The sequence below is a fragment of the Fringilla coelebs genome (genome assembly GCF_963513975.1).
Source record: "Fringilla coelebs genome assembly, chromosome: 3".
Taxonomy (NCBI): domain Eukaryota; kingdom Metazoa; phylum Chordata; class Aves; order Passeriformes; family Fringillidae; genus Fringilla; species Fringilla coelebs.
The window spans coordinates 53,407,238-53,539,996 of NC_140030.1; the positions used below are offsets into that span (position 1 = coordinate 53,407,238).

Consider the following 132,759-nt stretch of genomic DNA (forward strand, 5'->3'; position numbering starts at 1 on the left):
GCTAAAGAAAGTGGTGCTCAGTGGTGCCACAAAATGGAGAAATGCAAAAGTGAGATTTTTCAGAGCTCGTTTCAAAGTTACTGGAAATAGTGTAGCATTTCCTTTACCTGAATTTTTAAAAGCCTAACAGAAATTCCCTGGAGAGAGAACAACCGTGAAAGAAGTGATCATTATACAACTGAATGACTTAACTGAAATCAGTGAAAATAATTCTAGAGTTAAGTGCTACTCAGCAAGAAAAATGGGCAGAATTGAGCCCAAAGTGGCATCCTACCCAAAACTAGAGTGGTGGAACTGAGACTCTTCATCTGTTTCTAACATGAACCCCTCATGAGATTTTATCAGCACTGTTGGAAGCCAAGAAGCAAGAACATCTTACTCCATTGCTTTTCCCTCCATTGCTTCTCAATGCCCTCCATAATTAGAACACTTCTAGAAATGCAGGTCATGTGAAGACTTCAAATGAAATAACAAAATGCCTGCTCTATTTACCTTAGCCCTTTAACAGAATACATACTCTTGAAAATTAATGATGCATTAATACATCAGAAGCTTTTCAGGATTATAAAACATACCTAAGCCACAAACAAACTCCAAGCTAACATTACAGACGTACCAAGAGACATAATTCACACAACAAGAAGCCCTGGAACAGCACTTTTTAAAATTCCAGTGAGATCAGTAATTATGCACCGGTGCACACAAAGGCTCAAGCGAGTCATCCCCAGGGTTGCCTCACCACGAGCTGAAGAAATTAATTTCATCTTGAGATCCTATCAACCAAACCAAAGAGAAAAAAAAATGCATCAAAGAAAATCCAAGCAGATATAAATGCAAGCATACATAATACATACAATCATTTATTGTATGCACAATAAATGATACGTAACTGCAGATTGAAAACAGCTGCTTTACCCAGAGGGTTGCCTACTGACACTTAGGAACCTGGAGAGGATTTTGGGGTCAGCAGAATACTACCACTTGGTAGTTTCCATCTTCAAAGGACTATATCTAATTAATCCTGATAAGATCCCAGTGAAACAGGTCAGTATTATAGTTTATTTAGCAGCTAGTTAAAATTACTACTGATCTGGAAAATTTGGGATCCCAAAAGTACTGTGATCATTTGGTGAACTTTCTTTCATGCCCTCCATTTTCCTTTGCTTGCTGTCTTCATTTGGGTCTAGAGAGAGAATATAGTACTGCTGCAGCTAGTTCTTGCCATCCTATGAAATCCACAGAACTGATACGAACTCGATTAGCACAGCCAGGACTATTAGAGCTAACCAAATGAGCAGGAAATGGCTGAAGTTAAGGGAGTAAGCATACAGAAGGAAAGGGCTTTGCACTCTAGGCTGCAGAAAATGCCCCCCTTCTCTTTTGAGATTACAAGTCATTTATCTTCTCTTGGAGCACCTCTTTCTGATAAATGGTGCTATCAGGGCAGCCTGCTCATGCCATTTCTAAACCAGTCTGGCAGCAAATTAAACCAGGATGTAAATTTGTCACTCTCAGCCCCTCAGAGAAGATCTGCAGAGGGGTTAATTGCACTGTCATGTTTTCAAACCATTCTATTCTACAGGAGAAGGCATAAAACTTTCCACATGCACCCTGGGCCAACCCAAGTAGGTTGCAGATAGCAGGCAGTTAAACACACACTGATATTCACACACTGATATTCACAGACATATGGGCAGTCTATCCTGATGGATCTAACTAAACTAACTTGCAAAATGTAAGGTAAGTACTGGCCTGGGGGCTATGTGGGTTATCAGAATTATTAATTTTAGTAATAATTATTAACACTTATTTTGCAATCCATGCTGAACGTTCCTTTAAGAGCTTATGGATGTTATTTTCACTTACTGAATTTGTTAATTACTTTGTTAAACTCTAAGATATAACAGGCAGTACACCGTTACTGATTCATGCATGCATCAAATCCTCAATGAACTCCTGTCATCTCAAAGTTTCATGCCACTAAGAAATTTCTGTGCAATTCTGTCATACTGTATCAGAACACTTTATTAGAGAGATGCAAAAGCAAGTGATACTGTTTCTTTCATCTGCAATATTACCTTTGCATTAACTGTCTCACTCCATGGCTCCGAAAAGTGACAATCATCAAAACTGCAATTAGAATAATTATTTAAGCATTGATTGAAATTACTTTCCTTCCAAGACTTTACCATAACAACTCCATCTTCTTTTTGCTCTCCTTGGAGGAAAGTCTGGTGAAGCCATAGAAAGACACTCTCTCCTCATTCGCTGCCTTGGTGCAGTGCTGGGGGATTACACACCCCACAACACGGCTCTGTCCCTCACTCCCTTCCCTCCCGAGGAACCTGCCACACACTGCAGAGAAGACCAAGGGGAGCAAGGGCCCAGCAGGCTCAGGCTGTGAAGAACAGAGCCCTGCACTCTGAGTCCTTCTCCACAGCATTTCCTGCTGCTGGGGAATCTGGTGACACTGTAAGAAACGTTTATGAAAGCTTTAGATGATACTGCCCATCATAATGGATCTCTCACCCAGAAAGCCACAGAGTCTAAGCATATGAGAGACAAAGGGAATGCAAAAAGTACAAACCACCAAATAGCAAAGTAGCTAGACACCTTTTTTTTCTGAAAACTGGACACAATTTTTCTAAAAATCACTAAGAAAATTTTTGGGTCCTATGGAACAGGAGAAATAAGATTTAACCGTGGAATTGTGTCTATAAATTTTACTTGGACAGAGTAATCCAGGAAAGTTTTAATTTTGAACTGATAATTTTCAAGCTACAGTGTCATGGACTACTATAGCAACTACATGGAAATAGCTCAATTTAAGCCGCTGAGCTGCCAATCCAAATGGAACAGCATATAATGTTCTTGGTTCTTTTATAAATTCTAGCAAACATTTTATACTAGCATATTTTTAAATATATATATAATTACTCTAGGAGGTGATGTTTTGATTGTAATAATGTAGCATTCAAAAATATTACCTGAGAAAATAAAAATATGCCCTCTAGTGTAAAAGTAGGCCCTTGCATAGACACTCTATGGTAGTTCATATTGTTATAACTAAAATTACAAACCTAAGCTTCCATTGATTCTGTCTCTGTATGAACTTTTAAACCTACTGATCACTCACCAGCAGGTAGTTCAGAGGGTCTGATCCACAATGTTTGAAGACTTTGCTAACTTTCCAATAAAGCATAGGTGTTTTCAAGCATTTTAATAGAGAGTTCCCCTTTTCAAAAATGTAATTCTGAGTTTGAGGCCTAAGTACTGTGCAGTTTTACTGAGCACCGAATTGCTCAATAAGTTTTGCCATTGCCTACAACAGAGCCCGGGGTTTGGAACTACAAGGAGCAGTTTTAGGTGTCAGGAACAGCTTTGCAGGCATTCCCTCTGTAAGCAAGGAGTCTGGTCAGTGCAACATCTGGATCAGAAGAGACAGCAGTACCTATACTACATCCATTTTTTTTAAGAGTTCAGCTTCCCCACAGTTACCATATACCATCTAGTGATACAAAAGGAAATTGCAATTGCTCAATTCACTATTTTTTAAAATTAAAGATGAAAACACCATTTTTTAAAATAGTTTGCTTTCTTTACACTAAAATATAGCACGAGTGCACTACCTGCTCCTTGTGGTTAACTGGTTTTCCATATATCAAGAATCTTGTGACTCCAGCTAGTTTTCAGGATTTAATTCCTGAAAATGTATGATTCTGCAAGAATTTTGGCTTCAATAAAGTCAAAATAAAGCCTGCCTTATAGCTACAGACAGACATTTTACGTGCAGCTATAAGTTACTGTTAAATCCTACAGATGTAAAACTTGGGGCCAAATTAAAAAAAAAAAAAAAAACAAACAAAATCTAACCTTGTAAATTTTGTAAACATTATGAGTTTGAAGATCCTAAAATACTTTTCTTTTTAATGACTTTAGTTGCTCCCCTGGTTGATAGGGAAGGAGTCAAAGAGAAAGGGATTCAAGTGATGATGAGACTAAGGCAGAAGATTTACTTTTGGGAAAAGAAGGCTTTAATCCTGCAAACTTGCTGACTGGAAAACTAAAAGATTTAAACACACTGTATTGTAATGCAATAACTGTTTTGTGGTGGGATTTTTCTGCTTGTCTGCATCACCATATGGATGACTTCAATTCCACAGCAACATATACTGTGATATGATTTTGACAGATGGGATAATGGAAAAAGTCAATGTTTACTTATTGGCAGAAGAAAATGTTACCTTGCCTGCCAACTGGGGCAATAAAATAAATTTGTTTTGTATGCTGTGTGGAATTTTTTAATGCCACTAAATGAAAACAAAAGAATCAGGATCTCTCCTTGGGAGTTCACAGACAGAACGGGTACAGATACAGCAAAAGTAACAGATTGAGAGAACTGAGAAAAAGAGCTCGCCCTGAGCTCCTCTTCTCCCACTCCTCCTCCTCAGCATCATGCAGCTTCCTGTTTTTAAAGCAAAATGGGATTGTTCTCATGACTAACCAGCACAATCCTTCCAAAACTGTTAAATAACAGCATTTTTGGCAGAAGTTACTACATATCTAGATTATGTAAGCAAAATACAGATATTCCATGAGGTACAGTAGTTGCATTTCCATACACCAATTCGGCCTTTAACTGACACTTTGTTCTAAATCTACAAAGAGCAACTGTAAATCAAGTTTAGCTCAGTGCAGCAGGACTGTAAATGCAGATTGCTGAAACAGGCATAAACCTCAGCAGTTTCTAGAGAGTCAAAATGAAAAAAAAACCCACTTGCAAACACAAAGGGGCTTTGGATTTCCATCAATCAACTTGCATTTCATAGATCATTGGCACAACTGCAATTGCATTTTGAGAGAATTCAAGCGAATGTCATTTTGTCTCACTGACACCATCTTAAAACACTCGTAGCGCAAGGGATAAGCTTGTGTCTTGGACTGTGAAAAACTATAAATATAATTTGTTAAAAGAAGTAATCCTGGAAAATTTGTGTATCTTAGTTTTTGATGACAGTATGACATTTATTACTTCAATGAAAATGGCACCTCAACATGGGGATCTCCTGCTGTAGGACAGCTTAGAGGAAAAGGAATGCAGGGAGTGATAAGCAACAGGGGCAAAATCAAGATTTGTCTGTAGTACTTTTACACACTGCAACTCGATTCTCAGCCCCTCTCTGGCTCCTTGCAAAGAACAGACAAGTGCAGTGCACTGCCAACTTTACACCTTCTCTGGACTTTACAGAGGGTTTGCTGAAGGTGCAGGAGCATAGGATTGGTACGATACCACACACCATCCACTCTTCTGCCAATAGTGTTAACTTGCAGAAGTTTAGAGGTTCTCCACATCAACTTTCCAACTGCTTTCATATAAACTGACTCAAAACCACAGCAGAAGGAAACTGCTTCTCTCCCCCTCATCTCAGCTGCACCAAGTGCAGCAAGGATTGAGCTCTTGAGGAATCTAAGACATTGGCACATCTGCAAAGGTTTATATAGTATCATATAGATCTGAAGAAGCAGAAAAAATGCTTCACATGTGGACTAATAGTTCTCCACCATCACAGCAAAATATTAATAGTGGGACTGTAGACACTTAGCAGAGAAAGTGGTGTTCTTTAAGAAATAGTCTGGTGAATCTTTACTTTTCAAAACACTGTATTAATTAACAATTTAGTGGTGAGCAAAAGACATAAATTTCACAGTGATGACGTTGTAGATCACAATAAAAATACACAAGGAGAAACACAGCAGACAACAGAAATGTGAAGCAAGTAAATGTAGAAAAGACAATTGAGGTGGCTTCAATTGTAAGAGACAGGTACAAAGTAATAGACATAAAGAAAGCCATCAGTGGAATGAATAGGTTGTGTCCATGCCAAAAGCAGAAACACAAAAAAGATGTTGAAATAATACCCGTTCTGACTGAAATAGAAGCTGGTAATATGGATTGATAACCATGTAGAGAACATTTTAGAAGGTATATTACTAGAACTGATCCCCTTATTGTAATCTATTCAACTAGATACCCCTTCATGCTCCTTATTCCCTTAGTCTAGTAAGGTGCAATGCATTTAATTTTTTGATTACTATCTTTGGCACTGTCTGACATTCCTTTGATTGCCATGCTTGCTCTATAACTCATGGAGTGTAAAATAAAATCTTTCATTCACAAGCACATTTTCTCAGTCCATCTGCAGCTCCAGTGAAACTCACAAGCCTATCCATACACAGCCACAGACTTCTTTTTTACTAAGTACAGTCTTAGTGTAAGAAGACTGTACAGTGTAAGAAAGGTGTTGCCTTTCTTACAAAGCTGCACACAGTCAGAATAGCTTTGTGTGAACTCTTTAGATCCCTTAAGAGCACAAGCCTGCTTTCTTTTTTTAGGTCATGTTCTAACAGAAACTGACAGGAATTTGGCCTCAATAGCTTCCACAGGATCAAGGTCTGGTTCAGTAAAGGATTAAGGCTATTGTTGCTGAGTACACACTGCCAGTAAGAGACCTTTCCTTTTCCCTAATCTCTATTTTTTGACTGAGCCTCACAGAGAACTATCTAAATAGAACATAAGTTACCAGGTAAATGCTTGTCCTTGGATGCAAACATGTCACATTTGTTAAAACCAGTGCAAACTTTGAGTAGGCTTTTCTGAACTTTAAGAAAATAATAAGTGATTTAATAAAATGCATTTTTTTGTAGGTACACAGATTGTGGTAACTGGACTGGGGCTGCAGCCGAGCCTCATCCCCAATGGGCTACAGCTGTGAAAAGCAGGGGAGCAGGATTGAAAGCAATGAGCCATGGAGTGCCCAGGTGTGCTGACCAACCACCAAAGGGAACAGAGGGCACACAGGTGCAATGCATGAACATGAGGGGTATAAAAGGTTGGGCTAAAGACCAAGAAGGGCAGATACTTGGAGCCTTCTGAGGTGATATGATGTTATGCTGTATGGGCAGGCACCTGAAGTTGTCCCATTCGGCGTGGTGTTACTCTGTATGGGTGAATGTTAAAGCCTTCTGAAATTGTATGGTGATACTCTGTGTATTGTGGCTGCAACATTTATTTTGGTGTTCCTGATTACACTTAAGAGTTTAGTATTTTTAGAGTTGTCATCTCTTATGTTTTCAGATGCTTGTGATTTCCAAGGGTTTAAAAATCAAGAAGAGCAGCCAAATAGTAGCTTTAGTTTTAACAAGCCCTTGGGTAGGCAGTTTGCACCTTGAAGCATTTAGTTTTCCATTTAGGTGCAATGAGTACCTGGACACGCAGTCCCTTTCCCCATCTAAATACCATTCCAGCCTAAATGATGTGGATTATTATTTCCCATCCTATTTCACTAAAACATTAATACAGCAGGTTTCTCCATTAACAACAGCAGGTGGCACAGGTCTCCTCCCCGCACCTCACCAGAGCAGCTCAGCTTTGGGATAGTCCGATGCCCTGCAAATACATCTGGGTCTTGCTGAGGCCCATCTCTGCCTATGGGTGACGGCCAAAACTGCCAAACCTCTGCAGCCACCCAAGCATGGCTGAGCAATGCACAGAAGCATGAGGCACATGCTTGACTATCAAGCCACCTAAATTTTCAGGCAAAAAAAATGAGCCACAGTTTCTCTGAGCTGCAGAATATGCTCCTGGAAAGGCCAGCAACTGTTTGTGCCTCCCGCTGAATCCACTATCTGGCCTCATGTGTGGGAACAAGGGCAACTGCAACTTGTCTTCACATTAATCAAGCACAACAGAGCTGTGCAAGTTCATCTCCCCCAGCACTGCCACCAGGCACTTGAACAATGAATCCCAAGGAAGCGTGCCTGCCTACTCTTTCCGGTCAGAAAGCTCCAGGGAATACACACACGGTGGCTCCCTTTCATCTCTGGTGTGTGTGGTTTGTGTGGCAAGGTTTTGGTAGTAGCAGGGGCTCCGGGAGGGGGCTACATCGAGAAGCTCCCAGAAGGCTCCCCTGTGTCTGACAGACCCAATGGCAGACAGATCCAGGGGGGACCCACTGCTGGCCAAGGCTCAGCCTATCAATGACAGGGTAGTGCCTGTGGGATAACAGATTTAAGAAGGGGAAAAAATCTGCACAACTTCAGCTGAAGAGTGGAATGGGAGTGAGAGCAGCAACTCTGCAGACCCCAAGACCAGCGAAGGAGGAGGAGGAGCTGCTGCAGGTGCTGGAGCCGAGATCCCCCTGGAGCAGCCCGTGCTGAGGCAGCTGTGGCCCTGCAGCCCAGGGAGGGCCATGGGGGAGCAGAGATCCACCACAGCCCACGGAGGACCCCAGGGCAGAGCAGGTGGGTGCCCAAAGGAGGCCGTGACCCTGTGGGAAGCCTGTGCTGGGGCAGCTCCTGTAAGGATCTGTGGCCCCGTGGAGAGAGGAGCCCACAGCAGAGCAGGTTTGCTGGCAGGACTCGTGACGCTGAGGGGGCACCCGCTGGAGCAGGCTGTTCCTGAAGGACGGCACCCCAAAAATCAAGAGTGGGAAGCCAAAAATCAGCTTGGAAAGAAAGTCAAGGGATAGTGTTTTTAGATTTGGGTTTATTTCTCATGATCCTGCTCTCATTTGACTGGTATTAAAATCATTTCCCCACGCCAAGATTCCTTTGCGCATGACGGCAATTCGTGAGTGATCTCGTTCTGTCCCGATCTCGACCCACGAGCCTCTCCGAGCCAGCTGCGGAGGGCAGTGCCAGGGAGGCTTTAGAGGGCACCTGGCATCCAGCCACGGTCAGCCCGTCACAACGCGGCACGACCTGGGCAGGGGATCCGGGAAAGGGGCCCCTATGTGTGGAGGAGGGGCCCTCCCGAGCGCCTGGCACCTCCCCCCCACAGGGCACCCGCCGGGCCCTTCCACTTTTCCTCAGCCCGGGTGCGGCACAAGCCGCACGGGGCCGCCATGACACCGCCGCGGGGCCGGGGCGCGGCCGCCCCGCAGCACCACGCGCGCGGCCCCGCCCCTGGCCCCGCCCCCACCGCGGCGGCGTCACAGTGGCGCGTTCGGCCGCCCCGGCCCGCGCGTGACGTCGGCGCGTCCCGCGGTCCCGGCGGCGGGGCCGGAGGGAGCGGCAGGTGGCGGCGGGCGGAGCGGAGCGGGCCCGAGCGGAGCTGAGCCGAGCGGCGCGGGCCGGCCCGGCGGGTGAGTCCCCGCGCCGCCGCGGGCGCGCCCGAGCTGGAGCGGTCGGGGAGGCGGCGGCGGTGGCGGCGGCCTCGGCCGCTAAAGGCCGCTCCGACAGCGCCCCCTGCGCGGCCGCCCCTCGCCCCTCCGCCGCCGGCCGAGGTGGAGCGGGCGCCGCGGCCTTCCCGCGCGGGTGAGTGCCCTGAACAAAAGGCCGGCTGAGCCGAGCGAGCGGCGGCCGCCCGGTGGGCAGAGCCCTTCCCGGTATTGTTTTGGCGGCAGAGCGGGTGGGGGATGTCGCCCGGCGCCGCCCCGCCCGCGGGGTCACGTGCCGGGTGTCGGGGCCGCGGTGGAGCCCTGTCGAGAGCCCTTCCCAAGGCCCCGCACCGAGGGGCTGGGAGGGAGAGCCGGCACTGCCGGTAAAGCCTCCCGGTCCCTCCTGCTGGCCAGGCCCCCTTCCGCGGAGCCGTGTCCCTTCAGGAGGCGGCGCCCTGGCGCCGGTGCGGAGAGAGGTGCGCGCAGAGTGCCTTACCGGGCCCGGGCTTAGGCTGGACTCGATGGCCGGAGGTCTTTTCCAACCGAATTGGTTCTGTGAGTCGGAGGTTTCGTTGTGCTGGGCAGTCACATAGGTCAGGAGCGTGAGCCGTGGCGGCGTCACGCGTGGCGGAATCCCCTTGCCGAGCCGGCGCAGCGCTCTAACTCGCAGGGCGATGTGCAGCGCTTCAGTGTGTGGCTTCGCCCCTGCGGATGTCCCCGCTGTGCCCGGCCGGCCTCGGTCACTGCCGCCGGCGGCGTGAGCGGAGCGGCACGGGCGGTCACCGGTGCGCAGCGCGGAGCACCCAGACAGAAGTAACTAAGTGTTCCTAATGGAAATGCTTTTGTTTCTTTGTGCTTGACCGCCTCGGCTCAAGTGTTTGCTTTGCATCCCTTCGGAATGTTGAAAGGGGACGTGAAATGTGAAAACGGGTCCCGCTTTCGGCGCGGTACGTGTTACCGCCACTGAAAAACATTAACTAAATGCGAGGGTTTTGTACGAATAAGACGATCGGAATGGTGAAATACTTAAACTGAAACTGGGGGATGTTTTAGTCTTAGTACAGCTTTTCAGTGATATGCCTGACAAACGCTGTAGGTTTTGTTACTGGTGTGTAATATGCAGTTATGTGTTAACAATTACAAGGAGGTGTAGGGAGCAGAGCTTTAAAACGTTTTGCCTCTGTCAGGTTTGTAATATTAAAAATCTGATCTTTCTTGCTTTGTTAGCTGCTACCTCTGGACGGTGGGCTACTCAAAAATAGATTCTGAAGCATCTCCAGAATTGCGGTACCAAAAATTACCGTGTGAAATAGTATTGAAGACATGTTGAAATCTGAATCTTCATTTGGTAATTTTTAATAAATCTTAAATAGTGAATGTTTTTGCTAGAACTTGCTTTATAGTCTCATGTGTTTAATACTGTAGTTTCTTTCCAAGTCTGATGAAGTGCCAGTTGTTTAAATTGCTATAATACAAAATCTCTAGAGAGTGAAAAAAAAGTTTGTTCTTGTTTCCTTCAAAATATATTGCATCAATTTAGATGTAATTGAATTGTCATTTATTTAAAGACCTGGAACCGCAGTATTTTTTTTTTATAGCCTATTGAATAGTGAGCCCCTGGAAAAGTCCTCATATTGAAATTGATTTTTTTCCCTCTTTTCTGCGCATCTTAATCAAGTCTATATCTATATATACGAAGAGATGTCCCTGTACTTGAATTTCTGAAGCATTGGTAACTTAAGATGAACCAGTTTCTGTTCATTTTTTGCACACTTTTGCTTTTGAGTGAGAAAATAACATTTTCCTTAGTTAAATAGATTGGATTAGGATATATGCTCAAAATTCAAGGTCAGCGCTCTAATTGTAGCATAGGGAACAACCTCATTTTCAATACATGTAGCATTTTAATATTGAAATGGCTGACTGTTCTACATTTGAGTATTCTTCTATGATTCAATTCCAAGTGTAGACATAAATGTTGGGGTTTACTAATATGCAATAGCCAATGATAAGGAATGACAGGCAACCTGAAGCCTCATCACAATCAGCAATTCCTGAGAATATTCTAAGTTTAAGAACCAGCTAGAAAAAAAGCAGGCAAGCACAGGAAACAGTGAAGTTATTTATCCGTTGTGCTATCCACTAGCAGGGACAGTTTTAAACATATCTGATGAGACTCAGTACCTTGAGCTGGTATGTATTGACACTAGCAGACTGTCAGACAGGAGAGTGATTTTTCCTATTAAATAAAACAGCTACCATCTTTCTCCCCCCACTGTCTGGCTCATGGTTACTTGTGGGAACGGCAAAATTCAGGGGATCATTTTCCCCTCCTACCCACCAATTGAGTTAAAAATTGGGGAGCTTGATGGAAAAAAAAATCCAAGTATTTAATTACAGAAGAGCATTTATTCTTGTGAAAGAATACTGTAACTCTGCTGAGTTTTCAAGGGAAAAAATGATGAATTTGTGATAGCTATTTTAAAATAATCTGTATGGAGCTGCAGTATTCCTAGATTTCTGTTATTTGAAGTAGGACTCATATAATAGGCTGGTGTTTGTTGAATTCACCATTGTTGCACTTGTGTGTTTTTAGAAAGCTAAATTTTACTTACAGAAGAAGCTTAAGACTATGAGTAACTCTTCATCAGTATATAGGAGCTGGCTTCCTAAATAGGCATGCTTCTGATTTTGGTTTTGGTGGGTTGGTTAGTTGTGGCAAGGGTTTGTAATTGTTGCTGGGTTTTTTCCCCCAGAGGAATAGAGGTGGAAAAATTGTGCTGGGCCTGATAATTTACTCATAATTTAACGAGTGCAGTTGGCTGAGCCGACCAGAAATTGTTTCATTCTGTATTGACCTAGTAAAAGCTTAACATTGTTCTTAAGGAGAACCTGAAGTCATTTTGGGAGATAGGTCTGGTAGAAGTACACCGCTTCAAATTCTTAAGGCATGGAAGAAGTGGACATGACTTCTCCCAGTAAGCATCCTGAGAGACTTTCAAGGGGACAAAGAGAACAGTTCCATGCTGGCTGACTGTCAGTTTGGATAGGGATGGTCCTGATCAGTGACACTGTCCTTCCATCTGTTGCCTCTTCAAAGTTTCAAAATCAGTACGTGGTAGGATCCAGGTGTTTAGGAAGGGATATCTGCAAGTTGCTGCAGATAGCATAATTCCTCATAGTACAGGAAAAAGAGAAAATGAATTGCTAAGTATAGAACACAGCCCTTACCCAGGTGACTTCAAAGGAGGAGTCGTCATACAAGAAGGGCCGTGTGTGTAACCACAAGTGTTTGTCAGTCCATTTAGTCGAATTTTCAAGACTGGCTTATTTAATAAGTAGCAATGACATGAAGTACAGAGGTTATTTGATGGTAGTGTGTGAACTAGTTCTTTTCAAGACCTTTGCTGCAGTTGGAAGGTTGCCTTATCACAATCCTGTAATTATGCCTTCCTTGGATTCTTCTAGGTATAATTACATATCTTGAATACGTGTATGCATTTTTATTTACTAAGAAATCTCTTAAGAACTGACCCAGTGTTTTTCTGTTATCTCCACATAGCATTTGGTTTTATGATGTGCTGCCTCTAGTAGTGCATTGTGACAGGGAGTAGATAAAAGGCTTCAGGTGATTCCTACTGAAGTAACAGAAAGCCAGCTCCCGAGATGAAGGACTGAATACCACACCCAGAGCATCAAGCTTGTTGCAGCTGTCTCTTTGATCATAGAAAGTATAGTATCTTGTCTCAGTGGATTAGTAGAGCCACAATTCTAACGCAATTGCCGCTCTTGGTTTCAGATTGATGTGTGAAGAAAGGAAATCTTCTAGAACTATGAGGGGAGAAAAGGTGGGGATAGGCTTGTTAATTTTTGCATTTTTCCTTTGGAGCTCATTCTAAAAATAGCTGTACAAAATGTTACATGGAGCTCAGCTATAAAGAAAATAACATATTTGAGTAATGCTTCATGCGCTGAAGTCATCTGAACACACTGATATTAATGATAAATACTTGATCATATGATAAAGGGCTATAGCACAGAACACTGTAGTGCTCCATCTTCTTTCAGGGACTTATCATTCCTTGACTTTACTCGACTCTTACATGTCTGCTCTACACTGTATTTATGCTGAAATTATTCTTTCCTTGAACAAATTGAAATCAAAGAGGTGACATTCTCAGGCAGGTCTACTTCAAATCATTCCTATATATAATGTTTTGTAGCAACTGGAAACTGTAGTTCAAGATGTTTGAGAATCATCCAGAAAGCTACAGACCAAAAGGAAGAGATGATTCTGTGGCTTATCTGTCTTTTTACAGAGGATTCACTGAAGGTGGTTCTCTTAGGTCAAGACTTTCATGATTAGGTTGTGAGAATGCAAGAGTGATGGTCTCTTTTCCCCTTCGGAGTTTGCAGATTCCTACTTCCCTGCTGTAGGAACTTTTAAGGTATTTGTTAGGCACTTAGTGGCACTTAGGGATTATTATGTTTGTGTGAAGTGACTTGGCTCAGATTCTGGTTGGTGGCATTCACCAAATATATTGCAACTGACATCATCTGCTAGCCTGAAGAGGGGTATATTACCTCTGAGGTGTGGAGGCTGAGTTCCATCCTTGTTCTCTTTTTTAGAGACCATATGCACTCTTTCCATTGTTGAACCTTGGAGCCCATCAGGACATTTTAAAGAAATAGAGGAAGGTCCTAATTAATTTTTATTGTTTATTTACCTTGGTAATCAAATATAGGTCATAGAGTTTGTTTATAAACTGGTATGAGGGCATACAAATGTAGGTTTATAAGGAAGAAAGTGCTGAATGTTCTGAGGTTCATTCATTAAATGGATGCAATGATATCTGTAAAAGAGGATGAGGATTCAAGGCTCTGAGTCTTGAAATATGAAGAGGCGAATTTCTTATTGAAATATGGAGAAGACCTGGGGGAAATCAGCTGTTTGTGCGCACTGCTTTTTCGTTAAGTATCTGATACTGGTCTGTGTCAGGACAACACACATAGCTAGATGGTCCTTTGGGATGGTGTTTTACAGATAATTTTATAAAAAGCTTTAGGCAGCCATTGTGACTTTCTAAATTTCCTAAATATAGGGGATCATTTATTAGAGGTTAAATTTGCATAAACATAACATGCTCCCAACTTTGGTCATTTACTCCTTTTGTGAGTTCACCATATGGAAATGAGCAATCAACTTACTGTGGTAAAAAAATCATTTCCTTTTATAATGCTTAAAAAAAGATTTTTTTTTTTGAGCTAGACATCAAAATAAAAACTGTGGATCAAAACTGATGGTTACGAAAAATGTAACAGAAGTCTGGTGGTAGTTTTATTGAAAAAAACATACATCAAGTAAATAAAAGCATTGTAATTTCCTTTCTGTAAGAGAACCATGGCATTGTACTTTGCTTGCTCGTACCTCTGGACAACACTGTAATGGTGGTATTATTTGCTTTCTGTTAGTTCACAGAGAAGCTGAAACGCTGTAGTGTACCACTGAGCAGGACAAGTCAGGAATGAGCCAGACTTGGGAAGGAGGACCTGCCATCCTAGCTGGAGACGTCTGAAGAGAGGACATTTCAGTCTTGTGGCATGCTTCAGTAGAAATTACTAAGAAAAAGTAAGCTGTTGTTTTGTTAATGAACTTAAACATGTCAGCTCCTTGATGGACTGATTAGTTGCAGTTAAAATTTGACCTGGAATTTGAAGTGGTTTTGTGTGAATTTACATTTTCTTCCATAAGAGTCCAAGAAGGCCTGGGGTCTTTTCATGTAATTGTTACACATCACCTCTTCCATACTTCATGTATTGATGAAGGCTCCATAGCTTAGAAATGAACTGTATTATTTAATATTACCAGTAAAAACCACAAGAGGTGGGATCTTGCAGGATTTTGGACTAATTCCATACTGTCTCAGTCGGTTTTAGGCTGTACTTGTTAAAATGCAGGGTTGAGGTTCTTTTTGGTCCCTTATTTATACCTGAATTGAAGATCTAAATACTTAAAATTATTTTTAGAATTATTCCTTGAGTTTAGTTAATTCTTAGTCAAGAATATGATTTTCCATGATGCTAGGAGTGTTTTAAAGGGAACCCAATCCCCCAAAAATTGAGCTTTCTTATTTGATAACAGTTCTGATATAAAGCCTGTTTTGATTGAACCTTGTTACAAAATATTACTTTTAATTTCAGGGAAAATACTGTGTGGTCAGTTTTGTTTAATTCTTAGTACCATGAAGTTGCACTGGAAGTGCTTCCACAACATAGCAGAATATCATTCCAAGATGTTTGTCCTTGGTTGTGAAGGATTACCTCTTCAGTAAAAACCTACGTGTACATCCTCCTACCAGCTTAAAAACAAACTCCATGACCTAGATTTGGTATTAAGAAGGTAAATTAAAAAAAAAAAATTAGCATCATGCTTTAAAAACTAAAAGTGAGACAGAATCCATGTAGTTGATATAGATCTTCAAGTGCATAATTGTCCTGCATTCTGAGCACATGCAACTGCAGTTGTGCCTATCATATCAGAGTTTTATGTTCCTGCGTAGCGCTTTTAGAGATAAGGGTTTGCTCCTCCAGCTCTATTCGCTTTATACATAACATTTTCCTTAGAGTCATTAAAAATCAAATAGGAATTTCAAGAGAAAGCATTTACTCCTTTTCATATCCCGCATTATCTTCATCTAGTAAGGGACCCAAAAGATCCCTCAAATTTATGGGTGACCTATTGAGCACAGTTCAAATGTTAGCATTTTTTGCTTTCAGTGAACAGGTGAGAATTTTTAATTCTTCTTTTAGTTTACCTCAGGGTAAACTCTCTTTTGTTTAGCTCATGATATCACAATTTGGTTTGTCAAAGGGCATTGCCTTTTTGATCCCTGCATTGCGTTTTAATCACCTCCAAAATCCTAATTATGATAGGTGACTGGCGTAGAGGTTACTTACCTACAGGTTGTTTTAATCTTTTCTTTCCCTCTGAAAAGGATAATTTTATAAAGGATATTCAGGGAGAAGCATCATTTTGTAAAACTGTAGCATGGAAGTCAAAATCTCTGATGCTGTGCTTTTTTGCATTGTACTATCTCATTGTGGGGGGCACTTGAAAATTAAGATCCTTTCCCTCAGCTGTGGTTAGCACAAATTAATCAATAAATGGATTTCTCTTTCAGCTCTTCTGTTGGGAAATGATGGCTGGGTTGTGTTTGTGGTATCCTGAAATCTCAGCAGACTTTCTTCTCCCCTTTTTCTAATAAGTTTCTTGGTATAAACCCCTACATTTGCTATAAAAATCTGTCGCAAAATACGTCCTCAGAAGTGTGAGGCTTCCAAAAAGCAACTTGTTCACAACATTGTTAGAATGGATCTCACAGGTTCTCACAGGTGTGTGCTGTGCAGTAAAATCACAGTTGCCAGCTGGTAGGTAATGCTCTGTGTGTATCTGGCATGCTGATTTAAGAACTGTTATGCAGATTGGTCATTAATCTCTGAAAAAGAAATTCAGATATGAAACTGAAACGTAGATGGATACAATTTTGTGCTGCTTCAGGAAAGAGTATTTGAGCTGTAGAGCTTTTAAAAGAATTATTTGATGAAAAAAGGATTAAAGAGGCATTGGTCTTTGAAGAGGAAATTTTAGTGATAGAAGGGAACAGACAGCTTACAGAAAAATGTTTTAAGTAAATGGCACATGATATATTATTGTAAAGATAAATATAGATACTGAAGCATAGGTTTTTGTCTAGTCCCAGCATATATTTATAAGATTTTTAAAACCGTGGAAGCTTTTACAGTAATACTAGGCATTTTCTCTTGAGGTAACATGTTTTGTTAGAAATGTGTATAACATTAGAACAGGCTGTCCAGGGAGCCTGTGGTATTTACATCCTTGCAGATTTCAAAAAAACTCAGCTAGACAAAGCCACAGCTGGTCTCATCTAGTATTGGTGTTAGTGCCATGTGGAGCAGGAGACTAGACTAGGTGACTCTAAAGGTCCCTTTTGGCACACATGCTTGTGGTAGTTTTGCATTAACTATTCCTAGCTGCCCATACAACAAAGACTACTTTCACTGAAAGGCTGTTTTGTTGAATATCAGTCTTAAAGTTTCTCGGGGATTTTAAATAAAAAAAGGCACCTTTTTAGGCCTCATTCCCCAGGGCCTATTCTCCTCCCTCATTTGTTATCTGGTATTTGGTTTTGATTGTTAATAAATAAAAGAAAAATACCATGAAACAGACCGTGAAAGATTGCCATGGCAAAAATGTAGTTGAGAAGGCATTTGCATATTTAGGCTAGAATTTTTCAACTGCTTAAATCCTACATGATGCCAAAGTGATGCAGTCTTGCATTCCCCAATCTCTTACCGTTACAAAATTATCTTTATTAACATAAATAAGATATGGCCAGAAAAAGTAAAGGCAATTACTTCACAAGCCAGTCAAATCAGAGTTGTGTGTCTCTGCAATACACCGCTGCTTCTGCTGGTCTGCATTGATTCCTTTCGAGAGGTACTTGCATATATCAGGGAGTTCACTTGATGTTTAAGAAAAAGGAGCCCAAGGTATCTTCTGAAAAGGCCACGTCAGTTTTCAGATCTGGTTCTTTCTGCATCCCTGTGGTTGTTCTGAGCTCAGTTTGAGGGTAGTGTACCATGATGCATGGGAACTGAGAAACAGTGGAGGAACTCTTCTGCTGGGTGCTGCTGTCAGGCTTATTTTCTATTGTGTAAACCTAGTCTAAGATAGTGTTCAGGAAGTCCCTTAATCAAACAGATGATCACCTATATTCTGAAGAGAGATTGTTTAAGTTCAACTTGCAGCTACATCACCTCTTGAGGAAAGAACCATAATTTCTTAAAATTTCCTGAGGAGGTACCAAAGTAACTGGCTGGCTGAAGGTTCATTAATCAACTCTACTTTAGGGAATGAACAGAGGGAATTCCAAAGTTTGTTTTCTGACTTGGTATGTTAACATGCTGCAAATTAAACAGATACAAGGTTGGTGATGAGCAAAAGAAATCTTCCCAGTACTGAATGTAGTCCATCATCTCAGGAAACAGTAACTTATCTTAATTTGAAGTAAACATCTCATTGTGTGGATGTTGAAGTGAAATGTGATGCAAGGTGCTAGTTTAAGTTGACATAATAAACTGATTTAAATTTCTTTGATCCTCTGCAGGATGGCTGGCTGTGGTGAAATAGATCATTCGATCAACATGCTTCCCACAAATAGGAAGACAAATGAGTCATGTACCAATTCAGCACCTTCCCTGCAAGTCCCTGAATGTGCTATCTGTCTGCAAACGTGTGTCCATCCAGTAAGTCTGCCCTGTAAACACGTGTTCTGCTATCTGTGTGTTAAGGGCGCTTCTTGGCTTGGGAAACGATGTGCACTTTGCCGGCAGGAGATTCCTGAGGATTTCCTTGACAAGCCAACCTTATTGTCACCTGAAGAACTCAAAGCAGCAAGCAGAGGCAATGGAGAATATGCTTGGTACTATGAAGGTAGAAATGGCTGGTGGCAGTATGATGAACGTACCAGCAGAGAGTTGGAAGATGCCTTTTCCAAGGGTAAAAAGAGCACTGAAATGCTAATTGCTGGGTTTTTATACGTGGCAGACCTTGAAAATATGGTTCAGTACAGGAGAAATGAGCATGGACGTCGCAGAAAAATAAAACGGGACATAATAGATATACCAAAGAAGGGAGTGGCTGGGCTGAGGCTGGACTGTGACACCAACACTGTCAGCCTGGCACGAGAGAGCTCTGCTGACGGTGCGGACAGCACACTGACTCCAGGGGCTGCAGCTGTGCAGCCTCTAGCATCCATTTCTGTGAGGCCCCTACCAGCACTAGATGGTCAGCTCGTGAGCCCTTCGACGCCATCACCTGATGCAAGCAATTCTCTAGAGAACTCTTTTGCCCAGTTGCAAATAAATGGAGACAGTATGGCCGAAAGGAGTCACAGGGGAGAGGGAGAAGAAGACCACGAATCATCATCTTCTGGTAGGGTGCCAGCCCCCGACACCTCTATTGAGGAGACCGAATCGGATGCCAGCAGTGACAGCGAGGATGTGTCTGCCCACCTTCAGCAACACCCGTCCTCTGGTCAGCAGAGACACTTGAGTGCTGGTGCAAGCCAGGCAGGAGCAGATAGACCAGGGGCAGGGGGTGGGGTGGCAAACACAAGTGTAAGATCTAGAAGGCCAGATGGACAGTGCACAGTCACTGAAGTTTAAATTTAGAGCCATGCGAAAAAAACATACTCAGTTGTAATTTTCTGTAAATTTTCTGTCCACATTGGCATTGCACTCAAACCTAGCAGCGTGTTTGGTGGGAGGGTGGGGTAAAGGGGAGAAAACAGATTTGGCCTGTTTTAACTTAAGTCTTTTAACATGTCTCAGCTGGAAGACTCTTTAACTCTAGGAAACTGGGTTGTCCTGTTAATGGTTTGAAAGCTGTTTAGCAATTCCCAGTTTTCTTGAAAATGTCTTGTGTTTATTTTGTAGCATTTTCCCCTTGAAGATACTCTGTCCCTTTTTGGCCAATGTATAGCTACTGTACAACTTGAATTGTCTTCATTATCTGACTGTTGCATTAAGTGTCTTACTACTTTCTGCATGGATTGATGTACGAAAAGAACACTAAAGCTATGTGGAATCAGGCGAGGTGTTGGGTGTGAGCAGGATGCTTAATTTAATGTGAGAAAATAGATGTGAGTTTGGAGTTAAAATGTGTTTTTACTAGACAAGAGCAATCATTTACCTTCTTTCAATGGAAATGTAAAAATGCTGTTAACTTGTGTTGCAAATCCTTACCTTTACACTCTCCATGGCTTTTTCACTGGCTTTGCCATCTAGTCCTTGTAGTTTTGTTTATTGAGATCTTTCTTGATCTGTCTTGTTTTTGTTACAGAATTTATAATTTAATAAAACTACATTTTATCAGTAACAATCTCAGATACGTTTCTAGTTTAATTGAACTTCACTGAAGGAATTTTAAAGAAAATGATCATAAAACAGCTTCCCATGTTTACCAGAAGGGAGGACTAGTTCTGAGTGGCATCCTGACATTCTTGCATCCCTGACTGGCTGTCTCTCAAACACAATGCTGTAGGCGTCTCATCTTTTACTGAAAAATCTTGAGTTGCAAGCTTTTTCACACAGACATCTGAAGAGCTGATTAACTTACTTCAGTGTTGATGGCAGGCAGAATTACCACACACAGCCTTATTTTAACATCCAAAATGTTGATAAAAGAGGGTAAGTTATCAAAGTTGACCCTATAACAAAGGACATGGATATTATGGACTGTAGTGCTATTCATCTGTTCATAGAAAAACTATAGTGGCAGTACAGGAAATTGTAGTTTTGTGCTTGTATTAGCAGTGTAGGAGCTGCATTTCAACAGACTTCTGAATGTTAGAAGCCAGATCTTGAGAAACACAGCTTGTCTTTTATCTCTCTGGCAGTTCTTTAACATTTTTTTTTCTTTAACTTTTCTTTAACTTATTTTAAAATACAGCTAATTAAACTCCAATTCTTAGTATCTGTCTCAGAATAGAAAGGGACAGTAGCTGATACATAGGTACTACTGATCTTAAGACAAAAGTTGCTTTAAGGAAACAACCATTTGAAGGGAATTAAACGGCTGACTTTTAAAAATGGTAGACTTAAACATCTATAACGTTCTTCTTACTGTAATGATTGATATAGCATGTCTGACCTTGGACAAAGTTGTGCCCCTCCTCTGCTGCCTACAGGTAAGATCAGTGGGTCACAAAAGTGCAGGTGAGACTAGGATGATGGAATAAGGAAGATTTCCTCCATTCTCAGTTAGGAATAAATGCTCTTGATCACAGATTTTCACTATCATCTTCCAGTCCCATAAGGAAATATGCCAATTACATGGACTTCAGGAAGGAAACTGGATGGAATGCTTTTTTCTCTGTTAGTTGCTAGTTGTCTTATTTCTGATTTGGGTTAGTATACAGTGGCTCTACCCAAAGTATGGCTTTGTACTGCAAAAGCTTTCACTAAGAACACTTCAGCTATGTGCACAAGCTTCATGTGAGAGTATGGGTTGAAAAAAGCAAGAAAGAAAATAGAGGAACAGGACTCACTATATGCTTTAGGCTTTACAGCCATAACAGTCTACAAATAATTCTATCAGTGATTATCCTTGGGGTTTTTGACCCTAGTAGAGAGTTCAGCCTCACACCCGTGATGCTGCTTATGGCTCCTGCTGGCTGACTGCAGCTGTGAAACACTAAAATTAGTTAAAGTAAGGCTGGTGAGACCTTAATAGCCAGCCATCAGAGTAGCAAATGCACCTCCCAGATCAAGCTAGGGAGAAGCAGTAACTGATAATTCCCACCTTATATTTAAACCATTACTTTAAGTAGGAAATATGTTCTCTGTCCATTATAGCAAAGCCACAGCCACACTGCATTATGTGGTTGACTGTAATTCCATGCATTAAATGTTTTTCGACTTGTGCAGCATAGCCAGAGAAATGCACAGTGGAGCAGAAGGGAAAATGAGAAAGGAAATTTAAATACTATAAAATCTTCAGCATTTCATAATTTCCAGAACAGATAACCACACATACAGGAATCCTATTTCATGGCTTAAAAAAATCAGATAGGGACGCAAGCATTCTGCAAGAACACCTTGGTTATCTAGACTGACCATCTGGTAAATATATTCCTATCAGCAGCAAATAAGATAGAAGTATCTGTATTGCTAAAAGTGATCTCCAGTATCCATCCTTTACAGGCTTGGTACAGAATCCATACTCCCATTAAACCCTTGGGTTGTCCCAGTACACAGAAGAAAAACAAGACAGACATATCACAATGTAATAGGCAACTTAGTTTGCTGAGGAGGAAGCTGGCAAAGTAGCCCCTAGGAAATACAAAACCTAGCATGCTATTTAATTAGGAGACTGGGACTATCAGTTTTGATGTTTCTAATTTATTTTGCGCATTTAGTGCTTGTTTGTTTTTAAACCATTTCAGAACGGAAAAAAAAAACCCTGAGATGAAGCTTGACAGCTTTAATAGTTGTAAAGAAAATACAAACATTTATCAACTGCTAGTTAAAGATATTTGTCACTTTAAGATTATAAGAAAGTATTCTGTGAAATAAAGCATTTAGCTTTCAAATGGGTAAAATGGGATTCCATTTCATCTCAGTCTGGAACTTTCATCCTAGCACTCATGGTAATTTAGCTGGGCTGGTTTTTGTGTGAAGGGCTCTTCTTACTTTTAGAGTAAGAGAATATGGTATAAGACTACTCACAAAATCCTTGATCACAACCTGTAACCTTCTTCAGAATGTCCTGTATCTATGCTTGGTATATTTATGATACCAGCAATATGGGTTTCCATAACCCTCTCTGAAACTGTTCTGAATGTGTCTTGGTGTGTAATAGTTAATTACTTGTCCTGTTTTCTTAGAAGCAAACATTAGCCTTTGATACAAATCAAGAGAGGGTGGCTGGGGAAATGCATTTGCTGAAATGAGAATTAAGCTCATTGTCTATGAATCAAAATGGAAAGAGATCCCCCAGAGTTGTACTTATCATTCACTAACTGCCAGCACAGATCTGGTTCAAATTGTGAAAGAAACCAGATTCTGCCTTTGTCTTACAATTTCTTCCCTCTCAAATTTCTGTAACCTGGTACACAGAATACACTTAGGAGCCTAATGTGCCAAAGAAAAAAAGATTCAAGGGTCTTACTCAGGTTCTAAGTAATGTTCACATCAATTTTAAAAACAATAATAGTATTAGTAATTGTACATTCATTCTTGTAACATAATCAGTTGCCCTTTAAAACATTTTTTGTTTTTACTCACAACAACATTATGTGCTATTGCTTCAAAAAGCTGGATGAGTATGGACTGGAGTGTGCCTTGAAAGTTCAGTGATGCTGCAGTCTGGAATCCCTCATGAGTCTTGAGAAACCTCATGAAAAGCAGAACAGCTTCACTACTGAACAGTCAAGTGCTGTCTGATTATACTAAAGCATTTGCTCTTCTGAAGTAATAGTTTTGAAGTTCTTTAGGGCATGGGAAAGAATCCAGCTACACAGGAGTAACCACTGGGCTACTGGATAAAAAGGAGCCAGAGGGAGAAAGGCACAAACCAAAACACCACTCACTTGCCCATGTTCTCATTCCTGTCTCTTCTCTAACCTGAAAGGAAAAATTGAACTTTATTTTTGGGGAAGAGAGATTTGAAATCTTCCTCCATTTGTGCTCCAGATATTAAGGCAAAGGTGCAGGATCAACAGGGTGGAGGTAAGTTCCTTATCTTCTCTGAGATCCCAACTCAAAACACATCCCTTTCCTCAGCATTTCTCTTGGTTGCTTCATGCTGTATTCATTGCTGTGAAAACCACACAGTAAAGCATCCCCAGCAGATCACAGAATCTGCTCGAAACTTGCAGAATCTTAGGCAATCCAAGCCTAATTCCTAACATTGATTTGTCCCCAAGTCCTCAAACATATGTAGTTACCTCACTGTCTAAAACTCAGGACTCCTGCCACACTAGAAATCATAACATGGATTTCCATCCAAGATATTGCCTTATTTTCTTAAGGGAGCTTGTTCCATGATCTTGAGCTAGTTATGCCTGGTCAGAGCAAAAAGGCATGTCAGTGGCACAAAGCCCAGAGCTTCCTTCTTTACAGAGGTCCTTGGCTCAGATCTCAGTCCCTGCTGGATTTAGAGACAAGTGCATTTTAACCAAGAGTACAGGAAACTCCTCAGTCACAGATATATCTGTATGGATTTGCTCTCATAGATGTTTATTTTTAAAGCAGGCACTCTGTATCAGTTTCTAATTTCTGAAGGGAAAACTTTCCCCACTGAGTTATCCAATCACTTGCATAAGTCACTGGCATGAAGGGGAGACTGAGTTCCAAACCTAGTCAGCCCAAATATACCCTACCAGTAAAAATGCACTGAAGAAAGACATAGACATATCCACTTACATCTTACCAGAATGCTGAGGAACTCGCATCACCCAGTCACCTAAGGACAAACCTTTCTGGGGTATGATACATCGTAGCTTTCCAAGATTTCAACCAGATTCTGTGTAAAGAACCAGGCCAGCAGCTTTGCACAGGTACAGAATATGGGAATGTGCAGATGCATGTGTGGGTAGCTGATTCCTTGAGCAGTGAGAAGACACCAAAATACATTTAAAAGCCTGAATCAGTGATAGTGGATGAGTGCTAGAAGCTTCTCAGCAACTCAAAGCTTCTCCTGTAAAATCACCATTAAAATTGAAGGATACTTTCTCAGCAATTGCACAAAGAAATAACTAGAATGAAAAAATAAAAGCTATCCTCCCACTAGTAATCATCTTTTCCAAGCTGCTTAAAGACACTGGTCTCATGTTGGGGAACTCATATTTTGCAGCTTTAGATGCACCTGTTCTGCAAATGAATAAACCTCATATCTTTCAAGTAATTAATTTCCATTCTAGTTAAAAAAACAAAACAAAACACCAAATAAAACAATCTTCAGCCTCATTCCAAATGAATTACAGTTCTATTTTCTGCACAGTATTTACCTTTACATAGTAATTTCACTAATCTCGATTCAGTGGGTGATTAGGACAGTAGAGAATCTGCCTGGGATTTCTCTGTGATTGCACACCAAATATGCCTGCCTGACCTAAATGGCAGGAATGTTAATGCCATTTTAAATGGACAAGTCCTTTAATGATTCAGCTTAACAGCTGCTTTACTGAAAGCTTTGTTTGCAAAAAAGTCAAGCCCATTTCTTATGCATAAACCATCATTTATGTTTTGGTCTTCTAACCAATGCCTCCAAATTGGCAGGCCCACCCCATACAGTTCCAAAAATGTCCTTCTCTGTCCTTAGGGCAGCTTCCAGCGGGAGTTCTCTTCCTGCTGTCACCACCTTTTTCACAGCCCGGATGACAGCGGCCGGACCGTCCGTGTACTGACTCAGCCAGGCGCGGGCCTCTCCCAGCGCTCGGGTTTCATCAGCGGAGGGCAGCGTGTGCTCCGAGAGCCCCAGGCTGAGCGCTCTCTCGGGGTCCACCCGCGCCGCCCCGCCCAGCAGCTGCAGGGCTGCCCCGCTGCCCACGATCCGCACCAGCCGGGCAGCTCCTCCCCAGCCTGGCACCAGGCCCATGCGCTTGTGGACAAATCGAATTTCACTTCCAGGCGTCATCAATCTGTCAATGAAGAACACACAGAGGTCAATCCATGCATTTTTGAGCCTTTTGTTTTCAGCTCGATAGCCCTTCATTTTCTGTTTTCTCCTCCCCTCGGCTTCGAAAGGCAGATACAACTTGACAGTGTGCTCATTACAGCCGGAGATGGAGTTTCTTCATTTTTACCTCACATGGTGCCCTAACTGCAGCTTTTGGCCCTTCTCAAAATTAGACACAGATGCTGCTACAAGTAAAGATTCTCAGGGCCCATACTGATACATCTAGTCAGTTCTAAACAGTGTTGAAAACAGAGCTGCAGAGGACATGATACATTTATTCACAGTGCGAAGCTGCCTTGCTAATTCATTCATAAACCAAGCGGGAATTGGGTATAACCCAAGCAAACTAACGTACAAAACATTTCTCAAGAGGATGGATGTAGTCTTGGTACTGATATGAACTGGGGAGGTTCTGTCAGCACCGTGGTGATTACAGCATGGGTGGGGCTTTTTGGTTCTGTATTTTAGAGATCCATGTGAGTTTGATTTCTAATTGCTCATCACTAAAAGGGAAATCCAGATGGATGCTCAACTTACGTCTCACAATGCACAATAGAATTACTTTCTATTTATGTCTGCAATGTGTAATAGAATTGCGTCCCTCTACAAGGTAAGTAATATTCCTCTTTCCAAAGATGTCACATCTTTCTTTTCTAAGCTTCTTTTCTACAGCTTCTCACCTCCTTTACTTAAGAACTCATCTTAGGGCTCATTAAGCTATCTCCCTGGAGGAGCTCTGCTGCAGCAGATTGTTCTGTCTTCACACAGTGGTCACACTGACACACGTTAGGTTAGTGGAAAAAACATCTAGAAATAGAAAGAGATAGAAAAGATGTACAGAAACAGACCAGTGCTTGCTCATTCTCAAAGTGATGTTCAGCAGTGTGGTTGCTTGCTGTTGATTGTAAGCCAAAGGATGGGAATCACATTTGTGAAGTAGATTAGCTTCTACTTCAAGCACTAATTGGCTTTTTGAAGACAAATCTTGTAATTCTGAAGTCTACACACAAGTCTGTTTCCTAACCATGCACATTTTTGATAGTGAAAATACCGAGGTGAGCAGCTTTGGAAGGGGAAAGAAAAGGAAAATGCAACTACTTCTAGGAGCTCACTGTTCTCACATCTGCTTAGTGATTGTTAATTGTACGTTTGCTTGGTTGCCTTATTCTTTACCAGAGCACCATCAGCATTCACGCCACACTGTACAGCATCAGAATTGAAGAGCTTACGCTTTATCCCAGATCCAGCACAATGCACAAAAGCAACAGCTGACGGGCCAGATTGCATGAAAGCCTTTTTGTAGAGATAGCAGGGGAAGGCTGTGTGACAAAAGGAAGAAAGCAGAGTATTGCAGGGGAGGAAAGGCTTTAAGCTAACATTATCAAGTGCTTCCAGACCAGCAAATCCCAGGGAGCTCAGGTCTCTTTTCTCAAAAGAATTATTTTGCAAGTATTCCAGAACTCCTTTACTGGCTCAGCTTACTCTGCAATTTGCTCACACCCAGTGTCTGACTGGAAAAGCACTAAATGAAAACACTATTAAGGGTTTAATTCTAGCTGTGCTGAGCGATGTGAGGCACTAGAAAAGAAAGGGTCATAGGCAGATGGGCATCTGATGCTAGACAACCTGTAGGCAGTCTCACAGGACAGCCACCACAGGTCAGGGAGGGCAGGTTGCACTTGTATATTGAATCTGAGATTGTTTCAGACAACGTTTAGTATGTGGGAAGGGCTCTGTTTCCCTGCAGAGTCTTCACCTCCCTCAGAGAAAACTGAACCAAACACAATGAAAGTAAAGTAAACCACTGACAGCTTCACTCACAGATATACTGCGAGGCTGCAGCTTCCAGAGCCCCACTGGGGTTCACCTCTTCCCACAAGGCTCCTTTGAACAAGCTCCACAGAAAATACTGAGATAAGTGGTAGTCGGTGGAAGGTGTAACTGTAGTATTGGACTGCCTTCAGGCTTATGAAAGGTATTTTTGTTTTTTCAGACTTTTCAACTATGAATCCTCTCCTGAAGTCACACCATTGCTTACAGAAACCACCCATCATACTCTCTGTTAGATTTATCACTCACTTGCAGTCCCCATGCCCCAGGAAGCAATGGAGACCTGAGCTGAAGAGGCGGAAGCAGCTGCCAAGCCAGCCTGGGATCAGCCTCTGAACACCACCAGCTGCAGCCTCGAATACATATTTCCCCTTTTATTGTACGAAGGAATTGAGTCTACCTTCTAAGACATGACAGATCTGATCTCCCATTAAAAGAATTTATGTAAGAAAAGCACATCAAGCATTACTTAACATAAAGAGGCAGACAGGAAAAAGCTGGAAAGACCAAAGCACTATTGCTGAGCTGTTTATACCTTATTCAACTAGTACTGGCCCTGCCTGAGACAGAGTAGTAGATGAATACAAAATTAACCCTCATTTCAACACTAGGCCTGTTTTTGTCTTTCATATTGAAGGAATTAATATCTGGGTCCCCTGTATCACAGGGGAAGGTCACATTGCTAGACTCATATGCCATTGCTAGACACATATGCCTTCCCTGTCCTAATAAAGAAAATCTGTTGCATGATAGTACTGAAAAAATATGTATTCAATGTAACTAATGTACAAAGTGACAGAAGACCTTACAGTAAGCAGGGGAACATCCTTCAGAAATGTGAAGGGTAGCAAATCCTCACAATTTAAATTGGAAATAAGAGGTTAAGGCAATATAAGCCCCAAAGTGCAGCTGCAACCTTCTTTGAGAACCTTTCATTTCCATGTCACAAACACACTACAACCCCCCTAGGAAGAAAGTACAGTCACCATGGGCCACATCCAATTTTGTGTTAGTCATCTAAAGCAAACGAGCTACAGCAAATGTTGCTGCTGTACATTTTAGAATGTTCTCAGCTGCACTAAATGTTACAAATCCTCCCCCTTTGATCTGAGGATTCCTCCACTCTGTGACATCTCATCGCACCCACAAACAACTGACTGTCACATCGCATCTCATCACACCACTGGCAATGCACGTGAGAAGAAACCTTGCTTGTCATTAACACTGCAGCCTAACAAATCCCACCCTTATAAAGGTACACTTGCTCCCCAAAGGCAGCACTTGCTGTGAGCTAACAGCTATGCCTTCTTTTGCTAAAGTATTTCCCAGCTACTTGAAGCCAGAGCATATACAATAAAAGCTGAAAATGCAAACAAAAATATACTTTCTCAATTTTTCATACCTGCTTATTATAAATACTAATGTTACTGAGCTGTTCCAATGGGTATAATCAGTTCCTTGGCATAACCAAGATTATATTAAGATCTGTGCTGGCCCTTACCTCATCATTTCCTGGACTTCAAGGTTTGAGTTATATTCAGCATTTTGACAAGACAAAGGTATTAGTCAAGTTTACTAGGGAGGGACAGATACCATCCTCTATTTTATGCTTTTTAAAAGCTCCTACAATTATGCTTTTGAAAGCCACTGTAGGGAAAAAAGACCTAAAACATTGTAAGTGTTGTCAGCAACCTGCAACCTGAATTTTGTTCCTGTTCCCTGCTTGACTCCCCACGTCACATAAGGACACAGCTCCTGACTTCCCATCCTCCCCTTTTAGCTGGCATGAGCTGGCACTCCATGGAGGGAGGCAGCTGGCATCACACAGTGCTGCAGCACCTGGTCCCCAGCTATGGCTGTGCCCTGACACGGCAGCCAGAACTGCAGGAGATGACTTTTATCTCCCCAACAAATACTTTGTCATCCTGCTCTCAAACCATCAATATTAATATAAATAACAAACAGAGCTTATGTCTTTGGGTCACAGTAAGTTCCCTCACCAAATCTGCTACATTCTTCCATAAATTTCAGTAATGCCTATCTGCAAGTTGATTGAACCAACATAAAGTGGAAACTTCTCCAAAAACAAGAGTCAAAGGCCTTGGGGTACAATTAAAAGACACCCATGATTTTAGCATGCTGTAGAGCAAGAGTTACAGAAATAATAATAAATCTTCAGTAGAACTACATATTTTGCAAAAAATAGATGCAGGACACCCAGACAGATAAAAAGCAATATCTATAGTCAGCCACACACCACTTTGGCACAGGGAGATGGGAAGTGGGGGTTATGGTCAGTTCATTAAGTGCTGTTTCTGCCACTGCTCAGGGAGAGGAGTCCTTCCTTGGCTCCAGGGTGGGGCCCGTCACACACAGGCAGTTCTCTGCAAACTTCTCCAGTGTGATTCACTCTTCCACAGGATGCCATTCTTCAAGAGCAGCCTGTTCCAGTGTGGGTCCACAAGTCCTACCAGAAAACCTGCTCCAGCATGGGCTCCTCTGTCCACAGGTGTACAAGTCCCTGCAGGATCCTGCTCCAGCACGAGCCTCTCACAGGTTCACAGCCCTCTCTTGGGGATTCACCTGCTCTGGTGTGGGTCTTCTCCAGGGGCTGCAGGTAGAACTTTGCATCCCCATGGTCCTCCATGGGCTACAGGGGCACAGCTGCCTCACCATAGTCTGCAGGGGAATCCCAGCTCCGGCACCTGAAGCACCTCCTTCCCTCTTCTTCCTCCTTCTTGGTGTCTGCAGGGCAATTCCTCTGACATGTTCTCATCCTGCTCTTCTCTGGCTCCCATTACAACTGTGCAGTAACTTTTCTCTCCTTTTCAGATATGCTATCACAGAGGCATTACTGTCATTCCTGTTTGACTCAGCCTTGGCCAGCAGGATGCCCACCTTGGAGCCAGCTGGCATTGGCTCTACCCAACATGGGGGAAGCTTCTGGCAGCTTCTCACAGAAGTTATTACCTACAGCTACCCTTGTAGCCCCTCTGCTGCCAAAACTTGGCCATACAAACCCAAAATACCAGCCAAACCACATGCACAACTATTGCAGGAAAAGAGAGCTATTAAAGAAAAAAAGGAAACTACCAGGAAAATGGTAACAGAAGGAAGGTTATCAAAGAGTCAAACATTTGTTTTACCCAGCAAAGAACAGAAGAACAAAGTTGATCTACAATGCTGCCATACTCTTTGCCCAACATGTATGCCTTTCTAATACACTCATCAATATAGCATCAGCTTAATTAACTCTTATTAAATTAAGTAACAGCAGTGTTATGCTGACACACGGCCAAAAGAGCTTTTTAAAATACACACTGCTGGGGAGGGCAAGTTCAAGAGTTTGTTGAGAGGTCAGGTATGACATTATCTGCAGATGGTGTTTATCATGCAAACTGAACTTCCTTTGCCAGGTGGACATGAAAATTTAATGATCTTGCTGGCAAGTGGACAAAAGCTCATGTGTAACTGGTTTAGGATTTTGTAACTCTTCTTGGTGAGTGCTACCAGGACAATTCACAACAGCAGTAGCTCTCACATGCATGCTGGACCTTAAGTGAGCAAGAAAGCCAGTCCATTGTCCACTTCTTCCCTGTTTTCCAGTTGCACCTTCTCAACACTAAAAACAGAATCCCTGTCCCACCACTTCATGAGCAAACTGCTCCTCATAATCTCAATCCATTGTCCTCAGCATCCCAGGGCACAGACACAGCAGGTCCCAGGAGTGATGGTGGGTTCCTGAAGCAAGTGAATGGGACTCAGGCAGCAGTTACACAGGTACTATCTGTAATCTGATCTCACTTCTCTTGCTGAGGCACACAAAATACAGCAAAAATAAAGTGCTGCTCTTCCGTACAAAATGCTGCTGAACATAGGCAGTGATGATATGTTTTTAGCTAATTAAACTTACAATACATTAAAACAAAGCAGGAGAGAGTTGTGGTTGTTGAATTTGTAGCATCAGAGCAAGGAATAAACTACTGTTCTTTTATCTGTACAGCAAAAGCCTTGATTTGAGATTAAACAGAAGTTCTTTATTTCAGGTTGGTTCAGTGCACCACATAAATCAAGTAATCTTTTCTAGGCTGCATTTTAAGCTTCTTAAATAGGAAAAAAAAAGCAGCTTTAAAGTGAATTGCTGAAATGCAATAAATATTTGGATAAGGCAGAAATGGGTAGTCGGATGTTAAAGCAATTCCATAAGAGAGAAACATCACCTTTCCTGCAAATGCACCCAGATAATTCTGTAGCTTCAGTTCCTTGGCTCAGGCAGGGATACTAAGGGATCACAGGCAAGTGGCAGCTCTGAAAGCTGGACCATAAGGAGCAATTAATTGGGACTGCAAATGCTGTCAGCCTGAGGTTTGGGCAAAGATAATCACAAAGATAAGCAGTCAAGCACTGTGGAACTTCACACTACTTTAAATAGTTCATGTAGCACATATCAAGGGGTTTGGAAACCTCTGAGCTCACTGCCTTCTCCCAGTTTTCTTTAGCATGGCATTTGGATTTGCAAGGTTTAACTTGTACCTGGTGATCAATCCACCTCTGGTATCTGTATTCCAAATCTCAGAGTCAGAAAGATACACCAGATATCATGCACCTTCCCATTTAATATGTCCTATACCTGCTCTCCCCACCATGGAAAGACAGATATTAAAGCGTGTATAAGAAACTACAGAACTTCCTTAGCAATAAGATACAAATTCTTCAGGCATTATATATAAATGCTCCTTGGCAATTGCTGCAAAACTAATCCCTACCTTCTCCAGAATGTTTAACAACAGAAGTAATTCCTGAATACAACCTTGAAAACACAATCTGAATATGAATTACTGCCTTGATATTTTCACAAAGCCACAGAAAGCCTGAAATGACTAAAGGTAAGGCTACAGTCTGTGCCTGCAGAGACCTGACCTGGAAACCTAAACACCAAAAAGTTAATTACATGACAACATTGTGTTCTGGTAGTGACATCTTGTCTTCTGTAAGCCTTGTTCAATATTCCAATACACAAGCCTTCCACAGTTATTACAGAAACTCATTTAAAACAACAAATGTATGAACCAGTCATTTTTGCAGTAAAAATAAATTTTGAAGCAGCAAGGTACTGTGGGAAGAATATTCTGCAGAAGAAATATGCAGTACCACACTAAAATAATTTAGCCAGTCAGCAAAGTTGCTGATTAGCAGCTTCCAGTCCTTACTTCAATTTTCTTGACAGATGTTTTCAGAATTAGACCCTTAAGAATAAGACAGCCTCCTCCAAAAAGCAAGCTAAATGATCCCTCTCTGCCTATCCAGTGGAGTGTCTGGAAAGCCTCTTTATCTCTGCACCATCGAATAATTACCTAGATACTCTGTAAGGGGATTATCGACACAAAATGGCTACAGATTTTGCTGAAAGTCATCTTACTACACCCTGTCTTACCAAAAACCCCCCCCTAGTTCTCTAAAAATGTTAACAAGTGGACTAACCCTGAGAAGAGTTAGCAATAATTTCACTTATCTTTCAATCTCACTTGATTAATTAGATAGGCTTTAAAGAACAAAAAAGACACAGATTAAACATTTAATCAGTAACTCCTTGCTAATTTTATTTAGCAGATTTTTGAACTGGAGCAATGCACTGAATATTGGCAAGACATAGTTACATGCTTTCCCAACACAACTTGCTGGTATTAATTCCCTCTGCATCTCTCCCATATCTTCTTTCTCACTGAGAGCTTCTCATGTTCCTACCCTATGCAGAGAAATAATAAGGCAATTAGATATTGCAGCAGTTGCTACTTCAGACCTGCAAGAGCATGAAGGCAGACTTCCAAAGTGAAAATACTGTAAAACCAATGAAAGTAGGGATTGTATTACAGGCTTGTGGTGACGGTCTATGCAGACCACCATGGCATCATAAAAGCAAACCCTCCCAATGTTTGCTCTTTCTGAAAATCCTTTAGTCACAGATATTCACTTGACAGATGACTAAATAGTAACTACTAAAGAACATAAAAATGAAGACAAAATAGTTTAAAGATAGTTTGGGGGAACTGCATGCCTTATGTTTATCTTAGATACAGTTGCTAAAAGATGCTCTGCAATTCTAAGTTTCAGTAGGCTAAAAGAAGACTGTGCACACTAATAATCTTTCCTGTTTATAAGCTTTAATCCATAACCTTTTCTATAAGAAGCAATGGAAAGAAGTAGGTCCAGCTACTATTTTAACAAGCCCATCAGAAAGTCACCCCACTCAAATCCTTTCCCTTGATTTAAAAATACTCCACCAATTAAAATTGCAAAACAGTATACCTTCTTTATTTGAGGTTTAAATAAATTAAAATGATCCCCAAGAAGCAAAACAACAAAAAATCCTATCAAGCCTCCCAAGCACAGAGTGTTCCAGGCATACTCTAAACTGCAGTGTCAAAGGAGTAGGCTTGATGCCATCCTATGAAATTTCACTAACACAAAAGCTTGCTTTTCTCACAGCTCTTCTCAAATTGCTTTACAGAGACTATATGGACTTTTATTTATAGTTACTGAATTATTTTGTAACAGTCTTAGTGCATCCATTTTCCCCCAACTCACCACAAAAGCTAAGAATCAAACTTTACATAAAATAGCCCAGAAACATCTCTCATGTCTCCCTAGCACATATTGCCTTTACCCCCTACCTTTGCTGTCCTACAGTCAGACTTTCCAACTCTAAGGATCAGGGTGAAAATCAGATCAAGTAAATAGATTCCTAATTACAGAAGTATTTTTTTAAAATAAGAGTTAACATTCTTCTGAGTTGCCTGGGAAACCTCAGAGCAGTTTCCAGAGGGGAGCAAGGCGACCTAAACAATGAGAATTGCATTTTTCAAAGGAGGCCTTAAAATAGCCATTTTTAATGTGCCTCTATCATGCTTTCTCACATCACCCAGGGTCAAATGAAATGCAAGAACGAATTACAAAGTCACACTTTCATCTATAAGCCCAAAACATTTGGCTGATGCTAAAGTTCTGAAAAGTGAGTCCTCAATCTAAAAAAATGGAATATGTAGCAACAACAAGGGTTAGAGGAAGAGCTGGAACACTGGGACATCAGTGCATAAATTGCTAAATGGACATGAGCCATTTTAAGAGGAATGTGGTCTCTAGTAATAAACAGGAACTTAAAGTGTGGATAACCACCATCTATTGCCCAAATATTGTGATATTCAATGTTAGAGGAGCCTCCAAAATCAACACAGTCAACTCAAAAAGGCTGCAAGATTACCAATTCTAAAGGAAGCCATTCCAGGGAAGAAGCACAAAAAATACACTGTTACTAGAAAAAAAATCCCTTGGATAACCAGAATTAAATAATAATAGGCAGACACAGAGAACTGCATGTCCCCCAAAAAAGAGCATCTCATCAGAAGCAACGACTGCACTGAGAAAAATCAAGAAAAGGCCTATCAGCAGCATGAAGGAGCTCAGTGAGGCAGCAGAGAAGACCCTCTGAGAGAGTGCCCTGGCAAGACCCAGATTAAAACTGGTCTAGACATGATTGTGTAAGAACAACCAGAGAAGTAAAATAGGGTCTCTTTCTTAAACACTTCCCTGATCTAAGGAGAGGGGCTAAAAAAGGGCCAGAAAGATCATTAGTTTGAGAGAGGGATAATAAAAAGAATGAAATACAGGGAAAGACTGCTGCTAATACCCTGCAAGGCAAGTAGCACAGTGTCAATCAAAACAAGGTAGGTAAGGTCCCCCCAAAGTCTCCTGCAGGTGATGTCTGCTGTCACACCAGCTGCCATCCACACAGACTTTCAATCTCATTCTGGACCAGATCTCCCAGGAGTCAGTTACAGATAGAGGCTCACACAGCAGACTTTGATTAGGGGCTTTCAATCGAATTTGTTACCTCAGGCTTGACAGTTTCTCACCCATGGCTTCACAGAAGCCAGAGAGAAAAAAGTATGCTATGAAAAGCTACATTTCTTCTAAAAGGGATAAATGAAGCTGGGTATTGGAAATTGCAGAAAGACATTTTCTGCAGCAGGAATGAAAAATTGAATTAGATGGCAGATCACAAGGCAAGAAATAAGGGCCTCCAAAAAAAGCATGACTGATTAAACTCCACTAGCAGTATTAAAAGAAGCAAGATGAGCCTTTTTATTTTGTTTTTCCCTTCACAGACATTTTTCAATAAACCGACAAGAAAGGAAATTATTTGGCCAAACCACAAGGTGAATCTGCCCCATTTTCCAGGACGATGCTTCTTCAGGCTCCCATGCAATGCCCACAGGTTCCTTCCCCACCACGGTGCTGGCGGTGGGCAGCACTGTGCAGGAGGACTTGGTGGAGATGGGGATAGGGCTGGCCAGAGGGCTCGTGCAGCCAGGCCCTGTGCGCTGCACACACACACTGGGCGGCGCCTTCTCAATCTACGATGTGACATAAAAGCTGTGTGGGCCAAACATCAAGCTCTCATTCCGTCCTGTGCCTAAGCATCCAAGTGAGCTAAGTAGTTTCAGAAAACAGCAGAAAAAGTAAATTAAAAGGTCTTTTTTAGGCAGAAGAGTCAAGCCTTTACAATTACACAATAAAGACAGCAATAAAGACTGCCCTGTCCACAGGTGCTGCCTTGGACCTGTTTAACACCCCATGTGTGCATGCTGGTGAGGAGCGGCATGGCTTATTGACCACACACAGGGCTCAGATCACAATTTAAGAACACACAGAGCCTAGAGAATAAAGCAGATAGTTACACTGGGGAGCTCTAATTCTCCCAAAGCGTGCAGTATAAACTCTAAAAATGGCATGAATCAACCAGAGCCATAAAGTTGGACTGATGTCCCATCATTCAAGATGCAGTGCCTGGATCCTCCTTACTACCTGCAGATGTGCAACAGCAATCCATGGGCTACTGCCCTATTTATCCTCCCCTGCTAACGACCAATATATTATTAACACTCTCTTCCTCTAATTCCCAGTTATGACTATATTTGAATTACCTCGGTATTAGTGGGTCCCAGGCACCTCAGTTACCACACAATTATTTTAAGAACAGTTTACACCTTGTCATAGCACTTGGGCCTTACCCATGAAGCAGGTTTCAGCTACTCTTTAGAGGCTGCCAAAGCCTCTGTACACAAGTAAGTGTATGCCAAATAATGCTCACAGAAATATTACTCATGCTGGAAATCTGAAATGTCACATGAGTCTTTCCTTCCTAGAAAAGAATCTAGAGCTATTTGGATTCTGTTCAAGCAAACATTTTCAACAACAGATATGCCTTTTAGACTAAAGTAAAAACTTCTGTCAGGAAAGATCCAGTGATATTTTATCAGATTCTCTGATGAAAAAGAACACCTGGAGGCAAGGTGGTTGATTATAAATTTTTAGTCAAATTTAAATGACAGTATTCCTCTAGAAATAAAAAAAGTACAATGGAGCTTTTTTCCAAATAGGAAATATAATTTTTTTTAATTATGTGCACACTTTCATGCAGCATATGCAAACCATGTTTACAACTTTAGCTTCCCACATCTTTATTCTTATCATGTATATTTAACAAAACTATAGAATGCAGAAAAAAATTCCCCCAGACCAAATTCAAGAGTCTCTTAAGGCAGGAACATTTCAATCACATTTTCTGCTCATCTCTACTGCTGATACACAAAGGGGAGGAGGGGCTTCCCAACAGTGGCTGAGCTTGGCAAATAAAATGTCAAAAACACAAGGATCACCTCAACTGCCTGAATTCAGCTGACTGGAAAGGAACAACATTTCTTGACATCAGTCATGAGAGATGCAATATTCAAGCTGTTCTAATACTTTATGATGGATTTGATGTATCAGGTTTCTGCAACTCACAGCACTAAAGGACTTAAAATACAACCTAACATCACACTAGCAGCCCTTCACAAGACACAGGGTAACAAGACAGGCTTTGAAATTCAGCTGTCTCTGCACACAGTGCTACCAATGCTGCAGTTGCACTTCCTACACAATTTCTGACTAAAGCAAAGAGAGATAATATACTTAGTTGAAATCACTGGTGATTCAATTATAATGGAATGTTGCCACTCTGTCAGGATACCATGTTAATTTCAAACAAAAAAATACTGACTGTCGTGATTTTGGGTTTTTTCAAATTATCACAGTGACTGTGACCTAAGTTTTCCAGATATGATACACATCTTCAGAGATTTGTTTGGGAGGGAGGGGAAGAGCACAATTATATAACTCAAAAAGGCATAAATGAGATAGATGATTTAACATTAAAATTCTACATTTATGCAGTCACCTGCTGCTTCTCCCCTTTATTTTTTAATATAGAGTATTAATTATCCTGATGGTGATCTCAAACCAACTTCAGATCACTGATGTCATGTTCAGACTACCTAGACACATTTTCAGCAAACTGTAACAGATCCCACAAATATGCCTAAGAGTGTGACCGATTATTGCCAAAAGTATAATTTCCCCTACTATGTTTTTATTTACAATCATTGTCTTTTTCACATGTATGCAAATCCATGCTGATTTAAATTATTGGGGTTTCCTCAGTCTATATATTTGCTTTTTGTTTATGAATATGAATCCTCAGAACACAAAATAGGACTGGAATATAACACCTAGTAACAGACCATGGACACAGCAGAAGTTCTTATACACATAACTTTAAGCACAATAAGAATCTTTTTAACATAGGAATTTACTATTTGATTTATTCTTACTGAGACTGCCAAATCACAACAGAGTAATTAATTTCTTATTGACTACAGAATCCAGGAAGTAGGAAGCTGAAGCCACCAAGGTTAATAAGTTCAAACAGTTTACAGACTTGTTTCACACAATTTTGCATAAATTTGGAAGGAAGAGGAACACAGAGGTCCTGCCTGCAGGGCTCCAAATCTTCACTAAGATCTTTGGGAGTGAAGATTTTTGGGAGACAAAAATAAAACTGGAGGTTAAAGAGGAAGACTAGAAATTGCAATTTTGAAGGCAATGTTTACAGTGAAAGTAGGTTGAGATCTACACAACGTCCGCTTACACCCAGGGAAATTGAATTATTTCAGGAACATTGGTCATTTCAATGAACAGTAACCCTGATGTGGATGATTACCCTTCAGAGATCTACAAGGTTAACTATACTGCTCCTTGGAGTGATACAGCAAGGAAGAGTTCTTTCTGTAGTCCTTCAATAGCACATGACAGGGCTGAAATAGAAAGAGCTAACAGGGACACAGGAAGACATTCTCTGGAAGTTGATCCAGTGCAAAATTAGGCACTTGAAAGCTGTGGCTTCAAAGGAAACTGAGGGTAATTAACATCTCCCTCGAGCCAAAAGGAGTAGATTGTACTCTCACCCTCTACCGTTCTTTGCCATCTCCTAGAGACTTAGCTCCTCCCTTACAATGGCTCCAGCCAATATTATACGACCTTACAAATCCCTCTAGTTAACTCTAAAAACAGAAAAAACCCAGGCTTTCTGTTGCTTTTCAGTGAGATAATTGACTCATATAGCCATCTTCACTGGTGCTTGGCAAACCAGAGGTAAGAAGTGAGCTGAGAATATGTAATAGAGACACCCTCCTCCCATATCCAAGGAATCTGTTCAGGCACTCTGTCCTCATGAAGCCACAGCTCAGTATAACCTCATCTCAAAACCAACAGACTTGGAGACAGAACTGCTTCTCATACTTTATATTATCCAATCTGTGGCACCATCTGATAATAAATAAATATATATATTGAAAAAAATAGTACTGAAGATCAGAAATGATGCATCAAACTCAAAAACCTCAAATGCCAGTTTATCTAAACTGGGAATTAGTCACTTTGCAGATGAAAGCAGAATGGACAATTCCAGTGCATTTGTACTCTTTTCCTCAAATTTTTTGAAACTTAAATACTTCTCTATGGTGAATTAATAGCTCAGTGTATCAGCAAGAACAGGTCTAGACCTGTATTCTCTAAAATCTGCCTTATCTAAGTTTTCTATTATCTGGACTATCTCTGTTTATTATTATCACGCAGCACATTTTATCAGCTGCAGACAGGATTGTTCAACAGAAAGGATGTAAAATTGCATGGTACAAGTGGTCTAAAACATAGACACATGCTGATAAGAAAAAATTCACTTACCCAGGATAAGATGGTTTGGCCTCCCAAAGGCAAAAAAACCCAAACCAAACCCAAACCAAATTTAAAAACCTAGAATGAAGTAAATCCTCGCAAAAAGACTTCAGAAAGAAAGCATCAACTCAAATTCATGCTTTGCTGATGTTATTTAAATTTCTACTAAAATCACACAGTGGTAAATTTGAATCGTAGACTACATCTACAAATCCTCTGCCTGAAAGAATGCAAACACACAAAATTCAATCCCAAATGAAAACTGGTAAAAGACCCCAAATACCAGTCCATAAATACAAGGCAAATAACACAAGCTCTTGAGCCCATTTCTGGCAGTGCTTACTTAACCAGATGTCAAATGTACCATGTCAAAAATAATACCAGCTTTCTTAAAGGCAGGCAATGTGAGATTTTTAAAATCATAACCAGAAGCTTGTAGTAACAAGCCCCCAGGGCTCTAAAAATGTGATGTAGGACTGCATCAGAATTCTAAAATTGCCAACTGATTACTGATTTGCAGGAGATTTTAAACACACACACACACATATATATATATATAAATAGAGAGAGAGAGAGTGAGCAAAATTCTATATAGTTTAGAAAAGTGATCTATGCCACACAGCAAGCACCTGAAGCTGTGAGAATGTGGTGTCCCACCCTTAAGGAGAAGGGAGAACCCAAGATTCATAGATGCTCCGGTTGAAAGGAATGGCAAAAGTCAGAGGATCTGCAAAAGCTTATAGAGTTTTATTAATAATTTACACACTTGGCAAGGACATTGTTATTCGAGTCCCTGACCTCCCAGCTTAAGCACACAGCAATGGGTTTTGGATAAGGGGTAGGGTGAAAGGGAAGAGAGAGATATGAATTAAAGAGTGTGAGAAAGAAAGAAAGGAAGAAAGAGAATTAAAGAGATCACCTGTTTTAGCCCCAGCACTGATCCGAGCTGGAGTATTCAGGGTCCTGGGGTGCACATAGGCCCAGGCTTTGTGGGGATACCTTTTTATAGATATGTTAACCCTGTTCTGCAGGTAAGCTTCTCACTTTCTATGCAAATTGTTATCATGCACAGTTCTTTCTTCTAGATCTTTCTGGAAATAGTCTGGAGGCTTGAAGGGTCTTTGATGGTCTTAATCTACAGTGCATGTCCATTTCTCAACCTCATTGCTGCACTTGCCCTGTACTGTGTTGTGCTTATACTGTTGTGCCAGAACAAGGACATCTGTCCCAGAAAAGTGCTGTTCTACCTCCATACGGGCCCCTTCTCCCCCCACATCCTGTTCCTTCTCACAGTGTGTTATTACCAACAATCCTTGGTTCCATGGCTGTTCAGCTATCAGTTTTTGAACCACACACATTTTATTCCCTTATCTTTTAGACTTCTACAGAGAACCCACTCAGATTTGGCTACTAACTCTTCTCTGATGATGTACAGCAATGTTACAGTCACATGAATGAAAAGTGCTTTGCGAGCCTGGACTCTGCAATAATTCATGAATACGTGAACCTCATGTTGCCACATTGCTATCAGGCTCTACCCAATAAAAAATGCTATTATGTTCTGAGGAACCCTCATTTCAAACAATGGCACCTTGTGCACCTAAGTGTTCCTCCTGATAAAATTAAAAGCCCAAATCCTTGTACAGAGTAAAAGATTTCCAAAGAAGCTCATGTGCTGTGTTCTGATGTTCTGAAACCTATTTTTGAAAAAGTTTACTGCAGAAAAGTAGTCTTTACGGCTTCCTCCACTTCTTTTTGAAAAGTGAAACAACTGAAAAGTTGGTCATAGTGTAGCTACATCTATGCAGAGACTAGAACTAGATTATCTTTAGATTATCTTCTGTTCCTTTGACTTCCTATATGTTGCATTTAATGCTCTAAATACAACTTATAGAATCAAATAAACATAAATTATCACAGAACACAGACACCAAAAACTATTTAATAACATTTCATTTTATCACTTACTGTTTCATGGAACATACTCAACGCCCTAAAATGTAACATTAAGCATGCCTACATATTTCACAGAAATACAGAAAACCCACCGCTAAAATGAAGGAAGGCCAATTTGATAAATGCAGTATTATTAGCATAAGCTAATAGTTAGCTCAGCACTTATAACAGTAATCAAACTGGCCCTTTGCAATTTAACTGTGCAACATCAACTACAGCTGAAGAAATTATAGTTCATTAATTTATTTTCTAAAGAAGAAAAGGAAACCACTGCTGTCTCTACCTACAGGCCCATTCTGAGATCAATGGTATGAGAAATGGGCAATTTTCCATCTCTGCTCTCTCGTCGTCTGCCTCAAGACACCAACTTTTAAATCTGATTGACAGGCAGGGACACAGACACACCTCTACTTGGACGGCAGCAGCATCAGAGAGGAAAAAGGAGGTGGGGGAAAGAGACTATGTAAGAAGCATTCAGATACAATGGAAGTCCATTTGCCAGGCGAGGTAGGACCAAATTTTTGAAGTTGTAGATGTGTGTAAAAGACCCACACAGACATTGCCCCAAGGAGATTTCTCACAGGCACCAACATGAAATAGAAGACAAGACAGGTCAGAATTCAAAGTTAGTTATTCTGGCTATTATCTGGTAGCGCACTGCAGCAACCACACTCAGAGATTATTGTGATCTGCTAATTGCACAAATGGATTCATTACCAACTGCCTCTTCCCCATATCTGTCAGCTTATTGCCCAAGAATCCACAACCATTCCTGTTTTCCTGTCCGAAGTCCTCAACCAATCCTGCCAAATCTGCTCTCTTTGCCTTCACACATTATGTAAGCACAAGACACACTTCAAGTTTCTGCATAAAGGAATGTAAAGCAGGCACCTCAATTATTTGTAAAATTCCATCACTAAATCCAACATCACATTCACTTCTGCACCTCACTGAAATGGCTCCAGTGTCATGCAGAGCTGTAAAATACATTAACATATGGCAGCAGAAAATCAGTAAACATGAGCCACCTTCATGTGCTCGACTGTGGCACATTGAAAAAAGTCAGTATTTCTTGAAAATATTACTAAAATGCTTAGCTGTCGGAGCAAGTTTCATACTTGCACCCTTCTACATTACTCACTTTTGCAGTAATAATTGAGATAAATAATTCTAGTGTCAGAAGCTTTATCTTTCAAATTTTCATATCAGAAAAAGTCTGAAAGGAAATTAATTACCTTGCCCTTGTCTGGACTGGTCTGATTTTTTTTTTTTTTCCCAGTAACATGTTTATGATCTTTATAAGGATACTGCTTTTCTGGAGAGCCATACTGCAACAACACATAAAACAGCTAAGACTGAAGAAGATGTTTTGAGAAGACCTCTTCCTCCAGATTAAATGTGGACTAAGCTAAAATGCTTTCACTTTTAATCATTGTACTTATTTCAGCAATAAATGTGCCAAAACTCACACAAGAGCCACCCACCCGCCCCCCCCCCAATCCAATTTATAAAGAGCCAGCTTAAAACAGAGTGAGACAATTAGCCACAAGAACCACTACAGGAAGAATGTATCAGTAACATCTTAAACCACCTCAACTATTTTAAAATTGGACTTGCCCACACCTCTACTTTAGTAGAGATGTGTATCATGCTGCCAGACCACACTTCAGAGGAGGTACCTAGGTCATTTTGGTTCAAGTGAGTTGCTCAAACTATATCAGTAGAGTTAATGTAGTACAAAGGGGCAGAGATAAAAATAAGAAAACATTTCAGGCCAAAACCAAGCAGTTTGTTAGTGTAAGCAGAGACTGTGAAAAACAGTGCTGTATTTGAAAATCTAGGATTAAAAGCAACCACAACAAACTCATTTTGTTTTTCAAAAATAATATATTCAAACAGATTATTCAAAGAAGAAAACAAATCTCTGATTTCTGTCTCATGTTCATCTTTTGTCATCTAGTGACTGAGGGCAGAATGCTTATTCCACTAATATCTACTTACAGTCCTCAAAAAAACCCTGGAATTTTGTCCACCAGTATCAAAATTCTCAAATTCAAGAGCAATAACAGCACAGAGTATGTTTCTCTGTCTTGTTGCTGTTATTAATTAAGTCCCATTTGCTGCTCCTGAATGGCTGTTATTCAGTTGCACTGGATGGGTGTGTAGAAAGTAATAGAAGATGGATCAACAGCTGTAGTTATTATGAAAATTATGGCACTGCATGAGAGGAATTGCAGCTGCTCAATTCATGCAAATAAGAACTACTTGATAATGCCTATAATTACACAGCATGTCAAAACAGCATAGCTGGAGTGTAAGTAGAGACTACATATTTTAAAAAGCCAAAAGATTTCCATTTCATTATATTCCCGTTCCCTAAACGCCTATTTAGAGATAACAAGAAACACTTTCTGTCGACAGGCTCACAGATATAGAAAGGTCTGCTGAGTCTCCCAGGTGCATTTTCCTGCCAGCACTGCAGCTGTCAAACACAGAGCCTCTCTGCTATCTGTAACACAGCCTGGACTCACATCACAGCTGGGGCTTTCAGCTCACTGTGTGCTGAGCAGATATGAAGAAAGATTCAGCCACATCTACTTTCAAGGCAAAGGAAGATTGCTTCCAAGTGGCTCAGACAATGCATATACCATCTCCTCTATCCAAAGCCTGGTCCTGATACCTGGAACAACACTGTAATATTCTAGTTTACTTTACTTTTGAGTGTACCTTCTTTCAGCTTGTTCAGGGCAATTCCTTTCCCACTTCAGGCACTAAGGCCCTCTTCAAGAGCACATTTCCTTTTCTTAGATGAAAACCTCACTAAAAGCTCTTCATTTTCTGAGATGCTGCCCACTGCGCTTATCCTGCTACATCTGCAGGCTGTTTACACATTAGCAATGGTTTATATAAAGTGACATTTTATTACTTTAGTGTCTTCCCATTCCTGTTCTGCCTGTTTAAGTAAAGCCCTCTTTTTTCTGCCAGTTTTTTCATGCTAGCAAATCCCTGCACCTGCTTGGAAAAAAAAAAAACAGGGAATGAAACCTCATTTGTTCTCCTCTGCACCTCAAATTCTTGTTTCAAGAATTTTGTGCAGCTGTGCAGCACAAAATTATGCTACAAATAAACCCAGAACAAGAAATACAAGAGTAGTGAAGAGATTTATTTATTTATTTATTACATTCACAAAAAGAGACACAGGGAGATAAACTGTTTTGCAAGCCTCCTACCTCTCACTCAGGTGAGTTGGACCCACTTGGTGTGTAAAACAGTCAGTTGCTAAAGTTCCTTACTGCTCTTGTTTTACACAGTTATTTGAACCACATAATCTGTCAGAAACCACAACTTTTCCTGTGAAGTCTGATGACAAAATCTTGTTGGAAATACCTTGGAACCCAGGAACATGACTCCTGGTAGAAGTGCTGCCTCACACTTCTCACATTTCAGCTGGACAATCATTAAATCACTGACCCAACATAACATCTACACACTTGTTAGCCTCACCTGAAATCACATGCTGTGGTAAGTTCTGCTCCTCCTCCAAAAGCTTTTCCTTGAACTAGTGCAACACTGATCAAAGGCAACCTGCACAAGAGACTTTAGTAAGCAAAATTCATGTTTTTAGCCTTTCAGAAATTAGACAACAATTCAACCAAACCATTTCTACAGTAAAAGTTGAGAAAAATATACTGTTCCAATTTAGTCAATTGTGGGCAATGGCACAACACCAACTCCACTTATGTCAAAATTACAATTGCATAATTGATACAGAATCCCAGAATCAAACAGCAACACATATCTTAAATGGAATCAAAATAAAGATCATGTACTGAAAAACACATGTTATGAAAAATACCTGCTACAGAATATATCTAAAATACTACCTGCAAGGACTGACAGGACAGCAACAAAAGATTCTACTCTAAGCCACTGCACCAGAGAAAGCAGCAGAAAGAGACACAAAGAACTGAAGGGCTGGGTTATCTAAAATTAATGAGATTTACCATGACAGCTTCAGCAGCTTCTTCAAACAGAGTGCTACTATCTCAGTCATCAACAAAACTTTTTTTGCAGACAAACCCTTTTGAGGAAAGCAGCAATCTGTTACCTTTGTTGGTGTTGTATTTAATCATGTTCAAGGTATTTAATCATGTTCAAGGTAATTCAAAGGACAGAGGAAGGAAAAGTATGCTTCCCCACTGCTGATGTGAAATGAATACTAATGAACAGTGACTTAGGATAAGGAAAATTCCTTAAGAAATGAAGGCAGCTGGTTAGTCACAAAATTTGCACATTAATACAGCTGTTTCATCTTTTACTATGAAGAGACATTTAGCTTTTTGAGCAGTTTACAAACCACATTCAGAAGTCAGCATCCTAATCATAACCACATGTCTGGTTTTAGTTCTTCTTCAACAGAAGCTCCAACACTTTGTTACAGCCCAAGTTCATTTACAAGCTGCAGCACAGTTCATACAATACACGGCACAAGAGGGCCCACTGGAAGAGGGCAATCTCATTCTTCCTGTGCTTTATGAGAAAGCAGAAGATGTGGGTCCAAGATGGCTACATCCACACTCTAATCCATTTGAGGCACCTCTCTCAGGATCACAGTCAGCCTCAGCTCTGAGGGAGACTAATCCCATCTACAACAGATGTCCCCAGACAGCCGCTCAGTGCTCCCCCTGAACCACGGCTTAAAGATACACTAAGTCTACACACCTGAGGTGGGGACTTAATCTTCACACATCTTCCTCCTCTGAGCTTTGCCTCATCAATTACGATTATATGGAGACAAGCTTATGCAAATGGCTTCCAATCCTGAGGATTCCTTACAGTACTACTAATGTAAGTTTCCAATCTCCTGGGTAATTTTACAGAAAAAATGTTAATTCATAACATTTTCTCATAAAGATTATTTGAAAACAAAGAATATTTGAAAAAAAAGAATATTCATCTTCAAAGAGCTCTAAGCAGAAAAACAAACTCTACCACAAATGGATTGAATAGAAACATGACTTCTTACAGGAAGCTAAGTCCAAAAGAAAGGGTGTTGTTTTCAGATTACCAGATGGTAGAACTGATACACTCTTGTGAAGTAGGAAGATTAAATAAATATATCAAATAAACGTTACCTATGTAGGCTGCATAACCTGTTGCCACTTATTATTTAAGAGCTACCAATTTCCAATGAGCTAGAGAGGTTGAGTTTCAGAAAATCTAAAGGCCTAGATTTCCTTAATTCTGGGTATCTCCTAGCTCTAAACATATAAGCCTAGGGTTTTTTTCCTGTTCCAGTCTCTGGAAAGTGTAATAGCTACAAAATGTTAAGGTCTAATTCAAATCCATAAATATCTACCTGATTAACATGTGTGAATACAAGGTCCGGGATTCAAAATTACATATATAACATACACACACACACACACACACACATACATACATACTTATCTTTAAACATCTTGTTAAAGAGTTAGCCAAAATACATTCTGATACTTATAATTACTTCATAAACAGGTAAATAAAATATATTACCTCATAAGTCTGGTTAAGGTGTTTTGCATAAACATGCACATATTCATCCCATCCTGTAATGAATAGGAAATTAAAATATGTTACGTGATCTTAATGTGAAGCAATTAAACACAGACAAAGTAAATAGGAGTAAGCATTCTTTATATTTACTTCAGCTGGGTTTTGTCTCTGGTTCGTGTTGCCCAAATTCTAGCCCAAGCCCGCTATGCACAAATAGAAACCCTAGTATAAATCAGGTTAAAAAAAAAAAATCAGAACTCAACTGACTTAGATAAATTTCAGTTAAAATTAAGCCACTATTAAAGTAATTGCAATACTGGATTTCTATGCTGTGAAATTTTAGTGCTTCCTCTTAATTTCCTCTTCTCACTTCAAGTTGAACACAAATAAATTTTTAAATTCTGTACAAAGCCACAGTGTGCTACATACTTTTTACTGTCCCAAATCCATCAAGGTTTAGACAAGATACAATTTACCAATTTAATCTTTTATTGTTTGGGCCAAAAGCATTTCAGCTAAAAAAAGAAAACTAGAAACACCAAACCTCAACAAAGCACTGAAACAAATTAAAAACCAAACCAGAAAGAAGATTATTTTTATGTCTCACATCCTTTGTGTTTTACATCTCCTTGCAATCAACAGTGAAAAAGATACAATAATTTACTTCTAATCTAGTACAAGAACTACTGGGCTCCAAGTAAAATACGTTCAAAAAAATATTTCTTCCTACAACGTGTAGTTAAAATGTGGAACAGCAGGGTGTTACACCCTCTACATGATTTCAAGAACAACTACATAAACTCACAACAGGAACATCAACAAAAGGTTATTACATAGAAGGCAACACCTCTAGCTCTAGAAGTCTTAGTCACAAGTTGCTGAGAGCTAAGAAAATATTTTGAGGAAAAATCATTATCTATCTGCCTTCCCTGTTATTATCCTCTTTCTCAGACATCTAGAATTAAGCAGGAACTTGACAAATAACTGGGCTAAATGATCCAGAACCACCATGTTCATACATACTGAATTGAACAACATGTATTATTTATCCCAGATAAAAGAAAAAAATTATTCTTGGACACCACAGAAATAAAAACCAGTAGGTAACAATTTCAGCACATCTTTCGAATAATAAAGAAAAAAATCCAAGCAAACCAAACCAATCTCTTTAACAGAAGTTACTAATTTCTAAAACACAGTTTTACAGAAGCTGGCAAGTTAGAGAATCTGCCTGAATTAAAAGCCTCTGACTCATACCTCAGGGAAAGAAAATATACGCAGTAAGTCTTCAGTACATCTTTGGAATAGAACCTTGAAATAACAGTAGGCCAATTTCAGGTGATTTATTGTCCATTTAGTTGTGTATTCCCAAGAGCTACTCTGCCCAAAGCCAACCAGCATTATGATGTTTAGGCACAGATCTCTGGCAGATGTGAGTGCCATGACAATTGCTACACAAGAACCAGTGTATTTAGTTTTATTACACTAAAGGGTTGCTTGAAAATTTTAGCACCTGTTGATTTATAAAAAGGCTTTTAATTATCACTGTAGCCATCTCCTACACCCTTGAAGAACAGTAGCAATATTTCCATTCCAAGTTAAAGACCATTCAAACCCTTTGTGATAGCTGCCTTAGTAGCTAAGTTCAAAGCCCACACAAACATACAAGGTACCCATTCTCAGACACAGACTTGCACAATTCCCATATTACACCTGTCAGGATGAAGCTGCACAAAAGCTCTTCAGAGAACACAATTTTTCACTTCATCACAGCAGAATCCTTGCATTCAAACTGGCCTTCTCAACTCATGACAAAATCCAAAATGGTAATTAAAGATTGATTCCAGAACAGACAAACTTGAAAAATGCATTTATGTGTGAGCAGACAAAAATAAAGTCTTCATTCTCTCAGGTGGTAGAAAGATTACTGTGTATCCCATGGAAAAAATGAATTCCTGCACAGAAAACACTCCTTAAAAAAAAAAAAAGGCAATTGCTTGAGTCCTGGTGAATAAATCCTTCAAACCTTCCTGACAAGAAAAATAAGGCTACTATTCAGATAAAATTCTCTGACTAAGAGGTGTTTGCTGCAGTCTAGTAAAATTATATTTGCAGCTCTAATACTGTCCTTGAAATAAGAAGATATCTAGCTAGCAGAAAGGGAGGTAAAATGCAGTAAAATGCACTACATATGGAAGAAAAGGATTAATAGCTTGGTGTGGGCCTAGGAGAGGCAGGGAAGAATAAAGTCACCTTCATAAAGTAGAAAATTTTAATGCTGGCTCTTATTGCTGCAAGAGCTTTGAATCCATTTGCACTACAGATAGAACATAATTTACATATTATCTCCAACTGCTCCAAAGTCCTTCCTCCACAGCTTATATTTGGGAACCTCTGCCCTAGGGCTTCTAGACAGGGACAAGGAAAGCAAAATTATCCTTTGTGCTTCTTCCTCTGAGCTGTTGCTTTAAGAGCAACAGCTTTTCAGCAAGGCAACTTTTCAAGTCTCACTCCAGAATGAGGTTCTTGCTCTGGGAACTTACAAAGCCTTATAAAGACAGAAGGAAAAATATTTTTTATTTAAATTCCACTATTCATTTACCTTCTGTGATTTGGTTATGTAATGTTAGCACTCAGAAAAGAAAAACAGGCAGAGGACCTAGCTTTGCTTCAGAGTTAGGAACAATTGAACATGGGAGAAGGTGGACAAAGAAAGAGGAAAAGAATGAAGTTGAAGAGGAGGACAAAGAGCCACTAGGGGGCATGAAAATCCTTCAGCATTCTTGGCCCTTATTCTGCGGATTCTGCACCACAGGGAAAAGCAAACTGTACTGAAAATTATGAAAAATACAGTCCTACCTCAAGCAACCGGTTGGATAAAATTAAAGTGTTTTCTGCAATTACAAAGCTATGGGATAAAGAAGCTTTGAAAAAAATATATAAAAGACAGCTCAGTTGTTTGAGCATGGTGCTAATAACAACAGGTTGTGGGTTCAATGTGTTCACTGTGAAGTTGGACTCAATCACCCCTATGGGTCCCTTCCAACTGAGAATATTCTGTGATACTCTGAAAGACATACTAGTTCAGGCATGAAGTTATTAATCTTTTTTTGCTACGGACAGAAAACTTGACCTGAAATCAGACGAAACACTCTCATCTGCATCAGGTTAGAGAGAAGAGTTCTGTAAGACTGAAGAACAGCAAATGCTATTCTATATTCTAGTAAAGCTTATTAAATAAAGACTCTTAAATCCCACCAAACAGATGCTTTAGGAGCTATTATAAAGAAACTCTCAGTAAAAGATAAATAACTTGAACTCTCCAAAGGAAATAGAAAAGCAACTATGTTTAACTATTCTTGGAGCATTTCTGGTAACTCTTAGGTTTTAATTTCAGTTGAGAGATCCAGAATTCTCATCAAAGTCATAACACCTATACATTTAATTCTGTCCAGTATATTTGCTATCAAACCTAGTCCTTGCAAGAGCCTTCTCTGCCACTGCGGTGGCTCCAAGTAACTTGTATAAGTATACAGAGAGAATACGAAATGTATGGAAGCATTTTCACTGAGATTTACTGAATGCAGAACTCTGAAGAAAAGCCTAGACTGCAAATAAGGAAAGAACTGACCTTGCTTGGCTTCACCCCCTTTTCTCTTGGTATAATGCTCAAAGAAGTTAAAAATTGCAGATCAAAATAAAAAAAAATCAATTTAGAAAAAAAATCACCTCTACATCTATATTTTTTTGTCAGTTCTTATAAAATATCCAGATGAAAACATCCCCCAAACCCATTTATACTATAAACCATGACATTTCTGTATTAAGAAAAGCATATCTCTTGTGGTGTTCCCAAAAGGAAACAAAGTGTCCTATACCCTTTGAAAACTGGACTGTCCTTTTTATTTTACAAGGCCAAAAATAAAATCCCAGACATTGTTGGGTTTATGATATTTAGTTTTATCAACAGAAAAAAAAAATATCACTAAAGACAAATAGATTAACCAGTTTTTGTGTTGATATTCATACTGGAAGGGCCAATTAAATGTTTCATTTACATGATTAAATCCTGAAACTTGCAGTGGCCACAAAAAAGCACCAGGATTGGCACTTACCACAACTACAAACCAGGTCTAAGAGCAGCACAGGAAGACCCTCTTCCCTGGCAGCTGGCAAAGCCCTATTTCACACATATTAACCCACAGACAACTATAGCACATGTGAAAGCTGTCCAATAGGTGGCATGAGCAAAAAATTGCCATCAAACCCCAAGCTCTGCAACTTCATAGATACACACAAGACTCACATGACTCAAGTACAGCACAAGAATTGCATCTGTTCTTCCATTTCATGCAGGTCCAAGCAGAGTTTTGATAAAATAGAAACCTTTCTGTAATAGCAACCATTCTACTTAAATTCCTTTTTTTTTTCACTTTAGAATATGAGAAATTATTACTTTTATCTGTTCCTAAAGGTCAAACTACAGCAGTACATTTTATCTGACGTGCAAATTCGCCATATACTGCTGTGAGAAACTGAAATGACATTTTTAAAAGAAAAGGCTAAAAAGAACATCTAGTGTAGGAATTTAAAGTTATGAATCACTTACAATAACACTTAAATCACAGCTTGAAGGGGCTGACAGCATTTTTTTTACCATTAAAGCTCCATTCTGTGACCTGTATGTAAAATTGCAGAAGTGTAGTGCAACACTTCTGTCTAAAAAGAATCTCAAAAAATTAATTTTTCTCCAAAACCTGAATGTGTATTAATACTTGCCTGGGAATTGGATATTTCTTTGACAACATTCAAATCAGATCCTGAGCAAAAAGTGTTTCCTGCACCATGGATTATAAGACCTTTGCCTTCCTTCCAGTTTTCCAGTTCAGTTACCCTCTCCTGGAGTTCTATCATCATAGTGCCTGCCACAAGAGGGGAGAAACAAAACTTTTAACAGGAAATTATTATCACCATCATGGTTTTTGTTACATTTTCCACCAGCAAAACCAATCTACATTTAATAAGTGTTGGGTTTAAAATCACAACAGAAAGTATTATCTTAAATCCTGCACACAGTCACTGTCATACATTTGTTCTCCAAGGATGGACTTCCCAAAATTCCAAAGGATATTCTGTATGAAGGATATTTGTGTTACACTCAAGAAAGCTCCAAAACAAAACCAAACAAAACCAACAAACAAAAACCCTCTGCCTGATTTATTTCTGCTTGCAATTGCATACATTCAGGACAGATGAATTTATATGTATCCATCAAGATCTGTCCAACTAGTCATATGGAAGTAACTGACATTCCTCCCTGCCCAAACAATTGGCAGAGAATAGAAAAGAATCATGTCCAGGGTGGGCTCAAGGCATAACCTGTCAATGTTAACAAAGGTTTTTTTCTATAAAGACTCTCTTTATAAAGCATATCATCATACAGTATTAGCTTTTTATTTCTTGTTTAAACATCCAATTCATCATAAAACATCATAAACATCATATTTGCTTAAGTACCCCTCCTCACATGGAACTCTACAAACTCCTGTTTCTAGAGCTCCTCCTAGACAGCAGCATCTTCCACATCAATGGAATGTACCTGCATTAATTTAAAGCTCTTCCTCCCTAAATGCCTACAAATCTGTCCAGTTATATACTTAAGAGAAAACTTTTACAGAAACTAATTTCAGAAAGCAGAGTACATGCAGGTTGATGACACTCTCAGCTTTACCCTTCTTTGACAAGAATTTAGATGGACAAAGCTACATTCTACAGATAGAAATGTGCTTTCAATTAATACTCTCAAGGACTCTCTCCTCTGCCAACAGTGCTGCTTTTTTAACTCTATGCCTGCATGCACAGGACTCATCCTCTTCTGAAATCTCCCATTAGCAGCTAGTCCAGGGGACATTCATGTTTTCTTTCCTATGTTTTTATTTCTTACAGTTCATTATGAAGTAAGCTTCCCAGTCCCACATCAAGAGTGAACACTCATTCAAGTATTTATCCCTTAGGCCTGGTCTCAGCCATTGAATTAACACAGTTTGACAATGTTTCTGAGGTAGCCAATAATCAAGAGGACATTACATATTATATACCAGAATAGCACTGAGTTGGGTTTTTTTTACCCACTGTCAAGTCCATACTATTATCCTCTAAAAAATCCCAGCAGTTTTGCCAGTTGCTTTCCCTTCTGTATTTATAATTTGGTCATACTTTTTGTATGTGGCACATTACATTTGTTTTCACTGAATTTCACCCTGTTGACCTTGAGCTCTTTGCAGCAACTAATCAAGACCACTGAATGCCTCTCCTCTACTCCAAAAAATAATCTTGCAAGCTCTCCTAATATGGGGTCACCTGACCATTTCAGCAGTTCACCTTCTGTTTCATCATCCAAGCCAGGAATGAGAATACTGAGCAGAACTAGGCCTAGATGAGATTTTTGTGGGTCTTCACTTGAAATGGTTTTCTGTTCAAACAGGTGTGCATTAACCCTGTGAATTTCACTTATTGCATATTTTCCTTCTTAAGTCTTAACAGAAAGGTATTTGGGATGGCATCCAAGCATTGCTAGAGTCAGATACAGCAGAACCACTGTTCGTGGTTCTTTTAATAGGCAAAGCAGTGAGGTATTGAAGAGTATTCCAAGAAAAAAATTGAGTTAACTGAAAAAAATGCAGGATCCATATGAGCTTGTTACATGCAATAGCAGGGGACAAGAGGCACTGGCCAGAGCCTGTTCTACTCTCCTGCAAGAGGCTCTTTTCCATTCCTGACAACACTGAACTATTATTTCACCAACAGGTATATTTCCTGATGTTTGACATAATGAAGAAGGCACAACACTAAAGCAAATCCTCATTCTGCCAATCTTAGTCTTTCAGTATTTGATACCACTAAGTTCATGCTCTATATAGAATTAATAATAAATAATTTGTTTGCATTTTTACTATAATCTGAGCAAAAATGTTTCCAAGCAAATTCTAGAAAATAAAAACTATCATCATTATTTTCTAATTCCTACAGGCTAGCTTTCTTCTCTTTTAAACTACATTCAAGTTTAGTTCAGTAAGAGGCTGGGTTGCTGAAATTGGTTCTACCAGGCTTAAACTAACATAACTAGCGTTTGTTTCCAGAGAGACCATTTCAAACAGGTGGCTATCAGATTCCAATTAAGAAGAGAAAAAAGGCATAACAATCTCCATATCGCCCATTAGCAACTTGCCAACAATTTTGTTCTGTTTTTGATTTCAGGAGTTGCTCAAGCTTAGAATAAACATAATTCCTTTGAGATAAAAAACTGCTGGGTAAAGTAAGTGCTTGGAAAATAGAATTTCTCTCAACAGTTTAATAATGTTTTGCAGCTTTCTAGAGGGAGCATGCATGGATATAAAAATTCACATCTGCCACTATTCAGAAGCTCTGAGACACAGAATCAACAGAATTTGATGGGGAGGTAGCCTATATCTTCAGGGTCTGGCTAATGAAGTCAACCAGGTTCTGCTGAGGCAATTCAAGGGTAGCACACCCCATTCTGCCCCTTCAAGAGCATTATTTGATACACAACTGAGGGCAAAGGATTAAGTTCCTGGTAGTTTCTCAGCAACTTCATTTTACAAATAATAATGTTAAAAATGAAATCAAGATCAGTATAAATTAAGATGCCATACCATTCATTGCAGCAGCAAAGAGATCAGCCTGATTTTGCTTCTAATCTCCCTCCCATGCAAACAAAAGTCTCTAGCAGAGGTAGGTGTATAGCACAAAGAAGCAAGATCTCTTGAACTGACAGTAAGATTTTCCTGAGCAATTTTTTGTGGCTATTGCCTAGTAAAATGGAGTACAGCTCTCTACAGGGCTCTACACACTGCTTTAAAACAGAACTGACTGATCCCATGGCTCATTTGTTATATGCTAATGAGGATCCACAACAAAGAGCTATTAATTTCCTCAGTGGTTTTTGTAGCTCCTCTTTGCTACTAGAACATCTAATTGGCATACACTAATAAGTTATTTTCACATCAGTCCTGTAAGGAGAGAAGAGATTATTTTACAGACAACTAACTGAGCCAGTGAGAAAATGTCTGCTAATTTTGGGTGCTCAGCTCCAGATGTGTGATATGATTTCAGCACATTAACATTACACAGAACATTGTACAACCAAAGAACAGCTATCAGTTGCCTAAATGGCAGCTGCATGCGCTCAGCACGACTACCAATCACTTCTGAGACTCTCCTGCCAAGCACATAGAAAACAGAGAACATATTTGCCAGTGTCTATGAAAGTTTGGTTTAAGCAATTTGATTTTTATTACTCCTAATTTTCAAAGAGCATAAAAACCCAGTCTGCTCTCTCCTTTGGCTGTTACAGCTCCTTTTGCATGCCCCTTTCAACTTCCACAACAGATAAGCTAAAAGCACACAGTCTACAGGGTGTACATTGCACAGTTTTGTTTTGAGTCAAAAATAGAAACCAATCTGTAGAAAAAGGAGAAACAACCATGTAATTATAATTGTATAACAGCATGTATGCTGACAGGGAGGCATGCAGAAGGACAATCCCTACGCTAACATCTTTTAGCTACAATTTATTAAGTTAGGTAATGATTTTTTAACATGAGTTTTTTCAGCAAAACAAAAGAGAATGCAGAAACATCTGGGTGCATTACCACCAATTCTGCTGCTCTCTTAGGCTCCTTTCCTCTAACAATCACTAGTGGAAAGACTAGATTGACATTCTGCATATTAAGCGCACACTTTGCTAGTATGTTACAAAATGTTTTCTCACAGCAAAGGAACAGTGAGAACTGGGCAGGAAGACAAAACAGCAACAAAGAAATCAGCAAGATGACACAAATGCATCCACATCAAAATATTAACAGATAAAATCATTCTTACAGTAAAGGCTTATGCACAGCTCCAGCTCAAGCAGATGCACACCCTGGACCTGTGCCACTCACATCTGAAGAGAGTGGTATAAATTGGAATAATCTAGATAATTAAGAAGAGACAGCAAATATACTCAACTTGGAGAACAAAACCCACTCATAATACAAGATTAATAAAATAGGACACTTGGTTTTGATAGCTAAGTATTCTCCAGTGTAAAAACATATTAAATAGATCACTGATCTGCAACAGCTGAGAATACCCAGCTCATCTGATCTTTAATTAACCAGTCACTGATATTCAAGACATAAGCCAAATGAAGAACAAATGGAAGCCAGTTTGGGTAAGTGGAAAAGATCAAACTACAGAAGTTTAATAGACAGGGAAGGCTTTAGGTAAAGAACCAAGTAATAAACTCAGTCTTTCTTACTATATCACCTGTAAAAGGGAGGTGGCATCATCTCATGCCCACAAAAATGCCTTCCATATTTCCAGAGCAGTGATGACAAAATGAGACGAGATGCAAGAAAGAGCTCAGTGGCAGAATTGTGCTAACACTTAAGCAACATGGGGAGAAGCACCTTCTGCAAGACAGTCCTTTTGTCATTGAGAATTTCTTAGATTCTTATGACATGTATAGCAAAGTTACTACAAAACACTGGACACATTTGCAGCACGTCAAAATAAACACATGTACTCTTTTGACTAAGGTGTGGTAAAGCAGAGTGTTTCTCTTTCTTTAGGCAAAATGTCAAAACAGGTAACTGAACAAGAGAAAGACCAAAACCAACCAGCAATCCCATCAACTAATTAATACCTGTAAAAGCATTCATTAACTTTGGGTTATTCAAAGTAAGTATTGCAATGCCATTGTCTTCTTTGGAAAGGTTGATGGATCCACCAGAAAACTGCTGAAGTTTCTTCTTTATAGATTCTTCCTCGTAGCCATGAGCACCATTATACAGTGACAACCTTCTTTGTGGTAGTAACCTTTTCATTGTAATCTGAAGAAAGTTCTTCCACAGAGCAAGGGCCATTTCTGGAAATACATGGAGTAAAGGGAAAAAAAAATTAGGAAACTTCCTTTGAAATCCACTTCAGTCCTCTGAGAAAGAGGGAAGAATGACAGCAAAAACTAATATAAAGGTGATACAATCATAACAATTGACAGAAATCACTGCAAACTATATTAGCAAAATTCTTCACTTGAATCTACCATCACAAGTAAACAGAAGGAGTTTTATGGAGTGATTTTAGCAGTTAAGCCAGGTATTATCATCTTTTAAAATATTTCCTTTTAAAATTTACCAAGAAATATATTGCAGAAAACAAGAGGCTCAAAAACTACAGAAAAAACTACATATTTCACTAGACCAGTTTACTCTGTATTACTCTTCCAAACTCTCCCTCACCCTTCCCTCTAAAAAACCACCAAGATCCCCAAACACACCTATAACAGAGGAAAAATCCTATCAAATCCCACAACTTTCAAGATTTGGATGTCCTGCTTTTGTGTAAGCAACTATTAGAGCAAGACCTTCCCCAAAGAAATATCTGAGGAACTTAAAAATTAAGAGCTGAAGATCATTCATTCCTATATCGAAGTCTGTTCCCTGTCACCTAATTCCATTAACACATCTGTCACACCCCATTTTAAAACTAATTAAGCTGTCTAGCCTTTGATTGTTATGTGCTTTTCCCAGTCATCCCAGTAGCACTTTGAGTTAATCTCATTTGGGCACAGAGTCTGTGCAGCGCTCCAAAGGATGAGAAGTGTGCAGCAGTATTATGCATTGAGCGCCACACTTGCCTTTTATACAAGTAATAATACTTGTAAAGTATTTCTGTGTACCAGTATACCCATGGCTTATTCCTCTGCTATTTCCACTCTACAGTGTACAACTGTAAATCAGGAAATAACAAGAAAGTAATTATCACTTGATCTGCATCTCTGCCTTAATTTATTTACTCTGGAAATGAGTCTACTGGAGAAAGCAGTTTACAAGTGACTTGAAAGAAACTGGGTAAAGCCTGAACTGAAAACTGCTAATCTGGAAATAAAGTCATCTTAGAAACCAATCAGAATGGAATCAAAAGAATCCCCACAGGACATGGAAAAAAAAAAAGCTTGCTATTTTGCAATTTGATGGAGTAGTCCTACCTTTGCCCCAACCTGCTTTTTAATGGGCTTGGCCATTCATAAGACATGGTAGATGCTAATTTTTTTGATAACTGGGAAAAGACCTTCTTTGTTTCTGAATCATATTTGGCAGAAACAAGATACTTTCAAAATTGGCAAGCAGCTGTTGGAAAGTTTTTCTAAGGTGAACTCAGAACACAAACACATTCACTGAGACAGAATTTGGCGACAGCTACATCGTATGTTCTGTTAGGGTAACTTACAGACTCAACATTTTTGAAAACCTTTATTATTTACACGCGATCAAGTAAATGCACATTAAAAACCACACACAATTAGCTCCTAATGAAACAAGTGAACAGCCCTAACAGGTAAACACTTATCTTGTCACTGGCTGTACCATCCTACACTAAACCTGAAAACTCTTCTGTTGGCACAGGTATAGTCCTCATTCAAAGGGGGTAGGAGTTTGCAGAGCAACCACACTATGGGATGTGAAGGTACGTGCAGCAATGCCAGGCAATTATGAAGAGCCATCTATGCCAGTAGATCCATACCTGTCCTGCCAAACTGCACCCACCAATACAGCAGGATCTCACAAGCTCAACACAAAGAAACTAGTAAGGCCTACACAAAGTTATGCATTATAAAATCATCTGCGCAAGAAAACGTAAAGGGATGATTTTTTAATATCTGTTGACAAACAAGGCTTCAATCTGTCATGAGGAACTTTTCCAAAGTGTAAACTAATAAAACTGATTACAAAATTTAATCAAGTTTAAAATAGAATTGAGTACAAGATTCATTACTTCATAAAAAACATTCCCTGACTGCTGCTGCACCCAAACACTCTCCATCTATGCACATTCTAATAGTCTGCAACACTTCAGCTACCACCTTTCAGAGCTTTTAAAATTTTATTTAAAGAGTGCAAATGGGTTTCTAAAGCTTATTTCTCCTAATTGATTCTTTTTATATTCAGTCTCTCAAGAGAGAGACAGCCTTCCCATTTTCTCTAAAACCTCAGTAGTCATTCCTCAGCATATATTAAAGCAATAAAACTTTCCATCCAGCTGCTAGCTTTTGCTCAGGAGAGAACAAACATGAAATACATGGACAGTGCAGCCTTTCCTTGTAAAGTGTACCTTGAACAACCAACTCCCAATTTTTAATGAATACAAAGTGTCCTCAGCTCTCATACTAAAACAGACTAGCTGGAATTCTTTAGGAAGCCCCAATGACTGGTTTGAAAGCAAAGAGGAGGGGGGAAAAAAGGCTGTTCTGCTAACTTAACCACTTGCTGACTTAAACTTTTTTTATGACTTTTGTACATGAATTTCTCATGACAAGAAATATAGCGAGCAAAACAGACTTAAGATATGGAAATTTTATTCCAATGAAAAAAGAGTCTGTCATTTTCAACTGCGTGGTTATGTGCATTAACAGCTCTTTAATATTATCACTATGGTAATAAAGAACAGCAGCAAGTGCAGGATTAGAAAACAAATTGGATACCACTGCCTGCTGATCATGACTCACAATTAATGACTCATGCAAGGTATAATCTTTGAATTATTTTCTTTACAACCATCTCCTACAGTACCAGTCAGTGACCAATACAATTTTTTAAATAAAAATAAGATTATTTTAATAGTTCAGTCTGACTGAGCTAACCACTCAAGAAAAGTATGATAGGAAGAGCTAGAGCTCTCTCAGTTTAAAGGGATTTCTGCTCATATCTGACAAACAACATCCAGAATTTCAATCAGTATGGAGCATTCACAATCCACTGCAAGACTGAGATTGATTATTTCTGTATTTTTCATGAAAGAAGTGAAAGAAAGATGTTGCAGTAATACTTACAATGTTGTAGGACCGGCTAAGAGATGTTGTTAACACTAAAATTTTCAGATTTTCAGTTTAGCACAATCACATCTATTTATACATACTTCACATCTATTTATACATACTTACAGAAATGGAGTCTTAGTCTAATTTTAAAAAGGCAACATGCTATAGCCATTAGCCTCTGTAGCAAAGGTAGTTTATGCACAGTTCCTATAATGAAAAAAACCCAACCTGACAGCATAGGAATAACAGTGGTCAATTACCATCTTTCATATGCTTTAAGTGCTACAGCTTTATATATCACTGGTGACAACTAAGAGAGAAGCCAACAGTATGGACATCAATAGTTCATTTCATAGTTATTGCACCTCTTACATAAAAGAACAGTTTAAATCCCATTTGACACTCAAGTGATTTTGTAACACCCTTGCCTGTGGGGTAGCAGACTGTAGGTTAATATAAACACATCGAGTGCCAGCACTCCAGTACAAAGGACTGACAGACATTATGCAAGAGTAGCACATGTATCTATCTGCAAGAGCAGCACATGTATCTACATGCAGGCACTCACAATCTATGTATTTTTGTGCATGCAGATTATCAGAGGCCTTCTGACAGTCTCTAGCAACTGTCTACGTAAAATTCAGACCTTACAATATTAATAGAACATAGTAATAATAGGGATAACACCAACAATACTCCCTGAGTAGATTTGTTGGGAAATTATTATGTCGTGAACAAGGGTATTTGCTCTTGCCATTACTGCTCTGCTGCAACCCAAATGTCTCCTAACACATGATGTATCAAACAGCAACCTACAGCAATGCTGCCAGTTGCGATTATCACTGAACATTAAGACATCTGGCCAAAGTAAGAGGTAAGGGCTGTAGGTAGCAACTTTCTTGAAGAAAGGGTAGAAGAGCTAAGACAAACCAGAGAACTAAATCTTAGAAGCTGTATGCTCAAACAAGAAACACTGCACTACACAGCAAGCTAAATCAGCAAGTTAAAATACATGAGCAAGGAAAATTCCAGTTCAAAAATGGTGCCTGAATTATTGACACAAGTCAGGGAAAAAGAAAATGGGGAAATAAAAGATGCAGGGGTGTGTTTTCAATACATCAGAGAAACAAGCATGCCCTTTCATCTGGGGCAGGATGTGACAGGTGTGTGATGTACAGCTATAGATACTAAAAAAAAAAAATCCATCAACTGAATTTCTGGGTTTGGATGAAGGTATACTGAGATTAAGCGTAACAGAAATAAAGGGATTCAACATACAAAATCCACAAAATAAATCTCAGGGAGGAGAAAATACTCAAATGGCATTAAAAAACCAATTAGGCCCTTTTGTGAGACTACCAAAGGCATCAATGGCACATGGTCAAGAAGAAAACCTGACTTGATGAAGACCTTTGGCAGCTGCAATTTCAGCAACAAGCACAGAAGTAGAAAGACAGGGAAGAAAGGTTAGAAGGTGTGAACTGAGGATGATGATGAGATGACTCACAACTCAACCCTGTGTGGGTAGCTTACCAGTGACTTTAAAAGGCATTCACCTGTACTAGAGAGCAGTCACTATGACTGGCAGATGCTTCAACAGGTTCCTGCAGCGGCCAATTAATGGAAAGCAAGTGGTGGCCCAGTACTGAGGGCTGGCACAGCTGACCCTACAGCATGAAAGCAGATGAAAAGGCAAAGCGATGGAGAAAACAAAGCATGAAAATAGCCCATTTGTAGGAAAAAAAAAAGAAAAAGTAGGTTGAAAAACTATAAAAATAACAACAACTGACTGTAACCCTAGGCAGTAGGCTGGTGGGTGATTATAAGGAATAAAAAAAAAGAAAATAAATTATGGTGCTGGACAAAGAGAAGAGATTCAAACACAAAAGAAGGCCAACTTGGTCTCACAGTGACAAGGAGTCAGCAGACCCTGCCTTCAGACACAAGAAAGGTGTAGTAGTGAGGATTCACATGCAGGATTCCTCTGTTGCCAGTTGCTTGTCACCACCCCTCCTCACCTGAGGGTTACAGAGCCTTCCACCTACCTCATCCACTTATCCATCTCTCTACTTTCCTTCCATGATGCGTGGGTTAGGTTAGCTTAAACACCTTGTCCAACAGGTTGTCCCACTCTAATAATTACCAGATGAAGCAAGCTGAGGGCAGTCACTTCTCCAGCTGGTTTTCTCACTGCTGAAAGCAAGCAGCAAATACAGATCACAAGCTTGCTAAGGGATCAGCAGCAGAAAACATACTGACAAAATATAATTTGCAAATGCAGAAACTAAACAAAGCTGGGGAGCTGAGGAGATTCTGCCTCCCCAGCTAGGGGATGGATCCCTCATGCCTTTCTCAAAATGTCATGGCTCTCAAACTTGCTGAGCCCTGTTCAAATTTTTAGTAGATTGTCTCTGGTACCTTCACTGTAGACAAATTAGATGGGATCAATAGTCCTTTCAGTTCAGCAAGTTACCTGAAAAGCCTTACAACTCCTCTAAAAACAGGCTTTAAAAGTAGCTGGTATTTTAAAGAACAGTTTTTTTATCCTCTGCATTACTGTTAAGAGAACAAAAGATTTGGGCCTGCTACTTTCTAGATGTCAGCATTAGAAACAAAGTTTATCCATCCAGAAGCTGAGAGAACAAGAACTGAGAACATGGCCAAATTAACTAACTGAAATAGCATCAAATAATGTACATGGGAAATAAAAATTAACTGGAGGAAGAAAAACCCTTTAACCCTGCAAATAAAAAAAAAACCTTGTCTGTAGTTTCAGTTTTAAGCTGGCTGACCATTTACACCTCATTTCTGTTTTTATCCCTCTTTTTTTCTTGCTATTTCCATAGTTTCTGAGCAGCCCAATTCTGGGCATAGCAAACTATGGCTTTCCAAACTATGTGTTCTTCGTTTAGTTTTTTAATGACGCCTGTAGGCTAGAGTTTAGATGTGAATTGTCCTTCTATATCTAAACAATTACATTTTCTCTTAATCACATCTTAATTATTTTGAAGAATAGTGAACAAATCACAAAGATACATACTGAAAAACAATGGTATTTAAGGATGCAAAACAGGTGACAAAGAAAGCCTTTCCATAAATACAGATGACACTACCTAAAAACATTTGATTTTGGTCACATGGTGAGTGAAAGATTTTGAGTTCCATAGCAAGTTGAAAGATTTTGAGTTCCATAGAGGGCAAGAATCTGTTATCTTCCGCAAAAAGCACTCAGGCCCTTTATTTTTTAAAGCTTTGATCCAAAGAGGTTCTCTTTACACATGCCATCAAAGGAGCTTTTTTAACAATGACGGAAAGCTCTTATAAGTTCACTGCCCACTAGGTATGTTTTAGAGACCTTTAAGAAGAGCAGATGCACAACTTCACAGGAATGGAAACAACCACAACCAACTCATCATTTGCCTTTCAGTCACCAAATCCTGAACCATAAAAGCATGAATTCAATTCTTGCTGTAACCACAAATATTGATGCTTTCCCAATGGTTGCCTTGAAAAGTGTAAGTATGGGCAAGAAGTATTCTGAATTCCACTTAATTCACTGTTCTTTACTATTCTTTCCTTACCACCACCACCCATAAATGCTCCTGCCGACAGCAACACCATAAAAACCATATACCGAGGTCTGAAGTGGCCACGCAGCCACGATTCTCCTGTCCCCCAGTAACAGCAGTGGGAACCAGCAGCACCACATCAGGACTGCCTCTCACCGTCTTCCTTGGCTCCACACCCTGAATCCCGGGAAGCAATGGCAACCCCCCTGCACGGTACCACCCCGGGAAGATGTCAAGACTCAAGGGACCGAGGGCTGGAAGCTCTTTCCCCAGCGGACATTTCTTGCTGCTAACCTGCGATGCCAAAATGCCGAGCAGCGCGCTGATGCACGCGGTCTGACCTAGGGAAGCTTTTCCGACACTTTTTTTTTAAGAAAATGACTTTATGTTAAATCAACCGTCAAGGCAGGGCTCAGTGCCGAGCAGGGCCGAAGCGGGCGGTGACCGGCAGTTCCCCAAGCGAGAACCGAGGTGTCAGGGCTGAGCAGAAGCACCGCCGGCCTCTCCGGTACCGGCGAAGCCACCTCGCCTCCGCCGCGGGCGCCCCGAGGCCTCGCGGGGACGGGGAGGCCCCGCGCCTGCCCCGCCCCGGACGCTGCCGGAGCCCCACGCCGCCTCGGCAGCTCCATTCCCCCGCAGAGGCCCCTTTTCCCCCGAGGGCCGCGGGCGGCCGGGGCAGCGGAGCCCCGCGGCCGGGCACTGACCTGGGCCCAGCACCGACCGGCCCGGCGCCGGCGGAGCAGCGGAGGCGGGCGGTGCTGCGGGGAAAGGGCCCCGCCGGGAACCGCGGCCGCGGCCTCCGGGCCGGGCCCGCAGCCGCCTGCCAGCGCCGCGGGCCCCGCGGTGTCGGGGCAGCCCCGCGCCGAGCAAAGCTCATTAAAAGCCGACTGAGCCCACAGGAGCTGAGGGCGGACTTGAGGCGGCAGAAGAGGGCTTCATACCGCGTCCATAGAGGCGTGATCCCAAACGCCGAGAGCTCTGCCTGAATTTAAGCAGTTTTGAAGCGGACGATACTTGTCAGCTCCGAGGTTGCTAAATACTACATAAGCAGGTCGTTGTTATTGTTGTTTTCTGCACCGATGGCCTCCGTCTCTGAAAACCAAGCCCCGTGTTTCTATCCAAGTCAGGGTAATGATTAGAGAGCCTCGTTTCTCCGCAGGCTCAGGGCAAGGTCTCGCCTCAGCTGAGGATAGGAATCGCTGCCGGGAGCATCCAGCCTGGAGCGGCGGGGCCCCACCTGCTGTGCCCGGCGGTGCGCAGCGGGCAGCAGCGATGTTAGCTCCCTGTCCACGTCCCCACAGGGAGAGACTTGGGCTCCCCATTTTCACATCAATCTATTTTACCTGTCAGCCTAAGTGGGAGCTCTTTCCAGCTGTCCTGCTCCTTGCCGCTGTGCCTCTCCGGCTCCAGGTGCCGCTCACCTGTACCCAGCTCTGGCATCTGGACCAAAGTGCTGAGCAAGCCGCAAGCTACCTGGCATCAAACTGTAATTGTGTAAACTTGAGGCTGGTATAAAATGGCACTGTCACATGCAACCCTGCCCTCGGTTTTGCCAGCAGCCAGATCAAGGGAAATAAATGGTTTCAATGAAGATCACTTACTGCTTTGAAAATTCAAAACATTATGCAAATATGAGCCAGTCTTTCTGTGTCCTTGTTGAGACATATGCATAGGATGACTCAGTTTTAAGTATTTGCAGCATGGCTGAAATATGTATCTGGAAATACATCTTCTCCATCTTTATTAAAGCTGTTTTTCAACCCAACTGTCAATACAAATGTTCCGAAATTGGCTAGTTTATTTAAAAGTATAATTGAATATGTGGGGATTCCAATTATTCATTTATGTGGAGAAAACAAAAGTTTTTCACGCCAAACAGGTACTTTCAACTTTGTATTATTCAGAGAATCGAGAATATGACATAGTCTAGTCCCAGGCAGTGCTATCTTTATACAATAGAAGGATACATTTCCTTTTTACAACACTCTCTGCAACAAGCAGGCTTGCCTCTTATTTTTCCTTTTGGGTTCACAAAGAATTTTCCCAGTAGGATTCAGTTCTGCAGTTGTGTCTAGAAAACCTCACTAAAGATCTGTGTGAGCGAAGCTGCCCTCACCAGGTCCTGCTCCAAGGGCTTTGCTCCTCTCTGGAGCGGAGCGATGCCCAGGCACGTCCCTGCTCCGTCGGAAGCAGAGGAGAGCGACGGTGGCTGGAACCTCTTGGTTTCCCAGGTAACATATTGCCACCTAGCAGCGCTTGGTGGAAGTAGCACGAACCGGACCAGATCCATAAACCAGTTTGCCTCATTTTTGGTTTTATTGCCTTGCTTCATATAGGACATAAGGAAAAGACTAGGATGCGCTCAGAGTGAAGAATGAGGACTGTAGGAAAATGAACAGGTGGATGGGATCATCCTTTAAAACAGACACTAAAGACCAGACAGGCTGTAACTTTCAGCAGGATGGTGACTAGCCCCCTGGATGTTTGACTGTACAATAAGAAAGAAAAAAAATGTACAATCCTGCAAGTTGCTCACTCTTATTCTTGCACATAATTCTACTGATTTCAGTAATACTCTCTCCTTGCATTGCTGAAGCAGTACTGACCTAGGAGAGGCAGGTCAAGACCTGAATTACATAGAATGTGCCCATTCCCTGTTGCTGACCCAGAAGCTGGCGACAATGTACTGGCTAAAAGAGCAATGCTTCATTCTTGGTTTCAAGGCTGCCAGACTGAAATATTGAATTCCAATAGATACAGAGCTCCCGGGTGCTATTTTTATGGACTCCTTTCAGAGCAATGGAACAGATAGATGGCAGATCTGGGCTTAGATCTCAGGAATTATTGGATACTAACCAACACATAAACCCACAGTCAGTTCATAAAGGGTCCCTTGACTGTAATTTTTAGGAGGCAAATGTCATCAGCTCTGTGTGGAAGTGTGGCAGGCTAAAGGATGGTGTAACATGTACTTCAAAGACTAGACCCACATAAAAAAGTGGACACATGCATTCTATTCCTAAATTTCTGAAATATTTCTAAAATCTAGATTTCTGGATCCAAAATCATGATATTCAGGTTCTCCTTACAGCCTCACCCTAGAGGCTCCCAAATTCCATTGGTGCCTGACAGCTGTGATTCATGGGAAGAGACAATTTATATCAGGTTAGCTAACAAGACTACCTCCCATCTGTCTCTCCCGTCCTCACTGCAGATATCTGAAATACCTCAGAGCTGCTGCAGCTTTCTAAATGCAGCCCCACATGCCAAGTTACATTTGGTTTGACTTTGTTAGGCAGGGGCTGGCTGGGGACAGGGCAGTCACCGTGAGTACCTCAGAACTGCAAATGTATCAATACTTGTATGCCAGCCTCCACCTCATGCCCCAAAATTGCCAGTTTCTCACACAGTATTTGGTCACTGGATGTGTCTGCAAAGGGCTCAGCTCTTCCCAGGTAGCTCCATACCCATCCTATCACAATGTGTTGATTTTGCGTTCTTTGTCTATGTTGTTTAAGGATCTCTTTCTGCAGAGCTGACTCTGAGCTCCAGCAAGGCATGGCTGGAAGATGTGGTAAGGAAACACCTGCCACTGTAGCATAGCATGGAAAGTGTCCCCCAGGCCCTCTTCTGCCAAAGCAAACCAGCTTATTTCTCTGGGGAAGATGCTCTGATCAGGAGGCTGTAAGGTATTGTTGGGAAGTTGAGGGAAAGGAGCCCTGGCCCACCTGCCAATAGCTGTTTCTCTTGACATAGCATAATGAAATATTCATCAGGCCAGAGAGCAGGAGAGAGGTTCAGCATAGCCACAGCTTGGTGCTTGCTCACACTCTCAGTGACCCTGCAAATACTGGATATTTAAACATTATTAGCTACTTAAGTTAGTGTATGAGTCTATGGCCTTGAAGGTCTTTTCCAACCTAAACCGTTCCATGTTTCCATGCCATATCAAGCAAGTTGAACAGTTAGGGTAAAGTAGGTTCTTACTCTGCGAAGTCCTCTCTGTGGTTACAGCTCACCATGGGAAGAGTGGCCTCAGACCAACCAAGAGGGCTATCAGGTCCCTGCCATGTGCTCTTACCTTTTACTTCACCAACACTGTCATTTGATTAGACACTAATTTTCTGATAGAAAATACATGCAGTACAAAAACATGCTTGTTTGTGGTGTACTGTCCTACACAAGAAAAGATCTGATTTCATGAGACAAAATACCAGCCCACTTCCACTAGGAGGTGTTGGTCCCATGCTTCTCCCTTCTTAATCCCGGTAGTGAGAACCAGGGGAGAGCCAGCTGAGCTCACTGAACTGTCAGGAAACTGCTTTAGCACAGCATCTACTTTCTCTTTGGATTGCGGGGCTAAGGAACTGAACCGGCTTGTCTTGCTGCTGGTGGAACCTGAGGGACACAAAGCAGGGGAAAGAAGATGAAGGAAACTAGAGGAGGAAGACCGTCCTGTTTTAGCAGCATTGAGTTATCAAATGGGCTCAGTTGTATTATTAGTTCTGACTCTTCCAGTAGCACTCAGGGCTTTGCCAATATGGGGAGAGGAAGTGGGTTAGGAATAGATGGCCCAGGGCAAAGCTGAGAGGTGCATGAGTGGGTCCTCCTCTTTTGAAGGGCCAGCCAGCCACTGGGATGGGCTAATTGTACTGGAAAACTCCACCCTAAATCTCTCCAAAGATCTGGCTTTCTTTCCTTCATTTCCTTAGGTCTCTGCTGCTACTCCATTCTGTAAAACTTTCAGTGGAAGAAAAAGTGTCTTTTTCTCCAAGAGCATTTGAATCACACCGAAGTAGGCCAGGTGATAATTGCACACCACATTGTAGTGCTGCTTAAATGTCAGATGTTAATTAAATTCTTTCCTGGAAATGGGGCATTAATTAGGGCAAATGCAGCCATTCTTTATGGATACTGACTAACCAGTGAGTAAAATCATTATTTAAACACTGGTATTGAAACTGTTAATTTTTATTTGTCTGAGGTGTGTTTGTTATTGAAAGAAAAACAACTGAAAAAATTATAATTCCTTGAAGTTATTGTTCTTTCTTTTAAAGACAGTTTTAAATAAATATTTTGGCACAAGAATGTTCACGCACACACAGATTGCAATAGGAACATTTCAGTATTAGGTCCAGATGTCTCTAGCAGTTGTATAACCTTGGTAGGAATGCTTAAATGCTGTAGATATTAAATACAGCTCTGACCTGCAAAAACAGCCTGTTGTGGCACTTCACTTGTGTCTCTCTGTTCTTAAGAAAATGGCATTATCTGCATGAATAATGGTACACCAAAATGTTAGCTAAGTCATGGCCAAAAAGTAAGGCATGTGTTTCCTTTGAAACTTTTCTGAACAACTCTGAATTGTTGGGGAGAATCATAATATTGATAAAGGATGTAAGTGTTCAAGATTTAAGATATATATCCAAGCTTTGCAGCTTAACCATCTTGCTTTTTGTTTCTTTGGCCTGGATTCAGCAAAGCAATTAAGCCCCTAAATAGCACCATTGATTTCAGTGACACATAAGCAGTTGGTTGAATCAGGCCCACTCTGCCTGCCAAACCACATTCCTTCTTGCCTCCCAGTGCATTAGAGCTTTTGGAAGAGCAGTTCCAGTTATTATCAGTAGCTGTAACATAAAATCATGGTCTGCATTGGCACTTCTGTGCCTAGATACCTCTGCAGGAGGTCCACATATGAGAAACTGTGCAGAGATCTGGCTGCAGATTTCAGTCTTTGGCACTGCTGCATTTCCACCAAGCACATGGCTGAGCACACTGCTGCAGGCACCATCCATTGCAATGTCTCCGTTGTCACAGCAGCTACATCTCTGCAGCTGTGGCAGAGAGAAACCCTTGATTCAGGACTGACCTCTTCAAGTCTGGCCGTTGGAAAGAATCCCCTGTATCTGCCATGCCAGAGAAGAAACTGTTGTGCATGGAGACCGTGAGGTGATGGGGGCACAAGTCCTGCAGCCATTTTGGGCACTGGGGCATAGGTGGGTGACGCACTGACTGCCAGATTCCCAGCTCCAGTTCCTATGGCTGCTGGTCACAGAAACCACAGAAACACTACCCTGCTGTTTGTTTTGTTTATTACATTGTTCTAACGCCCCTTTTCACATGAAGAGATAGTGGTTCCAGGTAAAACGGAAAATGCTGTGATGTGATGTGAGGATTGTTGCTAAATGAAAAGAACTGGAATATTTTTAGGTACCTCTTTATGGTAGGATTATCCCCTGCTCTCATCTGCCATTATGTTTCTATTTCATCTTTCCTGGTCATCCCTGTTTTTTACTCATGATATTTTTCTAGTTCACACTTTATAGAGAAAGGAGAAATTGTGAGAATTAAATGGTGGCAGGAGGGGCAGAGTATTCCTCTTTAAAAGCAGAGATGGTTTTATTTTTCTCAACTACATGTTACATAAGTGTATCACTTCCACAGCTGAAATATTTCAAAAGATGGATAATGAGGTTGTCAGCTGGGTTGGGGGAGAGCTGCCTGCTGAATCCTATGACTCCAGGTTCACCAGGGCTACTGGACTTTATATGGGAAAATGGACCAGCTTAGAGCTCATCCTGTAGTAGCCAACATTAAATAGAAACGTGTGAAAATACTGTAATAGTAAAAGAGGTTATTGAAAACAGAAACCTCTGACTGTCAGCTGAGATTTCATGGTATTAAATCTGGATATTTTAATAATATTAAAGAACAGTTGATAACTGTGATCATGTCTCTGAAGTAGTTAATTAGGCTAAATTAATTTGTATCTACATGCCAGTGTTTTTTAACTATTGTAAAAAGCTGGGTTTGTAAATATTTCTGTTTTCACAGAAAAAAAATTTGAATGTCTACTATTCTTAAAGCCTTTAAACATAAACCAGGCCCTGCACTTTTCCTCATTGAAAGCATAATCCTGTACAGATCTAAAGTGCTAACCCATTGCTCTTTTTTACAGTTTCAAAATTTACTGCTTTTCTGGTTTAGTTCAAAGCTAAAAGCAAATGCAGAGAGATTTGGAAGTGAAATAAACCTCTAGAGATTTTTGTTGTGTACTGATGTTTCCTGTCCTGGCCCATTTACCCCTGTCAACACAAGGTAACTGGACAAACAGCATACAAACCCATTAGTTAAGTGTTTGGGGTTTTAAAAATAAATAAATACAGCCTGAAGTAACAGCTAACATAAATAACACTGGAACATTGATCTCTTTGAGTCACTCTATTGTTCACGCTATGTTTTCTTTTGAAGTACGCTCAAATCTTGTTTTATTCAACTTGAACTAGATAGGTGTGTATTGCCAGCTGGCCCAAAGAAACGGGAGTGCAAAATCCCTGGACTATCCAAGGTAACCAGGGGATGGCAATCTGGAGTCAGCATAAGTGTAAGTTTGCACTGTGTCCCTGAGGCAGGGCTACTCATGCTTGCATTGGCTGTGCACAATGTGGTTGTACAGTCAGACAGCTTTATTTTGGGACTGCTGCGGAGCACATCTGAAAATATGGCCAGCCTATCCTTACAAGAAATAGCATAAAGAAATGAATGCTTCGTCGATTTTATCATCTCTCTTACCACCTTTCAGATACATGTGAATTAAATAGGATTTGAAATATTAACAAAGAGCCTGAATCATTACAGAATTTCTTTCGGCTTTCTGGTGCTTCAACAACATGTACTTCCCAGCAATACACAAGAAAACAAAGGGTACAAGCTTTTAACTGCTGAATCAAATGAATTAATCACAGATAATAATTTATTTAATGCAGACAAATTTATTTCTTTATTCCTATAAAGCTGGTGATGAGGTACCATGTCATCATTTCCAGAGATACTTAGGATTTCTGTTGGTCTTCACTTGTTAGCATCAATCAGCTCAAAGGGCAGCTGGCAAGTTGTGTGTCTGTGTGTGCACAGGGGAGTCTCCTGCCTTTCCCTTTACGTCCCCTTCCCCTTTGCAGAATGATGGATGGATGACTAGACAGACATTCTCCATAGAGTGTTTTCTAACACTAGATATTGGTATTATTGTTCGTTGAATGTGATCAAACATTTGTGGCCATGTGGTGTGCTGTGCAGTATTCCATTTGCTGTTTCTCATCCAAGCAGGAAGAGATGGGTAGGAAGCCTAATGTCATATTAAACAAACAAACAAACACCAAAACAAACAACAAAAAAAAAACCCACTGCAAACAAAAATAGGAGAAGTCAATCTTCCCACAAACTCAGCGCAAAGGTGTAGTAACCTCACCTCAAGCCCTAGGTAGTTAAAATCCTGCCTGGGGCCCTGGCACCCAACCTGTCTGCATCTGTTTGGGAGTCTCAGACTGTGCTCCAAGTGTCATTGAGGAGGGATTAGGCAACCAGAGGAAAAGTGAACAGGGAATTTTGTGTGGATACAGTGCATCAGACAGGCTCTGTCTGTCACCTGCCAGGTCACAGCAAGGTGATGGTCCTCCTTAAGCAGCATTAACACTCACATGTATTTATGCCACTCCACAGCGCTTTGGTCTCTTCCTGTATTGCTCTCTGGTGCATCTCAGCTGTTTGTCAAACAGCTACAACAACAAATCCTTTACCAAGCAGAAGAGAGGCTGAAATACCACCTGAAATGCATGTAGTGCAGTTCTTTGAGAGGAAGGTGGGAAAAAAAATCCATCGAAAAGATGCAGTGGTGGCTGGCTGATCTTGGTGGGCTCCAGTGCAGCTGACAGGTGGGTCCCTGCAGTAGCACCTGGCTCCAGCTACTGCCCTGACTCACAGCCAGGACTGACTGCTGGCTGAGCCATTGCTTCTCATAAAGGTTTCTCATTAGAGAGAAAGGCCTTTTCCATGCTGTAACTAAAAATTGGTCCTGGTAACTTGTAAAGCCTTTGTCAGTACAAGACAATGTGAATAAGCTTTTCCACACTAGAAAATTGAACAGTCTGGGAACATTTATTTCAAGAGACTATTTTTTCAGGGCTCTTCTTTTGTCGAACATGAAAAATAAAAAGTAGAAAACACTAGAAGTGATTCTCCAATTTTTTTTTCTGTATTAGCTGCCATATGAGCTCATTCCTCTTCCTATTGTGCCTTTCCAGCACGTAACAACCTGGGACTTTTCAGTCCCTGATACACTACCATGCCTCATATTGCTTTTGGAGTGAAATCAATACTAGTTCAAACAGTACAAAAAATCCATTAATTTACTAATCATAATGTATATTTAGGGTTGTATGGAGGGAAAGGATGATGGACTACAGTAAGACCAACATTCATTATCTCCTTCAAGCCCAGGAGACTCAATACTGGGACTGTCTGGACATTTTTTTCCTGTGAGCAAGAAAAGCAAGGAGATGTAATTTCCTATGGATTTGTGCCTGCCTGGTGACCCATCTAACTCTTTTGCAACGACACAACATTCCCCATTGGCCACCCCAAGGCAGAAGCAGCAAACTCCAACATACATGCTGGCTGGCTCCTGGGGCTGGAAAGAGGGAGTAATAGTTATTTTGCTTAAGTTTCCCTGGAAGGAGAATTCATGTGAGTCCACTCAGCTGATTTATCTGGAACTTTCAGGAATCTGAATAGCTTTGAGACCTGGAGACCCCATCAGGCTTGGCTGACATAAAACAAAGGGTTCAGAAACTGTAAGGGAAGTGACTGATGTGCCCACAACATAATTTGCAGGATAAAAATCATAGTGAATAAAAGGAATGTTCACACATACATTGTACTTCTTTATCTGGATTCTTCAGATCTGAAGAATTTGAATCACATTTTTAAGAATGCTAAAGCAATAAATTGAACTTTAAAAATTAAAAAATTATAATCTTACATATGACTTAAGTTTGGAAATTTAAACTGACAAAATTTCTTGTATATAAAAAATTTTCCTGCTTTCCCTTTTCTCCAGTATATCAAAGTTTTTTTGACATTTTATTTGCACTGTCCTGTCTCTAAGAACCCTTCCCAGGTTCACTCAGTCTGATACATGGAGACTCATAGCTCACAGCAGTTCACATCAGGGAAAGCCTCCACTTTTTCCTACACAGGCAGCATTTGTGGTAAATATAGCTGTCCTCTGACACCACACTTACACACTTAAGGCCTGCACTGCATCAAAGGACTGCACCCATCCCTGTCACTTTGCAAGCAGGATGAGCTCAGAGAAGAAATTTATTGCTGGAATAGGTTCTTCTGCCCAAGATATTCAGGACTCCTTAGGACACTTCCCAGGATATTATAGCTTATATGATATGGGTAGTTTAAGGACTTCAGCTGCCTTTTCTGGCTCTCCCAGAAACACAATGTGGTAGCCTATAACCCAGGAACAGTGTAGTTTTCATCCCCATGTAGTAATAATATTTATTTCTTTCATGGGGGCTGCTCCTCTCTTCTTGCCTTATTAAGTCAAAGCAGGAAGGAACAAGGAGCAAGGCATTAATAACAATGGCAAGTTTATACAGTGAAAGCAGAAGGGAAGTGTCAGGAGACAAACAAAAAAGAAAATGAGGGGAAGAGGACAGATGAGGTGTTCTGCACAGATTTCTTCCTTGGTCTCACCAAGACTGGAGACAATCAAATCTATTTGCAAAAATGGTATTGTCTGGTCAACACTTTTGGCACAAAACAAAAGGATCCCTTGCTGTGTCCATGCTTTTTGTGGTCTCTGCTGCAGGACTTGTGCTGATGGATAGACACTGTTCACGTCATATATCAATGACCAAGTGTCATCCTGTCTGTGACAACTGTAGGACAGAGGTCATAATCCATTTACTGAGGCTTGGGTGAGAAAACCAAGATTAATTTCTCTAGCATGTAACCCTTCATAGTGACTCAGCTGGACAAGAAAGAAAGCAAGAAAGCAGAAAGATAGATAGATGATAGATAGATAGATAGATAGATAGATAGATAGATAGATAGATAGATAGATAGATAGGGAGAGGTGTGTGCCAACAAATTATATTGGCCCAGTTTGACCTCCCATGCTCATTGAAATATTGGCGTATTTTGATAATCTTGAGGTACCTATTCTATTGGCATATTTTGATAATCTTGAGGTACCTATTCTACATAGCCTTGCCACAGCATAAAACAAGAATGGCAGCTTTAGCAGCAGGACCACCTTAGCCTGAGACTCTCTTGAGTTAAGGGTGGGTGCAGAGAGTAGACAGAATTACTATTCAGGTACATCCTTTAGCTTCACATTCAGGTGCTGCACTGACTTTCTAGAGGAAAATGCAATGAGGGTCTGTTCTTAGTCCCAGGAACTTGAAAGTCATAGAAACAGTGTGATTCACAGGAACGTGTACTGTGTGATTCAGCCTACATTAGCCAGAACAGAGGTGAAATTGCCCTTTCTTTCCCAGCAAGAGCCACTGCAGCCATGGCAGATAGGGTGTGAGCTTCCAGCATGACTCCCCGCAGCTCATGAGGGCCAGAAACAGAGGCTGCAAGCTCTGGTACTCCTGGGACTATCATGACCTGCATCTGGGACAATCATAGGTTTTGCATTCAAAGAAATAATGGAGGAACATTTCTTTCAAATTAAACAATATTATTATTCATTATTAGTAGTTATATGCACTCCCAAAGTAACTGAGTGATACTTCAGCAAAACAAAGCAGAAATACAGTATTTCTACAATAATAAGCCAGTTCAAATTCCCTGTAGGGTCAGACAAATGGGGAAACCAAATTTTTGCAGCAGGATGGAGGAACATAGGACATCATAGCTGTGTTGCTGTTTGTGATACAGCTTCAGGGAAGACAGCACATCGATCAATATGCAGTTTAGTTTGGCCTGGACATTCCCAGGACAAACTTTACTTCAAGAAGTAAATAGCATGAAGCCTTGTACCTAAAACCTGCCTTGGAGTGGAGACTTCTGGAGTTGCAGCTTCTTGATAGGAAGAGATCCCAGCTCCTCGTTTACTGCTGCCTTCACCTGTCTGTGAGGGCTGGCCACCCTTTCTGCAGCAGAGATGCCAGAGCAGTCACACTGGCAGGCAGGTCCCTAGGGACAGGTGGTGCTGAGCAGGTGAGGCAGGCAGCCCATGCCAGCAGCAGGGGAGTCACACAGAGGCCAGGCTGAGGCTTGTGCATCACCTATGCCTTGGCTCAGTTCTGTCATCCTCATGCCTGCACCAGAAGGAGGTACCAGCTTCCTTTGTGCCTGCAGAGAAAAAGTCATGGTGTGAACTAATATGAACCAGTTAATATCATGTGAAAAATCCTTTGTGTTTTTTGGTGAAAAAATGCACATCATTTTTTTAAGGACAGGGGTGGAGTGGGGAATTAACCGTGGGAATAAATGCCAAGAGAACCAGTGGTGTTTTTATCTCTTTATGTACATTTGATTCAAACATCTTCCAATCAAGTTCTCAAATAGCTACACTCAATGTAGGAATAAGTGGGTGCAATGCAGGCTTTGTTTTGTCAGGTGGTCAGATGAGGTAGTTCCCTCTGTCCTGGGCTCAGAGTTTATAAATCAGTGTCCAGTACCAAGTGCCTTCTTGAGTATGCTGTGCTACAGAAGGATAAAAACAAGCACTTGAAAGCATATCACTGTGAGCAAAGAATGTGTGATGCTCTATCCTAAACTTCAGTCAATGGTGTCCCAAACTGCAAACTGTGACTGCCCTACAAAGGCTTTGTAGAGCTGTAGCTGCCAGAACAGCACCTGCCAGCTGTATCTCTGCAATCCAATGATCCAGTATCACCCCCACAGTTGGCCTGCCTCCACTCACACCATCACAGACAGACAACAGAAGCTACATCACCTTAATTATGAAAAGGCATGGACACAGACATCAGATAGAAGTAGATATGTCTCCATCTCCATCCCAGATAATGATATTCCAACACATGTTCCATGAAATGTTTTCAGCTGTCTCACAGGACACTATTTCCCAGTCCACTTGGAGGAAAGAATCAGCTGCCTGCTGGCCATGAACTGCTTTTCCAAGGTAATATATAGACAAGGTGACCAATTTTGATCAATAACACTGGTGGTGTATTACCCTGAAAAAGTTGACTTTAATGAGGGATTTGCAAAATGAGCAGCTGCTTCCACCGCCCTGAACTGCACTACTTCATCCCAGCCTTGGCTTTTCCCTTAGTGATCCACCTCCTCATTAAGCCTAAGTGATTTGACCAGAGAAGGTGACCAAAAATGCCAATTTTCTAACATTTTTGTGTAGAACCCACATGTCTGTCATTTTAAGCTGAGATTTTCCAAGCTGCATTGTTGGGGCCAGTTCCTCAGCTGTATTCATTTAATGAGCTGGGACTTCCACCAACACATAGCAGCTACAAAATGCATTTCAGGCTTATGGACACTGTGTATCTGTGGTGCTGCAAAACAGCAGACCCATGGATCTAAGCAACATGGTAGTCATATACATGGGAACCTGTGTGGGAACAAATAGGATAGTGTAAGAAGACTTGATTATGGGCAGGGTTTTTTGAGAGAATTAAGGAAAAAATATCCTGCAGTGGGGAAAACAGATGATATTTTGAAATTGCTCATCATGAAATTCAGTTATTGCTCTGCAGATCTATGCCAGGGAATGCTCTACTCTCTTCCATACAGTTACCAGGGAAATGAAATAGGTGGTTGTTGCTATTTTAAGACTCAGAATGAAAAATAAAAGTGCTGATTTACTGCAGCACAAATTTGTAGGGACTCTCTAGGCCAGGCTTTTGAAACAGACTGAAAAGTGGGTGGGGTTTTTTGTTGTTGTTTTGGGTGGGTTTTTTTTTTTTGTTTTGTTTTCTTTGTGGTTTTTGGGTTTTTTTATTTTGGGGTGGTTTTTTTTGTGGGCTTTTTTTTTTTTTTTTTCATGTCAAAAGCAGACTTAGGCTCTGATTTTCTGAGAAGGAAAAACTGTAGTGGAAATGTGTGTCCCTTACCTTGTCTGCAGCATGAAGTGAAAGAAAAATGTGCAGATGCTATTCAGCTCTGCCTTAGTTAAAGGTGTTGCAAAGACTTCAATGGCAGGAGAAGTTTCCTGCTGTTAAATTACTCCATGCCCCATTTGTAACACCTGGTAGTTACTCTGACAGCTGCACACTGATACAGTGAAGTCTACAAGAGAGGTTTACAGCGGCTCACAAGGCTCAAAGATGTGCTGGGGCTGAAGGATCAGAGCCTCAAACAGGAGTTTCTGTGACATGAACCAAGAGCAATTCCCCTCCCTTCTTTCCAGGAAGTCTGTTTTCTTTTTCATTACAAACCTAAAAAAAGCTCAAATATTGCTCAAAAGCAAGGCACTGGGGCAGGGATCTGGGATTAAACAACGAAGATAAATGTGGAGAAGCAGACCTATTTGCTATACAGATTTATTGCTCCAAGTTCCTACAGGAAAAGCAGTGGTGGGCAAAACCCTTCTCCAAGTTATATTTTGTTAACTCCATAAAATGAATGACATAGTATTATATCCTGAAATTCACTTGCAGTTTCTCTGAAACAGTTTCTGCTCTGCAATGGTGCATTGAAAGCATCACCCTCTGCCACTGCTGCCCCAAGTCACAGGAGTTCATGACCTCCTGTGGGGAGCCAAACCTTCACTGCTTTGCCAGCATATCAAATGGCAGAATCCTTGGTGGGTTGTGCTTAAATGAATGTCGAGGGACGAGGGTAGGAAGAGCAGGTTGTTTCCCAGGCACTGCTGAGTGACCCTTCTCTGCAGGGACATGCTGCCTTGGCTGACTCCAGCCATCACTGGGGCAGCATGGAGTTAAATGGTGTCACTGGCAGAGCACGAGTCCCTTGGAAACAGAATAGCCGCTCAGCAGAGCCGCAGACTGCCCGCCAGGCCATGCACTGCCGGGCAGCTGGTGTGGCCAGGCACCACCGTACCTGCAGGTGCAGCACTGCTGTGCCCTGAACTCATGTCAAAAGTGACACAAGTCATCTTCAAATTCTGCCTCAGACCTCTGCTGTCCTCCTCTCTCTCCCTGCCTGCAGCTACAAATGTAACGCAAGGGCTAGTGCCTGTCAGCTTTGCGAAATGTTTACCATAAACATCTCAAATTGTGATTGTTGCTAGAAATGCCACAAGGGGGAAGAATTGGGTTATTTACAGGGCAGCGTTTATTTAAAACATTTGGTTTGTTCAGTTGAATTAAGACTGAGATTGCTCTTCAAACAATTTGTTGGGAGACTTGGGGAAGGAAAGAGGAGAAGGGATAGTGTGAAACTAAAATCCAAGGAAAACTCAGTCAAAAAACTCTGATTTTGTGTCTAGATGGGGCATACTGAAGTTTTACATTGTATTGGTTAAAAAAATCCAGCCCATGCCAAATCAAGCCCTTCCAAAAGGGCTCTTAAGCACACTATTTTTCATTAAGCTTTCCATTAATTTGTTCAGCAATAGGTTTAACGGGCTGCCCAGCTCTACACCCGACAGCGCTTCCTCTGGCTTTAATAAGAACCCACTGAAACCAGCCACAGTAAAGTTGTGTCATGGCAGCAGAGCTAATCAAAGTGCCTGTGTGCCTCTGTCCCTCCGGGAGCCTCTCGGGAACCCCCGGCCAGCCCCGAGTCGCAGACACCGGGGGAGCAGCCCCGGCACGGCCGACTGCGGGGAGAGAGACGCTCTCTGTGCCCCGAGGGTGCCGAGGGCAGCCGGGCTGGTCGCCTCTGCAGCAGGAGAGACACCAGAGACATCGGTGGAAGAAAGGAACCGACTCTTAACCGGGGTTAATCCAAGGTTTTATTCAGGAGCCAGGGGAGCTCCTGCACCTTAGGGCCCTCCTGCTGAGAGCCCCGGGAGTTGTGCCAAGGTTGCAATTTAAAGGGAGGTGGAAACCAAAAGTAGATAACATTTTACCAGCCAATAAATGACCCTAAGGGATGGGTACTGGGGATAGACGTTTAGGACAGCGTGTAAAGCAAGTCTTGGGGGGCTGACCCCTGGCCTCTGGCTAATCGCTCGATGTCTTGGACTGAAGCTTCTAGATGGAGGGGATGGGATGCTGAGTGATTGACAGAGAGCCAGGGTGGGGATTTGGGATGATCTTATCAAGGGAGAGGAATTACATAGGTAAAGGGAAAGGGGGTACAGTCTGGGGTAAACTATTTGGGAAAACTACAGGGATACAAAAACCAAACTACTTCAAAGTATTACAAAGAATAAAAACACACTACAACACCTGTAGTTTCACTGGGTTTAATTCTTGTTTAAAAAGTTTTTATCCTCATCAGTCTCATGGCATCTAAGCACCTTGGTGGAAAATGGAAATCCCAGTCATCCATTTCAGGTTCATTTCTAGGCAGCAGCCCTTGCTTTGCCAGCAGAGCTGTACTTTGTGCTAACACTGTGCTCCAGAGCACATCCATATCATGATGTAGTGCTGGGATTTTACAGAAAAGAGGCAGAGGCCAAAACAACCTGTTTCAGATTAGCACATTGACTTTACAAACCACAAAGCCATAAGTGCTAGTAGTGTAGGTGTGGGTATGTGAGCACTGTTGTGCTTATGGGTTGACAGAATGAAGACATGCTTCCATGACAGTGTCATTTGGATGCTCCTGGAAATCTGAGCAGTTCAGGAGACCGTATAATGAAATACAGAGTGCAAATTGCTTTGAAATAACCTTGGATGTTCTCAAATTTTTGCCTGAGTGGTTTGGGAAAAAAAAAGAGAAGTACGGAACCAGCATTCCTAGGAAATGAATAAACTGTTGCAGCCCAATCAGGAAGGCAAACAGGAAGACAAACATAACATTTTCTCTCCTCAGGAAGTAACGAAAATTGACTTCATGCTACAAAACATAACGAGGGGTGTTTGTCATAAGTTAAAAATCAATGAACTCCAGCTGTTCCCCTAGTCCTGGAAGCTTAATTCTTCAATGAAGAAATATTTTTTTCTTACAGCAACATTCTAGAAAACAGACTTCACCTTCAGTGATAGTTGTGGAAAGTCAAATTGGATGGAGCATAACTTTCCAAGCTAGTAGACAGGCTTTCTAATGAGCCCTTAAAATTAATTGCTGAATGAGAATTTAGCTAATTTTTGCAATTAGAAAAATAGCAAATGAGAGTCTCCTCTTCTTCTGAACAGAGGCTCAGCTTCTATTTCAGATGCTGTCTTCTAGTTTGCCAAGGAGCAATTTCTGTCATCAATGCATCATGCTGAAATATGCAGGAGACAAATCAACCTCTGGCATGAACCATGCCACCTTAGGGTGTTTATCAAGTAAATAATTTACTTATCTAACCAAGAAAGTATCTCACTAACTAGAACAGATGGAACATTACAGGATTTGGCTTCTCCGTCTTCCAGTCTGGATCTGTGTCCTCTGTATCTCTCAAGAAAGTCTTCTGGTTAGGTGTCTTTCCTCCATGCTTGCAAAGATGATTTGAGTCCCCTTTGAACAGGAAGTGTTGTCTTGTCTCTCTTAAGGCATGTTAGGGCTCTGGATCTCCAGTTCTGCTGTTTATTCCTATGGACATTGCAATAAACCTGTGTGATGGTGGAAACCAGAAATTAAATACAAGCTGTGCTCCCAAGCAGTCAATCCAACAGAATTCTATTTACTGTTGGAAAAATGTCCCACGTTGAGTCTGTTTGCATGGAAACAAAATGATTTCATAGTTTCTGGAGTTCCTTGTCCTATTTATGTCAATGTCTCCCAAGGAAAAAAAAGAAAAACCTAACAAAATTCTAGTGGGATTTTTAAGATGGAGTTGGAGCCAGCCAGCCAGCCATCAGAAACAATCATGTCACTCCTGAGAGCAAGCACAGCAAGAAGCAGTGTGAGGGAGAATGGCTTCTGTGCCCAGCTCTAATAGTGCCAGCACATGGGTGAGTTTAGCAAAGGAACACTGTAGTAGAAACTCACCCGTGCTGCAGCAAATAAAAATCATATTCATAGAGCAGTTTGGTTGCTAGCACTTATTCACACATTGTGAGTAAATAATTGTGTCAACAGGAAAGAAGACAAGGGAAGTTACAGTTAGATCTCATTTTCACATTCTTCTTCTGAGAAATGTAAACCCAGAATAATTTTTAAGGACTGTTCCTGATATTTCCTGAAATATTCCTAAGATTTCCTTCTATCTAGCATTTATTCAAAGAATCCACAACTGCAAATTTGAGCCATGACTTCCCAGCAGTGCAAGTCTCATAACGAATTAAAATGCAATGTTTCACAAGTTTTATCTTCTTCTAATGGTGGTGCAAAGGATTACATGTTTTCAGCTACAGTGCTGAATTTAGGTACCACATTCAGGGTAAGTGTAAGTGCATTGAGTTGCATGGTAAAGCTATTAAAAATGGAAGAGGGCTTTTTCCCCTCAGTTTCCTTAGGCTGACATCTCTTGTAAAGCTTATCCTTGTCACAAGCTGCAGTAATAAGCAGCACTTGCCCACAAATACATTTTTTTGGATGTCATGGATATGGATTTAGTGGTCCTGCTTTGGAATATGTTACTATAACAGAGTTCAATTTAGGAAACTAATTAAGATGACTATTTTTAAACTGCAAAGAGTGCTCTGCCAACAAATCACAACAATTTTGCAATCAACATATGCACAAAATGTTCCAGAAAATAATAAAATAAAGTATATTTTTCTTCAAAAGGCCTAAGTAGGATTTTAAACATCCAAATATGCATTACTGGATAATGCATAATCCAAGCCTGGATCTTGACAGCTTTCCTCCAGGAGTCATGGAAAGAAAAAGCAACAAAAGATCAATGGCCTTCTGTCAGTATCTCTAAGTCATGGTATACTTGAGAAAATCCCAAATCTGGAAGTATTTAAACAGAACACAGAAGAAGATTCAAATAATGATAGGCCATCTAAACTGATGTCACATTCAATGTGGTATGTGGGGGTGGTGTCAAGTCACAAAAAATATTTAGTGTAGGACAGCCCTGATTTCACCCACTGAAGAGTTTAGTTGATAAAAGTAGCTTACACATACAGAGTCTTAGATTCATGGATTCATTAGGTCAGAAATGGCCTTTAAGTTTATCAAGTCCAACTGTAAACCCAGCCCTGGGGTTTGTGCCTAGTCCAGCACAAAACCATGTCCCTAAGTGTCATACAGAATGATGCAGTGGTTTGGATAGGAAGATTGGGTTAAAGATCACCTAATTCCAATGCCCCTGCCATGGCAGGGATGCCACCCACTAGACGAGGTTGCTCTAAGCTGCATCCAGCCTGGCACTGAACTCTCCAAACATGGGGCATCCACAACTTCTCTGGGAAATCTGTGCCAGTGCCTCACCACCTAAAAGTAAAGAATTTCTTCCTATTGTCTAATCTAACTCTACTTCCAGTTTGAAGCCATTTCCCCTTGTCCTATCACTAGGGGATAGTCCTTGGGGATAGTCTCTCTCCATCTCTCTTGTAAGCCCCCTTTAGGTACTGCAAGGCTGCTATAAGGTCTCCCCTCTGGAGAAGAGAGCCTTTCAGAAGAGGCTGAATAACCCAAACTGCTCCAGCCTTCTGATTATCTTTGTGGCCCTCTTCTGGGCTTGTTCCAACAGGTCCACCTCCTTCTTATGTTGAGGGCCCCAGAGCTGCAGGCAGTACTTCTGGTAGAGTCTCACAAGAGTAGAGTAGAAGGAGAGAATCACCTCTTTTGAGCTGCTGGGCATGCTGCTTTTGCTGAGACAATATGAAAGAAATCATGAAGAAATCAATCAGTAGATCACGCTAAGATTGGTAAGCATAATGATCTTGACCTCTTGGTAAACTGGAACTATTCACTGAAAATAGCTTCAACACAAACCTTCCAAGTTCTTCATTAAGGAAGAAGAGAGACAAGCTAGGCACTACAGCAGGGAACAAACAAAAAAACAAGCAAGCAAATAAAATGACCTGAAGAGCTCAGTCAGGACAAAAAGGTTTCCATGGTTTCATGGTGACGCTTAATGAGAAAATACATCAGGTTTGAATTATCTCTAGTTATGTAGACATACTGCTACAGTAACAGTGGCTGGAAAATGAAGCCAAAGTAATTGATGTGAGAAATCAGATATATACCTGTAACCCGCCTTTGTGTACGTCCATGTGTGTGTGTATGTGCATATACCAACATAAACCCAACAATCCTGAACACACTGAGTGGTAAGACAGATTCTCCATCTCTGTGGTCTTTAGTTTCTTCCAGAAGCCTGATGTAAACACATTACTTCTGCATCAGAAATTAGTTATTGCACTCAGTACAGGAATAGTGGATGAGGTATAATGGTCTGCTGTTTTACAAGAAGCCAGATTTGAAGATCTAATAACTCCTTTAAATCACCAAAGCAAAAGATCAGCCCTGTAGGCAGGACTATCACCAACCATTACTGAAAAAGCTGATCCCAAGCTAAATATTCAGCCAGCATAAATGGATGCCCCAAAATTATTCCCTGGAAACACCATGATATGGGAAATTCTGGTAACATGTTTAGAGACTCGCAGTTCCTCTGTGCCCAGTGAGAGATTAACTCATGGATCTACCATTTTTTTTGTCTGTGTGTCTTTTTTCCTGTGGCTGATGAAATAGCTTAGATAGGTAGTGTGTACTGAGTCAGAGACTGCCTGCTGCATGGCAGAAGGCTGCACAAGCTTTTTGCAAGAGTTAGTTCCTTATAGGATTTTATTTGCATATATTGATTCAATAAGAAAAATTATTTGTGGAAATCAAAAATGCAATTTGCCGAATCTAAACATGTTTTCCATTTAAATGGCCAAGGAGCAGAGATGTGGAGAAAGGCAAAAGATAAAAATCAGGAGATAGGCTGTAAACTGCATCATCCTCAGTGAGTTACTACTCAGTGAATCCTGTCAGGGTTCTTCCTGCCTATTACCTTAATGTCTTGCAACAGCAACTGTTATCCTCAATAATATAAATCTTTATTATATCTACTAAAGAGCTGACAGAGAAAGGCGAAATATAAGTGCTAGGAAATCACAGGTGCAGAATGAGACCAGAATCTTTCTTCATGCAGGCAACATGATTGCAACTGCAGCAGCTAGCATCCTCTAAAAATCCAGGCCATCATGCACTCTGATATCTGCTTGTGTCTTCAAATACTGCCTCAACACTGCTTTATGTTGGCAGTTCTAGAGGGGTCTGGTTTGATGGGAGTACCCAGAGTACAATATCACCATTTTAAAGACTTTCACAGGGTAAGAAGTTAATGAAAGCCCAGGGCTGAAGCTGCATTTCCCAGGCAGATAGTGAAACCTAGCAGCCAGGAGATGGAGCAAGTTCAGAGCCAGTTTCCACCTGCTCCTGTTTTCCTGGTTGCTGGTTGTAATAGAAATGCTAGTGAGGAAATTGATCCAGACATTCAGGGCAGAAAAGAGCAATTTGGACTGTGATGTAGCACAGGTACATAGTAAAACTCTCAAACTCCACTGAGCTCCTTCACTGGGTCCTGCTTATTTTTATTGTTTATTTTGCAGACCACACAAGTTCACTATCATTTTACAAACTTTTTATGTCAAAAAGCCTCTCTCCTATGAGGTCATTTTATTCAGTCAATGTAAATGTCAGCTGCCAGTTGTATTATTATGTATATGGGGCTGTCAAGGAGTGAGGGGGAAATGATGCAGGCAGCTCACTTGTGTCAGCTCCTAGGAAAGGAGCCTTTCAAAAAGGGCTGTCAAAGCCAAACCATCTTTCAAAATTAATTCTGTAGAAACAGTGCAAGAAAGCACAAGCTTTAAAGCCAGCCAAGGTAGGACTGATGTGACTGTTTTCTTTTTCTGATGTCAAAAAGCTCCATTAGTGACTACTAGTGGTGCAAGAACCCAAGGCAGCCAGAGAATGGACAGAGCTCATGCCAGTAATTGCATCCAGCTGCATTCTTTTTGCTTTGGGGATTGAATTTTTTAGCCTTCTGTTTGACCTAACTTACATCTGAGCAAATTTCTTCCTCTGATGAACATCCCCACACATCCCCATTTCACATCCTCCCTGAGCTGCCAGGACATGGAGTGGCTCTCACCCCACGACCTGGATGGGAAGAGAGGAAGATCAGGATGTACAGCCTTCAGCTCTAAGGGTGAGGTGTAGATTTTGTCCTGGCAACCTTGGCAAAGGAATACAGCATGAATTCAAGGCAGATTATGGCACTCAGGTCTGGAGAGATTGACCAGAAATTTTATAAGTGCAAAAAGGAGATCTCTTCCCAGAGGTTTGTCTCAAATCCCCAAAATACCTAGGTGCCTAATTCCTGAGGATATCAATAGCCATTAAATGGTTAAATGTTCTGCCAATTACATAAAAGAAGCAGAAGGAAATTACCTTAGCTCTCCTATAGAAATTGCTCATGCAGTTCTGTGAAAATCTCCCTAAGGGGATAGGATTAAAGGAGGAAAGGCAAATTCCAGATGAATGCCCTGAAAACCTTCTAGGTATCTAGAAGTACTCTCCCAAGAACATCCCAGCCCAGAAATGCTCTGTTTCTGGCATGCTGAATTCCAGATTAATAATTCCATTTTTTTCTTTCACCCAAGTAAAACAACAAATCAGGAAACCATCACATCTCCCTAAAGACATCTAAAAGAGATGAGACCCCCCTTACTATTGCTGCTTCATAATACTTCAAGAAAACACAAATGAGCGGGGCTTTATGATCTCTGTCCACATCAATATTTACTGTTTTGGCTCCTCCTTAGCCAGATCTTCATCATTAAAGAAATGGGCTCTGTCCCCAGCAGAGTATGAGTGAAATCATATAGGAAGAGTGAGTCCCTCCCTCCTGCTCCCAGTTTTCTGGTCTGAGGGGAATGCTGAGCCAGACAGCATGGTTGCAGAACCTTGTCCCTTTCAGCATAGCTACCATGCCTATTTTTAATTTCTTGGTGTGCTCAGCTGTTCTTTTTCCCCTTAGCTCATGCCACTCTGGGATCTCAGTTTCTGAGCCCTGCCTACAAAATTCAGACAGAAAACACTGAGAAAAAGATGTGCTAATTGAAAAGTAACTTCATATGAATTTAAGGCAAGTGTTGCTGTGGGACAAAATCTTAAGGAACAATGTGAGGTATTTAACTTGGAGATGGAAGTTTGATTTCACTGCTGTTTCTGATTCTGCCATGGGAGGTCCTCAGGAGCAGAAGTATGTGAAGACAAAAGACCACTGCCAGAACACATTTTGGATAAGGTTATCATATCTTGGAAAGTTTGTGGCCTGTTTACCCAAGAAGCTACTTACCCTTTGACCCAGAGTTGTCTTTGCTAGCATATATTAAAAGCTGGGAAGACTTGCCAGAAGTTGTGCTTATGAGGGAGAAGGAATGCTGATTCTTTGGTTCCTCAATGCTTTGCCCTCAGCTGTGCCACCTCTGGCCAGCCCAGCAAGCTGGACATCTTCCTGCAGGAAGCAGAAACTGGTTACCATGGCTCCTCATCTTTCATCTGGAAAAGGGACACCTGCAAGGGCTTGAGAGAACTGCCTAGAATTTGCCAGGGTTTCCTGCAAGGTGCAGGACAACTCCACCACTCACCAATGCCAATCTTCACCTCTTCACCCATAAAATGGGATGAGGAGCATTTGCCCACCTCATACCCTGACTCTTTTTAGTCATCCTTGTGTAGGATGTACTTTAGCTTAAGGGTTCATCCAAATATCAACCTTTATCCTTTCTCCTTACCATGCCTGTTTTGGATACTTATCCCCAAATTATTTTATCTGAAATTTAGTGGTCCTCTGCTTTACTTATTCCCTGTGAATGTAGAGCATTTTTATTTCCTTTTTTTTTTTCATTCCCTCATTCTCCCTTTCTATGATCTTGGGCTCTTACTCTCCAGTCACAGCACCTGCCTTCTCTCAAAACTGAGGTTTCATAATAATTAATACCAGAACTGAACACTACCTGTCCAAAAAGGACAAATGAGATCAAACAATCACATTCCTGCCAAATTAGCCCAAGCCCACAGAAATGGTTTCTGGCAGCCTGAAGCTTTCACATGAACTTCATATGAGGGAGAGCCGGCAGTACCTGATATGGTGTGAAGTTAAAACAGCTGGTAAAAGCTGAACCTGTCAATGTCCTTTGAATGAACGCACAATGGAGAGTTTTTCACTGTCAGATTGGTTTCAGGGAGCTGGAGAGAGCTTTTGATCCAGTGCTAGATTCCCAAACTTTCCTAATCTTAAAGGTTTTCTGCAGACTTATCCATGTAAAGTCACCAGCTCCTTCCTTCTCTTCTCACTGCCTCTTTCCACTGGTGGGCTGCACCCTTTCCCACATCCCTACCTGGCAATGCTGCTGTGGGGGTGAGAATGGGTAGTGAAGAAAAGCAATGCAGGGCAGAGAGCAATGGAAAGGCTTTCACTGACAGTGCAACATCTGAAATTTTATTTAGCTATTGCTCCCTCTATAATTAAGAAATAAATAAAAAGGATCAGGACATTGAATCGAACGGCCCTGGTCAAAGCAAGCACTGTGGTGGTTCATGGAGGTTAGTGCATAAAAGTCCTTGCCAACCCTGGGGCACTGCTTTTGTAACTAAAAGGAAAATCAAAATTGCAAAACCCCACAGCTCTGATTTTTTGTAAAGATGGATTTTTAGAATTAAAAAAAAAAAAAAGAATTTAGGGGAAAGAGTTATTACTAAGAGAAAATTTGCATATAGATTACCTCTGTGGGCAATTTTGTAAGCTTGTTTAAGAAGGGAAATTAATCCATTCAAGATGCCCACTCAGCCCTTTCTCACAAATAAAATAAAGCATCCAATCACATTTTGACAGTAGGAAACAGTATGTGTGTTGCAAGCTGGTCTGGCTGAGACCGAGTTAATTTTTTAGCTATTCCCATGTCTTTCAGATGTTGTGATACACTTACCACAGAGAAAATACTGCAGACCACCCTTTTATGATAATCCAGGAGAACAAGCCACCACTCTACCTGGTCTCCATTTCCCTGACCTTGAAAGTTGCTTTGCAATCTTTTTGCAAAGAATCCAAAAGCCAGCAAAAATGTGGATTGCCTTGGTAGAGGCTCTGCAGTGTGTGGGGGTGTATGTGCTTGCACAGAGAATATCCTGAGCAGGCAGTTTTTTATGCCCTTCTGGCTCTGCTTGTGCTCTGACAGCATTGATGGTGTAAATGCAGTAAATAATTCTGAACAAAGGTCTTGTCTAAAGTTTGTGCAGGATCTTTCTACAGCAGGGACACTTCTGACCATCTTCTGCAGAGAGCAAACTAACATGGACAGGACTGCCATGGAGTAGGATCTTTGGTGTGTAGGCCAGGTAGACATGAAAGCAAAAGCTGTGGGGAGAAAGGGAAAAACAACTCTCCATGACAATAACAGGTAAGACAGGAAGTGTTTTAAAAGAAGTTGAATATCATACGTCTTGTTTATTCTTTGGAGAACAGTCTCCCAATATCAGGGATAACAAAGCGTGGGAAAGGACCTCTCTGAGGCAGTTCAAGTCTGGCTGATCTTGTCTTAATATTTGAGATTCTTCCTGAAGCTGCTCCCATCTCTATTTCCTCTCATTTTATGAACTGCAGAATGCAGATAGCTTTTCTTGGTATTAAACTAGCCTGAACAGTGAAGCTATCCTCTGTTTCAGGCCTTGTGCCATACAAATAGAATTTTTCTTTTATTCAACCTCAAAGCAACTGGGAATTTCCCAGGCTGTTCCATGTACAAATAGTTTTTGTGTCATTCACTTATGCCTGTACTTCCCAGGGAACTCCTGGCTTGGCAGGTAGCCATGTATTAACTAACAAGCAGAATTCCACAGAAAGTATAGCTAAGCTCTGTGTCACCTGTGTATGGCCGTGTAGCTCATACAAGCTATTAAGCTCCTAAGAGAAACAATGACAGCTGTGTAGGACACTGACAACGCCACAAGGATGGCTCACAGGCATTCCTTCAGAAAAGAAGCTGAACTAGCCCAATGCTTTCCAAGTTACTTTGTGTTCAGAGCACCAGGCATTTCTCACAGTAGAGGAAGACCTTTTTTTGTCTCACTTTCCTTAGCTGGCTTCTCCTTCTGTGAACCCCTCAAGAATGATGCACACAATTGAGCCTAGATGCTGCCAGGGAGACACCTAGTTCAGATTACATGTATGAGCTGATTAGAGATCCCAGGATGCAGAAGGAGAAGAAATGGGCTGGCAGTTTCCACAGCAATTCCCTAGTCTATTAAAAATAATCAATATAACTATAGCAACAAATAGCAACTTGTTAGCACAGAGCAGGGAAGCAGGGAGCACGTTCATCCTGTTCACAATACACCAACGGGGTGTTCTTGAGATACTGAAATGGAAACAGCAGAACAGAAAACTGCATTTGACCTGATTTTTAATTTTAAAAATGTTTCTGCTTCCAGAAACATTCCTGACATGGGCAGGAATTGCTTGTTATCAGCATCTCCGAAAAACAAGTTTCTGACGAGCATGTGCATGAGCAGAGTATCAGGACATGGGCTGTGGCAAAGATAGAGCCTGGTCATGCAAAGGGTGCACTGTCTGCCTCAGTCACTACATCTCCATCTCTAATGAGATGCCAGAGCTCAGATGTTTTCCAAAACCACTTACATCAGTAAGGAAAGACCTATAAAACCAGATTAATGTCTCAGGAAGTTTGTTTTATGACATTATAACCTTGACAGTTATGAAGTAAACAAAGCTGTTTTCACATCTGTAAGGAGAGATTTTCAAGAGCTAAATATGCTGAGAATTTTTACTCTCAGTATTCATACTATTTTTTTCTTGTTCCATAGAGCTCATTAGATCCAGGCTTTATTTTAATGTTGTTAAGCAGTTTTCATTATGTCTTCATGGAACAAATGCCATTTCTTCCTGCTGGATATCCAAAAGAGCTTGCTGCTTGGGTTGTCTGATTTTTACAGAATTTTACTTTCCTGCTGTCTTTAAAGGAGTCATTGCTGTAGGCAAATGCCTCCCCATGCAGCACCACAGGCAGGTTTTTACCACCCCTGTAGTATGTTTGCAGGGCTACCACACCCTCACTGGATACTGGCATATATACCTCTTTGAACATGACATCAAAATGTGTCTTTTTAATGTCACACACAGTAAGCAAGTTATTTAAAATGCAGGGAGAGAGCACTTAGTTGCTGTATTTGCTAATGCTTTTTAAATATTTCAACACATTTTAGAACAGAGAAATTCCTTAGGAGGAGAGCTCCAGTGTGTGGTGTCAGCCTGTGCCATCTGCTGAACTCTGCTCTGGGGTGCTAAAACACAGCAGCTTTTGTTAGGGATGTGCATCCCCATGGGCAGCAGCAGAAAGGCACTGGCACAGCTGGTGGTGGCTTTCCCTACAGGCGGCACTACCAGACAGGGAAGGGTTTGTCCAGGGAAGGCTGATCAGCCTTCTGATCAGCCACACTCACCACCTGTCCTTGGTACGCATTTCAGGGCAGACGTCCTCCCAGTGTGGAGGTGGGGGCACAGAGAGGGTGGGCTGCAGGGTATGGGTTGGAAGCACACTGATTCCAGTGTCAGAGCCCCTGCAGTCCATCAGCCTGACTTGTCTCTGCACTGCAGCCATGGCTGTGCCCTCCTGCCACCCGCCCTCTCCTCTTGGGGCTTCAGCTGAGAACCTCCAGGGACAGCAGCTGCAGGAATGAGCCGAAAAACCCCACCAAAAATGTCACGTGCATCTCTTTCTTGTGTGCAGCCTTTCCTTCCCTGTGTGAGGAATGGCACAAGCTGAGAACTGAAGAGCTGTAATTCAAACACTCGGCATAAGGAGCATATAGAGATTAAAAGCAGTGTCATGCCATCAGGTGAAGCTTGTGCCAGCAACGCACCTGATGGAAAAACTTCCCCTTGCTCTCACTGCTTGCATGGTGTCAGCCTTGCTCTCACTGCTTGCATGCAATAAAGTCTCTGCTCCGTGAATTTGGCAGTGTTGGTGGATGCAGAATTGGCTGCTTTAGGGGCTCAATTCCCTTGCCTTGGTTCAGCCTGTAAGGCAGGAGAAGCCAAGCCAGTGGGAAGTGACTGGAAAGCATTCCACTATTCCAGCTGGCTTGTGCCTGGCAGAGACCTCTGGTCACCCAAGCAGAGGGAGACACTGCTCCCATCCCAGGAGAGAGTCTCCTTCTCCCCTGAGCTGCCCCTCTGGGAGTGCAGCCCATCCAGCAGCACTGCAATACCAGGCTGGCTAAACCCACTGAGGAAACTACACCTTGGCTCCCAGTGCTACCCAGTGATATATGGCACAGGCATGGATTTACAGCATCCAAGCACTACTCCATCAGCAGGCAGTACTGCAAACACAGCTTGGTTAATTCCTTATCACACTTACTACACTTATCCTCCCCAGTGACAGTTAATAAACAAAAAATACTAGAGTGATCCTTTAAAAATAGTTCTGCTATAAGAACATGTGGTTGTAATTACTGCATTTATGAACTTGTCTATTCTTTTTCTTTCCTTCCATCTCTGTGTAATAGGAAATGTGCCAGTTTTCAAGCATTCTGCTTCATTACTATTGGAAAGAAGTTTCCAAAATTCAGAGTTTGTTTAACACAGGTTCCTGATTTCATCCTGAGAGTCACCCTCAAATGCTGGGCTGGAACAGATTTGCATGAACTGAAGTTTCTAAAAGTCCTGGGCAGTTCCTTCCTTCTTCACTTTCCTTCTTCATCTATCTCTATTACACTAATTTGCTACACATTTTCTTTCCCTTTTTCTTGATTCTCCTCATGCAAAGTCCAGTCTCCCTTCTCCTTCTCCCCATTACCTTTCCTCTTTTGCCCACAACTTTCCTGTCAGTCCTCATGCTGTCTCCACTGCTGCTTTGCTCCCCAGGTACCTCTCTCACCACATACAATATCTTTCCTTTCTCAGCACCCCTTCTGGGTGTTTGAAATCATCCTCTTTCTCTATTTCCCCTCTTCTGTCCCCCTTTCCATAGTTTTCCATGTCACCATCTTTTCCGCTTCCTATCCTCTTCTTTACCATGTCACCCAGCTCTCCACCCCTCTGCTCAGCTGCCCTCCAGCATCCCACTTCATGCCTTTTCATCTTCCTGGGGTCTTTCCTCTCACTCCCCACTGCCTCCACCCAGACTTTCAGCCCTCCCTTGTTCCTTCTTTGCCTCCAGAGCTGGGGTCCCCATCCTGCAGTGCTCGATGACGGTCCCCCTGCATTAGGTCAGGCTTTGATGGGGCTGGCACCGATGTGGCAAAGGATGTGAGACCTGTGAGATCTGTGTGGCTTTCTGGGGGGCTGCTGCTGTGCTGGAGTGTTGGCACTCACCTCCCACCCTGACAGAGGAAATTGGAGTCAGAGCCAACAGGCACAAGGCAGCACAGGCTCCAGATCTACTGGGAGAGGTTTGTTTGTAATGGAAGTAATCCTCCTGGTGGATAAAGGGAAGCTGTCTCTTCCAAAAAACACTCAATATTTCAATATTAGATAGGGAGAAGTGGCCAAAGTAACATGACCCACAAAATACCTTTGAACTTTTAAGGTTTTGGCACAATGGCAGTGGGCACAATGTTGCATTCAGCCACCAAACCAGTCCCTCTTGCGTGGCTAAAATCGCTCCTGCTGCTGCTGCGAGGGGTAACCATAGAGCCCTGCCTCCTACCAGAGAATTTCAGAGTTCAATGCAAATAATTAATGAATTATCACAATACTGGGGACAGATATATGCTTTCACACACAAGGATTCCAATCAGGCATAGTATGTATTTCCAGTGCCACTCACTGCCTTCATTCCCACATCACTTTTCTACAAGATAGTCTAGCAGGTTAGCTTGAGGCTTGATAATCTAAGAGAAGAGAATGCTGGGCAGGCACAGGAGAACACAGAAAACTAAAATGGTTTTTCTGTAGCAGCATTTTTTTGTTTAGGGATTTGGGGATTATTATTATTATTAGCATGAAGACTGACAAAACCTGAAAATGCAAATGTCTGTACTTAGGATATTTCTATGTTCAAGAACTCAACCATTTTTAGGGGAAATCTGATCTGATTCAATGCAAGGCTTGCATCTGCCACCTTTGGTGAAACCACATTGTCACATGGCTGTCACATGCGTAGTCACGTGCACACGCTGTCAGAGTGCCCCACTCAGATAATGCAGTCAGTGCAGCCCATGAAATTATTTCCTAGTATTTGCAGGGCCAGAGCTGATCATTAATTCATTTAAGACATTTATGTCTTTCTAGAAGAGAGTAGGAAAAATTGAAAGTAAATGGAAAATATTGGAAAAGTAAATGTACATGCTTTTAAATTTCCAATATTATTTTCTTTATTGACATAATTTATTATCAAAAACTGTTGGCTCAAGCTGATTTGAATTTCTGGGAAGTTCTCTGGCCTCTGACTGACCATTACTGGCACTCTCAAGTCTGTGCATGTACTGACATTCCAAGTGTGAACACAATTTTGCTGCAGTTTAAAACAGCTTCAAGAACCTGGGCAACCCCAGGACCAAGGCAGTAGCAAATGAGTGGGCATGCAGGGAGGGGGGTATGAAGGGCTGCACAAGGAAACAGTGAAGGGAGCAATAGGAAATGACACATCCCTGGTAGACAAAAACACAATGGAAAGAAACAAAGTGTAGTGTAATGAGAAAATTATTTGACCAGGCATGTACAAATGAAAAAGAAGTCCAGAATATAAAAGCTTGAAGAGCAGAAAAAATACACAAATACAAGTACTAACCACAGGGATGCTCAGAGCAGACATGAGGCACTTACCACAAACGTGCTTGTTGAGTTAGAACCAATTGCTGCCTTTTATACCAGAGGGAGAGAGGGCTGCTCCCCCTCCCATCACAAGGTGCTTATGCAGGGATTAAACATCAGGAAATCAGCCTCTGGAAGGCTGATCTTTGAGAGTGCATGAGTCGTGATACTTTTGACCATCTGCTACAGGACATGCATGAGAGACATGACTGCAAAGCAGAGATGTGGTGGGCACTTCTCCTGACTCAACAGGAGCAGACACCAGCTGCCATTAGCAAAACCTCATGAAAACAAGAGGGGCAACCAGTAAAGGCTGCACAGCATGTTGTGGTGCTGAAGTCTGCCGAGTCACAAGCTTTGGATGAGCATATGAGCTTAAGACAAATGTACGTTGACAGCAAAAACCAAAGAGAAAGGATGATGGGTCTTCTCAGGAGGCACAGAAGCTAGGCAAAGAGCTTGCTGGTGTGGCAAGCCACAAGACTAATACTTATTTCTATGTCAGTCTAAAAGAACAGTTCAGAAAAACAGTCTCCTTGAAACAAAATCTTGAATGCTGGTCTCAGTCTGACCTGTATGACCCAGTCTGGGATTTCATGTGCACAGATCTAATTTCACACTGTCACCAAAAGGGACAAGACTGGCCCTGCTGCACATGTCCAAAGCCTCCCTTGCACTGTCACCAGCAGAAGTAGAGACCCATGGCAAACTGAGTCAGGGAGTGTCTGAGGCTGAACATGACTCATTTTTCATTTGGGTTGGTTTTCACCTGCACCTTTCCCCAGACCCTGCCTGCAGAGCAGGGACACAAGCACAAGCCCCAGGAACGCGTGGCTGGCAGTACAGTCCCCTTTGGCAGCAGCACCAGCTGCAGCCTGAGTCAGCAGCAGCACCTGATACCGGTGGCATCGCAGGGCAGCCAGTCCGAGGCACCCTGGGACGTGTGTGCCTGGGCTGAGCATGTGCCTCTCTGTGTGTGTGTGTGTGTGACCTGCCCACGGGTAGGTCCTTTCTCACAGACAGCAGAGCTGTCCTTGCAAGCATGGAAACTGGCACACACATGACTTTTGTCCTGACTTGGCAAAGCTTCCCCATCTTGCTGCCATTAGCGCATTTTTTTCCTTTCAGTGGTCCAGCCCTGGAGACCACCCCAAGCTCTTCATGGGATATGTTTGGCAGCTACAGTGTTTTGCATGCCAGCTGGATTATATTTTATATATTAGCAGCCATGCCTGGAGCAGTGCCTGATCTTTTGGCTTCCTTTTGTGGTGATCTCCTCTTTCGTTCAATGCCTGTGTGCTCTGATGCCCATCAGCCTGTCGTGTGCCAGGGAAGCAGCAGCACGACAGAAATCCTCTAAGGATTTTTGTTTTCCCTTTCCACATGAATTCAGGCGCAAGGAGGTTCTTGAGGAGCACTTTATGAACAATTCAGCACTTGTTGGACAATATCCTCCAAGTCACGCAGTGGGCCAGCGCTGGTACAGAACCACACGTTCTCCTGAGGCCCACAGGAATCTGATAGGAGGTAATCCATCATGCTCTACCCATTCCTTCAACCCCTCCTGCACTTTACCCTGTGCACTGGGAGCAATATGCATTCTTCCCTCTAGATATATAATTTGCTTACTTACAGTCTGGAGGCAGCTGAGACACCTTAGCTACTAGAAGCTCATGAGGGATTACTGCCACTAAAAGTGTGGGACCAAAGTTTTGCAGGGAAGAGGCAGGAGCACTGCTGCACTGCTCCATGGTCTGTTCACAGGCACCACTGAGGCTTCAGGGAGCTGAGGCAGTCAAACACATCATTGAGAAATGCTTTTGCCTTTGGCACATTTTACCCAAAGCAGAAAGTGTGAAACACCTTGAAGTAGACATAAATTCTGTTTCAGCTTGATTGGTGTTTTTACTGCCTATTTTGCTCCAAATGACAGCCAGGCCTAAAACATCCAATATATCATAGCAATAGAATCTCCTGTTGTGTCATACCATGAAGGACAAATGAAAGATCTAGCCTTGCAAAAAAACATTTACTACATTCAGAAGAATCTCAACCAACCTTCAGTGGCTCTTCATAAGAGGTGCCCCTGCTTTGCAGTGCTCTGAGGTCTGGGGTCTGCTCTAGCATAACCTGGAGCAAGCTGTATTTCTTCATAGCTAGTAAACAGCAGCAATTATTGTAGGCCTTCTTCCCCTGCTGTTTGCTACTCACTTTTCAATACTAAACACTCTCTCTGCCAGAAAACTACACGATTAGTACCAGCCATCACTACTAGCAATCCCAATAAGGTACACTTCTAAAACAGTTTCCATTGAAATAGAGAGCCCTCCAGGGTGAATTGCTCCAACACACCATGGATGTGCTAGGCTGCAAGCAGGGGGAAAAAATAAAGACTATATTGGAGTATAGGAACTTGTAAGGATTGTCATGTTTCCAGCAACATGCTGCTTTTTTTCCCCCTGCTTTTTCAGTGGAATGTTCCCTTGCTATCACCTTTTGCTCTCACCTTTTCCATCCTTTGGCTCCAGTTCAGTGAACTAGTTGGGCACATATTTAACTTCAAGCAGTTAATCATGTGCTTTGCCCTGTTGGGACTCTGGTTGTTAACTGGCTGCTTCCTATCAGGAAGGAGGGCTCTGTAAGGCAGCACCTCATTCTTGGGGCTGTGGGAGGATACTCCAAACCTTAGACCAAAGGGACTTGTTCAAGAGCACCACAATTGATTTTTTTTCCTGGGAACACATCATGCTGTCACAGTATTGGTCTTAGACCATATAAACCTCATTCTTGAGATGGCCACTTTCTGTGCCCCTGCAGAAAGCAGACTTTAAATCAGAGGCTGTGGTCCTGCACTATTACCAGCCTGCAGCAGCGGCTCTGAAGGCAGCAGTCTCAAAGTTGAACCCTCCATGGCACTCAAAGCAAGGGGTAGGAGGAGTATTTTGCTAGGACAGTAGTTTTTCTCTAGTTGTGCTTGCAGCTGCACTGCATCAGCCCAAAGGTACTTTCCTGCTTACGTGCCTGCTAGCTTGCACCTCATTGAGCTGACTTCAGTTTAAAGTGAATTGGGCTTGGCAGAGCACAACCTTGCTTTCCACTGCAAACCTCTTTAAGAAAGGTTCTCCTGGGACTGCAGATTCCTGGAGGGAGTGGAAGAAAAGCTGCAGAGCTGGGCACAGAGCCACTTTTGCAGGCAGAAAATACTGACATAGTGCCATCTGCCCTGTAAAAGTTGTTGGCGGTGTAAACATACATACCACGTCTTCAACGTGTAGAACACCCCATAGAAAGCAAGTTAACATCCCTTGCTAAATCACACCCCTTTTTCTTTGGATTTCACTTTGTTTACTTAGATTCTTAGAGAAATGTCTGGCTGACTTTACCCCCTGTCACTTTTGACAGGCTCAAATTAGGGGGCTAACTGGAATTCATGTTTAATGCTTTTTTCATGATTGTGCAATGAGCATGGAAAAGCTGTAACAACTGTTCCATGATGCAGGGCCTATAAATAGAGTGCATGGAAAAGGGTGCTCTCTAATGCATTATGTTCTAATCAATAACAACAAGCTGACTCCAATTATATTTTATTGTCTCTGAGAAAAGTATTTACATGGCATAACAGCTGTGAGTCACAGCAGTGGTTTAGTTAGGAGTCAGATTCACTTAGAAATATTTGAGGGTGATGGCTATTGTTTCCTGCACTCAGGCACTGCACAACTGACTGCTCTTGCTGCAGTTAATGTTTAATCCCTTCACTGAACTTGCACTATTTACCTTTAGGTGTGCTCCACAAGAGTACCCTCTAAGGCCATAGGAACAAAAAGGTTCATATCCTAGCTGGGTGAAAACCCCAACAATCTTATGAATTCTTTGTATGGAAAAAGTGTAGAGATATCAAGTACATAAGATCCTTCAAGTAAATAAGAAAGAAAACAAAAATAAAAGGGAAGAAAGAAAGATGACAGGTCAAAGTGACTTGTCCAAAGTTGCACAGCAGACAAATGGCAGAGAGGGGAGAACAACCCAAACTTACTAAGCCCTGCATTGTTAGGTCTGGCTGTAGACCTTGGGTTTTTTGTTTTCTCCATGGTCTGAGTTGTTTTTGCATTACTTTGTGGCTGTTGAAGACTTGCAACATATACATAAAGGACTACTAGAGATACACAGGTCTTGTGGGTCACATGGCAATCAACCAGAATTCAGTCATGTGGCACAGATCTCATGTCCATATGAGCTTGAGGAAAACCTTCACAAATCAATCAGCAGACTAGATGAAGAAATAAAATCCAAATACTGTGTATTCAATGAGAACTGGACCAGGGAGAAGCACATATTTTCAACTTTCAGCCATTTTTCCTCTTCAGAAATGACAAACACTGAGAAGAGATCTTTTGTATCTGTTTCCTAACAGATATAAAAACATACCAAAAAAGAAAAAAACCTCAATATATATAATGAAATATGGTAAGTACAGTGGTAATTATTATAATTTGCTGCCTCTATTTTTCAAGTGGCATTTACATCCCTGGTTTCTCCAGGACATTTAATGCTTTCTGACAGCCAGTGAGGATGGCTTCTTGAAAGATGGAAAGCTGGGAGGCAGAACACCTTTGGTGTTCCAGGACAACATTCACATCTATGTGGAGGTTGCCTCATAGCAACTAATAGTATGAGGTTCCTTTTGTCTCACAAAAGGAAACATTTTGAAAAACTTGCTTGTGTTTTCTTGCATTTTTTTTTTGAACTGCCAGAGAAACATGACAAGAGATAGACTGAGATTCAGTGGGAGAAATAAATAGCAGTCAAGACCAAAAATCTAAGGTAGCTCCAGGGATAAACCAGAGTCATTTATCTCTTGGACACAGCTATCCTTTGGTGAGAGGAAACACATTGCTCTCAGTGAGTTACAGACATGAGAAGCCAGGACCTGGAAACACCCATTGGCACATTATTGTCAGGCTGGACACCAGTGCAGCTTTGCCTTTGAGAAAGGTGAGGTTGGCTTGCTCTTTTCAGTGCCTCTTGGCTGTCGAGATTTTGGACTCTGACAGTGTTCTGGGAAGTTGCTAACGTCTGGAGCCTGATTTCCAGAGGAACTGTGCATTGTAGTCATGTATGTTTTGCCAAAAGTTGTGTCTTTCCCTTTTGTAATGTCTTTGTACTGCTCAAGTAGCCCAAGCAAGCACCAGGTAACAAGTTACTCTTGTACTTGGATGGTCCAGTGGTTATTCTGACACAAAATGGGAGTCCACATTAATCAAATCACTGCTTGCACAGTACTTTGGGGATGTAACATTTTGCATAGCACCAGTACTTGACTCTCATGGTCAGTTGGTGACATCCTTCTCCTCCATTTCTGACAAAGTTGTCCAGTTCCACAGGCCAAACTGAGGCCCACAGAGAAGGAATGACCACTGCTGTGTAAATAGCATCACCAGGGTAAATCTGTAAACATGCAATGTTAGGAGGTGGTCAGACTTGATACTTCCAATACCAGACCATAGTTAGTACCTCTGCTATGATCCAGGCACGCAGAAATGAGTCATTGCTGACCTTGAACTTGGTAAGTCCATGAGCTCACAGGAAAGAAAATTTATCTTGCTTTGCAGTAAAAAGTTTCTTAATATTTGCACAGTCATATGAAATGCAAGGTGTAGGATGCCTCTTGGTGTGATAAATTGCTCTGGAGCATTTGAAGATTCAGTAGTTACACCTGTTTTGATTATAATAATTCCATGCACACAAATTATGGTCACTGTGTTTGTTTGTCTGACACAATGCAGTCCAAATCTTCCCCGATGCCTCCAAAAAGTACTAAACTCCATTTGTGTTTCTTACATTAAAATGCATGTCTCTTAGTATTTCAACGTTTTTAAACAATTACCCAAGCAATTATTACCTTCCTACTTTATTTTATCTACCCTATTTTAAAGGGCATCTTTTTGGAACCCTGCCTTGGCAGAATACAAAATACGCTCCGGTAATCGAAGACAACAGTTCACTTCCTGAAGCAAATTTATCCACTTAAACACTTCTCAAAGGAATCCAGGGATTAGGAGCACTAAACAAGATAAAGGCCTAAGTGATAGGATTCTGTGTACTCCATTTGTATTCTTTTATTATCATCTTCTTTAAAGGGAGAGAAGGTCCTATTTTGCTAAACAAGATAGCTGGCAACCTTAATGAAAGTGGATCATACTAATTTCCAAACAGTTTGGAGGCTGCTCCTGAGCAGATGTGCAAGTCCAGCCAGTGGCCTTTTTACGAGCAGGACTTTTACATATATGTTTCAAGAGCAGCTTTCAGCTATTTTTTTTCCCCCCTGATATTGCTGTGCTCTTTGTTTGACCCTAAAGAACTGCTAGTGTTTCCACTAGCAGTCATTGGCAAAATTCCCATAGACTTCAATGCAAGTTAAATTTGTCTGCAGAAAGAGACATGTCATTTAGTCTGTGGTTTGGTCTCACATTAACATGTGCTGCCCACTGCTATGCAAAACAAAATAACAAGCTTCTAAAAGGAAAGTTTTTTCTTTTTCATATGTGCTTTCTAACCACATAAGTAACAAATAATCATTGTAATTTCCCTGTCTGCAAGTGGATGTCTGGAGCTTCTTGAAAATGGTATTTCAGAGGGACCACATGAACCTGTAGGGCTCACTGAGACCCAGGTGCTAATTCCCTGACTAAGCTGTGTTGAAGTGACTCAAAGACAACTGCAAAGTGACATTCAGTGGCCATCTCTTAGGGCAGTGACTGCCCCAGTTCCTCTTTGTTGTGTGGGTGTGCCCCAGCGCATCTGTAATCCATGTTAGGAATTAACTTGGTGTTGGTTTAGGGTACCACAAAAAAAAAAAAAAGTCTGCCCAGTCTGCAGTGATGACAAGAGCTGATTTTTGCCAGAATGCAAAAAGAAGGTGATGGAGAATAGTATGAAATATGCTCTGTGTCATTTCATAATTCAGGGGAAGTTTCTTGTGCAGAACACATTTTTAATCCTACTTTGAGAGAGCAGAATGGTATGTGAGACAATTCCAAAGCATAGCCAGAGGCTAAGCAAAATTCCCCTTAATGGATGCTTGAAAAATTTGGGATATAAAATGTTTGGAAAAAAAAATTAAATAGAAAGAAACAAGACCAAAAGCATATAAAATGATGCAGACAGAAGTTAACCAGGAAGACAATGAAGGTAGCTTCTTGAAAGGAAGTTTTTAACCTTTTTTTTCCCAAATGAAAGAAAAGCAGGTTAAAAATGTATATTTTCACCATATGCACAGCTAACCTATTTTTCCATTAAAGGCTCCTCTTAATGCAGAAAGGCAAGTTAAGTGTATTTACAGCTTAAAGCAGTGTCCAGAGTTGTCACAGGACAAGCTTGCAGGGCTCAAATCCCAGCCTTGGTGGAAATGGGGGATGTGAGAGGTGTAGGTTTAGTTTCCTTCTCTACCATGCAATCTCAGTTTGGCCAGGGAGGGATGAAAGACAATAGCTGGGCAGATGTTGAAACTTGGTTTGGAGACCAGAATCCCACACAAATTCTCTGGAATTACATAGTTCAATGCCTTTAAAACATTAGTCTCAGTGCCTCTGCTCTCCAGCTACAAAGTGGGAACAATGTCTCTGCACCCCAAACAAAACATATGAAAGGGACAGCCCATCAATGTGCACAGATACATACTCCTGTGACTGACAGTCAGAGAAACATTAACTCCAGAATTAATTAACTTGTGTTCCTACTTCTAGGGGTTATTGTTGTTATTTGGTTGTGTTGTTTTCCTTTGTTTATTTCCTCTCCTTCCCACAAAGTACATGAAGCTGCTGACTGCTGCCAAGGTCTAGCTGGGCTTGTACTGCAGCTGCAGCCCTACTCCTGGAGGAGTTTAGTCAGATGCCAGAGTGTCAGGAGGGCAGAAGCAGAGCTTGATGATTCTTGCCTGCAGCTCAGCACTCTTCTCTTCTGCCTTTGTTTTTTAAACGTCAGTGATTGAAACCATTCCTTTTCTCCAACAAGGGCCTTCACATCAGACAGGGCAGCAAAAGCAACCTCAGAGTGAATCTGCTGTCAATAATGTGTCATTCTTTTACTCCCATATACTGCTACAGTGCTGAAACTACAAGTCCCAGTGTGCAATAGCACAACTTTACCAAAATGGACTATTGGTTACCTAGCAATTAAAAATATTGGCAACAAAATATCTATGCTTATGGCTATAGAAGCAAACATTATCTGATTTGGTATTGCTGCCCACTCCAAACTATGTTATAACCAGTATAGCAAAATTCAGAAGTCAGGAGGTTCAGTGCACAAAAACATTACTAGATTCACAGCAAAGGAGACAAAAGGGATGCAGCACTTTTTGACTGTATCCTGCATTATATACTGATATATAAATCACACAGCAAATATCAGAAGATGCAGTTTCGCATTATGTCCAACCATGCTCGAATAATCAGGTCAGTCTTATTTGTTACTGCTCCAATCTCTCCCAAATACTAGCTTCCTTGTTTTCTTCTGATTCACACAGGCCCCACAACCATCTGTGATTTGGCAGCTTCTACTGAGTCAGAAAATGTCAGCAGGAAAGGGGAGGGGTGATTAAAGAGAAGAGACAGAAAGTTTTCCAGCCCTCTGCCTGCCTGCCTTTTTAGCATTCTCTGTGTGAGCTCTGCTGGCAACACCTACAATTCCTTTCTTTCATTAGAACATCTGACTGTGCTAGCAGGGGCTGCCCAGCACTTGATTAAAGATGTGTTCTTAACCAAGAACAGTGCAATTAAATGTGAGAGCTGTATGGATCCAAGACCTTAATCAAGGGCAGGAGAATAAAGTATTGCAGATTTAGAACCTGATGCATGGAATCTGTTAAATCATACTGACAGTCACAGACCAGTCCGGCTTGGAATCCAATATGCCTTATATGGTAAATTCAGCAACATTTTAATAACTATCCACTAGCTTGGTAGTGAGTTCTTTTCACGACAGTGCAAGTGCAGTTCTTTTCATGCACTGTCAGAACCGACCTTAGGGAGGCTCTCCTTTTTCCCAGAACTAGGACTAACATTCAGGAAATTTTGCCAAAGTGTAATTGGGCGATATTTGTTAATCAAAGGAAAGAATTCCCTTTTTGTCTGTTCAGGTCCTTCCTTCATGGCTTGTCTCTCACAAATTTAGTGATAGGAAATGCTAGCTAAAAGATTAATCTTATACACACAGGGCATGATCCAAGATAAAAAGGACTTCTAATGATCTCAGTGGACTTTGGATTTGTTACTATTCTTTCTGGGCCAAAAAGAAGTTCCTGTTGTCTCTCTTCTATGTCTGCAGAGTGACTAACATAACCTAAAGAGAACAGTCAGCCAAAGAAAGCATTATTATAACCATTGTTTTGCACAAGAGGAGCACAAGCTGAGGCCCACAGAACCATGAAAGTGCCTCACTCACTCCAGCAGAAATAAGCAAGCCCTAGGTCCCTATTTGAGAATCTCACCCAGTGGTTTGAGCCAGATCAGCTAAGGCAGGTCCTGGTAGATCAAAAAAATGACAACAGGTCCCCAGAGTCACGGTCCCATGATCCATCTTGTTACTGTTTCTGTTCTGGATTTAGGCAGAAAATTTACTGTAACATACAGTCATTAGACCAGACATATATGTACAAGGATATGTACATATCCTTGTACATATATATACGAGCAGAGCATATATCCATTTAAAAAAAACTCTTAAGATTGTAAATAAAGATTTATAGAATTATTTGCCCAATTGCTGCACAGTTTGAAAAGTGTAATAAGCTTGACAGTTATCAAATTACTTTGGATAATGACCAAATCTCGAAAAAATTCTTTCCTTGCTAATCTATGAAAGCAAATACAGACTGTACCCAACCAGTATATTACTCTCTGTGAACTGAGCCTAGGCAGAACAAAAGGTGCCTCCTTAGTCTCCAATGAGATCTACTGTTAATACAATGTAGTCCTGATATTTCATGTTGGGGAGGGAAGAGAGAGAGAGGCTGAAGAGTCTGAGGTTCCCCCATGGAGAAGAAGCAGGATGCAAAGCTCAGGCAACAGGTCGCATCTTCTCAGCACCTGACCCAAGGATGTGCCAGTGGCCCTTGGCTGGGCTGGTACAGCTCACTGGGGACTGCTTTCTGACCTCACCTGCCCATTCTGCCTTTGAGTGTAACAAACCAGCCTGCTGCAGGGTGTGCCCAGGAACATCTTCTGGGCTGTTTCAGGCCAGGATGGTGCATTGTCAGATTTGACCAATTTTGCTGGGCAGTGGTGACAGAGTCTTCTGCACCACAACAAAGGCATGTTAATGGCAGAGTGGTATCTTTGGACTGGAGCAATGTTGTGAGCTCCAGTGAGCCGCCACCACAAGCACAATGGTTCTGGCTCAGTAGCACTAATCACCTCTCACCAGTTGCCTCCTTTGCCACTGCAGAAGGCATTCACCTTCCCAGGAGGAGCTTTTGGAATGAGCCACAGAAGTTCCTCGCCCAATTCAATGCAAAATCAGCTGGGTTTTCCCTTCCCCAGCATTGGGTGGGTTTACCCCTGTCAGAGTGTTTGGCCTGTAAGGTGGGTGCAGGTTTCACCCTTTCCCTCTTCAAAGGGCAGTAGAAAAGAGCACAGCCATCTTACATTGCTACAGCTGTGTCTGCTTTAATTCCTTCCTCCTACTTACCCCCAGAAAGTCAAGAGTTCTCTGCTATATCTTTTTCAGCTTCATTTTCGTGCTCTTCAAAATCAGGATTGTTTATGCTTGCTCCATCCACAGGACTGCAGAAAACACTAAACATCTCATTTCCAGCATGCTCTCACACTGTAAGCTGCTTATGAAGAGAAGAATGGTCTTCCCAACCTCCAAATTTATTACTTAGCTGGATCACAATCTTTTATTCTACTTCCAAACAAAGTGTAGTGATCAGAAGTACTTCTTGTGTGATAGCATTAAAGCATTTTGCAGATCAAAGCCTGTCTGAAGTGATGGAGATGGTGACTACCGCCCTCCTCTAGGAGCCAACTTGAAAATAAAAGCTGTGTGTGTAATGAAAACCAAATTGTCTGTGTCTCTGCCAAAGAAATAAGAAAACCCAGAGTGGCATTTCCTTACTCCGGACCTGTGGCAGCTGGCCTCTCTTGTAACATGGAAAGTCAGTGGTGGGTAATATCAGAGTCATGAAAACCAGTTTTAGTCAGCAGTGAGTGGGTGTGTACACCGTTTCAGAAAGAGAAATTAGCTGTTGGGCTTTTTACAGTGTTTAGAACAAGTAACATTGTGAGCTTCGACCTCAAAGAACCCTAAACTTGCTGTGGGTGTCAAGAAGACCCTTCTTCCTCCTGCCTCTCTTGGTTAGTAGCAGTCCTGGAGCAAGGATGATAGCTAATGACATCAGTACCCACTCATGGCACAAGAGCTGATTTCAATTCAGCTCTGACACTTGTTGCTCATTCAGAAATGTCAGTGCAAGCCTGGGAATCCAGCTATGAGTACAGAGAAGTTCATCTAATGCTCCCCTGTACAGGAGGAAAAGACCCCTCCTTTTTTATATCCATGTCATCAGAGTTGAAGGCAGTGCAGCAAAGCTGGTGGTATCTGCTTCCTTGCTTTCGTAGAGATGTTCCCCATGTGGCTTTTTATGCAAGATTTTTTGTTTATTTTGGGATTTTTTGGTTGGGTGGGGCTTTTTGTTTTGGTTTTGGTGGTTTTTGTTTGTTTGTTTGTTTTTTGGTTTTTTTGGGTTTTTTATAGTTTCCCCTGTGGGTTCATGGCTTTTACACTGTTAGTCTTACAGGCTAGTGATCACCAGTGTGAAATATTGCCAGGAAATTTTGAGATTTTGGGCTTTAGGGAGGTTCAAGTGCAATTAAAATAAACCAAAAGTCTGAATTTGAAAACTCAGTTCCTCTCTAATTTTGATACATTCCTGTCAGACACAGTTTACATTTGACCCCTGTGTGCCAAGTGAATGAACTCGATCCAATCTTCCTGAATCGGGGAAATCTCCACTGTTAATCAAAGTCCTTTTGGTGCCTTGAGAGGGTACCTGGAACAGAGGCTAGACAGAGTTAAAGGAATAAAGTAGGAATTTATTAAAAGGCCTTCAAAGGATACACCTTGGGCAGTACAAGAGCCTGGCCAAGGCTGTACCCAAGACGGATGGTGTGTCACGAGTTTTCACACTTTTATAAGTTTTGGTCCATTTGCATATTGGGGTTAATTGTCCAGTTACAGCTTCAGGTAATGAAGTCCCATCCTCCCAGTTTACTCTCTTCAATTTGCTGTTGTTTACATTTTTGGCCTGAAGCTGTAACAGTGTCCCTGGTTCTCAGACTGGAAAAGGATTCTTTTGTCTAACTAAACTGTGAAGAGAACTTGCTAACACTTTATATGACGTTTGGAGTTATACAGTAATGCAGTACAGAATCTGGAAAATATGAAAGCTAAAACTTAAGGCATCATTTTATCTACAGCTTGTCTTTCTTCAAATCACAGGACAATGTAGGTAGGAAAAATATATATATATATTCACACTGGTTCTGTAAAGACAGATGCAAACCTATAAAGTTTGAACAAAATACCGTGAGAAAGGATTAGGACTGCTTTAGCTGAAAGAAATGATAAATTACTTTGTTCAGCTTCCTACTCTAAAATGTCGCAACACTTCCTTTCATTGGGATTTTGGTTGGGATCCCAAGCCCAGCATAACACCCTTGCTTGTTCCATTTTAGCTAAGACTGACCATAAGACCATGTACAAGCCCCAGTATTGTTTCTATACAGTGCAAAAACAAGAAGGAAGCAAAAAAAATTGATCATATATCCATGTGATGTGTACATATCTGCGTATATAGAGACATAAAAGGAAAGCAGGCACTTGGAATTAGTGAGCTCTGATTTTCTCAAATGTTTCTTGAATTATGACAGAGGTGATGGCTCCAGCAGGGCATGAGCCTGGGTCTCCCAGACATATCTAAATTTATACAACCTATGAGACAGCAGTCTAGGCCAAAATACATGCAGGCTGGCACTAAATGGCATTCTAGGAAAAACAGAATATCTAACACATAACTCATAGGAGGCTTTGCAAGCAGCATAATGCTACTTAAATCATCAGACCACTGTTATCTTCATTTCTGAATGTTGCAAATTACTTTCATCATCCACTCTCCCCTCACTATAGGAGAAAGAAGTTTGAGCCAAGCTTAAAGAGACAGTTCACTTCTAAAAACCTTGTGGGCTGACTGCAGATCACTTTGGCAAGAGATGTTTAAACAGTCTTAAATTTGTCTTGGCCCTTTGTGCATCTAGTTCAGCTTTTGGCCAACTTCCAATAGTAAATGAGGATTTCTTCACTTTCTGTCCCAACTGCTGTGAAATTTTGCTGTAAAATGAATTAAAATTGCAGAAATCGATCCAAAAGGTGGTTGAAAGGAATACAGACTCCTGCACAGAAAAGGAAAAAGCTTTTTCCACACTGCAGAAAAAAAGGACACATGAAACTATTCAGCCCCAAACTGCCTATCCAGTGCCTGTTGCAGAAAGATAACTAAAGCCATCTTTCTGTGTTTTCTTTCATCTGGTCTGTAGAAACATCATGTGTTTCTGGAGGGCTGTGGAAGAGAAGCTGGAAAGTGAAAAGAAGCCTCCATAGAAGTATTTTTACCAGGCCTATTTCTCTTCTAAGATGGTTGAATGGTCCCCTTCTGATGGAAGGAGAGGGAAGGAAGGAGTAAAACTGCAGAGAGGAGAAATGGAAGATCTTTGCATGGAAAATGCTGTTAATCTTAAACTGACAAAGTCTTTTCCATGTACAGGGAGACCAGTACAGCCATTTTTCCATGCCTAAGCTTGAGAATTTTTCTTATTATCTCTATTTTCACTTACTTTCTTTTTTTTTTTCCCCGCAGTACAAGAGCCAAAGTCATGAGCAGAGCTGTAAGGTAGGCTTATAATATTTTGAAGAAAAAGATGACATGCATAAGCACATTTCTTTCATTAAAAGGTTTGATTGCATTTACTTTCATGAAATTGGGCTTTGAGAAACTGCTGGATTCCATTAAGTCACATGCTATTTTTATGTAAAGATTTCAGTACCATTCTTTGGGAGGAGTCTGTTTACATACAATATTAGGCATCATTTTTCTGTACGTATTATGTATCTGACTGTGCTGCTCATATTTGCAGTAAAGTGTCTTACAGCAAAAAGCAGCTTCACTGGACACCATGGGACTTCCTGGAAGAAAAGTTCCTAAGATGTGGATGCATGTGCAAGTGTTTGTGTTTGTGTGTGTGTATACAAAGATTTAGGAGTGAATGAGCCAGCTTGTGAACTGGCTTCTTCAACTTACATCTCACCATCTTACCTCCTTTGGTATCCAGCTACTCTCTGAGTAGATATTTTGGCTTCAGAAGAACTTCTATCTTACCAGAAACAGCATGGGTAGGTCAAGTGTCTTCAGCTGAATTTGGAAAAAAAAAAATCCCAAACTCCCAAAACAAACAGAATATCTTTGTGGGAACTGGAAAGATCCTGCAAAGAAACAAGCACGCCATATGTACACACATATCTGGCTGTGGTGTTCTTCCAACAACATCTTAAGCAGCTCTACATCACATATGGTACCAGAACAGCTGACCTGCTGCAGATATCTTGAGATACAGAAGAAAAATCAGTATGATTCTCTGTGTCACCATGCCAGCTGGCATGTCATGTTTGTGGAGTTCACATATGACTGCAATTTTCTGTAATGACAGTCCTTTCCTACTGTGAATATGATTTACAATTATTCTAGCTGCAGTAAACTCATTTAGGGAAATTTGAGGGGCACTGGCAGAAGTGCAGGCCCATCTGCCACAGCCAGTGGCTTCCCTCCATGTGGAGGGGCAATCAAAATCAAACTCCTCAGCATTACAATCCCTGTGATACATTAGCAGGTTAGTAGAAGTCTATGCACTCTCTGAGATGAAATATTAAAGAATCTCTGGTTTTAATGAGTTGACTAGTCAAGAGATTTTAACTCATCCAGTAATATCAGCCAGCAAAGCTTGCTTACTTGTGTTACATACCTTAGACATACCTGTGCAGGGCCTGCTCTCTTCCCACTGTTCATTTTGGGATTGCATCTACTCCATAGTAAAGGGAAAAATTATCTCATGTGATAGACCAGCATATTTTGGGCTCACACACACATTAGATAATCTGATTTTAAGATATGACATGTATGGACTCCCCTACAGTGTTATTTTTCAGTGAATCTTGGCCATACACACACACAAACATGCATCACTAGGAGGAAACAAATTCCAGATCCTTTAACAGAAACATTGCTGACAGCAGGTACTAGAAAAAAGGCATTGACAACACATTCACTTTGATCACGTTGATGGTTCAATCTCTCTTATCCCATGGAAATTCTAGTACAATTCTTTCTAGAGCAACATAGTAAGCAAGGCACCCTTAGGTATGAGCTGCCACGGCCACACAGCAACTGGAACAAGTGGACACATCAGAAACACATCTCTACTGATACAAGAGCTTTGCCAACAGAAGAGGTCTGAGGGAGAGGGGCAGAACCAAAGCGCAAAAGCAGATGAATTGTCATTTCAAAAAGCAAAAGCACAAATTCTGTATAATGTATGCCATTAACAGTGAAGAAAGTGCATTTTCAGTGATGCAAAACAATAGATCAAGATCTAATATATTTGCCAATGGCAATAGTAATATCAGCACTTTTTAGAACAGCCTGTCCAAAAAATATTTTGGCTGCAGTACAGGTAGAAAGTCCCATGGTATGGCATATACATACAGACCAACAGCAATAAACCACATAAAAGTACACACTGTGAATCAAAGAGGGGTGGGAGGGCCAGAGGCAACATGGGGCTTTGATTTAGTGCATTTAGAGCACCTTCCAATGTAAAGACATGTACACAACTAAAGACACCATTACAAATGAGAATACCATTACTGAGAATATCAGCATGAAATGGCTAGAGTTGTATATTACAGATTTCAAAGCCAAAGAAATCCTTTGCGTAGGAGCACGGTGAGAATTGCATAAGTTCTTGTGCCTGCCTTCTGGATTGATGTAGATCTTTGCTAAAATGCTGTTGAAGACATTTGGATACAAAGTCCATATTTAAAACCCCATTTTTTAAAATAGACAACTGGAGAAATAAATTGGTGTTTTGAATGCTCTGGAAAATTCTATTACATTGATTGCAAATCCTTTCCTACATATAACAGGCAACTCCCTTGCAGTGTGTGTAATATTGAAGGACAATTGTGTTGTTGCTGGAAAACAAAGTTCGTTCCTTCAGCAACATTTTAAAGATACATAAGTCTGTCCCTTACATTGTAGAGAAAAATCACCTAATGGAAGTGTACTCTGAGTTTTAGGAATGATATGCAGAGGTTTTGAAGGGAATTATTCTCCTCTACTCCTTCTGCCTCCAGCAGAGGGTCTGAACCAGGCCAATTTTCTAGCCTCCAGGTGGCCTGCTCTGTTACATATGCAAGCAAGATCTGAGTGATTCTTCTCTGTATGCTTCTACCCTGCCATACTCCTCCATAAAAGGTCTGGTAAGATTATGGCTGTATGTCCTGGCATGAGGGAGAATGATGCTTTTTGTCAATAAGTACCAGACATCTGATTCCTAGTGACATCCCCATTTCAATGGGCAGCTCACTCTGTGTCTCCAGGGACTTACTAGGACATGCAATGAAGAGAGACTAATTCAGAATGCAAGTAAGAATAACATATATCTGCATTAAGACTTCAGACAGGGTATGGAGGAGTAAAATTATTAAAATCTATTACAGAAACAGGCTTACAAAGCCAACCACTTCCACTGGTGACACTAGGATTAATAGGAAGGTCAAGTTTTGCTTAGAACATTTGTGTTTCTTGCACAAGCATGTGTACATGTGCAGATTTCCTTGTCAGAAACAACACAGGGCAACTTGAAAGCCCAAAGGAGCTTTTGCCCCTACAGCAAATAAATGAATAAAGCCTTTACTGTGGTTCAATAACCACAGTTATGGGAACTAGAAAAATCACCACAATCACCACAGCATTTGGAAAGAATATTTAAACAGTGACAGTGGCAATTTTCTAAAGTTAGGCTTTCCAACTAGCCGTCTGCAGACCAAAATCACCAGTTTTGATACTTTTAGGCATGAGAACCAATGTCTAAAATTAGATTGACACAGAAAATCTTGACAATATGGACTCATCCTTGACCTATTCATTTATTTCAAAAACCTTCTGTTCATTTAACTTACATACATCAGGGAATGTTGTTGGTATTTGATCCTTTCTCTGTGATTCAACAATGTGGTCTATGTCAAAGGCAACCAAAGAAACTGAAAGGAACTAAAGAAACACCTTCACTGACTAATCAAGGGAAATGCTTTTGGAGTTACATACTTCAAACAAAAGTGCATCACAATTTCTCAGAACCAAACTGCTTAACTTCACCATAAAGGTAATTTAAACAAGTGTTTTTGCAGTCAACAGTGCTGAAGTTAAGAACCACATTTTTTTACAATTCTCTCATATTACCCTTTCCCCAGCATTAGGCATTCAAAGCTGGTCAGCTGCTTAGGCGTTTAAAAGGTCAATTTGCAAGGTATTTTGGTTTGTTAATTTCCATAGTTAGATAGAATATTAAACCATGTTCCAAATTTACCATGAATCACGTCTAATTTTTCTAGTGCTGAGGAAGCTAATGGAGTGCAATTTCTAAAGGAGGGCAAACAGTCAAATTTATAGAACCCTTGATTTTTCACTTGAGCACATAGATTTTTGTCTCTATCCAAACAGTATGAATTTTCTTCAGGATTTTCTGTCCTTGTATCTTTTCCAGCAATAACTTTGCAATAATGTCTGAGTAAGTCTTGATGAATTGTTGATTTGCTTGAAGTCTTCATGTATTGTGGGATAGACCTAGAAAGGACCAGAAGTTTAGGTAGAGCAAATAATTCTGAGTGTATTTTTGGCCAAGCAGGCAGCCACAATGGCATGATAAGCTGGGATTTATGGCTCTAATGCCTGCTCACTCCAATATTCGCAAGCCTGAACTGTTACCAGTACTACCACACAGGCTATTGCTCAGAACACAGGGCCTCCTCTTTTCTCTCTCTTCAAAAACAAAGTTGTGCAGAGGAAAGAAGAATAAGGTCCTTAAAGGAAGGAAAAAAGTATGAATTCTCAACATGACTGGAATAGAACAACAGATCACTACAAATTAAGCACATTAAATTTTCCCTATATTGCCACATATACAATTCACTAGGACAAAAGCCTATACTCTCTCTGAAATCCTTTTTACATTCACATAAGAAGATGTGCACATTAATGGATCCCGGGATGATTTTTGAAATTCCTTTGAACACACTATGTTTCTCCAGAAGAAGAAGAAAAGTTGCCAGACAAGATCAGGCTGATGTTGAGGATGTGCCTTTTTACTCCTTCTGACCTAGACATGATGTTTAAAGGCAACATTTATCATCATTACTGCACTGTGTATCCAGCAACAGCCTAATGAAAGGTGCAAAAAATTCCAGGAAGAAGAACACTGTCTTTCTGAAAGTTCAGAGCCTGGACAGCATCCATACTTCTTTCACTCTACGAGAAGGAACAAGCCAGGCTCTGTGCCTGTCATTCAGATGGCAAATAATACCAAGTCAAGTGATGGCAGCGCCAGAGTCGCAATGCTGTGTCTCAGGATTTCGGGCACCATTGTGATCATATCTTGATGCAATATTTCCCTACCAGATGCAGCTTGTTGCCAGAGTGCAAGTAAACTTCATAACTGACTGCCACAAGTCAGTCCAGGAGCAGGGAATTAGCAAGTGGCTCAGGCACTCTAGTCTAGGAAAAGAGTAAAAAAGGAGTGTGGCTGCAGCACTGGGAGCAACGGTGCTTGTTCTCCTGCCTTGAGTGAAAGTAAACAAGTCCATTGTTATCTGACTTTGCCAAACCTCAAAGTATAATGCTAGAAGGAAAAATAAGCTTTACAGAATTGAGCCTATACAACTCTTTTCTTCCCTTCATAAATTGTATGTTAGAGTAGCTGAATCTACCAAAGTGTTTACAGTATGCTATATATATAATGGCACATATAAGCTTTGTAAAGGGTTTGGAACATTTCAGAAATGTCTCTGGTGCTGAAAAAGGCTAATGTATTACAAATCATATAATATTTTAATTCAGAAAAAATATGTTTAGGAATTTTGACCTAGCATTAGGGTTAGGAAACTGAACGAGGATGCCATGAAGCATGACTGACAAATCAGTCAGGCTAGTCTGCTTCAGATACATATTGTGCAAGGCATTATCACTGCGATCAGTCACAAAAAATGCATATTTAGTTTTTTTACATTAAATACTACACCTGTGAACCTATGTAAAAGATATACAAAATATAAATGTCATTGGGACTGTATATTTCAAACTTTTTAAAATAAACACAAAGTATATATATATATATATATATGTAGGCATATAGGTTGTAATTTCAATGTCAACACTAGCACAGTTTTGTCTCTTCTAAATACAGGCCAGTATACTTCCTAGTCCAACACATGCACCTACAAACACATGATCATGCATACAGCTTTACGTTCTGCTGTTTGCAGAAAAGTCAGAATATACAGCACTATACATTGTTTCAACTCAAAATTGATCGACAAATTAAAAAAGATGCCGTTCAAAAGAAATTCCTTGTGAACTATTTAAAAAACCCCAAAAAACAGAGAAAACCAGGGATATCTCTATTTCATCTCAATAAAAACACTGAAGACTGTGGTGATGATGACCTAAGATTCAGAACACTTTGTCCGGCATGTGGTGGGGGTCACCCTTGGACAAAACACAACAGTGTGGAACTGGTTGCTACGACACAAACCAAACACAGTTATAGTGAGGCACAGAGCTTCCACAACACCATCCAACCCAGCTCTGGGTTCAGACTACTGAGGTCTCTGACCGAAAGGAGACAGAGTTGTACACTGTTCTTCTCACAGCAGGCGGTGCTGATGGGGATCTGGATGCCCATCTGGAAGGCAGGCGTCGATTTGCTGGCCGAGCGGGACGGGAGAAGCCCTTCTCACTTGAACATTTCACTGGCACACATATCTAGAACACAAAGGCAAGTCCTCGCTTTAACAAGTTACAGCTTTGGTGGAATGCAGCGGGAATGCAGGAGGACATTTGCGGTGACCTCAGAACAGGTGGTTGGAAGCTATTAAAAGGAGCGCAGCAATGCGCAGAATGCAAAAGAACAGCTATTTCTATGTACAGGGATTCTCACATCAGTTGTGGTTTAAAATACATGAAGACAAGCGTCAGACACAAGGAAATGTATAAAATGATAGTGCAAGACAAAACTGACATTTCCTCTTATCTTTTAGTTTCTGTAAGTTTTTTTGTCAATGAATGCTATAAAATATTCCCAGTGTAGAACTCAGAATATCATCTGATATTTCTGCAGTAGGATCTACATTCTTCCCAGGTATTTTTTGATAGATTCTATTTCAGGAAACTCTGTTTCCATTAGTTCAGTGTGAAGCTGTTTAACTTGGTAACTAATTCAGAATGGTTATGTGTTAATAGTGTCATGTCTACCAGCAGAGCCATAGAGATGCAGAGGAAACTCAACAGATTTTGATCATAGCGACATTGATGTAAATTTGAAATAATGAAAATAAACCCAGTGCCTCAAGCCACATGTAGTTCTTTACATCTCTGTGACATTAATTCTGCTGGATGAAAAATGGTAACTCCTGGTCAGGCAGTATTCTACACTTAGTTTCTACAGGTAGAAATGACAATATAAAATGTGAGCCCGTGAAAAAAGTAATTATTCCTTTCCTCCATATTAATTGATGAAAATTTGTTTGCCTGTCAAAAGTTTATCGGATAAAAAAGAAATCAGAAGCTTCACAGCTTTTTTATTTCTGTGCTGAAGGAAAAATGTGCCTGTTAAGCAAGACATTGCATCACAGCAAGGCTGTCAGAAAGACATGCAGAAGAAAATCTGCATGGTCAGATTCTCAGCTGTGCTTATATCTATATAGCTCCACTGAAGTCTGTGAATTTGTGCCAGTTTAAGGCATACCAGCTGACAGCCTGAACCCATTTAAGTTTCCCAGCTCAAAACACACCTGCCTTATCTTTTTTGAGATTCCAAGAGGCATATCTCTTTGTGTTCTTTGTAGACTTTTACAGAACCTGCAACTTACAGCGTGTTTTCCAAACCATCTGTCTTTTCATTAAGAAAGAATGTTGGCAAAGGCAGCATTTCTAAACTTCTGAAAATAAACTTCAGCCAAATATAAATTAATTAGTCATGCCATGTTCTTCTGTTTCTGTGAGCCTATGCTTGAATATATAGGAGAAGCTGGAACTGAGACATGAGTAAGAAGTTACTTTATTACTGGAAACTTTATGGAGTCACAATGCTCCTTAGTATAGGCAGTTCCAAGGAAATCCTGATCCAAGCAGCATCCTGGATACTGAAAAATGTTATCTAAGACCTCTAGGGTTTGGGGCATGGCCAAGTCTGCTTAAGCCCTATGGGAAGTCGTATGACATAACAAATCAGCTAAAGGAAGGAGAGAGGGTGTTAAAACCTGGGTTAAGCTCTCACTAGTTCAATCGTAGCATAACTGCACTGTAGTAAAAAACCAGCTTTGCAGAACACCAGCAGGGATAAGAATCTGGCACGTCTTCACTGCTCATTCTTTCTTACATGCTTCTGCCCTCCCACAACTCTTAATCTGCAGAGGAAATGCTCCTGAATTATCCAGATCCTGGCCTAAAGTATCTATATATACATAATTAGTTACAATATAATGTCTGCTCCATTGAATAGTCTGAGGCTGGCTATGAAATGGAATTGTTTTGCTTTTGTCATTCTTATGAACCTTACCTCTGGTAACTTCTGTCTCTCTTTTCCTTGCTTGAGTTGCTGCTCAATATGCCTGGCTGAATTCCTCGGAAAGTCTTGTTTTTCTTGCTCAATCTGGAGCATTTCTAAATACTGACTCAGTGTCTTGCAACCCCCATTGGTGAATTCAGAATTTGCCTGTGTCCTCTTATCTTTGCAGCATTTTGCACTACATGGAGAAGTCACAGTTGATTTTTCATAGGTTTTCAAAAGCTTTTCAACAACACCATAGTTGGACCTTGAGTCAGCTGAGCGCGGGCGGCCAGATAAATTACTTGGTCTCCAGTCATGCTCGTGAAGCATGTGCCTATAACCACTAGTATTTGGAAGTCCATTCATGTGTTTTTGTTGCCCTGCTGTCCTGACAGCTTTGCTGGGGTTGTTAGTTTCTTGCTCCCTTGCTGCAGAGAGCTTGGGATTTGAAACACAAGGCGTATTTACAGTTTCTGCCCTGCTAGCAGCAGAGTCACACGGTGGACCACACGCTTGGTGATCTTCGGGTGCTGTTTGAGGCACCTGATTTTCCTGCAGAGCATTGTTACGTTTATCTGTGTGAAATACAGTCCGATTAAACTCATCGATCTTTGCTGCTAGCGTCTCGTTTCTTTGGGTCTTTCCCAAAGGATACCTGGTGTCTTCCAAAAGATCACTGTGCGAGGTAGCAGGGGCATAAAAGTCATTGCTGTAGAAAGGGCTGCTGCGAGACTTGGTGTTTTGTTTCTGATGTATCTTGTTGCTTTGGGCCATATTTCCATCTGAACAACTCTTTTGGGCTGACAGTGGGGAAGGCTCATTTTTATTGTCTTTTCCAAGCTTGCCCATATCATATGCCCACGTGTTGTGGTAGAAATTTGTTGGAACATTGCTCTCATTTTTGGTTACAGGTATTGCAGCAGTTACCATCACAGGAACTTTCACAGCCTGCCCTTCATTTGCACAGGCTACTGCAGATTTATTTTTGTTTACAGGTGAAGGATTCCTCAGTTTCCCCCCATTCCAACAATCCTGAGCCTTGCAATTGCTTTTGATGCCTGGATCTCTTATGGGTGCTTCTGAAAGCTGTATGACTGCAGAAAGTGAGTTTGTTAGGTGCCGAGAAGTGCTCCGTGGAGGAACTGGTGGAGCTTCCTTCTTTTGCCAAGGCCTGAAATCTGTTCCTATGTCACCAGTAAGACTACGATAAGAAATGTCCTTCAAAGCCTTGGTGGAGCTCATCAGATTCTTCCTATTATTATGTTCCTCTGTTTGAAAAGCAACTGAAGTCTGTGATTCATTGCTGGACACATGGTTCATCTCAGGCAGAATAACTCTGTTTTGGGTTTCCTCAAATTCCCCCAGGAAAGGAAGTGACTTCATTCTGCAAATAACAGAAGAGGTGTTTTAGGGATGAGCAATAAGGCACATTCCAGAGGACCTCAGCATGGATTAATTCTCCCCAGAAGCAGGTGTTTTAACATTGGCCACTTAAAAAGGTTTGGGAGCAGTGTTGCTGCAGCTGATGTACCCAGCACAACCGAAACACACACAAAAAATTTGAGGAAGGGAATTTGCATTCCTTTCTTTTGCCACTAAAATTCTTTTTCTGAGTTTTTCAGATGATGACTGTTTTCTTGTCTCTGCTACAGTAAGTACAGTAGGATCTTGTTCTAATGACTCATAGGAGTCTACCTGACTATGAACTGAATGAAGAAAGCTGTAGGACACAGTGTATCCTTGCTTAGGTTCATAACCTTACACATGAGATCTGCCTTTTGATATATGATAAAAAAGCATTTTTAAAAGTTATGCGTCAGCTATGAATCCATTTGCTCTAAAGATACAAACAGTAGCCCAGCTAAAATATTGAATTAGTGACAGACTTGTAACTGATCACATGGCGGAGTGCGAGAAATCCCTCTGACCTTTGGGGGTATCTGAGAAGGTTCAGTTTTACCTCAGAATTTCTGCACAACTCAAGAGGCAGTCTTGTGTTTAGCTTGCTAGAGAAGACAATGAACACTGAATTTTTAACAGATGATGGAATGTTCACTGGCCATACTTTTCAGGGTCTGACTTGCCATCTTTCCATTAGTACAAATGTATGGTGGTTCTTCCCTCTTTGCTTTCTTTCCGCTCTTGGATCATCAGTTCCTGGCACATTCCTCATGCTTAAGGCTAGATTTGGGCTTTAAGTAAGAAATTCCCAGTGTGACAAACCCATACAGTGCTGTATAAAACTACATAGCAATGGGGCCAGAGTAGACAGAAATACCTGTTCACTTTCCCAACCCTCTGTACAGACATTAGAAACAAATACAATTTCATCTCATATAAATACTAGTCTGAATTTGTATGTTCCATATATAAAATCAATTTTGCTAGTAAAACCTGCCTTTGTATCATATTTCAGTATATTTCATTTGAATATTTTATGCTGAGCACTGAAACACTAGGAGGGTAGGAACTGCCCAACTAATAAATCCAACAGCAAACCTGCCTTCAAAGTGAAAAGCATAAGGAGAATTATTCATTTCTGTCCTCTAACATAAGAAGTCTAAAGATGTTTTTACCTTCTGTGATTGGACTTCTTTCGAATTTCCTCTTGATAGCTGCATAATTCTTCACTGACTCTGGCAAGTTCTTGAAGAGCCTTTATAAATATAAAAACAGGCTTTTAATATATACATTTAAAATTATATCTCCAGAATTAATTTGAAACTTTTGGTCATTTGCATTTAAGATTCACAGCAGAGGGAAGTATTATGAGAAAAGATACAAAAATGCTCCCACCTTATGAACAGAGGTAAAGAGCATGCTGTTAACACATTCAAACAGTGAGAAGACACTCATTGATAGCAAACCTTGGAGCAAGTACAGACAGTGACTTGTGGAAAGCTAAAATCAGGGAGATCAGTTCTTTAGCTTAACCTGGCAGGCCAAAGTCCTCCGTGCTTTGCACCCCCTTGTAACTGAAACTCATACTTTACTTACTACATTGAGGTCACCAATATAATTCTTGGTATTTTGCTCAGAAGTTTTAATGGTGAGGCTGTCTTCAGGTTCTTCATGGTTCTCAAGGGCCAGGTTGTCCACTAACAGAATATTGTTTCTGCTCTTGTTTCTGGGCTCCTTCCATTCGTGTCCTGTCACACCAAGCAGACCCCCTTTCTCCATTCTGTCATTTGCCACATTCTGTTGATGGTTCAGCTCTGCTGGGTCACTCTCTTGCAAAGTAGGGCAATGCATGGACAGCTGCAGCATCTTGCTCTGAATGGCCTTGCTATCATGGATGGTCATATTGCTTTCCCTTCTAAGTTTTACCTCCTGGTAAAGCTGAAAAGACAATAGAACCTTCTGTTAAATCATGGTATTGTAATGAGCTTTATGGCAAAGCCCCCATATTTATCTTCTGTTTTGAATGATGCTCCATTCAGCAGCACTGATTAGAAAGATTCTAGACATGTTAGTAGGAAAGTGCTGAGTCACCTAGTGTGACAATTCAAACACCAGGATTGCCACAGGATAAGGCTGGTACCATTCTCAAACTCTCTGCCATAATTTTAATGTATGGCTTCCATCCCTGGCTGGGACTGGAAGAGATCTCCCGAGATAACTGGCCCTGCCTTGAGCCAAAAGATGCATGGTTGTTTTCCAAGTAATATCAGCACACTCTGTGGGGGACACAACTGTTATCTGATGGACAGGGAATGTGGGGGAATGTGACAGAGAGAGAGTGTTCTGGCTATGCTACAGCCTATTAAAGCATATGATTTGAGGGAGAGGAAGTGAATTCTCATAAAATACAGTGCCATCTGCATTAGAGCAGACTCCTTCAGTTCTCAGACAAGTGGAATTCTTCCCTATGACTGGAGTGATAAATCAGTACAGCAGAATGGTATTATTTGGCAACGTGCTATCACCTTCTTCTTTCATGCTATCTGCTGAGATCCAGTGGCTTCATTAGTAAATGGTGTTAATTCTGGTCACCCAGCACATTCAAACTAGGAACTGTGGTAAATTATAAATTAGAAAAAATGGCAACATCATAAAAATATCTTCTGCTTACAGTATAATTTCCAGTGCCAAGAATCCCACAGCTCTGTATAAACATTCATTCTTAACTTGCTCTCATGAAGAAAGCACACAGGCACCTCTGAACAGCCATCTGCCTGCCCTCTCACAGTGCACAAGGCCATCACAACAGCTTTTGGAAGGACAGTGGAAAAGAATAACAACATGCAGAACATGTGGCCATTTCGTGGGCAGTGCTGTGGATTAGAAGTATTCTCACGTTCAGAGACTTAACACTTGACCTCATCCTGGGTTTTCAGATTTCACTCCCAAAGCCCAGCTGCTCATGGAAACTGAGGGCTGAACTTTGCCATTTCCAAGAAATAAGAGCCTCATATGGATTCAGCATACCAGTAAGAAGGAAGGATACCACCCCATAATATCTCCTAAACCCCACAAGTCTTTCTGGAGAATTAAGCTTGGCTTGGTGGGCTAGAGAAAGGTGCCAAATTAAAATACAAGCTGATAAGTAAGTACAAGTTTTATTGAGGAAATCCTTCTACAGATAGTGGCATTTAAAGGATATCTATCTCTCATTTTCTCCAGCCATGTGGCTTGTGGAGAAGAAATGTCAGGCATCTGAAATCAGCAGCAGCTATAGTCACAGCTTAAGAGGGGACCTTAGGATTCCAATAACCTTGAGGTATAATCTGTAGTTTTGTTTGGCCCTGCAGTAGCCAGAAAATTGCTTCATTCTCTTCCTTTCAGTCCCATTCCACTCTTTATCTCTTTTTCTTGCTTTCCTAATCTCTGTGCTAATAAAGAACACGATGAAAACAGTCCTTGCTGACATTGTCAGCTCTACTAATAGCCAAAATACCTTTTCATTTCTGTCATTCCAAATCAGCTCTTATACCTAAGAAAATGAAATTCAACTACATATACAGATCACATTACTAACTTCTGAAGCGTTCTCAGCTTGGCAGTGAAATTAGGGAAGACTGCACAGAAAAGTCCTAAACAAAAGACAAAATGTGGCAAAGACCATCATATCAAAGTCTGAAAGAATTGTGGGTAAATTATAAGAGAGTTGACATTATGGAGTTCTGCTGCAGGCTGGTTTAATGGGCAGTTTAAGGCTGCAATTCCTTTGGCTTTGACCATTTTCCTTCTCAGTTTCATGTGAGCAATCTCTGCCATACATTCCTGTGCTGCTCAGCCACACGACAGTGCTGGCAGAGAGCAAGTGAAACTACTCCATGTGTATATTAGATGAAAAATGTGGAAAGCTCACTAATGAAAAAACTTGTCTCTACAGGCTGCCAGATTCAGTTAATGCATTAGAGAGTGTCAGAGGGTTTGGCTGCAGGGACAATTTGGGGATAAAAGAATAATAAATAATTGCTGTGACTATTTCTGGAAGGAGATCCACTGCAAATACCAGGGACTGTTTGCTAGTATGTGTAAACACAAGGGGTTTCAGAACTTTCATGCTATTTGTTGTACCTGTTTTCTCTCCCAAGATTCATCCATAAAAGGAATAGTTTCTAGCCAGAAAAATTCTATATCATGCAGTATTTCATATATATATATTATTTTTAATATTACCATTTGCCCCAGCAAACCTATGCCATCTAAAGCCTTTTTGCTAGATAATTATGATACCTAATTATTTTTTAACAAAATATGCATTTTCTAAACCCCATATTGTTCAGTATTTGCTTGAAAAAAGCATGTGTAATATAGGCAACACGGGTCATGCCCATGACTGAATTGTGAGCAGTACATACAGCCAATAATCTCATAGCTCACAAAGCCACATTCACCTCCTACCTTGTATTCATGACTATTAAGTGAGCAATTGCAGATACTGCTTAATCCCAGGATTTTCATCCCTCCATCAGCTGTTAATAACTTCCAGTGACACATAAGAAATAGGATAAAATACAGAAAAAAAACCTTGAAGCGACTCAATGTCACTTCACCCCAAGAGAAAATGGTAGTGTTCAGATTTTTGTTTAAAAGTACCTCTTCTATTTTCTTCTGCATGACCTTCCATTGACATTCCCATTCTTTCCTTTCATTGTCAAATCTCTCCAGCAATTCCATTTTTTCTTTATTCCAGTTCCTCTCAGTATTCTCCAGTTGTTCACGCAGGTCCATGGCTAAAGTCTGTGCAACAGCAAAGACAGCTCTCCTTTTTTTCTTTCTTCCCTGAATGTTTCCTGGAAGTTTAAGAGTATAAGTCTTACTTATGTTTTATTCTAGCTTTCAGGGAACAAAGACAATGAAGAAAATTCCCAGTATTAATAACTGAAAGGAGCTTGCAGGAGACAGTATTATTCAATTGATATTTGTCTGGAGTGTGACTCAAGTATGGCTGAACTAAGCACTATAGAACATAAATACAAAGGCAGAGATGCCCAGTCTGGAAAGGGGAGGTGGAACACATCCAGCATCACAGAATTCAGTAACATCTGCCACAGCAGGCTCTGCACCATGATCACTTTGCATCTTTGCCATTTCTCTTCACTATAAATGTGGTTTCAATGAACTTGGGTCTGTACAATATTGAATGGCACTTCAGGACCTTGGGATCCTGCAATATCTGCCCTTGAGGGTGAAAGCTATTTTTAGATTTGTTCAAAAGACAACTGTAAAAGTATCATGTTTGCTCACGCACTCCCTGCACGCATGCAAGGAGCACGACAAGGACTGGTACATTCTTTTGGCAATTGAGGACTGCAAACTTGATATACTCAGGGAATTCTCATGGCTACATGAATGCTTTGGAATTCATGAAGGAAGACAGGACAGGAAAGTTAATAAGAGGTACAAACACATAAACAGTAGAAATCAGTTATATAGAAGGGACAGAAGGTCACCAAAAAGGGTTCAAGAATTTTGGATTTACAGATCTAGATCTATAAATGTTAGTTTCAGGATCAGCATGGGAAAACTAGAAAATACTCTTGAACGGCACTAACTTCTATCTAGTTCAAAACCTTTTTCAGAATATTTGACTAATTAGTGCTTCCGTTTCTTCTTCCCCTTTAGAAGTCTTTAGCATCTTAGTGTCTGCAAATGAAAAAAATATTAATTGAACCACTAAATTGGCAAGCTTTAAAGGAAATATTTTAGATCTACTTATCTGACTTTGGAGCAAAGCAGCTAGCTACAAATCTTATGGGCCTGGTGATCCTCTTGCTTTCTTAGGCTTTACACTAGAAAGCCCATTACCTTCAGCACATTTACTACACCAGCCAGTCTGAAATTACACTCATTCATTCAGTTATGATGGCTCCTATGATATATTGCCTGGTACAGAGGCATTGATACTTGAGTTTGTTAACTTCAGCTCTCAAAGCCAGTTGCTGGGTTATCTAGGTGGTCATGGAATCTAGTTCTAGTAATAAAATGCCTCTGCATTGCTTTCTGCTCCTGCTAGAAATCAAATGGCAGGCAATTGAATTATCAGAGAGTTAACTAGGAGCAAGCGCTGTTTACCTTACTGCAATTTATTCATTTCCCTGACTGGTGATCAGTGATTGTCAACTCACAGGAACTGCTGATTTTACTGCCCACATTTCCCGTGATATAGTAAAAATTCATTCCTGAGCAAAGTTCTTCCCCATCCCTTATGTTACTGGCACGTCTTGTTGATTTAGGTGTGGTTACCATGTAACCACCATTTACTGTGTCTGCTTTATTTCAGCTAATTGGGAAGATGGTGTCAAACTTGGAGTCTGCTTCTTTCATGTACAAATAAGCAGAAGAGCTCAGATGAAACCCAACAGGTAGGTTACTTAGGTCTTTGGGTCACAGGAAGTCCTCCCACAGGATCTCCCAAGCCATCACAGCCCAGCCCTAACTCAGGGCTTGCAGAACAGTTTGACCCAAGTGCCTGCCTTGGAGCTCTGAAATGACAATCTGTCCCTCAGCTACCTACAAACAGATTCCAAACCCTTCTTCTTTGCCCTGCCTAAAAACATACAGAGCAACTTCATAAAACCATAAACCACCTGGAAACTAGGAGCTGCTGAAAGACAGCACAAAATTCTCATCAAAAAAGAAGCCAAGTACTGGTTTGCTCCCAGCCTCTTAGGGAATGCAGCCAGCCTGCAGAGACTGCACCTCTCCAGGCCAGTGTTTCAGCTTTGTGCCAGACTCCAGTAAGTGTTGACCAGAAACAACTTGCAAAAAAATGCTATAACACTTAAGATCCATTGCAATCTAAACATCTATTGCTAATGAACTTTAAGAATATTGCAGTACTTTCTCACCTTGCTAATTCAAAGGTTGCAATTTTTAGTAACACCATTTGATTTTTTTTTTTTTTTTTTGCTACATTTATGTCTTTTTAACCTTCCAGGATACCTCTGAGAAATAAACAAAAGTCAACTCTCTGCTCCACTATAATCCTTGTACAAATGCACGTCAGGAAAAAAAATCAGAAAAATGCCCATGTGTAAATGCTGTACAGTCATGAACAAGACAGGCAGACACAATCTGTCAACAACTTGCACAAATGATGATTTGGCTAGTGCATTATTAGTAATAATGACCATGCTTTAGTCAGCCACATATTACTAGAAAGGTCAATACTGTATAGCTTATTTGTTTTTATACACATAAGAAGGGATATAAGATGTACTCCTTTCAAGCATGAATATAGCATTGAAAAGGCCTCTGGTGCTTCCTTAGTGCTGGAAACTACTATTGCCATGTTGGCATTCATCTTAACAATTTTCAAATTGTTTTATATGGAACTCTGATTATAAAAAAAGACTGAAGACAGAAGGAAATCAAGTCTTGAAAGAGGATAGTTACAGAAGTTACAGATGGTCACTTGTAGCTCTAAGATCCCCAAAAGGCTTATATTGTTTCTTAGACTTCTCTGATTTCCTCTTGACATCAATTCTGAGAAGAAAACTCATGTTTATTGATGTTAGCAGCTGGATGACTATACAGCTTTGCTGCTATTGTACAGTGGATCAGTTCCTCAGAGACTGTGATTCCCATTTCTACTTCTCTTTCCCCCCACTTTCTCTTTTTCTTGGTGCTTCCTTTGGGTTTTTTTGGGGCTATTTTGGTGGAGTATAATGTGCAGTCCTGGTAATACACACTCTGTGTGTATAGTGCACTGAGATTTCCCCATGGGTATTTCACATGGCTAATGCAACCAAGCCATGTAAAATGTCACATTATCATTTGCTCTGTGGATCAGAACAATATCTGTGCTCTTGCAGTATTGGCAATTTCTCCCTGTCCTAGACAAGGTCAGAAGCTCATTACAGCAATCAAATTAAGCAAATAATCAATTTTGTCTGCATCAGCTGCATTTTGCTTTAACTTTTCCTTTAGCCCTTCCTCCTCTCAAGCAAAAAATGTTTTAAGCCACTATTTGATGTTAGTCATTATTCCCCCATATCTTACCCTTTCTAGCCAGATATTAAAAATGCAAGATAGTTTGCAAACAACCTCTAGCAACTTCTAAAAATAATCAGCTTGACATCAGCTGAGATGTTATTTTTCACTGGAGTTTAATCAGATTGGATGTGCATAATCATTCAGATACACAAATCTTCCCTTGTTTTTACAGAAAAAAGATGTGATCAAATTATATTTCCAAATAAGTGCTGTATTTTGGATGACTAAGAAAATTGTAAACACGTGTATTTGCTCAATTATAAATGTGTGCCATGTGTCATGATAACATGCATATACATTAAAAGAAAGTACAGTTGAGTGAGAGAAGTGAGAGAAATGAGAGAGTGAAGGAAAGAAAAAAGAAAAGGGAAAAAGAAAAAAGAGAAGAAAGAAAGAAAGAAAGAAAGAAAGAAAGAAAGAAAGAGAAGAAAGAAAGAAAGAAAGAAAGAAAGAAAGAAAGAAAGAAAGAAAGAAAGAAAGAAAGAAAGAAAGAGAAAGAATTCAAGTGCACACAATACTGTCATCCCTGTTCTGCTAATATATCTCTGCTTGCACTGAAAAAACTAACTGAACTTTAAGAATAAAGACCATATATAACATATTTGAACTTCACATTGCATATAAATAACATTAAGAGAGATGTTTAAATAACTGTTTGCCACATCAGAAATTTGCCTTCTTTTTTAATCTTAACTGTTCAAAAACATTGATTTGAAATAAACTGCAACCATACCTTTCATGGAATAAGAAATCCTTTAGGAGTTTTTCAGTCCATTTCCAGGCAGCAGAGAAAGCAATGAAACACACAGCTAGCAGGGATCCTGTTCTGCGAATCCTGATCTTTAAAAGAAGTAAGAAAGCTAAGCAAGACACAACCTTTCAACTGGGGCAGCATTTGCAACTCTCTTTGAATAAATGCTCAACTTTTGCAAACTGGAAAACAGTTCCGTTCAGCATCATCCCCGCAGCTGGCTTCCACGTGACGTCAGTGCACGGAGGATGGTTTTAAAGCCATCTCTTCCAACCCCCAGCTTTGTAACTTTATATCTCCTCATATTTTGTGTAAACAACTCCAAGTCCGGGACATTTTTAGGTTTTATAGTGCAGTCCAGTCTTTAAAGCTTGCTGAAGCAGCTAGTGTTAATATCAAAACTGTGACAATAGGCAATTTTAGGTTTCTTTTATTGTAGTCTATGCTGTAAAGGAAGATTTTTGCCGTCTTCCAGACCCAGTTTTCAGGGTTATATTTTTTAGTATGATCATTTTGAGCTTTGCAACTTGATCCTCCTTAACTGTTTTGTAAAAGGAGTTTTGTTTAAAGCAGTGGTTTTGTTGGTTAACAGCTATCCTAAAGAGCTAAAAGCAAACCACTCCTCCCTAAAATCCCTTTCTGTATTCTAAATATGCTCTCAGTTATGAAATGCAGAATTATTGGGCACTGTGTAATCCTTCTGTCTTGCATTCTGGGAATGGCAGTAACGGTTTCTTTGGGATATACCCAAATATTCATGATACTTTATAGTGTTTCTGGATCAGATTCTACAGTCTGCTAATTCACTTTGTATCTCAGCAAAGCAAAACACTTCAAATTGGATGAAGAATCTCCCTTGAAAAGGGAAACTCATCTCTGGCACAAGGCTGGTAAAGAAGGTCCAAAAACACCTTGGGCTGGATATAAATCCCTAGGAGTGTCCACAGAAAGCGTTGGCATGGGATGAGGGAAGGGAGCGTGACAAAAGCAATCCAGCAAGCGAAAGTCCACGGGATCCTCTGAAGCCAGAGCAGCAAAATTCAGCTGCTCCCCCTGGTGAGCCGCAGGCAGGAGGAGCCCAGCTGGCTCCTCAGGTCTCTGACAGCACGGTAACTCTCCCGAAACTGCTCCCATTTCTTGGCAGCCCGAGAGAGACCCCCGGGGAAAGCCTCACACGCACCGCCCTGCTGGGTACTTGTGCTTGGGTGTGTCCAGGGACAGCCACTGAGACCCGCGGCAAATCCACCTCTCAGGGAACGTTTTGCCCCATGTGTGCCTGGAGAAGGGCCACAAAATACTTGATTGAGGCAGCACAAAACTGGACAAATCGTGCTGTCAGACGGATGTCTTGGAATGCCCTAAGCAGGAACATAATTTTGTGGGCAGTGCAGCTGATGACAAGAGGATCAGTGAGAAAAAAGACATGATATGAGGATTCACACATCCTTTGCTTAGTCAGCACTCTCCTCGTTAGAACAGGAGGAGTTGTTTTATCTGACAAAATTTTTATACTGGGTTTTATCATGGATTTTAACTCTGGGTGCGTTTTATAGTAAATACCAAACCAGGTTTCAGGGAAAACACATTTTTTCTCCTTATATGGTCTAGCTGTAAGTCTCAGCGAATACATTAATTGGGTGCTTATTCTGCTCACATGTAACTTAAATAATGGGACTTGGGCTATTTGTGAAAATTGTAAAGATGATCTAAAAATTGAACAAATATACCCCAAGTACACAACTGAATGTTTCTGAAGAAAATCCACAGACTCTAAACTCTGAGGATTTAAATCTAAAGAAACAGTATGACTTTCTTTTGTGAGGTTAGGTCTCAAGTGCCAGCTGACAGGGCTGGGAGTGAAGCTGGAGTGCTTGGGAGCAGAACTGAGCCCACAGCTGGAGGCCAGGCATCAGCACACTGCCTCCTCCCTGAAGCCAGCACAGCTGCACTACTGCACATGAAGGCAGACTCTTCAGACATGTTTTCTTACTCTTAACAGAGGCTACTATTCTTGTGTCTTTAATATTGCTCACTCCATGCCTCTTGTCTTGCTACGTGGACTCTTTGAAGCAATAACAGTAAAAATAAATTAAACAATGGGGTAAATCCCAGGCTTGTGTTCTCAGTCAGGCAGAAGCCTACATTTCTGTCAGCGTGAGGAATTAGAAATGTGGGAGACTCAGGGGCTCCTTAGGAAACAAGCACTGGACACACCTCATAGGTCAAAGGAACACATTAAATTCATCCTTATATGGAAAAGGTGAGACAAAGAAAACATGAAGTGAATTGTAAAAACATGGGATCGTTGTTCTATATACCCTTAAGTGTAGCAGTAGAGAATTCTGCTTTTGAGGATAAGAAATTATTCAAGAAAGACTGTCCCTACTGTCCCTCCTCCAGCATGAGCAGACAAAGCAGCAAATGTGGCTTCTTGGTATCTGGCACAGATAAAATAAGCTGGAAAATTACTGTAGGCTTATTACGTGCAACATATTGCTTCCACAGGAAAAGTATATTTTGTCCATATCTGGTACCACTAATGCTTGGGTCAAAAGCCAGCACCTCAACAAAAAAAAGGTGCAAGGGCATTTTAAACAAGACCTCTGCTAAATTTCTCTTCCTCATGCAAGACAGGAGACAAAGCATCATGAGTTTCAGCATGAGCTATAATCTGATCCTATACTCAGGGCAGTGGCTAATAAAATCTACCTGAAGACTACTTCAGGGCATCTTTGGCTGTGCTGCACCAGCTTGGTTATGGCACACCCATTCTGCTATGGCCACGAAAGCTAGTGACAAGAAGGAAGAAGAGCACTGCTGCCACTACAATCAACCCAACCTCACCATTAGATTCCTGAATGAGGTACACCTTGATAATCCTGGTAGATACACCTCAGGAATGGCTATGTACAATGGGAAACGGGCAGAAGGGAATACAAACTCTGTCTCCTCTTACTGTTGTGTGCTTCTGCAATAGGATATAACTCAGTGGAGAAGCAGAGCCAGCTAAGTGTTATGTCATGTCGCTGCTCCAAGGTTACATTGGAAATCGGTGGCAGATACTTTAGATGTTTACTTTAAATAGAGCCAGCGTAATTTTCCCCATAGGCAACTGCATGTGTAATGGCAAAAGTTGGATTTGAATATCACTTCCCCTGGCATTAAATCAGAGACAGAAATGTAAGCCAATGGGAACTACGTCCCTGATACTGATGCTTTTAGAAGTCTCCTACTCACCTATCAGATTCTGGGGTGACTAAGGAGAAGGGCATGTAATACCCTGAAGCTCTGCTTGTTTTTGTAAACAACTCCTGAAGTTCATGTGCAGGTCATCTCTTTTTATAACACATATCTAGACAGCCATGTTTTTGGCAATTTTCTATTTTCCTACTGCCAGGCATATTTCTGCACTATGGCACCTGCTCTCTTCTAGTTTTGATTCTGAAGCACTGGTGACATGTGTCAGCAGACACTTATTCTATCTCTCAACTGGAGCTTCAGGCATGGATATTTTTGGTTGAAAGAAGTATTTCCTGGAGAAAATGGCCATTCTAACATAATGGGAGTTTTTCAGTAGCAGTAAAAGAGAATATCTGTTGAGGGATTTCGTCAGGGCATTCAGAGCCAGCTCTAAACAGGAAACAAATTTAATTGAATTTTTCTGGTAGCATTAAAGGAAAAAATGCACCTATTCCCTAAATTACATAAAAATTCACTGGAGATAGTACCAATTTCCACAAGTAAAAAAATATCATAATTAGATCTACAGAAGCAAGATCTTTTCCTTTTGAAAGAATACAGAATAAGTCCCCTGGGAACACAGAAAAAAGAAATTTAATATTTCAGAGAAGTGCTAAACGAGGCAATTTCACGGTTCAAATTCAATGGCTTTTTTCCCCTGGAACTATAATATTTCACCAGAATATTCCAAAATGGGAACTGTGAATCTGCTAAATGAGATTTCAACTGATAGATAACCTGGCATATCCAGCTCCTTGCCACATGCAAACAAAATCTGTATTCTCCTTACTGGTTGTCTTCAGAACTCCAAGCTGTGCAGCTGAAGGAATCAGTGAATCAGCAGTGTTCTGGCTGTCTCTGCCCTGCCTGACTCCAATGCACTCCTGCTAGAGGATGATGATGTGTTCAGCTGCATTTGCTCACTCACCTGTGAGATGGCCTTCACCCATCAGGCCAGTTACTGAGTGGGGAGAATCTGCTTTCTTTCTTGGCAAGTATAATTACTACATTTCATAATATCAAGTTATTTCAATTTAGCAAGACATAGAACACTTATTTCTTTGGCTAGATCTTATCTTCTGGCTATGGATAAATGGCCATACTCATTCTATTCGCTTTCTCAGCATCTTTTAAAGTTGTGCAATATCTGGCATGAAACAGATCAGCAGCTCAAATCACTCCCTTCAACCTGAATGCAAAAGGACAAGAAATACACATCTCATTTCTCACTGAGATTTCTCTGTGAGGCTCCTCGCCAGTCTCCTTGCTCATGAGAGATTCAAGGACTGTGTGGAGCTTCTAAAATAATTTTATATGCTTTAGTGTGCTTTAATTTCAGACTGCTGCTTGTGCAATAGCTCCCTAAATGTCCCAAAAGGTCTCAGCTTTGATTTTGCTTTGTTGATGCCCGATGGAAAGCTCCAGCTTTTATGCAAGAAAAAATACAGTGGCAAATCAATGGGGTTGTAATTGCCAGTGCTGTGCAGAGATTATCCCCACCTCTCATCCCAGTAATTCATTCTTACCTTTTCTGATTTCTGAGAAAGAAACAAATCTTTCCCAATTAATTTGCAAGATTTATTCAATGTATGAATTCAGTGTATTACTATGTTAGAGTGTTACTGATATACTCTCCATAAATCAAACCTTCTCTACTCATTTTTATTACATACAACACCAAGAAAGGTTTAAGCAAGTGTGGGTTAAAGAAGCCCAGAACTTCAGATCTTAGATTAAGTATGACTTTTTCTCTCTGGAAATTGAGTCAGTAACATTTAAGAAAACACAAATGATTGGTTTTTCCTCCACAGGAGATAGTAAAGCAGAAAGAAACTGAAAAAGTCAGTCTTTTGCTAAGATTTGCTACGATAATAATCTTTAAAATTGTTGTAGTTTTAACATCCAAATTGCAAATCCATGGGAAAAAAAACCCCTAATATTTCAAGCAGCTGCTGAAAAATAAAAAGGCCTTTTTCAGTTACAGAAATTCACTGTGAATTATGGCTTGATCATATCTTGCCATAATAGTTTTTAATATGTGGAACTTAATTTTAGGTAACTGCATAAATTAGACCATCTTAGAATCTCCTCAGAATTACTTTGGGCCTGACTTTATCCTTAACTGGGAAAGCAGTCAAAGCTGTCTATTAATCTCACATATATTGATTATAATTTCCTTTAGACATCTCACTAACTATAAAATGGATAATGATGACAACACCCCTTGGTAGGAGTAAGTATTTGGATTAAATCAAGGAGTTTAATGATTTAGCTGATCAAGGTTACTGCACCTGCAGAGTGTGTTGAGGGAAAGCTAGACAAAGAAAAAAAAATTGTATTTTTTAATAATGAATATTTTTACTATTTTTTCCTTCTCATAACAAAAATTTTATTGCCCCATCTCTTGCTGGTCTCTGAGGATTTTCCCTCAAAATGGTGTCTCAACTATTTCAAGTAGCAGAGAACAACCTAGGCATGGAGATGAACTGTTCTCACTAGGGAATGAATAAAGTGAACAGAGAGCTAATGTGATAGATAAAGGGAATCCTTATCACCAGGTAGAAAACCAGCTGCTTGTTTTATTACCACTCTTTACTACTACATTATTCAACATGGAAACTGCAGAAAAAGAAGTGTCATTAATACACATACTCATTCACCTTTTGAGGATTCATATTTGTGGGACTCAGTGGTTTCAGCACGGGTTGAATGACACAGAAAGGTGAGCTTCATCGGGCATTTCAGATGAGGTTTTCAGAGTGGGAGATTACTGCTTGTAGGAGCTGCTATGTAAGTGTGAAAGAAAGAAATGAAACCTGCACTCTTACTTCAGTCTCTCCCAGGCAAGAAAGGAATATTCAGTGGCTACTGATGCACGCCCATGTACAGAACTTCCTCACTGTGGTCACTGGCTACCAATGGCACGGTTAGACAGGGGTCACTTGGCAAACCAAGAGCTGCCATGTCCATTCAAAAGTCCTGCCCAAATCTGGGGAGAGAACACAGAGCCCTGATGGCCACAGACTGGGAAATGTTACCTGACAAACCTGACACCAGCCAAGGTGCCTTACACCACTCCAACCTGTTCAAGTCAGAGAGTAGCATGGCTATTTTCCTGGAGCACAGAGAGAATGCAGCCAGCCTGTATCTCTCAGAAGACTCCTCAGCTACTCTCCTCATACTTCTCAGAGGCTCTAGCTCCTGGCCACCATTCCAGATATAGTGCTCTATATACCAACTATTTTGACTGGGGCCTAATGCACATAATACAGTGCTGAAAAACATTATCATCACTATTATGCAAAATATACACACAAGCTCTGATATAAAACTGCAGAATACACACACAATGTGGCTTTACTATTCATATGTGGCTAGAACACAAATTCTTTTTCTCGGAGTGGGAAGAGGAAAGTAACAGAGTCCTCACACCCACTCTTCATTTTTCT

The 132,759-nt window shown here is 41.0% G+C and overlaps 3 protein-coding genes across 13 annotated transcripts; 1 reads left to right on the plus strand and 2 right to left on the minus strand.

The window, feature by feature from the left end:
• The first annotated feature begins 8,988 nt into the window (after positions 1-8,988).
• On the plus strand, positions 8,989-20,115 carry RNF146 (ring finger protein 146). 6 transcript variants are annotated; one of them, XM_084202018.1, is made up of 4 exons: positions 8,989-9,143; positions 10,386-10,506; positions 14,631-14,787; positions 18,347-20,115. In XM_084202018.1, exon 4 carries the CDS (start codon positions 18,348-18,350, stop codon positions 19,404-19,406), a length of 1,059 nt encoding a protein of 352 aa, XP_084058144.1. In that variant the 5' UTR covers positions 8,989-9,143; positions 10,386-10,506; positions 14,631-14,787; position 18,347; the 3' UTR covers positions 19,407-20,115. The 6 variants fall into 6 exon arrangements, with proteins under 6 accessions (XP_084058144.1, XP_084058146.1, XP_084058148.1 ...); XM_084202019.1 differs by lacking the exon at positions 8,989-9,143 and adding an exon at positions 9,170-9,315; XM_084202020.1 differs by lacking the exon at positions 10,386-10,506.
• A 2,040-nt stretch (positions 20,116-22,155) lies between these two features.
• Positions 22,156-64,293, minus strand: ECHDC1 (ethylmalonyl-CoA decarboxylase 1). Of its 6 annotated transcripts, none has more exons than XM_084201569.1 (7): positions 64,248-64,293; positions 56,564-56,785; positions 51,634-51,776; positions 46,855-46,907; positions 44,824-44,904; positions 26,652-26,741; positions 22,156-25,384 (listed from the first exon to the last, which is right to left on the minus strand). In XM_084201569.1, the coding sequence occupies exons 2-7, from the start codon at positions 56,781-56,783 to the stop codon at positions 24,979-24,981; spliced, it is 993 nt and encodes a 330-aa protein (XP_084057695.1). In that variant the 5' UTR covers positions 56,784-56,785; positions 64,248-64,293; the 3' UTR covers positions 22,156-24,978. The 6 variants fall into 6 exon arrangements, with proteins under 6 accessions (XP_084057695.1, XP_084057692.1, XP_084057693.1 ...); XM_084201566.1 differs by lacking the exon at positions 64,248-64,293 and adding an exon at positions 64,011-64,063; XM_084201567.1 differs by lacking the exon at positions 64,248-64,293 and adding an exon at positions 63,601-63,802.
• Positions 64,294-113,915: 49,622 nt separating this feature from the next.
• On the minus strand, positions 113,916-122,067 carry KIAA0408 (the record flags this gene model as incomplete). The annotated part of the gene is made up of 5 exons (XM_084202985.1): positions 121,918-122,067; positions 118,870-119,211; positions 118,449-118,528; positions 115,882-117,256; positions 113,916-114,086 (listed from the first exon to the last, which is right to left on the minus strand). Exons 1-5 carry the CDS (start codon positions 122,050-122,052, stop codon positions 113,916-113,918), a joined length of 2,103 nt encoding a protein of 700 aa, XP_084059111.1. The 5' UTR covers positions 122,053-122,067.
• Positions 122,068-132,759: the final 10,692 nt, after the last annotated feature.

Coding starts and splice junctions, on each gene's coding strand:
- ECHDC1 (XM_084201569.1), bottom strand. CDS start 56,783: ATGGCCCTTGCTCTGTGGAAGAACTTTCTTCAGATTACAATGAAAAGG. Junction 51,777..56,563: donor GTTAATGAATGCTTTTACAG/GTATTAATTAGT, acceptor CTCTTGTGGCAG/GCACTATGATGATAGAACTC. Junction 46,908..51,633: donor AAGAAATATCCAATTCCCAG/GCAAGTATTAAT, acceptor TATTCATTACAG/GATGGGATGAATATGTGCAT.
- RNF146 (XM_084202018.1), top strand. CDS start 18,348: ATGGCTGGCTGTGGTGAAATAGATCATTCGATCAACATGCTTCCCACA.